The following is a 116,211-nucleotide window of genomic DNA, read 5'->3' as shown; positions in this document are numbered from 1 at the left end:
TAAATTTACATCAATCAAATTAATTACTACTTATTTTGAGGCTTAATGGCAATAGTAAAAATAATATACTAATTACCATCTGAAATGGCACTCATCAATATATAGTATAAAACTCAATCAAATGGCCCCGTAGGCTAAAAAAAAATGTTTTTTGATAATATATTTGGCTCTACTTGTCAATTTCCCCCACAGAGGGTAACTAGAACAAGGGAGGGGGGAAAAAATAATTCAAAAAACATTAAAATGAATAATTATTAAAAAGTAATGATTATTATTGAAAAAAGTTTACTTAATTCTGCTAAAATATAAAAAACTATCTTATAGATCCATTGAGGTATTATTCTTCTTAATGCCTAAAAATTAGACAATTCAAAATTAATAGATAAAATTATCGAATCAAAATAAGTGGATTAAAACAACTTACCAGATAGTTTATTTAATCTCTTTTGGCTTTTTCTTTCTAATTTAATATTCTTCTTTTTTACCTTTACTATATTCATACATACATCTTTTTGATCACAAACTACATTCTCAGTTTTACGTTTTATAATTTGTCTTTTTACAGCATTTAATTCTGCTTTTTTCCTATTATTCTTCTCCAATTCTTTTAACCAGTTAATATATCTTTTTTTCCTACTCTTGTCGTTTTTTTTCGCCATTTATTTCCTATACGAACTTAAACTATTGAACAAAATCTAGCAATAAGGACAAGAATTGAATTATTCGTCTTTAATTAATCAAACTCGATATTCCTTATAGATCTGAACAATTGATTTAATATATTAAAACTCTAAACTTGTAAATAAATATTTATAAAAATATTATATAAAATTAATGTTGTGCCGCTTTAAAAAATATTAGTCGATTGATGGCAAAAAGAAATGCCTACATTAAAACAAATTTATTAAATTTATGTTTAGGTATAAAGGCTTGTTAAGTTTAGAAAAAAAACACACATAAAAAATCAACTTTAGCGAGGAACTGACTAATCACACAATTGCCAATCGTAAGATAGCTGACTAATAAATCAAACATGCTCTTCCCGTCTTTTTTTCAGCGGGCAATAAGCTCACAGGCGGCAAAAAAGGTGCATAACAAGTACATTTAATATAAGCATAAAATGACAGGTTATTTGATCGAAAGGCACAATACTAACTATATAATACCTGGAGAGAATTCTTTACTATTCGTATTAGATATATGGATTTATTGCTATCAGATAGATTATTTAAAGGAATTTAATCGATTGTGCCCTTAAGAAAAAACGATTAGTAATTTTGCAATAGTGCACTTTATTAAAGCTGGAGTGAACAATTATCTCAATTTATAATTGAAGCTGAATTATGTCGTCATATTATGAAAGTAATACAGGTACAAAGTTGAGGCCAGTAGTTGATTTTGGAGATGATAGATGGGTAACTTTATCTACTGCAGAATACAAAAAAACTTTAATAAAAAAAGAACAAGACGTTGACTCTGATTACGAAGATGGGTATGAATATCATGAAGAAGATTTGGAAGATGGGGACGAAGAAGAGGAAGAAGAAGGAATAGATGAGGAGGAGCTATTTCATCAAGACTTTAACGATAATGAAGATGAGAAATACTACAGGACGAAAAGCAAAAATGATGACGTCTCAATTTACCCAGAAGTGATTAGATATCATTTCAAAGAAGCATTTAGTGTCAATGAAGGGGTTGAGGCCAGAGAATTTGGATTTAACGAGGACGATACAGAATTAGAAGAACTTGTTATTGAAGAAGAGGGTGGAATTGCAACCGATGGCCATAATATTGACGAAGCAGATGTTATTCCTGATGAATTAATTCAGCCATGGGATTTGGAAAGCATTTATGAGAATGTTGAAGTAAGATATACTGAAACCAAAGGGAGATGCTTATTTGCACGTAAGTGCTTTAATCCTGGCGATATTATATTTGCAGAAAGCCCATTACTTGTAGTCACTCCAGAGCTAGCACCAGAACTATCAGACTTCTTAGAAGATATGAATTCAAAAGAGACTTTTACTCTTCCTCCATTATGGCATGTTGCAGCTTTGTGCACATTAACAATGCTTGAAGATGAAGATAAAGCTATTTGTTTAGATAAATGGGTCCCAGACCCCTCCGCTGAACCAAGTTATGATGTTCAAAAAATTGTGGAGAATACTGGGATAGATGTTGATCCACATTTATATGAAAGAACCTTGAATGCTTGGAGGTTTAATTCATTCAACCATACTTCAAATAATGGAATAGTTTTGTATAATGTAATTAGTATGATGGCTCATAACTGTGGAGCAAGTTGTTGCTGGCATTATGGCGTAGATAATACATTTGTGCTAAGAGCAAAAACACGTTTAGAAGTTGGAGATGAGATAACGATATCTTACATTTCTGATGATGATTTGTTTAAATGTTCTAAAACTAGAAGAGAATTGCTTAGTAATTGGCTATTTTACTGCCAATGTGAGAGATGCAATAATCCAACAGATCTTTCTAGAGGACTGAAATGTGCCTCTTGTGGAGTTGGAAGCATGTTTTTCAAGGAAGATGAAAATGGGATAACAAGATCAAGTAGATGTTCCGTCTGTAGATCACAGCCTGACAGGGAAATTATTGATAGCTATACTGATCTTGAATCACAATATATAGCTAGATTAGAAGAGACAGATAAGAGCGATGTAGAGGATGTTGAGGCAGTTTATCAAGAAGCTCAAAAAGTGTTCACTCAGCATTGGATTATGTATGAGTTAGATACTATGCTTTTTGAAGCATACAAAGAGTCCCAGCAATTCTCATTTGCTCTTTCCTGTCTATATAATAGACTAAACTTTGTAAGAAACGTCCTCCCAGATTGTACGTATACACTGGCATGGATAACTGAGGAGCTCGGGGACATTTTAAGTATATTGCAAGATGAACGTCATGAAGGTAAATCCAAAACCAATCAAGAAGTTTCTGCAATACAAAGATATTACTATGACACATGGTGCTATCTTAGTATTTTAACAGGCCCAAATCATCATTTTACAGTCACTGCAAAAAATAAGTACGAAGCAGTCACTAATTGAATATGCACGAAAAATTGTGTAACATGAGTGATAATTTATCGTAAATTAGATTGCAAATATATTCTAGTTAGATCATGTTTAAAATTTTTATGTTTGATTATATTATGTAGTAGATTCAAGTGGCAGTAATATTTTACACTCTTACTGATGTGAAGAGGCACATGAGATAGCTTTTTAGCCGTTAATGCAAATTATATTTTTTGTTATTGTAAAATGCGGAAGTTTTCATTTGGAATAAGAGTAATATTGAGGGAATATGGCGCTAAATCACACAGTTACCTTATAAGTTCACGAGCAGCTTTTCTAGAATAATCTATTTGTATTGGTACCTATAGTAGTTTGGGGGCAGAATTTTGAGTTTGGGATGAATGATAACGATAATGCTTCAAATAAGTTTAAAACACCATGCTGTATTATAGAAGAAGATCTCGAAAGTGAAATTATTAGAAAAAATGGATTTCAAAAGCCTTTCGTTGCGTTACAAATCCTGATTTGGGCTTTGTTTGGCTCAAATATTTTGGCATATTATACGTTCATTATTTTTTCTCTACCACTATTGCTAGCTATTATTATCGGAATAATTTGTGCAATTCTTTGTGTAATTGTATTTACATTAGGATGGAAAGTAACAGCTATTGATCCGGGTTATTCCGAAGAAGACTCTGTATTTAACTCATCAAACCTTAGTTGCAGTGAATGTAAGATTTGTCATTCATTTTTTGAGGAAAATAGTAAACATTGCAAACTTTGTAATAAATGTATTCCACGCTATGACCATCATTGTAAGTGGCTTAATACCTGCATTGGGGAAAAAAATTATCGGCATTTCTTTTTACTATTGTTTTTTGTAACGATACTGCTTATCATGATTATTATAACAACCATATCTTCGATATTAATAGAAACTATGAATAATAATACATATATTTATTGGAATTCAAGATTTTATTTCTGGTCGCCAATAACATTTTACACCATAGGGGTATTAATACTGGCTATTGATATTCCTTTGTTAATTTTAAATGGTCACCTTTTTGTATTACACTGTTATTTGGTTTTCAGAGGGGTTACAACTTACGAATATCTTACAAAGATAGTTATAGAAGATGAAACTAGTAAAAATAAACCAGGAATTTGTTGCTGTTGTAATACGGACAACTTTTGTAGACAAATTGTTTCATCCGTAGATTGGATAGTTGCAGATCGAAAAAAAATAGCTGCAAAAAAGAAGAAAATAAAAGAAGAAAAAGAAAATATGAGCAAAAAATACTCGAATAATAATGGCAATATTAAAAATTTTGTAGATTTAGAATTATCAAATGTTAAACAGTTGGATTACGAAGAGAAATCAATTTCTCCAGCAAAAGGATCGTTTCTGACAAACTAATATAGAAATTTTTTGGAATTTTAAGAAAGTATTAAAATTCTATATGGATATGGATTATTTGATCCATTATTTTGAGCATATAAGCCTCAGGACATAATTAGCTGCGTTCATATATTCATTCGTTAAGTATTTCTTTGTTGTAGAAGCTTTTTTTATGTAGGGATACTTTAATGTTCTTTTAATCGCATTAATATTTCTATACACATATTCCTCTATAAACACTTCCATATTCAAATATTCATTAATATACTCTTTCTCGATGCTTTCTTTTGTTGCTCCTAAACATTCTTTCGCAATGATTAATGCTGAAATGGCTTGGCACAAAGGAGAATATTTTAATATCTCAATATCATACAAACATATCTCCAATAAATAGCAACTAATAAAATATTCAAGTACTTTATTTATCCCTTTACTACTTTTCATATTCAATACATTTATTATTAGTGATGAACTGTTCTCTAATTTAGGTTTGTTTTCAACTTTTTTTGAATTATAACCTTGAATAATCTGGCTGTTATATTTATCCAAATAACTGAAATTATGTTTATTTTCTGCATTCTTCTTTGAATAATCGACATTTTTTGCCCCAATAATATCTTTTAGATAGCTTTCCATTATAATTCCCATTAGAAATTGTAGAAGAAAAAGCGATGAAATAGGGTTCAACTTAAATGTGAGCTGATTTAATACATATTTTTCCATATTCAATAATTTAATAGAATTTAAAGAAAGCTTTTTAATAATTTCTTTAAAATTAAAATTCATCACTCTTTCAATTTTAACGGTGATATAAAGACATGTAAATCCCAAATATCTTAATCTTTCAAATGAATTTTTTCCGCTGATTTGATCTTTAATAATAATGTTATCCATGAAGTGCACCGTAAGGAAAAGGATTTCTTCATTAAGATGATATTTCCATACAATTTCTGATATTTCTTCAATTATTTCTCTTCTGAGATCTATTAAAGTTCTACCTGATTCAATTTGTTTTTTGTAGCATTCTCTATAATATGCATAAATCTTTTTCATATTGTACTCTTTTTGTTTAGTAATAATTCGATTTGTAATAATCTGCCTAATGTTGCATTTGAATTTTGAATTTGGGTTTAACTCCTGATATTCACTTTTTTCGAAGTTGTTGCTAAATTCAAAAATTCCGAATGAAAACTCAGGGTTATTGATGCTAATATAATTATTCTCTTTTTCAATTCCTTTTTTTGTAAATTGATCTTTTGTCTTTAAAGTACATTTGGCCATATTAATTTTATTTTCTTTGTCTCCATCTGAATTACTTTCTAAGTATTTTGTGACCTGACGAAAGAAGTGTTTAAATGTGTCATTCTCTTTTAGTTTTTTAAATAATATTGTCATTTGTGTTAAATCTGATATATTTTAAGATAAATAATTGAGAAGAGACATTTAAATATATTATATGAGTATAATAGTTAAAAATTTTACAAACGAAATATTCTTAAATTGTAAAAAATGCATGCATGCAAAAAAAAGCATTTTTTTGTCAGTTTAAATTTAAAAGTAATATATAAATAGGAATAAATTAAATTCTAATCTATTAAATTTTCTTCATAATCTCGAATCCCATTTAAATTGATCTAAAGGTGGAAATTATTGTCATTTTGTTAGGTTAGAAATTAATTACCTTAAATGATGCAACCTCTCCAAAACTGTTAGTTACAGAAATAATATTTAAGACTTCACTTCCAGGTATAACACCTTTCTCACGTTTTAAAATTAGCCTTTCACAAATTAGTGAATTCCAAGATAAGCCCAATGAAGGCTCTAGATATTTTCCTTTTATAACGGAATTTGTGAGTTGATTTTCCTTTTTTTTTTTTTGATCATTATCTAAATATTTTTTTGTCATATGGTTAGTGACAATTATTGAGAGAGAGTATTCTTTGGACATGCTTTCTAAAGTTTTCGCAATCTTCTGTTGCATTTTTAATCTATATGGTTGGTTATCTAAAAATATATTATTCAAGATGATATGTAAATAGTACTTACTCATATCACAAATACGGATGAGCATGCTTATTGAATCTATTATTATTATACCAATATTATTATTCTTACATATCTATAAAAATGATTAACATTTCAATAATTTGCGCTAAACATACACCAGGAAGTATAGATAATACACCAATCAATTCTTCCAAGTCAAAAATTCTTATATATTTGATATTCTTAATCAAACTTTCGCAAGTAATATCTTCCAATTTTTTTTTTCCATTTACATAACTTAGCGTACTTTTTGAGATTTCTCTTAGTCTATTATTACTAAAACCACCTTCTGAATCTTTATAGAATAAGCCGATTGATAAGGGATAAAATTGTACTTACCTATGTACACTGCGTTCAAACCCGGACCACCAATACTTTTAGGAATTTGAATATTTAAAGCTAACAATTTGCACAACAGAGTTTTTCCACTCCCAGGAACACCGCATAATTCAACAATTCCTTTACCAATAATAATCCCTCCACCTTATTTAAAATAAAAGAAATTAACAGAAAATACCTGTTTTCAAACATACAGAGCATTTTGTCAAGGGTACCACAAAGAGTTTTGATTCGGTTTGTAGATGCTGTTTCACGATGTAATAATTCTAATGCTGAAATTCCCTTAATCATTTCATATATAAAAATTACATTATCTCATTAAGAGTGATTTCTGAGTTAAATAAGGGCTTGCACACAATAAGCAGGATTATTACATTCGTGATTTGCAATAATTTTCGTATTTACTAAAAGTGATATTTTTAAACTTAGTATTGCAGTGAAAATTGGCGCAAAAGCCAAGGCGGCTTTATTTTTTGTTATTAAAACTTACGTATTCTGTTAAGTAATTGGTTGAATGCAAGTTATTAAAACCATCATTGGCAACAAAATCGTTTCTTAGATTACAGAGTTGATATTCGAAAGCTTTCTAGCTTCGTTGATTGGTCAAGGTTGCCTTTTAACCATATTTACAATATTATGATTTAACATTTGAGTTGTATTTTTTTCTACAAGATGGATAGCTCTAGTCCAGGTAAGTTAATATGTTATTGAGAGTGTATTGATGTTGTGTTTTTTATTTAATTTTAGAAAAGCTAGTTCGAACAAGGTACGCTGAGGTTCTAAGGAACTTAAGAGGCCCCGCAGGTTCAGGAAAAATGATTCAGAATTTGACTTTGCTTGCGGAAGATCAGCGACAATATGCCCATATTATTGCAAGCGTTATTTTAGAAGAGATCCCAAGATCAGACATTCCAAGGAAGTATGTTCTTTTATGTTTGGTAGACTCTATAGTTCGCAAATGTCGATCAGGTTCTATATTTTTTCCATATTTTTTGCCTTACATCGCTCCATATTTTGCCGAGGCTTACACAACTAAAACATCCCCTCAAATACTGCGTTCCCTGGAAAAACTTTTGAAAGTTTGGGGTGATTCATTTCCTCGAGATATTGTTCAAAAACTTGTTTCCACTACTAATAGTGTGCGATCAAAATTGAATGAACCTCCAATAGAAGTGGAAATTAATAATTCCTCAGTTTCTAAACTAACCAGTGCCAATTTAAAAACCGGGAGTGACTTAGCTCCTAGCTCTAGCGTGAGCATGAATGGGACTAATACAAGCACAGTTGAAACATTACATGCTGGAATGGAAACAGCTAGACTTAATGAAATATATACGACTATCTCAAGAACAATTATTAAGAAGTGTAACATCACCGACGGAGGTAATGTTTTGTTGAATAAGTTGGTTTCAGATCCTGTAGTCCATAAGATAGCCTACTTAAACACTTATGGGAAGATTCAAGAGTCTCAAAAGTTAATGGACACTTTAGTAATGAGTATAGAGTCAAATAATTTTGAACATAAACATGTAAACTCAATTGGTGATCAACCTCCAGCTAGTAAGAGACAAAAACAAGAGGTTGCAATTAACAAAGCAAATAGGAGCTCTGAAATTAATTCAATGAATCAAACTCATTTTAATCATTCAAATTCTCAATCTGTGAAACAGATAGGAATTCCTTCTTCTATACAACAACATGTTTCTACTCCTCAAATATCATCTAGTCAGCCTCTTAAATTATCAGCAAATTCAAGTCCTGCCGTATCTCCATCAGTTTCAGCAGCAGCGGCAGCAGCGGCAGCAGCAGCAGCAGCAGCAGTAGTGCAATCCAAAGCGCAGATTCAACACCAAAAGCATCAGTCTGGTATTTTGTCCACACAACCTATTATTTCCCAGTCTCAATCAAAAATGAATATTCCTCAGTCTAACATTGCTCCTCAACAGTTGCCAACAGCAGTATCATCTTCAACACCTTCTGCACCGGTGCTAAGCACATCAGGGATTGGTAATAATATTAAAAAGACATTTTCACCAAGATTTTTAGAAAATAGTACATCATCTATTTTGTTTTCTGTTTGGAGCCAACTATTTCGAAATAATTCAAGAATAGAATCCGATCATTTAAAGAGAATAAGTTCATCCGTTATTGACGGCAAAGGGGATCAAAATATTTTTTTGGAAGGTCTTCAAGTTAATGAAATAAGTGACTTACTACTTTTATTTAAAAAACTTCAAGAGAATGTTGATGCTTCTATTCAGTTCAAGAGATCAGTTTGGTTAAAGTCTCATTTTATTAGGAAAAGAATAATTGATAATATGAATGATTTTAATTTGCAGGCAAATGTTTCGATGTATTATGCGGAAAGACCAAACCAGTGCCATACTTGTGGCTATAGATTTATTGACAGTAAAAAAAAAGAATCGCATATACAAATCCATCTAACTAAAAATCTTATATTTAGACAAAAAAGGCAGACTTCAAACTTCCAAATTCTTTGGCCTTCTCTTCAAGATTGGATTTACACTTCCGACAAAAACATTTTAGGAGAAACTTCACCAGAAACTTCTGGTGAAAGTAAGGATTTCATGAGCGATAATAATGACAAGGTCGGAAGTTTAATTGCTGAAAAAGGAAATGATTTTACAAATGAAAGTTCTCAAGGCAGTGAAAAAAATATCAGTTTTAGTGATCTATTTAACTCTTTGTTCAAAAATAAATCAGAAAAGCCCTTAGCTTCCGAGACAGGTAGAGAACATTCTGGCCTTAACGATAAGTTAATTGAATCTAATCTCATTGATTCTAATTTGAATTCAACTGGTCAGATTTCATCTTCGATTGGGGTATGCAAAAATATCCTTTTGACTCAATACATGAATTATTTAAAAAATTCTTCTAATTTTGATTTTGAAGCTTTGTTAAATAAACTTTTAACAATTGCTAACGATACAAATAGCGATATTTATGGGAGTTTAATTAAAGATGTAGATAATATTTGTAATAATTTGTCCTCACTCTGGAATGAAATGACACAAAGCGTAATTTCTACTTATACTCCGATTGATCATTTACATATGGTTTGCGATATCTGTCATGAATCTCTAAATATTAAGTGGTGTTCAATTAATAAGTCATGGATTTCAACTGATGCAGTTGCCCTCACGCTAAATAGCACTAAAGATACTTCTGAAGATGAGAATAGGAAGGGCTCATCTCATAATCTCATTTTGGTTGTAGTCGATACATCTCAAGATTCAAGCATTGCTAAATTAAATAACATTAAAGAAAAAATCAACAACAAAATGCTAAGTTTTATTCAGTGGAAGTTTCCTCCTAGAGTATTGAATAACTCGAGTCAAGTAATTAAATTCAGACCTTTTACGGAAAATTGCTCGTCTATTGGATCAGGAAATAGTTCCGTCCAGAATTTAGTTGGAGATAAGTTTGTTACCGCTCATAAGTCGTGCTTTATACACTACTTTATTTATAAAGATATTAATAATAGAATCTCAAACTTGTTTAGAGGGAGAGCAAAAAAGTATAAATATTCAATCCCAAACTTTCATGGCATTGACATAAGCAGCACTGATTTTAAAACAATTCGAAAAGAGAATAAAAGGTTCTTATTTATGTAGTTGTCTATAATTTAATCCAATTATACGTGCGCGCCAACGGCTAATATAGGAAAAAATACTGTTTTTTTTTGAATTAGAAGTTTTAAAAATGATAGATGATACTAAGTCTGTACCTTTTATTAAAATAATGAGATCAGGTATGCCTAAAATTTATATTATTTATGATCTTTACTCGACTCTTAGCAACCAAAGCGACTCTGATTTCGGAGTTAATTTTGATAGGAGGGATGATAACTGGATTTTCAGCTGCGATCTTCCAGATTAAGCAATTGTTCTTTTTATCAGCTGTCTTGATATTTTCAAGTATAACTACTTCAAACAATAGTGATCTACAGAGAACCATTACACTCATAGGGTTTCTAATCATGGGGTTCATGTCCATATACTTTATGCCTAGTAATGTGTTATTTGATAAGAAAGGTATGTCTGAAAATGACTCTACAAGCACTAATATTGGAGGATAATATTGTTAATCTCTGAGAACTAATTGAACAATTCCATCAATATAAGGGCAAAATATTGTTAAAAATATTAATGGCGTATTTAATGGTAGTGCGATCCCATGAAAAATTACTTCATGTGAATTTAAGCTCACATTAGTTTCGAGAGTAAAATAATTTAGAACATCTTTAATTTCAATTAGCTGATTGTCAACATCTTTTTTGAATGATCTTAAAAATGATTCGCTCTTAACATGAATTTTTACCGGAATATTCCTAATTTTTTAATTATTAAGCCTACAAATATTTCAAGACTTACTTTGTATTTAAATATATTTCGTTGGTTGTCCCGAACAATCGATCAATTATCTTCTCATATTCCCTTGTAGTCCTGGAGAGAGAAAAAATAGAATCAAATAGTTCGTTGTAATCTTTTTTATTCAACATTTGAAGTTTTCTGCAGTCTCCAAACATTACAGTTTGAGATAACTTGATGTTATTTGTAATGATCTTAGTCAAATTATTATTAAATACAGAGTTCTTTTCGGAAAAAAAAAAAGTTTCCTGGCGATTTTTATTACTGTTCTTGTGTTGAAGCACCAATTTAATGTTAAATAAAACACTATTGTTACTTTTGTAGTACTTATCAAATAATACTCCTATAGGAAATTGGCTTAGAAGAGATAGTATTTAACGTGATTTTTTAAGTAAATTACCTATTTATGACCATACCGTCATGCTCAAACCAAGAAAAAGTATTTTCAATTAAATTGAAAAATTCTTTATCAATAGAAGTGTAGTAGTCTTGAATGGTGTCAGTCAAGGATAATAAATAACCTATTCTTGGAATTATGAAGTAAAGTTTAGGAGCATATTTCAAGCTTGGAGATTCATTTTCTCCCCTGAAATCAGTACTTATTGAAATAAGTATCAAACCAGAGTGTACTATCTTGTGTGTAAGATCATGTAATTTATCTTCTAATATTTTAAACATGAATTATGAAGTTAAAACATTAAAAAATAGGCAGTGCCGCCGGCGCCAAATCATTGCCCACATTTAAAAGAAAATATATACTAACTAGATGGACAGACGACAAAACCGAATAATTTGCAAAGAATAAATAATAAATTTACTACATGTGCAAGTTTTTTTAGTTAAAAAAAATTGATATTAAGAGTAATTTCTTTATATATTAAGTATAATTTAATTTGAATATTTTTGGGTGTTTATGTCAGAAATTATTCATGCATGGAACGGGTTTTGTTCGGAAAACAATATATTTATCTGGAATTAATAAATAGATATTTCAAGTAACACTACATAAGTTGGTTTGGAACTGATAATTAACGATTGTTACTATTGCGGTCGTTATTTTAACGACTTCAATAGTAATTTATATCGGCTTATTTATTATGGCTCGCTCTAAAACTTCAAGCAAACGTGTTGCAAAATATCCGTCAAAAGTAAGTAAATTGATTTCATTGATATAACCTTCTTAAATTTTCCAGACTCCTATTCTTCATCAATCAACGAGTAATAGAGCAGTTAGTAGCAGTCCCATTAGCCCAAGGAGGTATAGAAGAAGACCAGGTAAGCTAAAAAATCTACTTTTTTGTTCAGATTATATTTACTCCAGGAACGGTTGCATTAAGAGAGATTAGGAAGTATCAAGCTTCGACCGATTTACTCATTGCTAAACTACCTTTTGCTCGTGTTGTTAGAGAAGTTACATTGAAATTCGTTCCACATGGAGAAATGTGGAGATGGAATGCAGAGGCCTTGCATGCTATTCAATGCGCAGCGGAAGCATTTTTACAAGGATTATTCGAAGATGCATATTTGTGCACATTACACTCTAAACGAGTTACATTACTTCCAAGAGATATAAGATTAGCCAGACAGTTAAGAGGGAGATATGGAGATTTTATTTAGTACCATTTTCAAGATGTTAGCTCCTATTTACAAATTCTCAAAATGTAACTACAATTAATATATATTACAGGTATTTAGTATTCCTAGGTCAATTTAATTCATTTTTTTTCTAAAATCACTAGTTTTATTGATACAATTCCCTGTCAAGGTAATTATATTTTAAATTTTTACTTACTAATATATTTTACATAAAAGAGTGCTAAGTAGCGGCGCGTGGATGGCCGAGTTGGTCTAAGGCGTTAGACTCAAGATCTAATGAGCGTATGCTCTCATGGGTTCGAATCCCATTCTACGCACTTTTTTTGCTACCCGCGGTGAAAGTTGTTTAATATTAGACTTTTAATTTATTTCTTTGAAGTTAATTACATTTAGTGAAAATTAATAATTATTTCATTTTAGTTAGTTATATTCAAAAGCCGTGAAGAGATCTAATTAAAAAAACATGAATTATCCCCGCCCTCGTATACTATGGGAAATTAATTTTGATTTTAGAAATAATTAATGTGCTTGAAAAATTGAAATATTATCATTTTAACAAACAGATTTAATGCCAAAAGCAGCAATTACATATGAGTAGTTTAATTAGAAAAATATTTAGTGGATATTCCACGAGTGACAACAATTCCCCTCAAATTAGTAAAAATTATGGTAAGTTAGACAGGGTAAGACGAAATCTAAACGAATAACTCTATACCGTTGCTCAGGGTCTTTATATAAATGTATCGGAAAGACATACCAGCTTGTACTTCAATCCTGCTCTATGAGTATTGAAGATGACATAATCATGAGCGGTGTTAATCCAAATGACAATGAAAAAGAAAATTATATATTTAACTTCAAGAATATTCATTATTTTCATAGTGATAAACAGGGAGAATTTATAATTATTATGAGGTCGAAACAAGATTTGATAAAGTTTGTATTTGAGTTTGAAAATATGGACCTACATGTACTTTCATTTTTATCGTACAATATAACAATATCTCTACGCTCTCTTTGTAGTATAAAGGATCAAATCCCAATAGAGCTATATGAATACAATGATGCAATAACTAAAAAGAAAAGAGATTCGATTTTGAACTTCAACTCTGAAGAATGGAAACCAATAAGTCTAAACGCTGTTTGTGAGCTTTTGTCAAGTAAGGACTTTAAAGACACAATTTTTTCTATTAAAAATTTATCCGGTAAAGGTGAATTACTGTTTGCCAGCATAATCGGAGATAATATTCTTTTTTTACCTAAATTAAGTGAAAGAGTAATTGAATTTTATGGGTCTAATCAGGACGAAGTAAGAAAAAGATATAGAATTCATTTCAAAAAATTACAAAATAAAAGTGATGATGACAGCAAATCTTTGTATAGCTCTGAGGAAGAAATTGATGGATTTATCGCCAAACTTTTAGAGCATATAGATCAGATAAATCCGGAAGAAAAGAAACCAAGAAAGAGCATTTCTGAAATCATAAAAAACGAAGTTTCAGACTATGGAGTGAGCTATAGAATGGATTTGGACGATAGCTATGACCCCGGTAAAGATGAGATAATGTGGGAATATGGTGATAACGAAAGTGACTACACTTATTCAAGCGATGAAGTGGATAATGAAAGCTTTTCAACTCCTAGAAGAATAACAAAAAGTAATGATTTATATTTGAACCACAAATATATGTTAATAGGGCATGAAAATACTTTTGTTGGTAGAGCAAATAGACGCAACGGGAAGTCAGAAATCGCTGTATTTAAAAATACAGAATCAGAAGGAAGTAATTATAATCTTAGCGGAACTCCTGCAAGAAATATTTCTCTAATTAAAGATATTGAATTCGAAAATCAAAGTGTACTTCCTGTCGGAGGCCAATTACACAACTGTGAAACTCAAATGTTATTCTTATCTGAGACGGATCCAAATTATGTTTATCAAATGGATTTGACTAATGAAAAGATATTACGACGTTGGGATGCAAACGGACTTCCAATTTCCTGTCTAGGCTTGTCAAGCAAAGATTCTCAATCCACTCCAGTTCCTACATTTTTGGGCTTAAGTAATAATGCAATGTTTGTAATGGATAGTAGGATTAAGGAGTGCTCTAACAGATTCACTTCAAAACTATATAGATCTAATGTTCTTTTTAGTAGTATGGCAACTGATAAAGATGGGCATATATTAATTGGTAACGACTTGGGAGAGCTTAGATTATATGACGGCACAATGAACAAAGATGGAGAATTTAAAAAGGCAAAGACGTTACTTAACTCATTTGGGTCGCCAATTATATCAGTAGATGTGACTAGAAATGGTAATTGGATTCTTGCAACTACAAAAAATTGTATTCACTTATATCCAGTAACTGAACAAGAAGAAAACTCTGGACCTGAAGGCAGAAACGGGTTCGTTTCAAGTCTAAAGAACAAACCACCATCCAGAAAACTGCGCCTAAAGCCTGAAGATTTGTTTTATTACAAAATTACAGAAGTTAATTTTACGCCTGCTAGATTTGATCAGTGCCAGGGGTTGGAAGGGGGTGTAGCAGAAACTAAAATAGTCACAAGCATAGATAATTTTGTTATAGTTTGGGACTTTGAGGCCGTAAAAAGAGGTAATCTCTATTCTTATTCAATTAAGGAGGTTGAGAGTAGAGTTGAGGATTGTTCCACCTTTTATAATAGCAGCGATTCAGTTGTACTAGCTTATAAAGACGATCTTAAAATCCACAAACTTAATAGAAAAAATAAGAGAAATATTTATTCAAGGTAAACTATTAAATCATTGAATATTATATTGTATATCATCTGTTTTTTAGTGAAGGTATCGTCTAATTTAAATTATTTTAACGTTCATAATTTGCTTCTATCTAATTTAGAATGGTCTCTACTAGATGCTAGAACGGATTCGATAGACTCCATGAATTGAAACCAAACTGAAAGATCATTATGGCGATTTGTCCTGTTAATTCTTACGACGTCAACATTCCATTTTCGGATGTTTTCAGGAATTGGTTCTGAATCATATGTTATATGATACCCCTTTACCATAGTAAATATATCTTGAATTGTTTTAAATGGAAAGGACTGTAACTGCCATTCTGCCCCTGTAAGAAACACTGCAATTAATGAATACCAATCCCTTTTTCTAAAGTTAAGTGTAGATTCAAGGATTCGAAATGTGACTTTTTGTACAGTAGCTCCTGAACCAAAAGTTAATGTAACAGTCTGCTCATTACCATTGAAATTTCTCTTTGCTAGGTTTGGGTCTACAAATTCTTTATCTCGTAGGAACTGAATTACATTACTCAATGTTATGGGGCTTTTGGATGATGGGGGCACTAGTATTATTGGGTTTAAATTATTTGAATTGAGATATGCTAATAATGTTGACTTATGCTGAGAACTTGATTTTGGTGTGCTCCTTGATTTCGATATACTCGAAATGTTAACTGGCAAATCTGTACCTCTTTTTTCAAAATCTAAAGTGCTAGATTTTCTACTTTCCTTTAATTTTGTATTTTCTGTACTAAGGTGAATATGTGAAGAGCCAGCGGACCTTTTTTTATTTTCATTTTTAGTTGGTTCGTTCATAAATGTTATGAAGCTGTTAATTCTGGTGTACATATCAATTCCTTGACAAATATAGTCAATATTTATTGGATATATCTGTGAAATTAAATTGACTTTTCTTTTGGTACACATGATTTCATCCTTATTTTTTAATTGTATTGAGTTTACAAATTCTAAATTCATGTTATTTTCACTGGCTTTTCCACTAGTTGATTCGATATCTGTTTTTAGCTTATATTCGACCCATGGATAATCTAAATTCATAATTTTCTTATTTATATCTAATATTCTGCATGGCTGTAGAGAAAACTCTGTATTTATACATTCGAATTTGGCCAAATCTTCAATGGAGTATGTAGAGGGAATTCCTGAATCTTGTGTTTTTTCAATAAATTCATCCAAAAATTCCAAAATATTTTTCTTTTCTAAAATATTTATAAACTTCAGTCCATTATCTTGGGCAAGTTTCATTGTATACTTCTTGTTTTTAGAAGTTGTGACGAATAAATATAAATCATCTAAACTCAATGACTCTCCTCTTCTATTTCTGCATCTAGTGGGAGTGCCTACATTCAATGCACAATTGTAAAACTCGAAATGAAACTCATCTCCCAATTTAATTATCTCATCTATTTTTCCTCTTGTAATTGTATCTTTTAATAAAATCAAGGGGTCAACAAATGCCTGTAATTGATCATCACCTCTCATTGTAAATCACAGAAAATAAATTTTGACAAATTAAATTATTTAATTGATTATCACGCAATTAAAACGGCCATAATATTTAGAATACTTATGATTAATTACTTGTGGTTACAAAAATTTGCTTTAGATCTATTTGTTAAATAAAAAAGCACGTTTCCAATAGAAAAGATTGATCAACTAAAACTCCTTCAAACCAATTATTATCTATGCTTGATATTAAAATCTAGTAAACTAGAATTAAATCACTTCAGTTAATACAAAGTTTTAATAAAAGTAGCCGCCTAAATGTTAATATTATAAGGTCTAAAAAATTATGTATAGAAAAATGACTTAATATGAAATCCGAGTCCAAGTGGCATTATTGAAAACATTTTTTGTCAATTTCCCCTAATATTCTATCCTTTTCTGCACATATTGTGGCCTAACGGCTAAATATCTTGCTGGGAAACTTGAAATATTATCTAATTATTTTGAAGGCAAAATTTAAAAATTCTTCTTTGCCTTGCTTAGAATTAAATTTCAAAGGTATGCAATTTCCTGTATCCTTTAGATGTAATGCAATAATTAAGGTTGGATCTTTAAAAATAGGTGCTCGTGTATTTACCATTCTAAGCTCATTTTTTGTTGTGAAAATCTCTTTAATGTTACTCCATGGAACAGCTTTTACTTTATCGTTACAAATAAACGAAAGATCATCTTCCTTATCTGAAAAACTTACTTTACAATTCATTATTGATCCATCCTTAAGAATTATTTCGGCTTGAATTCCTATTGATGCTCTGTGGCGTATTATTTTTGAAGAAATATCTTTATTAAATTTCATTTCTTCCTCCTCATATTTAGTATGCTCACTCTTGCCAGCCACATCTTCATCAGAATCAGAATGGCTAGTAATCCTATCAATAGCTAGATTATCACTATCATTAGTTTGACTTCTATTATCTCCATGAGTATTGCAAGCATTATTTTCATCTACCTTTTCTTTTTTTAAACTAATTTGATTTGCTTCGTTTTTCTGAGAGCTTGATATTTTTTTAATACATTTTTTAGCGCTTGTAATTGATGGGTTAAGTGATTTGTTTTTCTGATCATACGTAGTTAATAATTCACTCTTTAAAGGTGGTCTTTTTCCTAGCTTTGGAAAACTCTGATTCTTTGAGATTGAAGAAGATTTTGTATATTTCTTTGAGTTTGGGAATGAAATTTGTTGTTCATTTTTTTCACTAGTATTCTCAATAGATTTACTATCAATTCCATCATTAGCTATATTATCATCTGTGGAATTGAGATCAGTAATAGAATCAGAACTAATTGTAGAACATTCTTTATTGTTGACATCTTTTGTCTCAATTCGTTTTTTATTTTTGTTTTTTTCTTTTTCATCTAATTCCTTCTCAATTACAGTTGAGGATTTGCTAATATTTAACTTTTTCTTTTCTATCACTTTTTTACTCTTATTTTCAACTTTGTTAATATTTTCGTCTGAGCTTGTTAACGTGGAGTTCAACTCAGGAGTATTTGGCTCTTCAGAAAAGTGTTTTTTTGAGTTGTATAAATTCAGGGATTCAACAGAATTAATATTTTTGTGTCTTAATATACTGTCTGCACACTCTTCTTCATCTTTATCAAAACGTTTTCCATATTTATCAGCCCTATAAATATTCATTTCATCTTCATATATTAAATGGCAGCAAATACAACTTCCAATTTCTCTTCCACTCCACTCCCTAACAATTTCGTTGTCCACAATATTTCTGGCAGTTCCCCTAATTTTTTTAAGTTTTTTTTTTTTAACATTTCCTTCTTCATCAATGTATTCTTCTTCCAAATCGCTTGGAGCAGGGCATAATATAAAAATGTATTCATCATCCTTTTGGTTTTTCTTTAATGTGCAACATGAACGAAATATTTCTGAAATAATCTCAAGCATTTTATTTAATTATATCGCTTTGTTACGACATATATATATATTTGTAATTTCTCAAACAATTTTTTGAATTTAATAATTTGTCAAATAAAAAACTTCATAAACTGGCAATTTACGACTTTCACATTTATTGCCTGTTTGGGTCTTTTAAATTAGATTGTTATGGCTCATGTGCCCTTATTTTTACATAATCTGTCAAACTTGATCTAGAACGAATTAAAATAAAAATATTGCATGTAATTAGCCGCCTTCCACGAATTGACACAGACGTAAAAATGAATAGCGCTTGGTAACGGTCAAATAATAAATTTTTTTTTTGTAAAAGTCCTATTTTAGATTCCGTCAATTTAACTGGAATAGTTTGGACTCTCAAGAATTCGGCGGAATAATTACAGTATTCTCCGTAATTCAAGTAATTAGGTAGAATATTAAACTATTGGTTCTCGGACTTTATTATTTTCTAAATAAGCAAATAATTAAAGAATAATATGTACATAATCTTCAAATTTTATACTTATTAAAGGAAGTTCTGTAGTCGTTTTGAGTAAAATTGCCTACAAGTTAAAAATATATAACTATATTGAAATTATAATTTGAAGGCTTACATAAGACTTATATCCCAGAAAACTAGTATTCAAGAAATGAAGGGTAACTCTAAAAATGAAAATGAACTTCTTATCAGGTTATCAAAAACTTTGACTAGTGTGAGTCCCGCGAACCGTAAAAAGGGTCTGGACATTATAACTAGATATATATCAAAGCATAACAATTCAATGACACGTTTACAGATGTTAAAAATTTGGAAGGGACTCTACTATAGTATGTGGCTTTCAGACAAAGTTTTGATTCAAAGAGAAATTGCAGTCAGCATTTCACGTTTACAGAAAAGGTTTGATGTAAAAGAAAATTTATTCTCCTTTATTGAAGAGTTTTATCTGATGATGAGATTTAGATGGGATGGTATGGACCATTATAGAATGGACAAATTTGTATTTTTGCAAAGAACAATGCTTGCTGAATCACTAGATATACTCAGTAAAAAAAACTTTGATCCTGAGTTTGCAAAGGGCCTGTTTAGTGTTTACCGTAATTGTTTGTTTGTTGAAGACACAGCAAATGAGAACTCCATGGGTAAAAAAAGGAAGTTCTCAATGGTTTATCGCCAAATAGATAATGACAATGAAACTGATTCGTCAAATAACTTATTTTTGGGTAGGTCTACGGGTATTGGAATATCTTTAATTTTTTGTAAACAATTCCCACAAGAATTTGTTTATTTATTATATGAACAGTATAAACTTATTAAAGAGAATTCATCCAACAAAAATTTATTAAATGAATATATTTCTACATTTTTTACTGAATATTCTGAGTTCATTATTAGTATTATTAAATCTTGTACAGCTCACTCAACTTTAACGGAAAATATTTATAGTCAGTTGATTTTAAAATTATTTGATTTTGATTTACTTCTTGACCAAGTAATATGCGATATTGAGGACTTGAATATTGATCAAGAAGAAAGGAATTTAATCTCCAGTTTTCTATCTGAAAATATTGTTAGCTTTATGTCAATATTGCATTCAAGTCTTTTAAATATTTCCAAATCTAATGACAACTCAATTACTCAAAGTAAAAGAAATAATATATATTCAACTTTGGAAAAGATAGGCGTCTTTTTAAAAAATAATTTAATATCTTCAAATAATCTACCTAAAGTTTCAAAAAATAAGAAGAGAATTTCAACAAACAAGCTAGGAAATGTTAGTTACGAAATTAATCATGAAGATAAGGAGAAAAGAGTAAGATTTGATATGTCAAAGAATGTACGTATGCTACTTCCCGATTCAATATCTACATCAAGAGCACTTTTAAAAATTTTTGACAAGAAAAATGATATGAAGGGTAACAATGAAATAAACTGCATTTTATTTAGGCCTTCATCTAATTCTGATCTACAAAATGATGATCCTGGAATCTCCGAATCAGATTCATATAAAAATTACAACTTAAACTCCCTTAAAAATATAGAAATAGTCTCTGCTGAAAAGGCACTATCAAAACCTTCTGAATCTAATAGTTCCCCCTCGAAAAGTATTTTAAAAAGAAGGGGAATTAATATTTGATTAAGCATGCGCAATTGTTTTCATTGCCGCGTAAACTTGTAGAATTGCAAATTCGGTTACATGTGGCTTAGTACACAATTATTTTAATATATATATGTATATTATTGCATACCTGATCATATTCTATTAAATTCAAAACAAACTAGGATTTCTTAAATCATAGTCTTATTATGAGGCCTGACCCATTAATTCATATTAGGATTATTCTCTAATAAAAGCTTGTGCAACAAATGCCAAAGGAAGATTTGAAAAAAGTCTCTCAGAATAAAAAGCTTATAGGAGAGTTTATGCTTTATTCTGAAAAGGGACCTATTGAGTGTGTCAAAGAGTTTTTAGAAACAAATGATGATAATTTATCAAAGTTCTCAAAATATGAAAATAAAACCAGAGATAGTGATAACATTGACGATCAAAGTAGGAACTCAGAAAATATAACAACTTCGCTCATGTTTGATTATAGGAACAGACTAATTGAAATAGAAGAGTGGAGATTTTTTTGCTACGATTTTGAAAAATTTGATTTAGAAAAAGATCATTTAAAAATTTTGAGCAAATTGAGAAAGGGAATCCCTTCACAATTTAGAGGATTCTTCTGGATGAAATTAGCAGAAGTAGAAAGTATTAAAAGCGAACATAGTGAGAATTTATATTATCAACTGTCTGAAATAAAAAACGCTCCATGTTGTGGTGATATATATAGAGATATAAGTAGAACATTTCCAAGGCATTCTTTATTTCGTGATAAAAATAATCATGGACAAAATTCTTTGTTTTCAGTTTTAAGGGCCTATAGTTTGTATAATCCTGATGTTGGATACTGCCAAGGAATGGGATTTATTGTTGGCGTTCTACTAATGTATATGTCAGAAGAGGATTCGTTCTATATGCTGATTTCTATTCTTGAAAAATATAAATTTTCTGGTTTATATCTTCCAGGGTTACCACTATTGAATACCCATTTAGAGAAGTTAAGGAAAATATTTAAGAAAAGAATTCCAAACCTATATAATCATTTTAGAAACGAAAATGTGGATGAAACTATGTATGCCTCCCAATGGTTTATGACAATCTTTGCTTACAGCTTTAATTTGGATGCGGTTGCGAGAATTTGGGATTTATTTTTTCTTCAAGGCACAGATTTAATCTTCAAAATTTCAATTGCAATTTTGAAAATCTTAAAAAATTCACTTTTTAATCAATCATTTGAAAATATTCTGTATACTTTAAAGACAGCTCCTTATACAATAAATATTAATGACCTTATTCAATGTGCACTAAGCTTTAAATTGAACAATAAGGAATAAATTTTGTTGGCTATTTCATTATCCTATTAAAAAATTACATATCTATTGTTATTTAACTTTAGAAAGTGTGAAAAATAAAGATTGTGCAATCAAAAAAATTATAGAATTCTAACAATAGTAGACCTAATTAAATTTTAGACAATTTCTATCGCATTGGCATACCACCGGGCATTCCAGGCATTCCTCCAGGCATCATTCCCGGCATACCACCAGGCATACCGGGCATTCCAGGCATTCCACCAGGCATTCCACCAGGCATTCCACCAGGCATTCCACCAGGCATTCCACCAGGCATTCCACCAGGCATTCCACCAGGCATACCAGGCATACCAGGTATTCCACCAGGCATACCCGGCATGCCAGGCATACCGCCAGGCATCATTCCTGGAGCTCCTCCTTGCATATAATTCACGCCGGGATCTTGGCCCTGATTGTTATTAGATCTGGATTTTGTAATAAAGAATATAATTAGTCCAATAAGAACAACGGAACCCACACCGATACCAATCCATACATATTGATTGCTTGTATCCGTTGTATCCGTAGTGCTTGCGGTAGATTCGCTCTTTAAGATGGGGTTTGCAGCGGCCTCCGCATTTTTCTTAATGATTTCAATCCAACTCTCAACCTGATCAATAGTTATTTCTGTTTCTGCTGTAGAAGCAGTGTCACAGTCACATGTTGGATCAAAATCATCGCACATAGTATTGCATGATTCAAACTGTGAGTTTGAAAACAAACTTGAATGCGCATTTAATTTATGAAGATTTCCAGAATAAGTAACTGAAAAAGATTCAAGTTTTGAACTTCCAATTGATCGTGTTTCCAATCCAAAAGTATTACTAAAAATGAAAAAATGTCAAAGTATTCAAATATTTTAATTATTAACTTACTTTATAAATAAACATATAAGCGTAGTAAATATTATTTTAATCATTTTATCAATAGCTAATTATAAAAATATTAATGATTCAGAAAGGCAATATTTCTGAACAAATCAATTTAATTCAAATTGATCAAATGCCCAGCTTACTTTACCAATTTCTGATTTCGGTTATTTAACTATTTCAACCAGAAAAAAATTCCAAATTGTTATATCTTGAATTTTTTCTAGAAAAAACTCAATTAGACCAAAATATAACTTTAAAGGATCCCTGTTCAATCTTAGTAATTTTTTTATATTTTATTCGAGAAATTCTTCTTAATACGTATTTTCACTTTGCACATGCAAAGGCGGTTTAATGTGCATGCAATAAAAAAGTACATAATAGACAACAAATATTATCTCTTTTGTAATATAGATTTATCTAAAGAAAATAACTATTTATATTGAAAATCTAACTCAAATTTACTTTTGTTTCGTTGAAATTTCATCAAGCCTATCAATAAGCTCAGAAATTGATAAGTTATTTAAGTTTTCCAATAATTTTTCAGATGGTTCCAAATGAATATTAGATTCTATCACTTCAAAGCCAGAGTAATTTTCAAATACTTCACCATTTAAAACCTTAGATTTTGATGCCTTTTCTTTGCAAGGAAATTTATTTTTTGCTCGTTCATCTTTATTATGTCCTTTCTCTTTTTGACGTAGCTGACACCACTTGTCAATACATTCTTTATTAGGAATTATTGAATATCTAGGAAAATAATCATCAATCATGTGATAACCGAGGAAATTTGAATTCTCTCCAAAACCCAAAACATATTTCAAGATATTATTTACTAAAATTCCAGCAATAACACTTGTTGTAGTAGATAGTGATGCTGCACAAGTCCTGGATATTAGCTTCTTTGAATTTTTTTCATTTACAGAGTTTATTATAACAGAGTTAATTTGATCTTCACTCAAATTACTTTCAAAATTAATAAGAGGGGGTGCACAACAATAACATGCAGTGACCCCAGGGACTACAAATTGAATATGGCCAGAAATTGCATTCTCAGAAATGCCTGACTCAAACCATGCCATATCAAACTCATTGCATACTTGGCTAATCGTACTTCTTGCAGAATAATTATCAACACAAGATACGAGCAAGTCAATATTCTTTGTTTTGAAAATATCATAAAAAATTGAATAATCTTGGACAATATCTATATTATATTTATCAATGTTAATTTTTGGATTTATTAGCTTTAAAGTATCAACACATGCATCAGTCTTATACATACCAATATGGCTCATATTATAAAACATTCTGTTCAAATTTGATAACTCAACAACGTCAAAATCGACTATTATCAGTTTTTCTACTCCGCATCTAACCAGCATCTCTACAACAACAGATCCAACTCCGCCTACGCCTATAACTAAAATGGTTTTTTTCATAATCAAAGAATAATCATCTACTACTCCCATATTTTCCAGAGCAGTAAGACGACTGTATCTTTCATCAACAAAATGTTTATCCGTATTGTTTTTGTTCATTTCTATTTGCTGCTCCCAATAAAAACAATTCTATTAAATATTTATGCATAACCGCCCATTTCTTTTTTTTTCTTTTTTAAAACTTTTTTATTATGAAACAATAAATAACTATCAAGCAAATATCGTTGTTTATAAGTTAATTTTAAGTTAATGGTCATAAGATATGATGGAAGGACTAATTTGGAATGCGGTGCAATATCTGCTAATATAGGTATTTTCAACAGTTTAAATGGCTCTGCAGAATTTTCTATTGGTCTTTCTAGAGTGATAGCAACTGTTTGGAGACCAGAAGAGGTATCTAGTAACAAGTGTAAATCCTACTTAGAAGTAATTTTAAGACCCAGAATTGGCCAGCCCCAGGAATCACACAAACTGATTGAATATCATATTTTAAGACTTTTTGAAAAGGTAATCGATTTCAGCTCCTTTTCTAGATGCGTTATTTCAATTGCACTTCAAATTGTATCAGAAGATGGTCCGATCTTACCAGTATGTTTCAATGCAGCGGTTCTCGCTCTCATTGACTCCGGGATCCCGATGGAATTTTTTCCTTTAGCCGTCTCAATAGCTGAATCTAGTCATTTTTACGGGGAAAAAGATATTTCTCACTTAATGCTAGACCCTACACAATCAGAATTTGAGCAATGCATTAGTTGCTCTACAATAGTTATAAATACGACAGAAAAAAATATTTTTTCTTGTATTACTAATAAAGGTACTGGTATTTCTCAAAATAAATTACTAGACGAGATTCATCCAATTACACTATCAATTGCAGCATCAAATAGTCTAATCAAGCATTTATCAGAAATTTTGCTAGATAATATAAGATGCAAGTTAGTAAAGCCATACAATAACAATCTTTTCTAAAAGAACTTAAGAGAATTGAATGTTTGAAAACAAAATTAATTCTAGTAACCTAGTTCTAAATTTCATTTTCTAAATTTCCTTCTATGTCATTTACTCAAAAATATAGTCAGACAGTACAAGTTTGTATGACTGGATTTCCTCTGGTTTGAACCAAAGTGAAATTTCTCTCTTAGCAGATTCGGCAGAATCCGATCCGTGGATTAAGTTTCTGCCAGCTTGTTGACAGAAATCCGCTCTGATTGTACCTGGAGAAGCTTCGCCTGGGCGAGTCGAACCCATCATCTTACGAGCCTGGGCAATAACGTCAACACCCTCAAATACCATACAAAGGACTGGGCCTGTCATCTTTTCAATTAGGCCAGGAAGGAATGGTTTGCCCTTGTGTTCAGCATAGTGCTCTTCCAATATTGCTGGGGTAGCGATGGTTAACTTCATTGCTGCAATACGGTATCCACGTTTCTCAAATCGAGAAATTATTTCTCCAACAACTTGACGTTGGATACCGTCTGGCTTGATCATCAAATATGTTTGCTCAACCTGCATATTTTTAATAATTGGTGTTGTTGAAACACGTGGGAAACTAAAACTCTGTTTATAGATGCTAATTTTGCTTTATTTCTGAAAACCACTAGGGTTTTTATATTAACAAATAATAATGATAAAATAGAGAAAAGTAATATACGTAATTTTCCCACTTTATAGAAAAATGCGAAATTATATATGCTTGCCTACTTAATGCAATAAAATTTCCTTATTTACCTAGCTGTTGTTTTGACTAACGTTAAGTATAAATTTATTTATATGGCTAAATAAATTTTACCTTATAGTATTTGGTACCTCTTATGAGACAAAGCTTTAGCGCCAGTTAGCTAAGACTTTTTTGGCGGTGGGATTAATTATTTAATTACTAATTAGAATGATCACATATAAGTATTACATGTTTTAAACAAAACGATAACTACACAACACAAAAATCTAATTACAAATTTAAGTAAATTAATTGATAAAGTTGTATATCTAAAAAAAATTTTTTTTATTTGTTGTAATTCAGCTCTCCTTTATTAATAATCAACAAGTAAATTTAGTAAAATTAAGTTATAAAGCTATCTTTATTAATAAAGCTAAAACTAAAATTGACAATCTATCTCAATAAATTTCATATGTAAATCAGTTTATTCGGAGATCTAAAATGAGAGGAACATTTTCCGATTACTTGGTTCAAAATAATTCAAGCACAACTCTAATTGAAGAGCTTCCTGAGGTCGACTTGCAACTGCTAAAAAAAAGAAATGTGGCTATTGAAAAAAAACTTAATAAAATTAGGAAAGAAAAAAGATTAAATTGGAATTCCGCATACGAAAAATTGTTAACTTGGTCTTTGTCGGGATTTGGTGTATTAATATATGGATTTGGTTCAAAAAAGAACTTCTTGGATGAATTTGTGAAAAAAAAAGTAAATGGAAACTACATTTCTTTGACTATAAGGGGCTATTTTAAGAATATTAAATTCAAAACTTGCTTAACTGAATTGTTAAAAACATTAGACCACACAGAAGATTTTAAAAATGATAGCACTAGATCTCACAATAATTTGAATGGTAATGATTACAGTATTGATTCAATGATTGCAAAGATTCAATTATTTTACGAAAATTCTAATGCATGCTGCGAAAAAATTTTTTTAGTAATACACAGTATAGATAGTATGTCAATTAGACCATATTTACCTGCAATCTCGCAGCTGTCACAACTCCCATTCATGAGTGTAATTGCCTCAGTAGATAATATCAGATGGCCTCTTCTTTGGAACAATTCGATGCGCTGTAAAATGAATTTTTTATACTTAAAAGTATCTACATTTGAGGAATATGATGTAGAGCTAGATCACTTGTATGATGGCCAGCTTCCACCATGGTTAGGAACACTTTCTGATGGTTCCCATGAACAATGTAAATTAGAGCAGCTAAACTCAATACTAAACTGTCTAACGCCTAGTCATATTCAAGTTGCAAATGCCATTGCCAGTTTACAACTCAAGTATGGATATGCTGCTGAAGATCAACTTTTAAAAAGTCTTAAATCCTCTATGATTGTCACAACAAAAAGTTCTCTTTCCCAACTTTTAATTGAATTGTTCTCTCATAATGTGTTATCAAAGCAATTTTTAAATGATAGCGAAAACAAGAACGGAAACGTTATATATAAATTAAAGCTTTCCAATGAGCTTATAAAAGAATACCTAAATAACCTTGCCTGAACGTAGTTGACTATATATTTCGGATTTATAATGAATATTACGAAGATTAATTCAAAGCACTACTAAACCTTCCATAGCAATTAATATCTCAGAGTAACAGATACCAATATTATATTTACGTTGTTATACTATTGCTTTCTAATATGAATCCCTTTATTTGATACCAATTAAATAAATTATAGTGAAAATAAGCACTTTTTACTTCACTATAATTTAGCATTAGCTTTAAAATCATTCAATAGATCGATGTTATAATCTGATTACATATCTAAGTAATTATTTCCGTGCTTTATTTTTAATGTCTGTAACCTTTCAAATTAATTGTACTAGGTACTCATTAAACTTCTAATACATAAGGGCGCACGTCTTGTCTAGTCAAAATGAAAAACAATTGAAAATAAGAGGAAAAAGGAATGTTGAAATAAACAAAAGTTACACAAAAATTGCAATATAAAATAACAATTAGTTACAGATAATAAAGATAAAAGCTTATTATCTATAGGTAGTAGATGTCGAATTTTTAATATTCGAATGATATTTAAAAGTAATGATTAATAAATTATGCCAGTGACTACCCGGAATTAAATTATTTGAAACTTTAATATTGCAAGTATATTAAAAAGGGTGTGAACTTCTAGGATATACTTAATATTACTACAAAAGGTCGGGTGATCACAATTTATTAAATCTTGTTCTTGAATTTTTTTAAGCATGAATAAGATTGTAAATATTATTGATGATAGTAATAAAGGTTTTGAAATAAAATCTAATGGAGCAAGATTTGAGAGGGGAATCTCAGAAAGAATTGGATTAACAAACCAGCAAACCAATAATATTTTAGATGAGAAGAACTCCAGGTTAAATCATAGAAAAAATAAAGAGTTAACTTCTGTCATGAAGGGGGATGGAGATCTCGAAAGGAGGCCTCTAGAAAAAGAACTTATTATTAATAAAAACTCTGGAAATTGCTCTAATAACAAAAATGAAGTAGAGATTTATAGATGTGATTTGGTTTATGTTTCATCTAGGAAAAAAGTTCCAATAACTCCGGTAGAAAGTTGTGAATTACAACCCATCGTAATTTTAAGAGATAAAATGGGTAAGCTTTGGGATGATGACGATGAAAACCCGGAAAACCCTGTAATAAACGGTTCTGCGAGTATTTACTACCGCTGGAGTCGAGGTCCATCTCGTGCAGTGTGTACATTCCATCCGAGCCAAGTTGCAATGCTACAATGTGCTACAACATTGAGATGCTTCTGTGGAGTTAACTGCTATAAACAAGGATTTGCTCAATTAAGGCGCTTTTACGAAGTTAGGGGAATGAGCCCTATATCTCCACACCCAAATAGCCACACATATGGTGTTCCTTGTAGACCGTTTCAATTCAACGATCCAGACAACTCCTTAAGAGACAGAGATGATGCCCATGTTTCACTCCTTTTGAAGACAGGACTAGTTCATATATCAACAGATCAAGAAGAGTGGACTCCAGTTTGTGACCAGAGAAATTATTTACCAGTTTCGGAGGATGTAGGGCATCAATTGAAATTGGAAGTCTTTCTAGTATTTAATTCAGGATCAGACCGAAATTCAGAGTTTTTTGAGAGATCTCTATCTGAAGCTAGAAATTCTTCGGAAACCTATTCACAAATCATTACAGCCTGTTGTGTTCCAAATCTTCCTCAAGCTCCACCAAGATGCATTTTAACTGTTCCTTCTAGCCAAATGAACGGAGTTGGAGCCAATCAAAATACATGCACAGCTATTAGTAATTCTAGATTTAAAGTCTTTTCTTGGAATATTCTTGCAGAAATATATGCCAGCCAAGAAGCATTTCCTCACTGTGATGCGTACATGCTTTCATGGTCATACCGTAAAACTAGAATTATCGTTGAAATTCTGAGCCATCAACCCGATATTGTTTGTCTCCAAGAAGTTCAAACTGAGCATTTTGATGACTTTTTCAAGCCCGTATTACAACAATACGGTTACGAGGGTGTTTATAAACAAAAAACTACAGAGATTTTCACGTCTGGGAGTGGAAGAAGAAAGGATGGGAAATACACTATGGATGGATGTGCTACGTTCTATAAAACAAATAAATTTATTGCTAAGGAAAACTATTCTTTAGAGTTTTCCGCTCTTATCAAAGAAGCTACGCATAGAACCCTCCCATCTGAAGTTAAGAATAATCCCGCAGCGATTAAAAGACTACTTAAAGATAATGTTGCAGTTGTCATCCTTCTTGAATATCGTCAAAACGACACAATTGGCTCAGATTCAAATCATCCCATTCACAATCAACTTTCAGGAAATTCATCAGGAGTAAACAATAGAGGAATTGTTGGAATGAGTAGTACTAACCTGGTGGTAAACAGTGTTCAAAATCAATCTGGAGTACTAATTTCTTCCTCAAATAATCAAATTCAATCTGACTCTTCAAAAAAACCGATGAATTCTTCTGCGCCACTACAAGTTATTATTGCCAATACACACATAGTTGCAAATCCAGAAGCAAATGATGTAAAAATTTGGCAGGCCCAAACTCTGGTATCAGTCTTAGAAGAATATCTACATGACTGCTATAGGAGACAGCCTGTATTACCTGGTCTCATTATTTGTGGTGATTTCAATAGCACGCCTGATAGTGCTTTATATCGTCTTTTGGCAACCGGAACTTGTGAAAAAACGCACAAAGACCTTGCTATGGACCGTTATGGGCTCCTTTCTGATCTCCAACTTGGGCATTCTATGAGGTTACGCAGTGCATATTCTATGGCAAAAGCCATGGTTGAGGGTCATAACCCAAGCATACTCGTTTCATCGACTGAATCTCTTGAGCCTGTTTTTACAAATTACACGCCAAACTATCTTGGATGTCTGGATTATGTGTTCTACACTGATGAAAGACTGAGACTCGGAGGAGTTCTTGAACTTTTAGATGAAGAGGCCCTTATTCGTGAAGCTGCTGCTTTGCAACTACCTGACTGGTCTCTACCGAATCCTCAAAGACCATCTGATCACCTTCCATTATTAACAGAATTTGAATGGAACATTTAACAATTTAAATAATTAATTCTTATTTTTGCTTATTTAGTTCTTAATATTAATAGAGAAAATAATCTATTGATTTGCTTTTATAACTGCATTATATTTAACCCACTCATTTAATTTCGCAATGATTGTCCTGCTAGGCGCCACTTACATGCAAACTTTAAGTCATTTTTTACCGAGCTATGTTCAGTAATGCTAAAAAAATATATTGCATGTTAATTGAATACAAGTAATGATGACTGATATAAAGAGTTGCATTATAATTGTGTTGTTCTTTAACTTTAAAAATTCATTGTAACTACAATACCAAATTAAGAAAACAATGAGTGGTTAAGAACAATTTTAAAGCAACTATTTTTCATTTTTTTTGTTTGATTTTGTCATTGTAAATTCATCATATTATCAAAACCAACCCAAATTAATTGGCTCATTATTTATTTTAAATTGAAGTAAATAATATAAAGCTATAAAGATTACCGAGATCAATTTTGAAAAAAAAAATCAGTTGAATAAATTCTTCAAAAAAAAAATGCTATCCTTTAAAGAACAAAAATCAAACAATTTACCTGAGAATAAATATAAAAGTAATTTTAAGAGTAATGAAACTTTTTTGGAAAACTCAAATGAAGGAATGAGTTTGGAAATAACTTTTCTTATATCAAGTATTATTATTTGCATTGTGGTTTCTTTGATCAGTATTGTAACTCAGGGCAAAAATCAGATCAGGGCCAATTGTAACGACCCAAATCACATTGTAGTAATGACTCATGGGTGGGCAGGAACTCCAGCAAATATGGATGTTCTTGCGGAAAGAATTTTAAATAAATATAATATTTTGGTAAATAGTCAATGGCCTGAAAATAATCAAATGCAAAAACCAGAATGCGTATTAATTTATAAAATCCACTCCAATTGGGGATATTTCAGGAGCATTTTCATAACATCTGATGGTATTGAAAACGGAGCTTTAAGAATGTCAAAAGAAATAGAACAAGTAATCATAAAAACGCCATCTTTAGAAAAAATATCCTTCATTGGCCATAGCCTTGGAGGTCTCTATAATAGGGCAGTACTTCCCTTATTGAGTAATTATCCTTTAAATAAACAAGAAATTCAATCGGAGAATAGTACAGGTTTAATAGGTGGGCTCAAACCAATGAATTTCATTTCTATTGGCACTCCGCACAAAGGCGTACTAAGTGATGATTGTACTTACTTTGGATTCGAAATTCTTAAAGTATTATTTCCATGGAAGTGGATTTCGTGGTTACCAACCATTTCGCAACTACTATTGATGGATAAAAATAACCCATTAATAGCCGATATGATGAATAACATGAATATGATTAATCCTCTTTCTTGGTTCAAACACAGACATACGATTGGATCATTAAAGGGAGATTTATTAGTGCCACCAACTTCAGCATCCCTCCTACCTTTTTGCATAGATAATGAAAACTTTTCATTAGTATCATTCAATATCTATGAATTTAGCGGAAGGTACCAAACAGATAAAATTAACAGACCTAAACATTTTCAAAAAAACTACCAATCTAATCCAAAGAATATTAAAAATAATTCAAATTTCGTTCCTAATACCAATAATGTAAAAGACGATAAGGAAGACAATCTAATTGAATGGATAACAGTAATTGATTCTGGTAATGAGAAACCTTATGAAAATAAAAATGAAATATACTACAGGAACATGATAAAAAATAGAAGAAAGCTGATTAATTTAGTTAAAGAGAAATATCACAATTTTCTAAATCACAAAAAGTTGAATGTAATTAATAAAAGCTCAAATGGTAATTTAGACAAACTTGTTTGGATGAAAACTTCCGTATTGTTTAAAAATAAAATACACAGGCTTTTCTCACATCAGTTAATGATGTTTTGTTTTGAAAACTGGGGCTATTTTCTTTTAGGAAATAATTTCCAACTTTTAGACCATATAATAGAAAATATGAAATTCTAAAACTAAATTAAATGATTAAAATTTGATTGTTTATATTTCCATTTCTATTAATTACACAATAAGAATTATCACAAATAAAATTGCAGAAATAAAAAAAAGATAAGTAAACAATTTTAATTCCTTCCAAGCTTTAATTGGAATAATTATTAAATAATAGTTTAATTATTTTACAACTTACTTGATATTCCTATAGTCTTCATCATCTTATCGAAAATGAAATTTAACTTAATATCTAAAAAAAAATTATATTAATAACAGATAAAATTAAATTTATAACCTACTTTCGTTTTCCACCTCGTATACCATTCCTTCTATTAAATTATTTTGTTCATTCAACTCCTGAGATATTATTAATGCTGCATTGTGAAGCTTTTTAGTATTTTGATTTATATATTCTAAATTCTCATCCTTATTTGAGATTCCAATATTATAAAAGTCGTGTTCTAAATCACAGTTATTTATTGATGCATGGCTATTTAACAAAAAGTCTCTATTTATTCTTCGTTGATTCTGAATTGCCCTTTCTTTTGCATTAGCATATATTAGCCTTACTTTTTTCTTACAATTTATCATAATTTCATACTTATCTTTCAAATTTTTTTCCCTATTATTTATCTCATCCTTATTTATTTCGGGAAATTTTTCAGGATTTTTTTTAACACTACTTATTATATTATCTAATATTTTGTAAATCTCTTCAAAGCTTTCAATTTCTGCATTAATTTTTTCATACAAACATTTAATTTCTTTATGCTCACTGTAATTAGAAATGTTATCTGCCTTCTCCTTATAATCTTTACATTGCTGAATTAAATTTTCTGAAATATGTTCAAGCTCACTAAAATAATAATAGATGTTGATTAAAATTTAATTAAAAAATCGATTAATTTTCGTACCTGAAAGCTTTATAGTATGGATCTTTTCCTTGCATTAATCAGACAAAATTTAATATTTGAATCAGCATTTAAAGGAATTTTTTAATTTACTATTTTCTAAAATCTCCGTACGCAATAGATTCAACCCCCAGTCTTGTATAATTGTTAAAAAACAATAACATGAATATTTTAAAAAAAAAAATCAAACGAAACGAAAAAATAGGAAATTGACAAATAGTTAATAATTCACAATTTTAATCAAGCACCAACTACCATTGAAAAAAACATGAAAGAAATCACTACCCCCAAATGGCTGGTACATTTTACTAACCACAAAATTAATAGAAATTATCCGCCAGCTTGAAAAAAAAAATGTTTGCAAAATGTAACTTTTTACTCGGTTTTTGTTAAATACCAAAAAAAAATACATTTTAATCTTTTCCAAGCTAAACAAAAAAAAATAGTCCACCCAATCAAATAATGTATTCAATTCCACGTAATTATTTTATAAGGGGGCGAAGTTCCTAAAACGTCCGGATCTGTACCGGATTTTGCTCAAAATAAACACAAAAAATATTTGTTTAATAAGTTTTAGAAAGGCGCTTGAATCCTTAAAGATGCAAATGAAATGTTTTTTCCTTAAATTGAGATATAAATAAATCACTGCATAGAGTTTGTTTGAACAAGTTCTATTTTCAAAAAAACGCGCGATTGATTATCTTATACTGAATAATGAATTTTGATATTCCATACTATCTTCTCTAGTTGTTTATACAATATTCATTAAGACAAATTTATCTGAAATTGATCCGAGCACGGTAAGGCATTTTTAGTTTGTATAATAAGGCAGCAAAGTATAATAGTAAAATCAATTCAATGTTGATCTTAAGTAAAATCACTCAATAAATCAATCATTACTCACGGGAAAGTTTTTTATCGAAGAATTAGGATTACGCTTAACTCCCTCCTTGCTTATGTTATCCGAAATATTTTTCAGCCTTAAATTTTTCACAATGTTTATTGCATTTTCAATTCTATCAATTGAAACTGTATACTTATTAATGAGGTCCATTTCGCCTTTAAGCATGTCTTTTCTAAACTGGATTCTAATATTCGGAACATTCGACCTTGAAATATCGTTAATTTCGCAAGGCTCAAAATCATTTAAAATATTATATAATGATTTGTTTAGGTGACTATAGTTTTTTATACCCAACCAACTTGCTTTATATTTTGGTGAAAACCCAGACTGAAGAACTGAATTTCTTGCAATTTCACAAAGGTCAATATTGTTTAATTTCCAAATATGGGAGGCAATGGAATACTCTTCAAGAAGAGATTCGTCCGTGAAGTGAAAAATGAGGGGATCATCGGTTGAAAGCGAGACATTTAATCCAACATTAAAAAACTTTGGGAATGGATTTTTCATCAACTCCAAAAACAACGCATTGTTAGAAACAGGGGAAACTGCAATACCGATTTGTTTCAAATAGTATAAATACTGCAGTACTGGAGTTTTCTTCAGCAATATTCCATGGTTAATAGAATCAGCTAATAAATACATTGTAGCTAAGTGTGAAATTTTCCCGGCTTCTCCGCAATGAGGTCTGAACATCAACGGATTTAAGCCTCTAGAGTATAAAAGTTGATTCAGCACTCGAATATTACTATAGAGATAAAACCCCCAATAAGAGTATGGCGGATTATCACATGATCTCCAATATTCTGGATAACAAAAGTTTGGGCTGTCCATTGAATACTTACTTAGCTGGCTTTCATCATCTACTGTATCCCAACCAACAATATTAGAAAGTAAAATAAAAATCAGCGGATTATCTTTTGGATTGATCAAAGTTTCTATTAGTGGAGAAAATATGTTTTCGAGCATTTCACTGAATGATTTAACGCACCCATCTTTATGAAATATATTATAAAGCCTAGGAATTTGAATGATCCATCTCACATGTTTACAATACAAACCATTATTATAAAGCCACTCTGCCAAAGTCTTCCATTCGCTCTTGTCTTTACCATAAACACTGATTCTCCATTCCACAAACTGATAATGCGTAGCTTTTAAATCTTGAATTACTTCCTTTGTAATATTAGCAAGATATTTTCCTTTAATTGGATTGTTGTATTTTAAGAATATATCTCTCATCAAATTAGATCCGAATGGATTGTATTTCTCGTTAAATCTATCAAACCTTTGAAAACAGTTCCTAATTGCATCCATATTTAAGTGGTCTATAGAGTTATTTTGATAATCACAGCCAAAAACATTATTAAATACTTGTCCTAATGTGCTTGGCGTATTATCATGATTGTAAAATACGATACGGTCTTTATCTGAATTATAACATTTTCTAATGAACTTAAGAAGATGTTGTTGGCTCATACAAGCTGAATGGTGAACATGTGTGTCGACTTTATAAACATTATAAAAACCAGTTCTAATATTCTTTTTAGACAATTCATTTTCAAATTTTCCATTGAAAAGTGAATATAGCTGATAGCTTTGTAATAAGAATTTTAATCTATAATACGTAAAACTCTTTACTATTGGACTATGAACCAGGCTCATTATTCTTCTTAAACATCTTATGAATTCGTGCACAGACTTACTTTCAGTTTCATACAATGGAAAACTTTTTTTTATACATAGGCACTCCCCAGAATGTTCATTAAAATCATTTTTTAATTCATAGTCCAAGTTTATATCTGCTGATTCTGTTTTCTTAATTTTTTTGAATGTTATAGGGTTGTAAAGCAAATTTCTATTTGAGTACCATTTAATATTATAAATGCCATTAATCATTTCGTATTTGACATCTATCTTGTTTGGTAAAGTCTCTGTTATTGATTCAATATCTATTACAGGGTTTCCATCTTGTAAATGCCCATAGTTATGAGCTATTAAATGATCATGTTCTATTTTAGGTAGCTCATAATTCCACTCATCTCTCATTTTTAACACCTCATCGATCAATCCAATTGCAATATTCATTTCCTTATCGTATGATTTAGCAAAAACCATTTCTGAGTTCGGGATCAACTTGACATACTCAGTCTCAAGTTCGTCATTCAGTATTCCTCTATTAAACTCATCTAAAGTACTATTTGAAGCACTTTTTTTTAATTTAAAATCAGCATTAGAGTACCGACTTGAAGTACTTTCAGTAAAGTTCAAGTCTTCCATTTGAATTTTATCTGGATTAGAAATATAATCAATTGAATTATCATCTAAGTCTGCGGAATCATTTTCAACAAAATCGGAATAGTTAATCTTCTCAATTTTACTATCAGATGACGATTTAAAGAGTAAAAAATCATCAAAAGAGCACAAACCCTCTCTATCTTCTTTTGAATTAAATAAATTTTCTGTTAAAGCTTGCCCCATCTCAGACTCTGTGCAGGTTGCAGCCTGCACGGAGCAAATCTCAATGCTATTTTCAGACATTCTTCAATCGAATTAAAATTGAACTACAGAATATCTTTGAGATACATCCTAACACCTACTAAAACGTATAAAACGTTCGAGGGCTATCAAGTATTAATAATTCAAATGGCCTCAACTTGAATTAAAACTAAATGGAAACTAATTTATTTTCTTATTTAGGTCAAAAAAAATATATATATGCATTGTCTTTATATTTGGCGCCGAAGAGGTGCTTGGCGAAGCTGGTGGAACAATTTTAAACGTTTAATTTTTCAATTCTCTCATTTCCAGCTAAACATACTTTTCATGCTAAGCACATATATTTACATATAAATTAGTAAACTTTAGTTCTATTTTTCAATTTTAAATATTAACCATATCCATTTGTTTGATTTTAAGCTCACTTTATACCTTATATTTCTATTGCCATATACATAGAGAATTATGGTTCTATTAGTGTAAAGGAATCAATATATTCATATGGAGATACCATTTTAATGTATTGATCATGAAGGGTAGGGGGATCATCTAAATGCATTATATTTGTATAAGGGTCACTAATAGAAATAAGTGGTTCTGGAATTTTATAGTCTTCAAAAAAATTCATGTAGTCTGCAGCACTTGAATTGCAATGACTTTCTTGGCCAATTAGATTCTCTGTACTACATGTTTCCTCGTCAAGAATAACGGTTTGCCCATCTGTTGAATCATTTTGGACATTACTTACATTTGAACTGTAAAGATTGAGAACTTCATCTATATTCATTAAATTCAACACTGAATCCTTATCTAAGAATACTTGGTCGTGGTACATTTTAAAAGGCTTGAACTCAATATTCTGAGGATATTCAAATTCATTAGCTTCGAAATCTTTATTTATAGATAAATTTTCATTTATTGTTTTTAATGCATTGGATTCTCCAAAACAAACGTAGTCAGTGTTCAAGTTATTGATATAACTTTTATCAATTTTCATCCGGGCTTGGCTTTCAAAAAAATCAACATTTTCACTATTACTACAACTATTTCCAGCAGTATATGAACCATCCATACATTCCTTTTGTGAGTTTTCCAAGTTTGGAGTTAAAGATAAAAAGTTAACATTTTGTTCGAGGTCCGCCTCACAATAGTTTTCTGACCCTCCCAAAGCTACATTATTTTGAGAAAAAGCAGTTGACTGGGAAATATATGTTGATACCGCTTCTCTATAAGCATTAGTCACTTTTTCGGGAGAAACTTTGGAGTCTATACTCTTTACCCAATAATTGAGAGGTTTAAGCGATGAATCTATTCCGCTTTTCTCATCAATATTATCCATCTTGCTTTGAATACATGTATATGATGGATTTGTTTCTGTAATCCCACTTTTCTCAACAAAGCCGTTATATTTACATTGTTCAGTTTGCGATTGAAAAATACAAGCATGCTTTAATGCTTTCTTTACTCCACCATAAATCGTAGGATTGAATGATTTAGTATTCATCTGATTTATGGCACCCAAACGTTTGTAAGAAACAATAAATACTCGTCTGCTAGGAACCCAAATGATTCTTTTGGGTAGAGGCTTAAGACGATTTGCTTGCTCATTGAAACTTAATACACTATCTGCATCACTATCTTGGCAAAAATTGATATTACTTTCAACTTTTGCGAATGTAAAGTGAGTATTATTATTATTATTATTATTATTATTATTATTATTATTCCCGATTTTTAAGGAAGATTTTTTCCCGTTTATCCCACATTTCGAATTTATTGATTGATTATTTGGAGATGATATGTTCTCTAAGTTGCTACATTTATTATTTGCAGAATAGAAATAGTTATTAGTATGGCTTTTCTCATTAATTGATTTCTGCTTTTTTATCCATTTGATTGCCAGGTTAAATGCTTCCAATACACCTCTAGATCTAACAGAAAACCATGCTCTTCTCTTATTATATGTAATACTGAAACCTAACCTCTTTACACAAAACTTTATGAATGAAGAATAGGGAGGAACTAGGAGAATTTCAACTTGCTGAGAAATTATTCCTATATCATCTGAGATAACTGAAAGCAGTTGTTTGTTGGTGCTGTTTATATGATCTATGCTTTTAATCTCGCTACATCTATCAATGATTTCATGAATGTTAATTAAATCACTTTTAGGGCTTTCAGAGAAATTATTTACAATTTTTCTTGAGATATCTTGACCTTCCATTTCAAATAATTCATTTTCGTATTCTTTATTCTTTAAATCTACGAATTCTTTTTGCCTCTTTTTCTTATTATTATTATTTGAATTTAACTGATAATCTGTATTAGAATCTACTCTATTTGAGCTGTAATTACACGATGAGGAGTTTAGTTCTTTAGACTTGAATTGATTTATACTTTTGTACTTGATGGAACAAATAGTAATATAATTCTTGAACAGTTCAAATGAGTCATTTTCGCTAGTTACTCTTACTCCAACATATTCTTGTTCCTGAGCTATGTGGTCATTAATACTAGCTTCCAGTGAAAAATTATTTCCTATTTCCTGTTTGCATAGTCTGCCATTACTCTTTTGAATATTGTATCTCCAGGACAAAGTTTCCAAATTCCATTGAATACCTTCTGGATAAGGTAATAACAATTGCCTATGTTGTTCAATTAACATAGGTATTGGGATCCTCAAATATTTATATTCTCCAACAAATTTTTCATTCATCCATTTTTCGAAAAAGTAGTAGAGTAAAACAGATTTGGAAATATAAAACTTTCTTGTTAAATCTCCAAAATTGTGACTTATATCATCTCTCACAAGTTGGAACTCGCTGATTATCATTTCGTTAATACTTTTTGAAATGTAGTTTTTCACAAGTAAGATTTCAATTGGAAAAGTACAGGTTTGATCACTCTCATTTTCGTTTTGTATACTTTCAATTGAAACGCCTCTTTTTGATTTAAAACTAATCTTGTGTGCAGAAGTAAGTGCGTAAAGTTCTCTATCACAACTGGTACTCTTCCAACGATCAAAGTAATGGATTTGGTTTTCTGTTAAACCGAGGGTACTTTCCTTTTCCCCTAGAACAAAAACCAATGCATTTTTAAAGATTCTTGTTGAAAATCTGAATTCACCATAGTAAAAATTATTGGATGCTGTGCTGACATTATTTTGGCTTCTACTGCAAAGGCTGCAGTAATATTCATTTGTACAATTTAGAGAATAAGGAACTGAAACGTTATCGTTATCATATTCATCGTTTATTCCCGGCTTGTTTTTAGTGAACACAGTACTTGCAGATGAAACTGAAACAACTTTTGCTTCACAACTTTTTGGAGATTCTTTATAATTAAATCTCTCCAATTTTTGCTCAATTCTACGACTTCTACTTCTCAATTTCATAACTTCATCACCAATAGTAGGAATTAATAGGTCCATATTATTATTTACAGATAATACTAATTCATCTCCTGGATAAATACATACATTTGGATTTGATGTAACATATAACCTGCCATCAATAACTTCTAGATGGCAGTTGCTTTCATCACTTTCTCTCCACGTCTTTTGGATAAATCCAAGAATACCAGTTATGTTTCTTGTATCTATGACGACTCCATTATATCTCCAAATCCAATTTAAAGAACTATTTAATTCAGTATACTCAAACTCCTTACTTCTGAAAACTAAGCTATCCAAACTCAATAATTCCCCATAAATCTCACCTATTATTATTCTTTCATTATTACCATTTATTGCTTTATTTCCAATGTATCTAACACCATATCTCAAATAGTCTTCGTCGCCCACTTTCCCATGTTCCTCATAAAGCCCTAAATAGGGAATCCCCAGTTCATTTGGAGACCAAATAATATTTCTTCCAGTTAATTTTTTTATTTCGTCTCCTGTTTTTTGTTCTATTATCATTTTTATGTTTTGATAAAAATAATATTCGATGATTTAATTTATTTATTTTACATAAGTTTTTTACACATACAATTGAATTTCATTTAATTGAACCCTCTTAATTAATCCAGATTAATGCTATATTTAAGTCATCAATTTATTCCTCCACTACTTATCATTTATTTCCACCACTGTTATTACATTAATAATAATTTTTAAACTGACTACTGAAGTTGTCAGCTTATGATTTTTTTAAATTTTGTGGGTACCATCCACCAAATTAATTACACGTCACCACGATACATAATGATATTGTATAATTATTTATACCTATTTTCATATTAAGATATACATATATAATTTTTTCAAAGTCTTCCCAATTATTTTTTTTAAAATTTAATATATGTTTATATTTTTCCCACAGTTTTCATTGCATGCATGCATTTAGTTATGGGGGGGTTCAAATTCCACATCCAAACTAATAATGGCAAAAAGAAAAAAACGAGTATTTTTTATTAAAAGTTTATAAAGCATTCAATTTAATCTCTGGAAAAAAGTCGGTTTGAAGGATTAAATACAAAATTAAGGAAAAATTATTTATTTAGAGGTTTGCGAGTGATATGAAATAGTTATTTATGAGAGGTTGGCCAATATTATATATATCTTGAAATTTTATTTAAATTTGTAAATAAATATAAATTAAATTTACTTCCATTGTCAAACTGTTGCATTAGCCAAGAATTGCTCTAATGAATCAATTAAATAAAGAAATAAAGTTATGTGGTGTATATGAATGCAATTATACTGACACAGGTGGAGAAATTATTCATATTTCCCCCACAAATAATTACTACTCAAATTTGAATATTAATGAAGAAATTGCAAAGGCTTTACTTCCATATTATGTTGATGTGAATTTCGATGGAATAAGCCAGTTTGAAAGTCAATACCACTTAGTGTTAAGGTTTAATAACACGTCTAATAATATTATGGTAAGATTACATAGGATGTATATAGTTCATGAGGGTATTCCAGTTCAAGTTCACAATCTAAATTGTTATTTACTCGGGGAAAAAACAAAAATTAGTAATGATATGAAGCCAAGTCTGCTAGGTTCTTCTTCAATAAAAAACAAATCACAGTATTTCAAATCTATCAGAGTAGTCATTAAAATTGAGAATCCAGAGAATGATGCAAATACAAGGTTCAGTAATAAGAATTCCATCAGAATCCTGCTAGATTATCTCGTAGATTCTAGCGATTTAATTGCAAGCGTTAATGTAATTCAAAGTGATTTAAAAGGTATTAATTGCATAAAGGATTCATCAATTGAAGAATCTGAAGAAGTGTTTTCGGAAACTTGTAGTGAAGATTATTCATTTACTCCAATATTAATGCCTACAATGGGACACAGATAAAGATAAAAAACAAATTTAAAACAATAAAAAAATAAGTTATTAAAATATATATAAAAATTACTTGTATGGATTAAAAATATTTACTAGGTTTGTATTAGTATTCTTTAGAAAAAGACTTATTAGTTTTGCAAAACAACAACTTTTGCAGACATAATTGGTGTTTCAATGAAATTATTTGAATTGGATTTTAAATAAAATTTATTGCTATGCATAGTTTTGTTATCATTTTTCACATTTTCAAACGAAGATGTTCTTATTTTATACTCGCTAGACATTTTTTGTGTGTTATCATAAGTTGATGATTTTATACTCTCAAATTCATCATCTGATTTTAATGATAATTCGTCATCCATCGGAGTTTGATTTGTGATACGAGGTTTACTATCTATATAATTGGAATTTGAAAAATTAGGGTTTATATCAATAGTTCCTCCAATGATTCTTATATTTGATTTATGCAATTTAATGCTCTCGTATTCATAAGCTCTTTCATCTTTACCGGTAATAACTTCAGCATTAAAATATATAGCCCACTTAGCATATAAATAAAAAATTTTTAAAGTTCCAATTATATCCTGAAATCTTAATACTAAAATTGAGGAAATTGAAAGAATTAAGCCAATAAAATTATTATTTAGCCAAGTATACCAACTATTATTTAATGATGTGCTTAAAAGTGTTTGGAATCCTTGAACTGACATCAGTCCTGCTAACCCAAAAGATTCTACATTGTTAATTTTACACCTTTGGTAAATTCCAAGCATTGAAACTACTGAAAATATAACGGCAACAATTTCCATCTTGTCAACATCAAAAAGAGATTCTAAAATTGACCCAATCAAACTTAAGCTAGAAGCATTTTCACTTGTTGAAGCGAATCTTGAAAACCTCGTATAAAAAATGGCTTTAATTACAATACAAACAGGTAATACTATCATGATTTGCCCCAAGGTCATGAACAGATGAATATATATATTGCACAGTTTCCTATTCAAATCATCAATCGGACTGATTCTGGTAAAGTTAATTTTAGATTGTGGGTTGAATTCAATTTTATCCGCAAACAACTCCCTCAAAACTCGATTGCAAATTATATGAAAAAAAACCTCATGCAAGCAAGGAAGTATTAGTGTTGGAATAATTCCACATAATAAGAAGCTAAAAGTTGCCTTCTCAAAGTATATTAACATTTCTTTAATTGGAGTGGCTGAAAGAAGAGAAGAGAAGCTCAAAAAAATAATCAATAAATTTTCATAAGATATTTTATTATCAACAATCATTCTTGATCTTTGAAATAATTTTTCTGCTTCTAACTTAATATTTTCAGTTATCTTAGTACTTTCCAATGCTGAGGGGTTTTCATTGTTAGTTGAGGCATCTGATCGATTATTATCGCAAATACCTAATTTAGTATAAAACATTTTGTCTTTTGCGGAATTTGCAAAGTAATATTCTTTATTTGACTTATATTTAAATATGAAAAATATTACCAGAGAAATTAAAGGAGTAAAAGGTTGCGACAAAGAAATCATCTGAATTGGAAAAAACTTATCTACCAATGGTTGAGATATTGTAAAAATACTAGAAATAAACATCCATATAATCAGAGATATTTTTGACTTATTAGAGAGATTAATAAAAAAATTGTTTTCATTATTTATTGAAGAGTCCAATGAACCAAAATATCTTAAAGATCTTTTCGTTGTTGACAGTGTATTAATTCTTTCTTTTAAATAATGAATTTCAAAAAGCAAAAAGATTAACAATCCATTCGCAAATAAAGATCTTAAAATTATGAAATCAATCATGCTCTTTCCAAAATTGCTCATCATAGCTTTGTGAATCAGTGACAGTACAACCCCCCCTAAGAATATAAATTGATTTTCTACAATTGGTAATAGTACTTTTTTTGGGTGTGGTGGTAATTCATTAATTAATTTTTGTCTTTTTACAAAAAAAGAATTTCCATTCATTAACTCATTATTGAGTAATTTTCTATCATTTCTTCTCTCCTCAATCGCTGCTTTCCTATTATTTACTGAAAAAACTTTCCTAGATTCGAGCTGAATTTTCTCCAGTACTATTGGTCTAATTGGCTCATTAGAACTCATTTTTGAATTAAAAGCTAGTAAAAAAGAGGAAAATATTTAATTTTACCACTTTAAATTTTCTGATATTATAATAGTAAAAAACAATTTAATAATTTAATTTTTTTTCTTTCACACATTAAAAAATTTAATCCATTAAATAATAATGCCTATGCACACCAAATTTTTCTTATTTTTTTCCTTGAGAATATTTAAAAGAGCATTATAAAAATTCGGTTAGTTTTCATTCTTAGTTATTGAAATATCAATTCCTATTGAAATGTGGTCTGATGGGTATTGAGGCGATGGGAGAGTATTGATGGGAGATAATGTTGCTTCATCTATATAGGGTAAAAAGTTATTCAAAAAAATATTAAATTTGTCAGAAAAACCTGCTTCTTCCACTAAATAAATGTAATCTAATTGACCAGAAAATCGATCAACTTTGTTCGTGAAGGGGTAGTATAACATACTATTAAATCCTTTGGAGTCAGAATTCCCAATTCTTTCCTTTTCTTTGTCACGAATTTGTATATTTTTATGTTTTTTATCTAGATGAATGTCCAACAAATCAATACACTTATTTTTGATCTGAAAGTCAAAACCAAAATTTTGCAACTTAAAGTTTTTTAGTACATCTTCGGTAAAATGGGCATTATCGTCATTTTCAACATTTTCGTTATCTACTTCTAATCCTTTCTTCTTTTTATACTTGAAAAGTGCAGAATGAATCCATTCGGATGAATTTGAGTTAATAATTCCTTCGGTGAAAAGCGTTCTAGCATCTGAAATGGCGAGCGTGTTGAAGTCTCCAAATATAAAGGCAAAAATATCTCTATATGAGAAACTTGATCTTAATCTTTTTAAGTACTTTTCAATTAAATCCATGAGTAACTTTGCTTGAAGAATTCTTACATGCCCCCCAAAAGGATGATAGTAAAAGTGCGTGTTGGCGAACAAATAAATTACATTGGTAATTTTATGCTCCAATACGACAATTTGATATACTGTTGTGATGTTATCTAGCAAGCATTCAATAAAGTTCGGCCATTTTACTTTAATTTCTTTGGTAATTTCTGGATAATCTTTAATTAAAATTTTTTTGAAAAGCAGTGTCTCAGATTCTAACATATTAAATAATTTTTTTTTGTAAAACGTTGAAACACTAGCGCAATCTGAGTTAAAAACTCCTGAATATCCTTTAAATTCCATTAATATATGAATGAATGACTCATACAAACATGATTGAACCTCTTGAAGACCTATTACGTCAGCATCCAAGTCAATAAGCTCTCTAGCTAATAAACTTCTTCTATAATTTGAATTTAATGCATATTGCGGACAATTTGTATACATTTCATTTAGGGCTTTATCTGTTTGAGCACAAATTTCCGAGAGAATGTTGAAGGTCACTATTTTTAATCTATTAATATTCAACTCAGGTCTTAATTTCAAGTCACTTTTAAAACGATATATTCTTTCTTCTCTCCAACTTGCTTCCAGTGGCTTGTTAATATGATTAAATCTGTAAATAGTGTCAAATAATGAAGATCTTTCAGAATTTAAAATGATTCTAAAAATTATCGAGTAGTTCTCAATGTTCTCAATAACTCTAGAGATTCTCTCTTTATTTGCAAATGCCGTGCTTAAATCACAAATATAATTTTGATCAATTTCAATTAAATTTTCTGGAAGATTTTGTAATATATCATGCTTTGTTTTTGTTTCATTTATGTTATACTGTAAATACCATTTATATGAAAAATTAGTCAATTCACCTTTTATGAATGTTACTGTTGGTACTATCGGGAACCCCCATCTGATTTCATTTTTTATGTTTACAGATTCAACCAAAGGTACATTCTTCTTAATTAAATAATAAAATTCTTTAAAATTTTCATTATTTGACAATATAATAACTTTAGCAACGTTCAAATTTTCATTATTAATAATATCCTCCAAAGTCACATTTCCAATGTCATTAAAGTTATTATCTTGTATTTTTACACTAGTGTCTATTTTGAAGCTTTGGTTAAATCTTAACTTTATAAAGTTTTCAATATGTTTCTTCAAGTTCAAAGCAAGTCTTTTAGTAAATATAGCAACATCTTCTGATGGATTCCTATTCATTGTTATTGATATTTTATTAAAACAAATATTATTTTTTACTTTACCCTTAGTAGTTTGTGAGAAAAAATTTTCAAATTCGTTTAATTGGATAACACACTTGGTAATAATCAAATCCTCAGAATCACATTTTGTGAAGATAACAATCCCATCGTTTGTATTATTTGATTTTATTTCCATTTTTAACATCTATTTAAGTTAAATTTATCATAAAAAAATTTTTTCTGAAAAATTTTCCGCCCACAATCTATATCTTTAGGATAAATTCTATAACTATTATTATTGTGCCCATTGATTTTTTTTTTAATTTTACTAAGGGAAATTTCAACTTTTTTGAAACCACCGGCTTTCAACCTACTAATTGATGATTAACGGTTTGCTCCAAAGTGAACCTTTTTCCAATATATCTTTAATATATAATGCATGTACTATCTAATACCTAAGATTGAATCTGTTCGAAAAATCTTTCACACAGTTAACATCTTCCATACATTGCTGTGCTTATAGTTATTCAATATTAACTCAACACTCTAGTTACAGAGTCCAGAATGATGCCCTTGACAGAATATGAAAAGAAAAAAAAAGGGAAGTAAATAGTTTATTAAATGGATTGGTAAATAAAAATTTATAACTCGATAAAAGCTCTTAAATTAAAAGGGTTAAATCGTTTGCCTAGAACCAATAGAAAGTAGCACTTTAATGGAACTTTAATGAACAAAAAAAATTTACAAGAATTAACCTGCGATTAATTGATTATATTTGCGACTTTATAGTTTAATGATAAATTGCGCCAAATTTGGCGGTACTTAAATAGATATATGTAAAATTTGACATCAAAATTTAATTTGCTTGAAATATACTGTAAATTTTGGATAGTCTTACTTGTTTTATATATGTAACTATAGATCTATTAGCACTTGTTTAAGTATGGATGAGAATTTATTATATTTTACAGACGAGGAATTGAAGGAAGAGGAGATAAATGATTTCTCAAAACCAGAGTCTATTTATAATCGTAAATTTTCGGACGTAGAAGGACTGAATGAGAAATTGGTTTCCCAATTAAGTTCTTTGGGATACGAAAAAATGACCAAGGTTCAAGAGATAGTTATTCCAAAGATACTTGGTGGAGGTGATATACTATTAAGGGCTCCAACGGGAACAGGCAAGACCCTTTCATTCCTGGTACCAGCAATACAGAGAAGCTTGTTAAACGAGATAGGGAAGACAACTATCCAGAGAGGTGATGGGACAATTATTTTAATTTTGACACCAACAAGAGAGCTTTGTATCCAGACAATTGAAACTGCAAGATTAATTGTTCAAAAAATGTCTTGGTGCGTAACAGGATGTATATGTGGAGGTGAAAAGAGAAAAAGTGAAAAGGCAAGGCTAAGAAAAGGAATTACAATTCTAGGAGGAACTCCAGGCAGAATTCTGGATCATATTGATTCAACAAGCTGCTTTAAGGTTACTAATTTGAAAACTTTAATAGTAGATGAAGCTGACAGATTATTAGAAGAAGGTTTTGGGGCATCTTATAAGAAGGTTTATCAATTTTTAATGAATAAAAATGCAAATTCTAGCAGTGGCGGATTATATAGCGAAGATGATGATGAGGAATTATCCATGCTATTAAATGTTAAGGTTGATAAAGAGAAAAAATTTTATATATTTAATAAACAAATTATTCTTGTTTCTGCAACATTATCGAAACTCGTAGAAGATTTAGCAAGATATTCTCTTAAAAATAATCCTGAATGGCTAGTATTAGATCAATATCGAGAAATTGGCTATAAGAAAAGTGATGGAGATTTAGATATAATCCAAGATATTTTAGAAGGGGGGCAGAGTATCCCAAGTAAAGGATTTTTTTCAGTTCCAATTAATCTTCGTCAAGAGTACGTGGTTGTTCAAGATAAATTCAGGATTCCGGCTCTTATTTCATTATTATTATCACGTACAGGAACTGGGAAAAGAACTGTAGTGTTTGTTTCGAGTACTCAAGTTGTAGAATTTTACTTTGCATTATTACAAAGTATGAGATGGCCATCAAAGCTACTAATAAGAGGTGGCCCTAACGTCAAGAGTTCAATAAAATTGTTAGAGAATTTTAAAAAAGAGATTGATAATAGGGATTTACGTAGTGATTCAAAAAGTGATATAACACAAAGTAAATTTAAAAGCAATAAAAAAAAGAAATATAATGGTTATGACAGCGATTCAGATGCAGGCTTAGATGGTGAGATGATTCTTTCTGGCTCTGACTCTGAATTTGAATCAAAAAGAGATAAGAAAAGAACTGATAATAATAATTTCCATAAAGGACATAAGAAATGGTTTACTAATAATACACAGTTATTTGAGATATTTGAAAGTATGTTTGACAAATATATATTCAAAAATTCAATTTTCGATGATGAAGTAGAATATGAAAAGTTTTCTAATATAAATTATGAAAATAAATACCTTGATGATGATGGTGATATTGTTTCAATTAATGAATTTGTAACACAACCACCAATTTTTATGCTTCATGGACATATGAGTAAGGATGATCGTCTTGGCCAATTAAGTTCCTTTGAAAAGAGCAAGAAAGGTGGAGTTATTATTACTTCTGATGTGGCTAGTCGAGGATTAAATTTTCCAAAGATAGACACAGTCATACAGTTAGATCCACCTCAATCAATTGAAGAATATGTACATAGAATGGGAAGAACTGCCCGTATGGGCGAAAAAGGAACGGGAATAATTTTTCTTAGACCTTCAGAGGAGGGATATTTAGAAACATTAAAGAGTTATAATATCACCGGTAAAAATGGAATTTTCAAATTAAGTGATACTACAATTTGGGAAGGTTTAATATCAAACAATAATAATTCTGGAAAAATAGATGATATTTCTGGCTTCTTTTATTCAATTGTTAATAAAATTATTACTTTGGACCCAAATGATTTCCAAAATGAGTTATTAAATAAGGCCAGGAGAGCATACATTGCTTTTGTGAGATCATATATGAGTTATGATCGTGAGTTTTCAAGAATTTTTTCTATTAAAAAACTTCACCTTGGACATGTTGCATCTTCATTTGGAATTAATGAGCAACCAAATAAAATTATTGGTCATATTAAATATTTAGATGGCGTTATAAGCCACAAGGAAAAAATCAATATTAATAAGAGCATTTCTGCAAAAAAAAACAAATCTAGCTCGATTGAAAATTTTAAAATCGTCAAAAGGACAAATAAGCAAATATCAAAAGTTAAAGATACATCTATTAGAAAAAAAAGTGAAAAAAAATCAAATTTTAAGAACTTTAACTTTAAATCTGATTCAAGTAAATCAGGAATAATTGATAAGGCACTACAACTTATGAAGAACAAAAGTGAAATTCATGTTCAACGATGATTTTTTAGTATTATCTTGATAATATATATTTAGTCTTTTAAAATTTTATTTCCATCACCTCTTTCATATTTCTAATCACTGACGTAATTCATTTATAATTTAAACTAAAAATATACAAAAAATAGTACGAAAATAAAGTTGAAGCCCTATTATCAATTTTCTTAATTCAATTTCCTATTAATCCAATTATATTATGCTCGGCAAATTTTGCATAATGATTAGCTTTTATTACACTTCTCACTAATAATTAATATGCAACTCCATATACGACCACAACACAATGCAAGTTCTTGTTATCCCAACGATGAGTAACACTTCCATCATTTGCCTGGTCCCAGTAACATGTTGTAAATAAATGAAACCCTGCGGGACTTCTTTGTAAAACAATGACACTCACAATATACTTGAATTTCTCACTCAATTTACGCAAATTCTCTAAACACTGGCTTGTAATTGAATCCACCCACGTTGTGACTTCAGATGCATTATATTCAGTAGATTGGTCTAATACAGAGTTGATAGATGTAATAATACAATCTTGGACACCATCTTTTATAGAAGAAAATGAAGAAATCGATGACAGTTGCCCATTAGAGAGAGAGTTTGGATCAAAGTCATGTTCTGCTGTACCACCCACAGGTATTTCAGCCGATTTGTTTGTAGGATTTGAAGGGTCACTTTCAACATTTGATGAACTTGACATTTTAATTATAACACTAATCAATCAAATTGATTACTTATTAATATTAATCCGTCCTGGTTATATATATATATTTATATATAATTTCTTTTGCACAATCTGATATTTAACTTGATTTACTTAAATATACTAAAGCCCACATAATTAATCTACGAGAGTGAGTGGCGCCACGGGAGCCCGCCTAATGTGTGCTAAATTTAAGATTCTATGTATAGATTATCATAAAGCGCAAAAAAATAAAATCGAGAAATACAATAATGGTTAATATTGGAGGTGTTATTAAAATAAATAATTTAACATACATTGTTTGATGGAATAGCGGAAGATGACGCAGTTGAATTATTAGTTGATGAATATTTATTTTCACGTAACCCAATCTTTCTGCTTTCAGCTTTTGAAGAACTTCTACTCGTTATGTTATCTATTCTCTTGATAATTTCATTGTATTTCTTATCATCACCGAAAATGATCTTATCCTTTTTATTGCTTTCAATATTTTCATCATTAATGCTGTCATGATTTGAAATATTGGTGTCAATTAATTTGTTGTCTACATCTCTATCAAAATCGTCAAAAGATTTAATTGATTGATTTTTTAGGATCTCAACCTCTCTTTTATGAGCAGTGACAAATTCATTAATTATCATTTTTTTTTCTTCTTGGAATTGTAATTCTTTTCTTTGTAATTCAAGTTCCAAATTATCTATAATGCTTTTATAATTTTCTTTTAATTCGTTAATTCTATCTTCGTATTCTATTTGCATATTCAACAATTCCCTATCTTTGTTACTTTCCATATCGATCAATATATGTTCAAATTTTATTTTGAAGGCTTGAATTGAGTTATCTTTTTCTTTATTATTGTCATTAATAATTTGTTTATATTTCTGCTGTACTAACCTTAATTCTAAAGAATGATCTGACTTCATAATATCGATTTTTCTTTTATTCTCCTGCAACAACTCGTTTAGTTGTCTATCGTGCTGTTCACTTATCTTCCTCTTTTCTTCTATAAAATAATCGTTCATCTTATCAATGTCTTCTTTGTGGCTTGATATCATTAATTTTATTTCCATATCATGATTTTTTTGTCTTTCCAGTAGTCTCTCAATGTATTCATTTCTAGTACGATCATAGAGCCCATTATACTCCTGTGTTATTTTCATTATTCCTTCCCTATAGTTTTGAGCATCTTGGAATCTTCCTGTTCTCAACATGCTTATTTCATTTATTGAATCTATTTTCGATAAAGTTTGCTTATTTTTATTTGGAATAAGATCAATGAGAATATCGCTGTTTATATCATCATTATCTAAATTGTCATTTGTTAAAGAAATCGGTTCATCAGAACCAACTATTGCATCGGCAAATTTTTTTCCAACAGCATCATTACTACTAATCGCTATTTCCAATATTTTCTCATTGGATAAACCATTTGATTTCTTTTCTCTATCTTTACTATTGGAATTTAGTTTTAATGATTTAATTAAATATGATAATTTTATATTGTCTTGTTTTAGTGCCATATTATTATTCAATATTTTTTTATTACTCTTCTTTTCTTTAGCAAATAATTCTGTCAAATTTTGAAAATAATAAAAAAATGATCGAATTAATTTAATTGATTCAATATTTAATCTGTAACAATATTCATAATTAGCCAATGATTCTTTATTTTGATTATATAAACTATTTACTATTTGATTATATTCTAAAATCCATTTTTGATAATAATCCAGTGGAAATAGTATTTTCTTGCTATTCAATATTGAGAATATAATCTTTAAACGGTCAATAAATGAAAGAATATCCTTTATTAATTCACTTTGATCATTATTATTCGAATCAATATTAATTGTCTCTGTCAGAATTTCTAGTTCTAACAAAGAAATTTGATCAGTTCTTTTCAATGAATAATTCTCGTATTTTTTTCTATTTTCAGATAAATTTCTGCTCGTAGATCTTGCAGAGCCCATTTCTTTTGCCAATTCTATTTCAATTTTTTTTAATTCACTTAATTCATTTCTTGCAATTTTTTTAAACCTAATTTTTTGTTGCAAACTCTCGTTATCACTTTCATTTTTATTATGTTTTAATAATCTTTTTGGCGTTGTGTGACAGCTTTTAATGCTAGTTTCCTTATAATTTTCCTCTTTATTTGAACCAAGATAACTGCTAGTAGTTTCAGAACAGCTGCTAAACACTCGATCTTTGTTCATTATTTTTTCATAATATTCTTCATTCTTAAGTTTCATTTCTGAAAAATTTTTTTTTCTTTATAGATCTTCTAATTGAACATATTTAATTAATTTTCAAAAAAAAAGTTGCTCTGCTAACCTAAATAATGGAAATAGCACATAAACTATTCATTAAGTTGTGCTAAATGATTATTTCACCTTTATAATATCAATTTTGCTTTACTTAATTTAGCTGATATTATTGCATAATTTCTTTGATTAAAGCCACATAAAAAAAAAGATGCGCCAAATGTGGATGTCAAGTCTCCAAAGGACCTTTTAAAATTAATGCATGCAACATAAAAAAAACAAGATTATAAGACTAATCATTTAAAATATAAATAATTACTAAACAGAGCATGTTTAAATATTTAGGTATAATCCCACCCAATTATTTCTTATTAGTATTCTACAATTAGCACAATTCAAATTCCACTTTGTATAAATAAAGAAGTCTCTAATTCAAAATTCGTTAAAAAATTGGATTAATTAATTAAATTCATAATTTGATAATTAGTTAATTCAGATATATTCTTAATTCAGTAATTCTAAATTTAAAGTAAAGGTTTTTTCATGTACCGGTACCAACAAATTATTATTTTTCCGACCCAATTTGCATGCAACATGTAATGTGGAAAATACGTCTATAAAAATGACTAATATAAACAAATTTATTGGGTTTTATTTAATTTAAGAAAAATTATAATCTACTAAAAAAGAAAAATTCATCAATTAGCATGATCGTTGAAGAGATTGAGCCAATATTAATTCAACAGCCTGATGGCAGTTCAAAAATAGGTAAGTAAATGAGAAATTAATAACTTAAGGTATAAATAAATAATTAACATGAAATTGATTGCTCAATAAAGGTTTACCACATCAGTTGGATAAATTATTATCATTTAAAATCCAAAATAAGTCCTTCAGAGAAATATGGGATATTAATTCAATTACGATTGACCAGTTAAAATCCATTTATAAAAAACATGAAATTTATTGTTATTTGTTTTTTTCTATTAGCTTATTATTTGAAATGGCAGTTATTCCTGCAGTGGTTAAAATAATTTATAGTATATTTAAATATAAATTGGTAAGTAACATAAATTGTCGTTAATTGTATAAATATTAAATCAATAATTTAGATTTCAAATTATTCTACTTTATTACTTGGGATTGCAGTTAATACTATCTTTACAGTAATATTACTATCTTTGATATTAAAGAATTTTTTCAAGAGGTCTGCAAAAGTAAGTTAAAAAAGAAAATTAAAATAGTCATTAATATCAGAAATATATTTATTTGCTGTTTAAAACTCTTTAGAATTGGAAAAGTTTTACATTTATAACATTAATTTGGGCTGCATGGCAATTAATTACACCTACAGTACAAGGAAGATATGTATTGATTGTGGTTTCAACACGAATTATATCAGCGATTTTAGCAAAATTTCTGTCAAATATATTGGAAAAGGCTTCATTACCAGTCTAATTGATACTTAGGACAAGTGGATTACTGGCTACAGGCGAAAATCAACTAATTTCATCGGTTTTAATAGCTGAAGTTGGGGGGTGGTGAGGGACAAAATACATTAAATAATTATTTCAAGGAAAATAATTTTTTTTTTTAACATTAAAAAATAAAACTAAATTAATATTTGGACAATTAGATGTTATCTGAGTTGGTTAAAGACCAGTTAGATTTTGACGATGTTGCATTAAATACTTTTTTTCTTAATGAAGAAATTAATGAAAATTTATTTCAAGCTTTTATGCTTGAATATAATAAGAACATATTAGTTTTGAGGTTTAATGATTTTACTTCGGATGCAGATAAATGTGATTGGCTATTGAAGTATTGTGAACATCTAACAGAGAAAATTAATTCATTACAGGGAGCTGATATGAATGAATTGCAAGAGCCAACAAGTAATTCAGATTCTACTCAAACAAAAAAAATATTATTGATATTAGATAGGGATTTTCAAAAGTCACTTAGAAAGGATTCTGGACAGTTATCTAAATATAAGTTTTTAGACAGCGTACTAATAAAGTATTCCGATAGATTATCACTATCCGTTGGATCAATCGGGGGAGAAATATCGTTATTTGAAATTATACTTAGAATACATGAGTTATATAAATATGGAGAAATTAAGTATTTAATAATAAACCAATTTGATAAGCTAATAGATATTGATGAGCATTTATCAAATGAGACTAAATCAGTAATTTATTCATACATTTATTCTCTATTTGCAAATATTAATATAGGTAATCAAAATAGTAGAGAACTGAAGATTCTGATTATAGATTGAGCAATGATATTGTTCCAATCTATGGCATACTAATATTAAACAAATTTATCATTATAATATTTAATAAAATTAATAAATTCATTTGTTTAATAGTATTCTAAAATAAATATTTAGTGTGTTATAACACACGGTGTGCCTAGGGGTGTTAAAAAAAAATTGTTGCACCAATATATTAAACTAAATACAGAATATGATTAAAAAAAGTAGCAAAAAGACTGGTTTTAGCATTTAAGACAATATTAAGGAAAACTAAAATAATTGTGGGAATTGTAAACTTAAGGTAGAGAATAATTTAGAATTGGGTTCGAGGAAAGTATTAAATAAAATGGAAAATGCTTCTAAAGAAAATAGTGGGAAAGTCATTGAAAAAAAAATGAGTTGTGAGATATTAAGCACACGGTTCAGAGCTTTTTTGTCGTATTTTCTTCCGATGGTATATGGAGTATCATTATTTAGCGTTGCTTGGTTAAAAGTATCTTCACCTATATTTATTGCAGTCTGCCTAGCATTTGGATCTATTGATGTAATCACATCAATAGTTGGAATGATTGGAATTCTTTGCCCGTCAGGACTTGCAATAAGGTCAACAATTCCTCTATTAGCAATGGAGAATTTAGTTACATTTTTGATCTCAATTGGATTATTTATTGAAAGTATTATGTATAAGGAAAATACAAAGGACTTCTTGATATTAGATTTCAGTGTTGGCTTGACAATATCATTTGTATTAATGATTAGTACTATTTTAAGTGTGATATGTATTTGGAAAATTTCTGATTATTTGAATGAAATTGAAGCATCAAGCATTTTTGAAGAGTTGTCGGGGAAAAAATTTAGATCATCAAAGTATATGAATTCTATAAATAAAATCTCAAGTAATTTGGATAATAAACCTCTTCTATCAAAGCTTAGTTCGAGAGACATTATAAAAAACAAGGAAATTAAAAGTAGTGATGCAAATATCAATACTACTAATAATATTAATCATTCCGATAATAACTTAGCAATTGTTATTAAAGAATGAAAATAATTAGAATCATATTATGGAAATTGATTTTTTTTTTTAAATTTTTTAGCGAAAAATGCCTATGAAGGAATTTATATAAATGTAGTGGATTATTATAGTATTTCCTAAGTTATTATGTTTTAATATTTTATTTTATAAGAATTTTTAGTGATTCCTTTAATAATGTTTAGTGAACTTATTAAAGCCAAAGAGCTTATAATTTTAAGGAGTTTAGTTGGATTTATTTTCATTCAGTTAATAATATTTTAACTTATTTAATTAATATTTCCTTTCAATTTTTTATAGTATATTTAGATCTATCCCAAGGGCATTTAGAATCAACCAATTTGTATTCACAATAAGAACATAATTGATGCCCACATGGCTGAAGTGTAATTATATCATTACAATCAAAACTTTCACAGCAAATTGGACATGTAAAGATTTGAATTTGAGAATTTTCTACATGATTCTCTTTTATTTCTTGGAAATTAAGTGTATTTTCACATGATGATGAGGATTGGATAGACTTTTGAAATTTTGAAATTGAGAATGATGAAGTATTATTTTCTACAATGTTTGATTGAATAGAATTGGCAACGAATTTAATAAATGAGCATTTTTGTTGGATAATGGATTTATTAGATTCAATGTAAAGAGGTGAAATATTGGTGCAATTATTAAGATCAGTATAATTTGTATTAATATTTGTATAGATAAAATTTTTAATTTGATTTTCAATATAAACTTTATCTTCATGTTTAACGAGAGGAAAAAGATTCTCAGATTGATAGTAGCTAAGAGAGTTTGGAATATTTGATAATTTTTTGCAATGTTTGTTATCTCTATAAAAAGGAATTGAAATTTTTGGAGCTTGAGAATTACTTGATGAAAGAGTTGTATACTTTTGATCATTTTTTAGGTAATCCGTTGTATATTCCCTAGACCTCTTAACTTTATTTTGGCTTGCATTGCTATCTTCTTTGATATTGGGCTTTTTCACAATTAATCGTTTATATTTAGACAAATTCTTGTACCAGAAGTTTGCTTTTTCCTCTGAATTAAAAGAAAACTGAAGAAAAATGGTTTCATTCTCAAGTTGGAAATCTGACTTAATAAAAATAAAAAATTCATCATCTTGAATAATTTTTAAGTTAACATCAATAATGTATTGCAACAAAAAAGAGTATTTAGAAACTTCCTGAATGTTTTGTTTGTTGCTAATAAAACATTCCAATAGTTTTCCTTCCCATGTTAATGCAAATACATCGGGATCTTCAATTTTTTCTAAAATTAATGTACCAGTTCCTATTAATTCGTTTGAAAGTCCGAAGTTAACATTTCTTTCTTCATAAATAACTGCTGTATTAGGTCTTTCACAGTTTACTTTGTAAATAAGTAAGCTAGTTTCGATTTTTGACTTCAAAGTTAATTCATTTTCAATAGTCTTTCGATGGTTCGAATTATTTTTTTCTGCATCGATTGAATCAATATGAATAAGATCCTCATATAGACTAATACCAAATGTATTTTCTTCATTGTCATTCATTAGTTCATTCAAATCTGCTCCTAAATCAGTAATATTTTCCAGATAAAATCCATTTCTTTCAATATTAATATTTTCATCTTGAGTTACATTGCCATTTTGATTACTAAAATTTATATTAATATCATCTTCATCTTGCAATTGGCTTTGCAAAAAATTAATCATTTTCCGTGAAAAAATTTATTTTCTATTTATAGTTTTGTAATGATATCATTATACTATAACCCGAAAATTTTGAAATTAAAGTTCCATTAATTAAAGCGATATTAAGACTTTATAGGATACAATCTCAAACTCGTAATAAAAAAAAATGTTGGAATTAACAGTTTAATAAGATTATTATAGAATTATAATGAATCCATAAATAAACACAATAAGTAACTGAAAATAAAGCTAATATGTTGTAAAATAGTCGTATATATAATCGATTATTTTACTAAGTTTTATATGTGGATTTTTATTTAAATATTCAATACTAGATAATTACGTGTCAGCGCCTATTGCATGCAAAATTAAACAATTTAAAGCAATTTTAAAAAAACTGTAGACAAACAATTAATTGAAAAAATTAGTCAAAATTTAGTATTTTTTTTGCAAATAAAATTAAAAAGCTAGCTTCCGGTCTAATGTAAGGAGAAAGGCTAATTAGGAAGTTATATAAAATAATATAGTATATTTCTACTATTTAATAAATTTGCATATGTGTTCATAAATGCAAATATAACTCAAAATAAAATATTAAGTTTTTTAAATTATTATGATTTTATTATTTTTGTAATAATTTATTTGAATTAAAAAGAAATTTGTGGGGTTTCTCAAATACTCTATTTGGCGGTGAATTCGGCGGTACCTTCGTGATATTTTTAATTTATGTTATATTCGAAGGCCAAAAAAACAAAAAAGCAAATATATATTTGTATAAATATTTATATATCGATTTATATTGTTATCAAATAAATCACTAATATTCATCACTTTTAAGCTATATTGGGGTTTATAATCTCGATTTTTTAAATAACTAAATTACAACCACCGTTATCAAGTCAGATTAATATTTAGTATATAATTTACGAATAATAGCTTTATCAAAGAAAGATACATATTGATAATATTTTCATTGTTATCTGAATATTTAAAAATTTGAAGGAGAGTATAATGCAAAACTTAGAACAGGAAATTTTAGATAGATCAAGTACTAATAATACTAATTACAAAGAAGAAATTGAAACAAGTGCAGAGAATATAATAAGTGTAATTCCAAGGTCCATTGTTGATGGTAGCAAACTTATTTTACGTTTAAAAAAAGACGAAAAGTTAAGCTATGAATCTCCAACACGTATTTTATTTTCAAATAAGCAATTGAAATTAGAGCGTTCAATTTGGTGGCTTACAGATGTAATTTTGACTGAACCCTCTTTAATAGTTTTGGATTCTTGTTCTCCAGGGATGAAATTTTTCCCAGTACCAATGAAAAAATTTGGTACTTTATATTCAAGAGAGGGAGTGGGGCATGTAATTACAGGTGATATTATTAGAAGCAGAATATGTAGTCGAAGCATTCCATATAGAAATTGCAATAAATTTGAGCATGCACCAAGAAATATTGGCAATTTAAGGGGATTAAATTCTTCAGATAACGATGAGGATGAGGATATTGATATTGTTTACCTCAGAGGTGATGAAAGCATTATCCGGTATACTTTACAACCAAATGAGCAAATTGAGCTTGGCGCAGGTACTGTTATTGCATGGACATCTGGGGTCTCATTCAATTTTAAGTCCTTTTGTTTTATGAAATTTGTCACTTCTATTGTTGGGGATTCATCATCTGTATCTACTGTCTGGATTGCCAATAGTGGATCTAAGATGCTTTATCAGCATGGCTGAAAAATTTCTATTTACATTGAAATATACTTAATAATATATATTATTAATTTTTTTCTATTGTGAATTTTTACTATTTAATATGCATTAATAGTGTTATCATTTACATACTTTTAGATCTTATTAATTTAAAGTTTTGAAATGTTTCTTTTTAATCTTTATGCATGATTAAGAATTACAGTTAAAGTGATAGCGCCATTTTTAAAATATTTTTTTGGGAGAAAAAATTGGGTGTTGCAAATAATGTATTAAATCATCCTGATAAAATCAACTATAAAATTATAATATAATGTCTAAAAAACCGAATAAAAGTACTCAAAAGTTGTTAGTAAAGAATGAAGCCCTTAGTTATGTGGATTCTGAAAAACTAAAATTAACTACTAATAGTCGTATTACTAAAAATAAGGTATCAACATACAAAGAGGTATTAATGAATGAAAATTCTCATGAGAATGGGAAAAGTAACAATGAAGTTATTAAGTTAATTAATAATCAGGAAAATTTTGCCAATAATTTAGAGGGGGAAAATAATAGTGTTAGTAATTTAAGTAGTAGTAATGAAGAACAAATTGATGATTTAAACGATTACAATAATCAAAATGTGAATAAAATGGAGAATAATATAATATCATCTTTGGAGTTCATTTGGTCCGAAATTAGGAGTGAAAACGTACTTGAAAAAAAAGATATTGATTACTTTGAAGTTGACGAAGAAAGTTTTAATGATCGAATACCTAAAAATATTTTAAATGAAGTTTATCAAGTACCTAAGAAATTAGAATATCTCCTTAACTTCTCGATGTTACTTTGTTTTGACACGATTTTATATGATTTAACATTTTTGCCAATTAATTCAATGATAGCATTATTAAAATTCATTTTATTAATATTTTTAAATGTTACTAATATATTTATGTTTCTAATAACAGGTAAATCATGTTATTTTCAGAACAATTCAACGATTAAAAGAACTAATAATTATAATAATTCAGAAGATAATATCGAGAATGATTATTCCATAGATTCAAGTCCTTGGGATCTTATTCAAAATAGTAATAAGGAACCAAATAAGACTGGACATCAGATTAATAATCAATTAATTGAGAACTCTAGTGTTGAGTATATATTTGAGGATAAACAACTTAAAAGTAAAAGCTTAGTAAATATTCCAGAGTATGATAATAAATTGAGATTTAGATTAAATATGAAAAGTAAAGATGATGGATTTCTTGGTAGAAATAACAATTTTTTTCCACAAATTAAAAATCACATTCATTCATATAGAATGAATGACCAAAGATCATCTTTTGAGGAATCTGAATTACAATCTATTTCAGCTTCAGATATATTTTATGATGAAGTGAATAATGATCATATCTATACTAAGAATAAACAAGATTTAAAGCCATTATTAAGTGTTGACCTTGGAAATTATTTTAAATTTACTGCTGTAGAGTTAACTGACTTGTCAAGATTCTTAGTTTTATTATTGTCGATTTTTATTTTTAGCAGGCTTGATATTTCATTTTTTTACCACTATATACGAGGACAAGGATTACTAAAGTTATATGTCATTTTTAATATGCTGGAAATATTTGAGAAATTATTCAGATCTTTTGGAAGAGATTTAATTGACACATATTTGGAATCAAGCATTAAATTTTTTACATATATTGGATTTGTAGATGGTAGTTATGAGCAAGAAAATAATCATTCAAGTTTTACAAATTTATTCATTGATTCTTTTTCAAAGTATTTTATTGTAGTAATTTATTTATTAATTCACTGTACTATTCACATGATTAGAGGATTGGCATTGAATATTTCACTTAATTCATCAGAATACACAATGTTTTTGATTGTAATAACCAACAACTTCGCAGAAATTAAATCAACTGTTTTTAAAACTTATCATTCAATTTCTCTATTCACAATTTCATGTTCAGATACCATTGAAAGGTTCCAGCTTTTATATGATGGATGTATTTTATTTATCAGAATGTACTCAAACGCAAGGCTTTATACGGATTCTATTTTTTCCTCAGTAATAACATGGGTTGTATCGGTTTATTTGGTAGAAATTATTGTTGATTGGTTTAAACACTCTTTTCTTGTGAAATTTAATAAAATTAATTCCAATTGCTATTTCAGTTATTTAGATACATTGATAGGTGATATTTTACTTTCAAGAGGTTCAAATCAAGCATTTCAATATTTAATGATTGACTTTAACAAAAAAAATTTGGAAGAAAATAATTCTTTTGAGAAATTAATTTGTAAAAATACACTGAATAATAGTAAATTTATTCATAGTTCTTCTATTGGGAACCTAACCAGACAGGGCACATACTCCTTGTTAAGAGGAAATACTATAGGTTTAGAAGCAGATGTTTCTTTAATCCAAAATAAGGATGACGCTAAGATAAAAAAGGTGAAGAATGAAAATTTCAATCAATTTGAATCAAAAACTTTGAAAAAAGAACCTGTTTTTATTTCAAAAAAATTAAGGGGTATTTATGCATTTCCATACATAGTTTCAAGAAGAATAGGCTTTATATCATTACCACTTACTATATTATTAATGTGTGTTTTACTATTCTCAAGGTTACACTCAGCTTTATGTATTAATCACATTATTATTATTTGGTTAGTATTATTTATTCTTAAATATCTGACTTCATTCATTATAGTCTCAATTTCACAAAACAATATAGAACGTCTCAAAAATTGGAATTTTGATTTTAACAAAATCAATGCATTATAAGTCAATCAAATTCTGTATTAGCAAATATCTTATATCGTTCTTGTAAATCGTTAGCTTATTTATTAAGTTATGATCTGTTTTTAATATAAAAAAGTTACCAATAAATGGATTTGAATTAAAATGTGGAACTATTATTTTACTGATATTAAACAAGAGTGGTATTTTGCATGGTAAATATTCTGAAAATGAATATATTAATGGCCTTTCTTGTTTTGGAATTGAATAAATCAATTTTTGAAATTTTGAATTCAGTTTTTTTAATTTTTTAATGTTAAATTGAGAAGAAAGTTCTATAATGTATGATGAGACTTTCTTTCTTAAAATTTTAATTATATTTGAATGCAAATTCGTTCCAAAATGAGGAGTTCCAAAAAATATTATCCCTTTAATACTTTTAATAATTTCTGGATGGTTTGAAATAATTAGCTTTAATAGTATTCCACCCATTGAATGACAAATTATTATATTATTTTTTTCTTTATGATTTTCTATATCTTTTGGTAAAATATTTGCTTTTAATAGCTTTTTATAAATTTCTTCAGAAATTCCTTTTAAAGTAATTGATTGATTCTGATTAAATATCTGATGTGAATAATCTACTGCAAACATTTTCAAACTTTTATTTTCAGTCAATAGTATTCTTGGCCATATTAAATAATTGTGTTTTTCCAGTTTTGAGATAATATTACAGTTTTTTTTTTGACCTAATTTAATATTCGATTTCTTTTTTTTATATTCTGGAATAATATTACTTTGGAAATTATCATCAACAATTATTGGAGTTTTACTTTCTTTTGATATATCAATATTCCAAGATTTAAAAGCACTTCCAAGAAAACCATGAATGAAAATTAAATTTATATTTTTGTTATTAGGTTTTATCAAAATCTTTTCATTATTTTTATTATTGAAGTATTCCTTAATTTTGCTGAATAAAAAGTCCTGATTATCTTCCTTAATGTTTAATTTAAAAGGAACAATACCTTGATTTAGCAATTGTATAGAATTAATATCAGTATTTTCTTTTGTTTTAAAATTTGAAATGTAAGATGCATTATGTATTAATCTTAACAATTCAAAGTATATATTTGATTGTGGAATGGACCATTTTAATTCTATTTCATTCGAATTTTCATTTATGAAACGTTTTTTTATTTCATTCATCGTTGATTTTGAAAATTCATAAATTTCGGTAGTATTTTCCAATGAATTACTATTGAATGCTATTAATAAATAATTATTTAAAAATTTTATTCCTTCATGAATTAATGTCCAGTTACAAGAGTCTTTCGATAAATTTTCTTTCAAAATATTTTCAATAATTTTAGTAAAGCTATAACAATTGATTATTTTAATCAAATTATGTTCTTCATGCCTACTTTCATAATATTGATCAAATTTTGAGTTAATCATGGAAATTAGCTTCACTAGGTTAACTTTACTTGGTTCAATATTAAACTTAATAAATTTGTTCTCTTTAATAGTTTTTTTATCCTCCAGTATTTTCATGGTTTTTATAAAGTTTAATACTATCAAATTCTCTAGATAATTAATATTAAAATTTTTATCTTTATGAGTATTAATTATTTGATTCAATAATTCAAAATTAATTTGGTTAAATTCAAAATGATTTTCTTTCCAAGTATTGATGTTACTCAATATTTGACTTTGTATCTTAATAAAAATTAACTCGATAATATTTTTTATCATATTAGAATTAATCAAGGATTTTTTCAATAACAATTCTAAATTTTCAATATCTATATAATTTATTAATATCTTAATACCACTTTCTAAAGGTTTATTATCATTAATCAGTTTTTCTTGGAAGAAATATTTATTAATAGTAGAAATTAATTCTTCATGTAAAATGTTTTCTTTATTTGGAACTTTGCATTCATAATTTTTTAATATGTTTGAAATAATTAATGTGATTAACAAATCGTTATAACTATTCCCAACTATTTTATTCACAAGTTTCAGTAGACATAACTTTACTTCATAAGAATGTATTGATTCTTCAGATAATTGTAATATAATTAATTCAATCAACAGTTTAATTTGATTAGAAATGAGTGAATGATTTGCTTTTTTCAGTAATCTACTAATTTTACTTAATATTATTGAAATTTCTTCATCTTTAAACAGTTTGTTTTTCAATTTATTCCTAATTAAATATCCATAGATTATAATAAGATCCAGTAAATCTTTCTGGGCGTTATCTACTCTCTTTTCGTTGCTAAATTGAAAATTTTCCATTAAATTTGAATGAACATTCAATTCTGTCAATTCTTTTGACCATTTTTTAAACAAGTGCTCTGAAATGAATGAAATCTTTGCAATTTTATAAGTAATAGTACTCAATTCGTTATCATACAGATTTAAGATTTCCATCAATCTGTTATATAAACATTCAGCCAAACTTACAAATTTTGGAGATTTAATATCATTAAATAATATCTTTTTAAAATATTTAATAGATGGGCATTCCATTATAATCAAATCAAAGAAATCAAATTTTTTATCTTGAATATTTGCATCTAATTTTAAATATTTAATTAATTTCCCAAATAATTTATCAATAATTAATTTGTATTTATTTTCTATTTGCAAGTTCCTCTCTATATATTTCAATTTTTCCAGATATTTTCTTCTTTCACTTTTTTTAATGAATATATCCATTAATTCACTCATATCAATTTTTTGACTAGGATTTACTCCTATAGTTTTCCAGATATAATTAGTTAGTTGGGTGTTTTCAAAAATAATTTCTTCCTCAATAAAACAAAAATTACTCAATGCTTTTAATTTGTGAAAAAAGACCCTATCAATACCATCAGTATTTCTTGTTAATGTTCTCCAAAATTCGTTTTTGTATGGGTACAAAATATTGGAATTTCTCTTATTTTTTAGGGCCTTAACTGTTTCATTGTATTTCTCCAAGACCATTCCACTAATATGTTCATCATTATCTGTGTATCTTAGCTTTTTTTCTAAAATAAATATTTTTCTAGTGATATTTATTGCACATATTTTTTTAATTTCTCCATTAAGAAATTGCATTCGGTATTTTCATAATAAAACTAACATCATTCTGAGTTAGTTATATTCTAAAGATAATTGCACTGAAATTTTATTACACGGAGTTATTTTTTAATTTAAAAAACAATTTAATCTATATTTTCTAATTATTTAATACTTTTTTACAAACGCATGAAAACCGGCATTAAATTATCATCAGAATTTTCTGCCACAAAAAAATTTATTAATTCCCGGTATTTAAAAATGTTCATATAATATAAATGTATAATTAGACCTAGACCGGTAATTTAAAATAACTTTTTATCAAATAATTTTTTAAAATAATCTTTAAGTTGAGAATATTTATCATTACTTTAAAGAATAACTTATTTATTTAATAATGAAATGAAAAATAAACAGAAACATAAAAGTTTTTTTAATGAGGAGAAGAATGAATCAGTAAAAAGCGAATCAAATGTCAAAGTTCCTATAAAATGGCCGTATTTATTAAATATTGCAATAAGCAAGGATATTTCAAGGTCAAATATCTTAGAACTACGTGTTTCTGAGAGTACATTAAATCAAATAGGAATAGCAAATGGAACTATATGTGTAATAAGATATATGGAAAAATTCACGTGTGTGACAGTCAGATCGTTGGAGCCAAATGTTAAATTTGGAGATAACCAAGGACTAATAGGAGACTTAGTTATGAATAACTTAAGTATAATAGGTGAAAATTCGGGTCAATTAGAAGTATTTCCTTTGAGAAGTTTTGCAAAGGATAATAACATTAATATTGACGTTAATAAGCACTGTATACTAAAGTTTTTTGGAATTCTTGACTTAAATAGCTCTATAAATAATAATATGAAGAATTTGTTAAAGTCACCTCCAGAATTTTTTAATGATAATAAGAGTATTCAGCAAATGATCATTTCAAGATCTAGGGGAATCTGCGTATTTCAAGGTAATTTAATTTCAATACAAATTGCGTCAATGGTTTACTACTTTAGTGTGTATGAATTTGATAGAAGCCAGGAATTGTTGGAGAACTATTCAAAAGTTGTGAAGATAGGTAACCAAACAAAAATCGAATTAGTTTTTGATAACAAATTAATTAAACATAAAAGTAAAATTAATGAGAGCAAAATTAGCATTAGAGGTAAAGAATTCACTCAAGGTAAAAGAAAGCTTGGACTGGATAAAATAGGAGGAATGAATCAATTAAAGAGTGAAATTAATAAGTGTATTATAAATCCTCTCAAATTTTCAAAAATTTACTCATCTTTTGGAATAAAGCCTTCTAAAGGAATATTATTATATGGACCACCAGGGACCGGAAAAACTTTGATTGCTCGCTCTATTGCAGAAGAAATTGAATTAATTACAACATCTATGCAAGACTCTGATTTGGAATTATATGTTGATTTTATAGTTATAGATGGAAGTAATATTAGCAACAACACGGATGGCGAAAATAATCATTTCTTTAAAAGTATTCAAAAGGTGAAAGATAATTCAAAGAAAGATGAAGCCATTTACAGCATATTATTTATAGATGAAATTGATATGATTTGTGGTAATAGGGATAGTTTTACAGGAATAAACGATCAAAACAGAAAGTATCTTACAGCAATTTTGTCTTTACTAGACGGGTTTGATGATAATAATCGGGTAATACTAATTGCAACAACAAACAAGCCTAATGAAATTGATCCTGCATTAAGAAGAGCTGGGAGAATTGACCGTGAAATAGCAGTTGAAGTACCTAATAGCTTGGAAAGGAAGGAAATTATTGAGCTTATATTAAGTGATATTCCAAATAGTTTAAATGACTCTGAAATAGATTCCCTTGTCAATGAGACTCAAGCCTTTGTTGGTGCAGACTTAAAGATGTTAATTAACGAATCGATCAATAAATTTCTAGAAAGAACTACGAATATAGAATTCATGGATAATGATAAAACCTCGCTTCTTTCATTTGAAGATATCTACAATAGTATTAAAAACATTAAGCCTTCTGCCCTTAGAGAGCTTGCTGTGGAAATTCCCAGAACTCATTGGAACGATATAGGAGGATATGAGGAAGTTAAGGAACAGCTCAAAGAGTGTGTAGAATGGCCACTAATTCACTCAGACCTTTTTGAGTACATGAAAATAAAGCCTCCAAGTGGAGTTTTACTATACGGCCCACCTGGATGTTCAAAAACATTAATGGCGAAAGCTGTTGCTACTGAGAGCAAAATGAATTTTATTAGTGTAAAAGGTCCTGAGCTTTTTTCAAAATGGGTAGGAGAATCTGAAAAGTCAATACGTGAAATTTTCAGAAAGGCTAGACAAAATTCTCCTTGTATTATTTTTTTTGATGAAATTGATGCAATTGGTGTAAATAGAGAAAGTATGTCAAATACTTCTGATGTAAGCACTAGAGTTCTTTCACAAATGTTAAATGAAATGGATGGAATTACCACAAATAAACAAGTAATCGTAATTGGGGCAACCAATAGGCCTGACTTATTAGATTCTGCATTACTTAGGCCTGGAAGACTTGATCGAATTATTTACATTGGATTACCAGATTCTAAAGCAAGAAAGAAAATTTTGAATATTTATTTAAAGTCGAAAAATTATATTCAAATTAATGATAGTAATAATGGACCTAATTTAGAGGGAAGTTCAAACAGTTCGAATATTGCGAATAATAAGATTGGAAATTTAGAAGTTATTGAGCTATGCAACAATATAACCAATATGGAAATCTTTGATAGTTATGATGAAATGATTGATTCACTAGTGAATCTAACAAGTGGCTATAGTGGTGCAGAACTCGCTTTATTGTGTAGGGAAACTATGATGCAGGTTATTAGAAGAACCATTACGAATAACTCAGATTCTAACAAAGATTCAATTAGTAACCATATCATGTTTACTTGGAAAGATATTTCTTTTGCTTTAAATAAAGTAAAACCTCGAATCCCTCCTTCTTTAATAGAATTTTATGAAAATTATAATAAGAAAAACAATATAATTTGTTAATTTAATAACCTTAAATTTTTATTTTTTTATGAAATAAATAATTCATTTGGATATGCATTATATTCGGAGTCATTTTCACTTTCTTCTTGAATATAAAAATCTGATGAAAAATAGCTATCGAATGAAGTTTCATTTTTGTTTAGAAATATTTCATCTTGTTTATATTGATTCGAATACTCCAAATTATTATTAAATTTAGAAAAATTAATGGTAGATTTATGATTTTCTTGAAATGTATTATTTTCAGTTAATTCAAAATCTGATGAATTTTTAATGTTATAATTCAAATTGTATTTTACATTAAAGTTTATACCTTGTTCAATATTGCCAACAATATTCATTATTTTAGGTTCTTCTTGCACAAATCTTTTTCTTTTGCCACATTGATTAAGTGGAAACGTTGATTTTGGAGTGCCTGGAGAAGATTCATTCAAAAAGTTGATACTTTTTGTAGGTGACAATAATAATGTATTAAAATGATTTTTATTTGTAATATAAGGAATATTTGTGTCTCCTTGAAAACTTTCTGAACATTTTTGTGAATTTGAATTATTATTCTTATCTATATTCAAATTAACGAATTCATATAAAGCACTATTCACACATTTTGGTAAATTTGTATAAGTAATTTGTTGGTTATTTGCTGAATTATTGCTTTGAACAAAATATTTATTGCATTCATTATTTATAAGTTTCTGATCATCAATTCTAGGCTTAATGCAATTGTTTGCAAAGTTTTGATCGACTTCAAAGAATTGGTGCTGAAAATTATCTGTAGGAATTTGGTAATTTTCGTTAAAATTTAATGATGAACTATTGGGTCTGTGAATATTAGTATATGACTTTATGTTTCTAGATTGCTTTACACCCCTCCAAATATTCAAATAATTGATTAATGTGCCTGTATAATCACCAAATCCAAAAGAAGATAAAGCATTAATAATGTCTTCACCATTTAATACACGTCGTTTATTGCTAGAACAAATCTCTCCTGCATGGGATGAAATACATCCAATAAAATCCTTAGAAATTTGTTGCATTAACATTTTTGATTCTCTGGAAATTTTTGCTGAGCCAGGTATAGATAATTTCATCATTCTGCCTATATTATTAATAGGCAAAGATAAATCTGAGCTGTCAGAATCTGTTATTAATTCGGAATCTTCATAGCTTTCAATGATCTGCTCTGAATCATTACTTATTTTTCCGTTATTACTTGGATAATCACAATTTGTTTTGTTTATGAAGGGTGCATTGACTTTATATGTCACCTCATCGTTCATTTTTCCAAAATATTGACATAAAAATATGTGATAAACCTATTTAATTAGGAATTTCTGTAGTGATTCACTTGATCACAAACTAATTTACTCTTATATATTGGAAAGAGTTTCAATGATTATTGAAGTTGCTTATTTTCTAGTCAAAAACCCTCTTTGAGCGGCCAAGAAATTTTTAATTTAAATTGTGAAAATAATTTTCTCGAAAAAAAAAATTTTAATGCAAAGAGCATAATTTATGTTAGTGCTATCAACGAATAGGTAATTTAAAACTAATAAGCTTTAAAAATATTTGGTATTCTTGTTAGATTAGTTGTCATTCTTTAGTTTAAATCTAATGTTGTTAATGAATATTTTAATTCCATTTGAATCATTTAATTACCTAATATTAAGAATTAAATTAATACGTGAAAAAAATGATTTTTTTTCAATAGTTTATTGTATAAATTTTTTTTAAAAATAAATATTTATTAATTTCAATAGTAATTACACGTAATGAAAAATGCAATGGAATTTTAATATTCTCTAAAAAAAAAATTACGGGAAGAAATTAGAAGATAAAAAAAAAAAAATAAACATATATTAACTTTGTATTTTTACTGCACTCATTTATAATAATTAAGAAATACTAACATTCAATTTTGTGGTTTATTTTCACTGTCAGTAATTAGTTGATTTTTTTTTTCATTTATGTGGTTTGAATTAATTTTAGAATGCATTAAACTTTCGTCATTTAGCAGTGAAAGTATTTCAGAATTAGTATGAAATTGGCTTGAATTTATATGATTTTGAAGAACTTTTGCAAAATATTTTTTTAGAAAGTCAAATTCTTGAATATGGAACGTAATTAAGTTCATATTTTCAATAATCTTGTTAATACACCTAGTCTTTGAGCCTAGTTTTAATGACTCAAGTGCAATAACGTACAATTCAATTGCTTTTGAATCGTTAATTAGGGAAATTCTGGAAAGAAATTTTGGAATTAGGGCAGAGCAAACAATATCTTTATTATTAACAAAATGAAGCAGATACTGTGTTTGGTGAATAATTGTTTGAGTTTTTGTCTTTTCAGTATAATTATAAGAGTATTCCAGTGCTAGTTGGTTGATTAATAGTGGAATAATATTAACAGCAAGTTGATTATTTAAATCTTTAAAAAATTCTTGAAAGAATGAATTTGCAAGACTGGAAAGTTCAGAATCAAATTCTGATTTATTGCTAATACATTTGAGATAACTCAGTAATAATATATCTTTTGGTTTAATGAAACCTATATTTAATAAGTAGTTAATAATCAACATAATATTATATTTTAAACTGTTAATTTCTGTGCCACTTGAATTTTCATCTAAGTTTAAAAGTAAATATTGTTTTTCCATCCATGGATCTATAATATTTGGATACCTTATTAACAAATCGTTGGTACAAAGTATTATGTTTAACATGATATCATCCAGTTGAGCTTTATTAATAAAATTAAATGAGGATGGGTTATAAAGAAAAGAAAATATTAATTGTATGTTTGGCATTTCAAATAAATTTGACAATTTTGAATTCATATTCAAGCTTTGAGTGGAACTTTCAATCGTAGTCTTTTCATTAATATTCAATAGCTTTGTTGTTAAAGAAGTCAGCTTACATAAAGAAATTAATGCACAGTTTCTGGAATAATCAAGCTGCCACTGAAGATCACTCCCACAATCCGTAATGCTATTAAAATCCACAACTAAACTTGGATCTCTTGATAATAAATTAATGATTGGTACAATAAAATAAAAAATACTATGATTAGAAAGGAGTTGATTTTCCAATATCATTTGAATGTATTCAAGATACTCCTCTTCTAGATTGACTATTCTAAACTCATTATTCTTGTCTTGAAGTAATTTTGCTTTCTCAGAAGAGTTTTTTTGACTGACTGAATATAAATACTTCCATTTGTTATATAAATTTTCCACAAAATTCCCATATTTCAATACAATGTGACTCAATAAATTCGTTACTTGAGATAATTCAATCATACTTACTTCTTTTGAATTAATAAGCCTTTTATGAAAATGGTCAAATAACTTGTTGATAAAAAAATCGATATATAAAACTTTTGATTTGTTTTCCTTAGTAGTCAAAAATTTAATATTTGACGGGTTTGCAATCAGATTAAATACTGAATTAATAATATTTATGATAAGAGAATTATTTATTAGCTTATAGTCAAAATTTGAGAGAATTGTTATATATGTTGACAAAATCTCATTTGTATAATCTTGATTATTGATTTTAATTAAATTCAAGCATTTAATTGAATAATCAAAAATTAAATAGTTTTCATTTGATACGGAATTTTGAAATAGTCGATATAGTATTTCGAAGTTTGAATTTTTCTTGCTATTAATTTCAACAATATGATTACTATTCAAAGATTCAACTTTCATTATCACTAAAAGTAATTCAAGTAGTGATATTAAGTTATTTTCTGTTTCAGTGTTTAAATTTGTTAAATCGCTTCCAATTAAAGAAATTTCATTCATAGTATGGCTTTTCAACAAAGATAAGTCAAAATTTTGGGTGTACTTTTTAGATATTTGTGTATTTTTTGAGGTTAAGTGTTCCAATAGCTTTGAAAAATTCATCATATCATCTTCATTAAATAATCCTATCACTTTAAGAAGATTTTTAACCGTTATTTGATTTATTAATACCTTTTCATTAAATTGAAGCTTCAAGTTTTGATCTTCTTCATACTCTAAATCATTTTGAATATAACTTTCTTGATTTTCAGAATTTGAAAAGTTAGAAACATTATTAAACATTATAATAAAGAACCCATGTACAACTGAATTTAAAATATTTACATTATTAACCCTCCAAATGCATTTTAGTACATTTGAAAGGAATGATTGACCTTTTTTAATATTTAAGGAAACGGCTTCACAAATAAAAAGAATACATGAGGAAACATCAGAATTAATTTTTGAATAAATTCCATCAATACAAACTTGCTCCAAAATACTTTCCACAATTAAAGAAACTTCTTTTGCATCCAATAATAATACTTTCATTAATTCATATTCAGATTCTTTCTTTTTTGAGAGATTTTGATTAACTAATTCTTGTAATTCTGTTTCTTTATCACTCTTATTTGAGTTAATAATTGTATTGTTTAAATCATCAATGTTAGTTTTATTAAAATGATTTAGCTCAGAATTAATTTTATTCAATAAGTTGGAAATCTGTTCATAATTTAATGCTAGATGATAATAGTTTTCAGTAGCTTTTCTAACCATTGTTCTTAATAAGTTAAATGATGAGGATCTGACGTAAGAAGATTCATCCAAGGTTCTCATTTTTATTTCTTTGAGAATTATGATAAAAAAACTATATGGAATTATATCATTAACAAATAATCTTTGTAAAGACTGAATAGATCTTGTTCGACAATTGTGATGCTTGTCATAAACCCTTTCAAGTAATAAATCAATAGATTCTATAATTTGTGATCTATTTTCTAAAGTATAATCAATAGAATTATTACTATCATCAGTATTTCGGCCTAAATTAGAATGATAACATGATTCAATTTCATTTTTATTTTTCATTTCAATGAGTGAATTTGCAGCACTTAAAATAAAGCATGATCTAAGTTTATAAGAAATCATTACTTTGAGAATTCTTCTGATTAATGAAATATTGTTCAAAATAATGTTTGGATTATTGACTGAAACTGACTCTACATATGAACTAATATAAATAATAATATTGTTATCTTCACCAACATCTTCAATTTTATCCATTTTAATCCAATATATTCCAAGATTTTCAAGAATATAAACAAACAGATTGTTAGAAAATTCCTCACTAATTTGTATTGTAATTGTTGACAAAAAACTTGGAAAATCTTTAAATATGATATTATTTCTGTTGTTTGGGTTATTTTCATGGTTTACATTGGATATTAAGTCAATAGAGCCATTAATAAAGCAATTAGTAATGATGTCAAACAAACAATTGTTTAAATTTTCATATTCTTCAACTTCTTCGCATTTTTTGGTAAAGTTGATAGATTTTAATATATTTATTAATAAGCTTTGGGATAAATTTTCCCATTTAATTATATTGATTCTACTTAAGTCATTGAAAGCTTCAATTTCATAATTAGTGACTAGTTTTTTAACCAAATTAATAATTCGTAGAGATAATATTATTGACCATTCAGAAAGACTAACTGTGGAAAAATTAATATTTATATAATTTTTGGAAAGTTTAATCAAATATTTTACTAATAAGAATGAAATTTCAAGAATGGATGAATCTTTGATTAGTTTAATACCTTGAATATTTTCATCATTTACATTAACTTCGAAATCAGTATTTTCTAATTGGCCCTTATCAAAGGAGTCATTATTATCTAATTCTGTCTCAGATTCGCTAAAAGAATCATCATATTCATCAATTTCATGGGTATGCTTTAGGTTCTTTCTTTTCTTTGATTTTGCATTTTTCTTACCCTTTGAATTAACATATTTGTTTTCGAGTTTTTTTTTATCTTCATTAATCAAAGTTTCAAGAATATCAAATTCTTGAATTACAATATTCGTAATACAAAAAATCATCATATTAAACAAATTATTGATTTGGGACTTTTCTGTATTATTCATCAAGTGTTGATTTAAAATTTCAATATTTTTAAAAATTAGGCTAAGAAATATTTTTTTTTCATGAATATGAATAATCTTTGACCATAAATATGATAGAGAGAGCATATAATATAAGCCTAATGGAATTTCAGTTTCAGAACAATCATGATCTTTCTCATTTAAATCGAATTTAAATATTCGCAGTAAGTCATCCTGGAAATAATTAATAATTGAATTAAGTGGAACTCCATTATTATTTGAACTTAAAGAGAATTGATTGTTTTTACTGCACAAAACTGCCTCATCATCTTTGTATATTATTTCAACATTATTTAAAAACCTTAATAAATTAGAATCTTTTTTTGGTATAATAAACTGGTAAAATTTATTATTGGTATTCATCACTTATCTGCTAGGTTTAACAACATATATACAGAGCAATGAAATAGGCTTATTATATATCGAAATGGAGGTGATAATATTACTAATTATAATTATTTGTTATTAATATTATTATTTATTTGAGTTACATGTAATTTTTTTCCCATTAAAAATTTTAGTGGCAGAAACAAATATTAACTAAATGTACCGCCAAAACTTCAGGCGGCTTAAGTAAATTACGCTGTACTGGTATTACTAAAGTATAATTTAAGAAAGTATATTAAAATAGTGAATATATTATAAAAGTATTAAAGGCTTTAGTTAAATATATAGTGATTAAAATAGTTAAAAACGTCAAAAATAAATAGAGAGATAATTAGTAATGTAATTAATGTAATAGGTAATAAGTTATATGGAACAAATTAGATAATTTTAAAATTTCAAAAATTGTCAGGAAAAGACTGGGTTAATGAATTGATTTAAAATAGTCTTTTTTTCTTTTTTGATCAAAGACAATAACCTGGACTTCGGGAATCAAATCGAATAATATCAAATTTGAATTCTTGGAAAAAAGAATTATTAAGCATATATATTGTGGAAATTAATAGGTTTTAAAAATTATTAAAAAAAAAAAAAATATTTGAAAAAAAATATTAAGATGAGTTCAATAAGCTTAGGACATAGATTCAAGGTAAGTTTGAAAATTTAAATGATCAATTTGCATGAATTTTACTAAATATCTTCAATTAATCATTAGGATATTACTATTATACCTAATAGTAAGGACTTAATAGATATTGTATTATCTAAGACTCAAAGAAAGACTCCAACTCAGGTACATCCGCAGTTTCAAATTAGTAGAATAAGATCATTTTATATGAGAAAAGTAAAGTTTTGTCAGCAAGCTATACATGATAGATTAGGCATGATACTAACACAATTCCCAAGATTGGATGAAATACATCCATTTTATTCAGATCTATGTAATGTATTATATGATAGAGACCATTATAAGCTTGCATTAGGTCATATTTCAGGCTCGAAGAATATTATTGATTCTCTGGCAAAAGATTATGTTAGATTATTAAAATACGCAGATAGTCCATATAAATGTAAAATGCTAAAAAGAGCTGCATTAGGTAGAATGTGTACTTGCTTAAAGAAGCTGCAGGCACCTTTGGAATACCTAGAGGAAGTAAGACAACATATCGGACGTCTTCCAAGTATTAATCCAACAACAAGAACATTAATAGTATGTGGTTATCCAAATGTTGGTAAGAGTAGCTTTATCAATTGTGTTTCTCATGCTAATGTTGAAGTTGAGCCATATGCATTTACTACTAAGTCACTATATGTTGGCCATTTTGATTATAATTATGCTAGATGGCAGGTAATTGATACTCCAGGTATTTTGGATCGCCCGTTAGATGAAAGAAATACTATAGAAATGACAGCTATTACAGCTTTGGCACATATTCACTCATGTATTTTATACTTTGTTGATATTTCGGAAGAGTGTGGTTATAGTATTGAGAAACAAACTCAACTTTTCCATTCCATTAAAACTTTATTTAGAAATAAACCAGTATTCATTATATTAAATAAGATTGATTCTCGTTCAGTAGATGATCTATCGCCAGAAGAAAAGAAGATGATCGAAGGGCTTAAGACAGGATTTGAGGGTGAGTCTAGTGAAAATGGAGGTAAGATTGAGGTGGTTGATTTTTTGACGATGTCAACAATGAAAAAGGTTGGAGTCGAAGAAGCAAAGAATAGAGCATGTAGTGAGCTTCTTCAAAAAAGGATAGAAATCAAGGTACAGACTAAGAGAGTTGATGCAATTTCAAGAAGGCTTCATATTGCAGAAACACCTTTAAATAAAGACAGACCACCATGCATACCTGACTCTGTAATACAGGAGAGATCTCAAGAAATCAAGTCGAGAACAAAATCCGGGCCTCTAGAAAAGGATCTAGAGGAAGAAATGGGTGGTGCTGGTGTGTATCAGATGGACTGGAATAGGAAGTATATTCTCAAGGATGATAATTGGAAATATGATTTGGTTCCAGAAATTATGGACGGCAAAAACATTATTGACTTTATTGATCCTGATATTGAAGAAAAACTGAGGGAGCTTGAAAAGGAAGAGGAGATATTATTAATGAATGATCCATCGCAAGAATTTGATGAGAAGCTATGGGAACAAACTCAGAAAGCTCTTAAGAATATACACGATAAGATTAATCTCAAGAGGAGAAAAAATATGGATAACAAGGCAAGAAACGCACCTATATTGCCAAGGGGAAGAGCTAGACAGGCATCCGCTGGTGAATTAACAAAATTAACTAGCCAACTTGATGAACTAGGTTATGATGTATCTAAGCTTTATGAAAGAGGTAGAAGCATTGCAAGAAAGGAGGAAAATAAGAGAGAAAGAGGAAGGTCTTTAACAAAAAGGGCAGTTAATGATGTTTCTGATCAAATTTCCATATTAAGAGGTAAAAGATCAAGAAGCCTTGCTGGCAGTGAAGATATTGAAATGTCAGTCAATGATGAAAATGCGAACAAGGAATTTTTTAAGAGAAAAAGATTGCCAAGAGGCCACAGCCCTGCTCCTAATCGTATTGATGCTTCACTCAAACCTGGTAAACAACAAGAAAAAGCAGAGAGACTGCGCAGAAAGTCTCAAGCTAAACTTGGAAAGCTTGCTAGAAGAGGAGAGGCTGATCGAAGCATTCCAACAAAAATGCCAATGCATCTGTTTTCGGGAAAACGTGGTATGGGTAAAACCGACCGTAGATAGTTATTCAGTATCTGTAAACTCTAGTAGATATTATAGTCTAAGAATTATTATACTTTAAATGAGAATACATAAAATTAGTTTCTATTCCAATAAAGTGGTTTTCATTTTATAATCTTTAAAATGTATATTTTTAAATTAATATTTCCTTAAAATTAAATCTATATAAAAAAGTAAGTCGATGAAAAGCCCGCCACCCCACAAGTTACCTACGTGTGAAAGCATGTTTATATTATAAATTTTTTGACAAGCAAATAAAAAATTAACAAAAAAAAATTTAAATAAGCAAAAAATAAGAGGAGGCCGATATTTAATAAAAACAGTACAATATTTTAGGAGTAATAAAATTTTTTATTACGAACCATTTGAAGTTGAAAATATCAAAAAATAATACTTTTATGTGGCATAAAGAACGCAGCAAAATTTAACATAAATTATTTTAAACAAATTATATATATTATATGTAATATATATATAATATATAGTACTATTCAAGAGATATTCCAGAATTAACAACTATATAATGGAAAATTACAATGAAATAACTAAAGGAAATCAAGTATGGATATACTCCAGGGCAAATCCACATACAATAGATTTGTCAAATAAATTGGCTGAAAAAAAAACAAAAGCTTTCTTCGAAAGTTCAAATAAAGTTGAATTCGAAATTGAAAGTGCTGAATCTAATTTAGATGCATTTATATTAGCGTGCGTAATTTCTTACAATTCCCAGCAGGGAATATATGAATGTGAATATATTGGTGAATTTAGGGATGAAATAGAAAATGCTAAAAGTAATTTTTATGTAGATAAGGAATTTGTGTATAAAGCGGATGATGGATTTGGCTATAAGGATAATTCACAGTTGAGAAATTTAAATATTGGTAATGTGATAAGAAATATTCAAGTTTGCTATGGTATGTTAAAAGGTAGTAATACTGTAATTGAGAACAATAAAAGAGAAGAATTGAAATTGAGTGGTATTAGAAGTGGTGAGGACTTTCCAAAATATCCAATGTATAGTTTTGCAGGAGGTATTTTGATTGCGGTAAATCCATATAAAGAGTATGATATTTATAGTGATGAAATAGCAAAAGAATTCATAGGAAAGAACATAATGAATATGGAGCCGCATCCATTTGCAATAGCAGAATGGACATATAGGAGAATGCTCAAAGATAATAGATCTCAGTCAATAATAATTTCAGGAGAGAGTGGAGCAGGAAAAACAGAAACTTCAAAGCATGTATTGAAATATTTGAGTTATGTAAGTAATAAGCAGAGAATGAGGAGTGACACTATTAATACTAATGAAAAAGTAGGACCACTTTTATCAACTATCGAAAACTGTCTTCTTTCTTCAAATCCATTGTTAGAGGTATTTGGAAACTCGAGAACAATCAGAAATGATAATTCATCGCGATTTGGAAAGTATATGAAGCTTGGGTTTGATGAAAATGGAAGAATAGTTAATGCATCTATAAATACTTACTTGCTGGCAAAATCAAGAGTGGTACACCTTCCGAACAATGAAAGAAATTATCATATTTTTTATCATATTTTGAATGAAATAAACGAAAAGCAGAAAACTAAATGGGGGTTGGCTCATGATAACCCTTCTCTAGAATTTAATTATTTGAAAACTGTTGATTCAAAAGGGGTAAGACAAAGTCTTGGTAAAGACTCATTAAAAAGTGAACATTTGAAAGAAATTGTGAAATCTGTTCCATATAATATTAAAATAATTAATGATTGCTTTCAATCAATTGGGGTCTCTGAGGATAGTAGAGATTTGATATATGACATAGTATATACAATTTTATTATTGGGAAATATTGAGTTTATTCCCGTTGAAAATAAAGATGAAGACGAATGTGAGCTGACTCAAGAGTCAATATTAATAATAGACCAAATAGTACAAATATGGAATTACAATTTTAGTTCTGAGTCAGATTTTAGCAAGGTGAGTAATGAAGAGTTGATTGAGTTATTGACTACAAAAAGCATCGTAAAGATTAAGAAAAGGTTATCATATTCAGAGGCAACATATACTAGAGATAGTATCTCTAGATATCTTTATGAATGGATTTTTAATTTAGTCGTAGAATTGATAAATATAGCACTAAAACAGAATATATTTGAAAATTGTGAAAATTCTACACAAAATTCAGATCAGAATAATTCAATAGGTATATTGGATATTTTTGGATTTGAGGATTTAGAACCGAACCACGCGAATAGTTTTGAACAGTTGTTGATTAATTATTGCAACGAGAGACTGCATAGCTTCTTTTTGGAGCAGTTACTATATAGAGATACAGTATTATACAAAACAGAGGGAATAAACAATAGCATTTCAACAACTCCATCAGCAAATGTAATGGAGTTATTATTTCATCAGTCGTTTGTTTGTACAGTAATGAGTGGTGTAAATCCAAAATATCTCAATGGTACAGAAATAGATGAAAATGAATCGAGAAGTGATGGCAATGGTTGCACATCTCACCCATTTTATGAAAAATTTCAGTATAATAACTCAATGTTGAGCTTACTTCCGTATAATATTATATCAATTCTGGATGAAACAGGAAAGATCCCAATGAAAGGAAATAGGGACCATGCTTTTTGTAATAAAGTTCATTCATTAAATAAATTACAAAGTAATTCAAATATTAGAATGAGCATAAATAGAGGGTCAATTTGTAATTCAAAGGATGAAATGAACACATCTAATATACCTCAGTTAAACGAATTGTCTGAGTCTATTGGAAGGGTGATTCAAATTCAAAAGTTGAATCTTGAAAAAACATTTACAATAAATCATTTTGCAGGACCTGTTAAGTACACGAGTAATGAATTTATTTCAAAAAATACAGATTTCTTATCAGCAAATATTGAGAAAATAATACATACAAGAATAAATACAATTCAAGAAATAAATAAATTCAAGTATAATTTATTAAATAAAGTAAATAGGGATGAAAACCACAAGCAATTAAAAGAAGAGGATGAGAATATGAACAAAAATAATGCATTGGCTAACGATGAGAGTCCTTTGTCAGATACAAGTTTAATTAGAAAGAGTATTTTGTCATTGAATGGAATATCAAATTTTGTTGAGAAGAGTAATCTGCAACTAAATACATTTACAACTTTAATTAATCAAAATACAAATCAGGTACCAACACCAATGAATACAAATAAGAATAAGAGTGTTTCAAGCATGTTTGTAAGACAAGTTCAGAACATGTTAACAAATGAATTATATCCTACTCAAAGTCATTTTATTAGATGTATAAAGCCGAATAACCAACAGATTTCATTGAAATTTGATAGCTTAAAGGTATATAAGCAGCTTCAAATTGGTGGAATTCTTCAAATTCTTAATATTATGATTTATGGCTATCCTTGTAGAATTCCCTATAGTCGGATTTATAGCTATTTTAAACAAATTATTGAGATAGATACTGAGTTTGAAGTCCAAGAATCAATGAATGATTCAAGTGACAATAACAATATATTACTCAAGGCAAAATTATTATTAAGAGATGAAAGACTTTTTGTTTCTTTATTATTGGAATACATGGGGTATAGGGACAAAACTGACTATCAACTTGGATTAACTCGAGTATTTTTTAAATTTAATGTTTTAGATAAGGTTGAACAATTTATCCAGAAATGTGATCAGTTGAATTCTATGGATTGGAAAATTGAATGCATTAATTCTTTATATAAACATTGGTTGAGGAAAAGGTGTAAAAACTATTTGGTAATGATAAGATGTTCAATTAAATTTTTTTCATTATATAGGTATATTAAAAGAAAAAATGCATGTATACAGATTTGCAAAGCATTAAGAAGGTATGTATGCATTAAGAGAGAGAGAGAAAGAGTTGAAAGGGAAGAAAAGGAGAGAGTTGAGAGAGAGGAAAGGGAAAGAATTGAAAGGGAAGAAAGGGAAAGAATTGTAAGGGAAGAAAAAGAAAGAATTGAGAGGGAAGAAAAAGAAAGAATTGAAAGGGAAGAAAGGGAAAGAATTGTAAGGGAAGAAAAAGAAAGAATTGAGAGGGAAGAAAAAGAAAGAATTGAAAGGGAAGAAAGGGAAAGAATTGTAAGGGAAGAAAAAGAAAGAATTGAAAGGGAAGAAAGGGAAAGAATTGCAAGGGAAGAAAAAGAAAAAATTGAAAGGGAAGAAAAAGAAAAAATTGAAAGGGAAGAAAAAGATAGAATTGAGAGAGAGGAAAAGAAAAAGAATAAAAATGAAATCATGACAATAAACTCTCCAGGACGCAAGTTTAAGAGAAGCAGAAATGAATTCACTGAAGATATTGAGAATGATACATTATATTTAAACGATCATTTAAAGATGAGTAATAGAAAGAAAGTAAAAACAAATACAATAACACAGTTTGACGAACCTATGGAGATAGAAGAAACAATAGAATCTATACCCAATAATCGAGAAACATTGCAAAATGATAATGAAAAGAATGATGAAACTGATAATAACAATTCTCCATTATTATGTACATCAACAATGAGGGGTCAAAGGAAAAGATATTCAATATATTATATGTCAGGAAATAGTATGGATTCGAAAGATATTGAGGGCATCAAATCATTGCAAGATGAGTTGGTTGAGGCTGAATTTATTGATGATATATTGAAAGAAAATAATAATGAAGTTATTAGTTCAGATGACTTAATCGAACTTGAAAGTACTTATAATAATAATGAAAATCGAGTGAATAATAATATAAAAACGGGGATCAAGAGACCCACAGTATTCATTCCTAATTCAATGAGCAATATGAAGCACAATAATAATTTGGATTCTGACATTAAAGCGAATGCTTTAAATGAAAATAAACAAAATTCAGAGATAATTGATCCGAATAAAAAGAAAATCAGTCTTAAGGACGTCCAGGAAAACTTTAGAAACAATATTATTAAGCAAAGAAGGCAGCAGTAATATAGTCATAAATGTTAATTAATACAAGTAAATTTTCTAAAAGTTGTTGGCGCCAAGTTTTTAATATTAATAATAACAAATGATATTTGAATATTAGAATTAAGAAAATAAAGTACCATAGCATTGAAAAATACTTTAATTATATTAATCATTTGTTAGCTATATTAGTTTAGTTGAGTATAATGTTGAGATGAGCAATACTATACTAGAAGAGTTAGAAATCGAGGAGTTGAGTCAGAAATTAATGTTGAAGTTAAATCCGAAAGTTTTAGAGGAAAGATTTGAGGAAGAAACGATAAATGCGATGAATATTGATGAAAATTGTGATAAATTTACCAATGGTAGCCTCCTAGCCTTTGATAACAAAAAGAATTCGGAAAATAGAAAAGAAATTGATGATTTGAAAAGTTTTGAATCAGTTGACCGAAATCCAAATCAAAAACTAAGTAATGTGAAATTAATGTCAAATTTAACAATTGGTTATAAAGATAACAACGATAAATACAATATACTCAGCCAAGCCCAATTAAATCGATCAAATTCTCTTCCACCGCGAAATAATGACTACTGTAAAGGTTTAAATTTATTCAAAAAGAGAGAAAACAAAGCTATTAGTGGAGATTATAATAGAAACAGATTTAATTATGATTCTTATAATCAATTTTCTCACGAATTGAATCAGAGCTCATATACCAATTCTTCAAAAAAGTTGAATATTGAAAATACACATGAACTTATTCAATTAATTTTTAACATAATAATGGTTTTTATCACATTATATATAATATTTGGAATAATTTTTGTAATAAAAAACGACATTGAATCAAAAATTCAAATTTCAATTACTGAAATATTGGATGAAATGAATATATGTTCAAAGCATTATGTTGATAACAAATGTCACCCAGAACAAAGAGTACCAGCTATGGAATCTAAATGTACTGAATGGGAAAGATGCATGTCTCAGAATCCCACAATTATTGCAAGAAAATCCATTTTTACAGCACAAATTATTGGTGAAATTATTAATACATTCTTTGATCAAATTTCCTTCAAATCTGCACTACTTATTTTTGGCTTTATTATTGCTTTAATTATTGGAAACTATTGCGTGATATCCTCTGCTTTCTGCTCTAATAGAAATGCTACTCACACTAGAAACTCCTTAGAATCTACATCGCTTATCAAAAAAAAATAATTAGAATAGTTAATTTCTTTTATTAATTTGGGTTTTTGGCGCCAACCAATGTAATTAAAATTTTTCTTTACATTTAATTTATTGTAATGGGTGATTGAAAAATTTAGGCTTTAGTAATAATAATATTTTTTTAAATAATATTTCTAAGTAAAATTATTGCACAATATGAATTATTAGGATCAACCGTTCTAATTGAAAGTATATATTATGAAAAATATAAAAGCGAAAATCTATCTAGAGAATAATTCTTAAATAAGAATATGATAATAAATATGCACCCTGTAATTTAAAAAAAATAATAAAATTAGATAATAATATGCACACTAAAATTAACAAATAATATTCTTTATTTTTAATTCTAATAATTCAATGACTAATTTTTAATCATCTTAAAACAAAAACTTAATCTCGAAGATATTACATATTTAATACATTCAACAACTAAGTATTTATTTGCATTTAAATATATATTTTTATACATTTTAAAGAGAAATAATATTAAGAATAATAACAGTAGCTTTTTCAAATCAATTGTTATTAATGAAGAATTGAAAATATTGAATTACTGTGAAAAATAATGCCATTTTTAAATCGGTCCTTGAAAAAACCATATAATTCAATATTTTTGCTAATAATATGTTTAATAATTCTTACAAGAGATTCAGAATGTGTGAGATATAAGGAAAGACTTAAAGAAGGAGGTTTAGGTAATTTTTTACTTGGTCTTGCAGGTTCTGCAGTTTCTACAGGGATCCAATCTGCAACAGGTTCACCACTAATTTCTAATCCCGCAATGGGTAATCCTGGAATTACTAATACTCTTTCAGGAATGGGTTCTGTTAGTCCAGGAGCAACTCCGATGACAGGAGGTATTGCTGGAACAACTATGGGGGCTGCACCAGGAGCTGCACAAGGAGCTGCACCAGGAGCGGCACAAGGAGCTGCACCAGCCGTGGGTGGGATGGCTCCTCAAGGTGCAGGAATGGCAGCCGCGCAGGGAGGTATGCAGGGGGGTATGCAGGGAGGTATGCAGGGAGGTATGCAGGGAGGTATGCAGGGAGCAATGGGAGGAACAGGAACTCCCAGTGCATTGTCTTTCACTACTATTGCATTTGGAGCAGTTGTGACAATGATGATATGTATGGTAATGTTGATGTGCAGAAGATGCACAAAAGACGATGACTAGTCGTACCATTCACTTAAAGACAAAAACCATTAAATCCATGTAAGCCTTAGGAAATTTAGTAAAAATAGGAATTTGAAAATTGAAAGAATTTAAAGTATTGAGAAAATAATCAAAAATATCTATCGTCAAAGAATTACTCAACAGTATAAATTGGTATAATACATTTAGTTTTGTGAATATAGCCATATATATTAACTAAGTAAACTCAGTCCAGCGGTTTCTTATTTATTGCCATTTAGTCAATTTTTCATTAAATCATTTAATTTTATTAAATCAATAAAATATTGCATTTTATTATTTTAATTTGTCCAACGTATATTGGGCGGGCTTTGTGGGGAATAGTCATATAAATATAAATTAATTATTTCAAATATAGAAAATTTAAAAAAAAGATACCAGAATGAAATATTTTAAAATATAAAAAAATTAATATTTAAATTATTTTAGAATAAATTCATTCAATAGTTAATTTTCAAAGAGTAAAACAAGTAAATTCTTTAGAGATTTAACAAAGATGAGTTCTCAAGCAAAGAGAAAGACTCAAAAGATGATGTTGCAACCAATCAATCAGATTTTCCACTTGTTTACATCTAAACAAAGAGTACAAATTTGGTTATATGATCACAAGGATTTGGCTTTGGAGGGAGTAATACAGGTAAGTTGTTAAATTAACTATATATATATTATTTTTATTCACAGGTATTAATGGCTTTTAATATATTTATAGGGCTTTGATGAATATATGAATATTGTACTTGACCAGGCATCTGAAGTATACACAAAAAAAGAAGTTAGAAGAGAAACTAATGTAGGAAGGCTGCTTTTGAGAGGTGAAAACATTAGTTTGATTTGTGAATGCAAATAGTTGGATAATTTTAAGCATATAGTCACTTATAGTCACTCAAAATCAACTTTATTAATATATATACTGCACTATTCTAATTCGAATTATACTTAAAACTCATTTTAATTTCAACCTTTTTTACTCTTTTGTTTCCCATTTTCTTCTATCAACGATTTTGAGTCATATTAGGTATATTGAGATGAATTAAAAAATCAAATATCATTGGTGGTTCTTGTATCTTATCAAAGAGACTCGAGCAGCTATTAGACATTGTGAAGAAGAACTAGAGACAAATAAAAATAGTTTAATAAAATAATTAGCATACGATACAAAACTAGTAAAAAATTTCAATCATTAAATGTAGAAAAAGGCCATCTTAAAAACCTAAAATAGGAATAAGGTTGAGAGCCCCTATCAAACAATCATCAATGAATAGTAAATGATTATGGCTTATTGGCCAATACTGCCTGCTGAATTATCTCGAAATTTGCACCAACCACGCTCTTTACCTCTTTACCATTCAAAAAGAACTTGAATGTAGGCATTGCTCTAACGGATTCTGCGTCTGCAATGCTGGGAAGCAAATCAACATCAACCTTGATAAAGCAAACATCCTTGATCTGCTCACTAAACTCCTCCAACTTTGGTGCAATCATGTTACATGGACCACACCAAGTTGCGAAGTAATCAACTACGACAAGACCTTGTCTTGAGATGTAAGCTTTGTATTCTAAAAATTTGAGTATTTAAAAAAAAATAATTAAGAACGAAATGAATACAAGTTGGGATTTTTTTTAAAAAGAACGAATGACCTCCAAATCTCCAAGTATTAGAATTAAATAAAATTGGATTACAAAGTAAGAATGAATAGAATATGATTGAATCCAAATATGATTTCAATCTCGAACATACACTCCCACATCACATAAGAGTAAATACCAATATGTAGTTCGACTCAGTGTTTTCTACCCACCGTACTTTGTTTGCTCACATCAATTTTATTCAATTAAATATATAACTTACCATCTACAGATGTCACCTTGTGTACTGGCATGTTTTGTTAATTTCAACAGGTAGTAATCGTTTTTTGAAAAAAGAAAGCAAGTTATTGCTATCAATACTCGGAAAAAAAAATCAATTAATCTTAAATATGAGAATTTATATGTGATAGGCTATACGTGTCCTCAAAAAATTAATATAAAATTTTAATTTGAATTTAACTACAATCATATATGATATATATCAAACATAATACTCTAGTTATTATATTTATTAAATTTATACGCGAATATATTATCCTTCCAATTTTCACTCATTTGTTATTGGGGGGAAAACAATTAATTAGTAAAACTTTAGGCGGGAATTTGCGTGTGCACAACCTATAAAATTTTTACTTAGCTATATTTGATTTCTAATTAATCTGGAATTTTTTAATAAATTTTCACGTATCTTCCAAAAGAAATTGGTGTAGTCTCTTTGTCTACAACCAGCGAGAGCTCGTGTGATAGCCTCCAGAGGATCATTGCATCTGGACCAATGGTCTATCCTATGATTATATGCGGAGATTATAGACTGTGGAATCTTACCTCCGTTTATAATGCTTTCACCTGCTACTACCCTATCCCACATCTCCTGTAATCTTGTAGCTCTTTTACTAATAACGCGTGCCAATTGTCTGTTATTGATATATAAGCTACATCTTTCACATGGCTCATTAGGTTTCTGTACAATTTCCAAACAATTCGGATGGTGAACTACTCCTTGATGCTCCGGTTCATGATTTGGACTTATTTTCGTTATTATAGACTGTTTATAGAATACCCGTCTTGTATCATTGTAATTACTTAAATCACATTCAGGTTCTGTAGATCTTTCTGAGCCTATAAAACACATTGCCCAATATCTTACTTTATTGATTCCTGGGCAATGGAATGTCCCAATTTGTTCAAAGTTCATTCTTATCAATGGAGAAATTACAGGTATTCCCAATGATAAATAACTGTCGTTGATTTCACGATTATTGTTTTCAATAGCAATATTGTTTTGAAATTTCCTATCTTTAATTTCATCTATTAATAAATTATCTTGTAGTTTTCCCATTTTACTTGTATTGTTGAAGTTACCAATTGGATTTGAATTACAATGTTTTATCACGTTGTTTGTATTCTTGTTTTTTTCCAGATTCAAATCACTCTCACTATAGGTAATAATACTAGTATTATTACTCATCTCATTTTGGCAAATTTGTAAATAATTACCAGTTAATGACTTTTCTTTATAAGGTAGGATTTCATCATTGCTTAATATCGCATTATTACTTTCACTACTAATATTATTATTATCAACCATTTCAGTATTTTGTGAATATAATACGGTATTATATAACTCATCTCCCAAAACAAAATTAAATTCCTGAGTTATTTGATTTTTTTCTATTTCTAAATTTGATATTAATGGGTGTATTACATACTCCTGCTTTTCAATCTGGGTATTATCTTGTTGAACATGATTTGTAGTTTCCAATTTGCTTCCCATAGTATCAGTATTACTTCTTAATATGTCTCCATCATTAATTTCTCTAATATTTAAATTATTTACATTACTTTTACTATCATTTTCTTCCTCCAATATCTCCATAACCTTATTTTCATATTGATTTATTTCATATTGTGTAATACTATTCTCAATTTGATTATTAATAATAACTTCATCATTGTTTTTACCTGAATCAGTTATATATGGCAATACTCTTGGATTCTTCATCATTAAATCATAGTTTTCCATGCAATTACTTATATTTATATTCTCATTTTGATTAATACGATGGTTATCAATATATTGAATATTATTAATTGTATTAACGCCACAACTATTACCTGAAAAATTGTCCATATTATTATTGTTATAACCTAATATATTCATTGAATCAAAATATGAATCTTCTTCTTTTTCCAAACAAAAATCTAGCTCATCCAAGAACTGTGGACTACCAACTGCTTTCGATAATGCTTTATGCAGTTTTCCATTCATATGTGTTCTCCAATTATTCAAATAGTATGCTGGATTTAATATTATCCTTACCTGGCATATATTGCAATATACGCAAGTTCCAGGTAGTAATGTCTTGTCAACACTAATTATGCTTGGATTATTTAATATTAATCTATTGAAAATGGCTTCTCTTTCACATGCTGTTTTTCTTCTCTTATTAATACCAATGTTGTAGTTCTTATTAATTAAGTCATTTTCATTATCAGGTTCATAAATATTCTTAATTTCGTGAATATTATCATTAATTAAAATATTCATTCCTTTCAATTACCAAATAATAATTAACAGTTCTCTCTCATATATTAGTTTGATATTTATTTTTATTTTTATTCGCGTTAAGTTTTGCATTCATTTTTTTTTATATTAAATGTGGCAAATTTATAAATTATTTTTGCATTTCTAATTTCACAACAAAAAAAAATAATACCACACCTAATTTTCAAATAGCCATTCCTCAACTAATACCAAATCTTCAGATCCATTATTATTATTATTTTCATTTTTATTACAGTTTTCTCCCAAATTTAGGTGTCTTGGGTTAGTAATTTCTAGTCTACTTTTTTTTGATAAATTGACTTTTGTCGAATCAAAATCATCGTTTTCTGCTTTTTTTTTCATTTCTATTAGTTCATTTCTCTCTGAATAAACTCTTTTATTTTGCCTTCCCAAATATGCCACACTCAGTTCATTCTCATAGATTTGTAAATTTTCACAGTTATTTTCTTCTCGATTATTTACATAGAAGCATTTTTTTGCAACTATTTCATCATGAGTTGATTCCCATTCTACCTTTATTAATTTCGATAAAGTTTTTTCCTCATTATTTATTTTGGGACAAAATTTTATTTCTAATACAATTGGTGTTGATCTGGGTGATAAACATGTTCTTTTTATTTTTGGTTCACCTATTATTTCAACCTCCATCTTTCTTGTGGAATAATTCTTTAAAAGTTTACTACAATAATCACCTTTATTTTTTTGTCCTGTGATTTTAAAATTATCACTCAAGCTCTTCTTTTTTTTTCCAAGCAACCTTTTTAGTAGCAACCATTTATAAATTTCATTCATTTTCAATCAAATTAATACTCCTTATATCTTCAATTATTTAATATTAATAAAAAGCATTAAATTATTAGGTATGGCTAAAGCATTTTCTAATTTGGTTTATATCCAATTGCCCATTTTATTAAAAAAAAAAATGGTTTGCATGTAATTTTTAAAATATGTCCACATTGTGAAAGTCATGCATGATTAAATTAAATTAAATAATTTAGGCGCGTGAGACATTAATTTCTTTATATAAAACATAGGTAGTCACTTAATGATTGCTTTATGAACAATTTTACATATTACTTAAATATTTAAAATGATTAGTTTATTTATTTTGTAAATATCAATTTTTCTCGACATTTTCCATATTTATAATTTAATATTAAAATAGTGAGTAGTATATTTTTCAGAAAAAGAAGTTAATGTATTGATACATTTTAAAGCGAAGTAATCCAAAATAAAGAACTATATGTTATATAGTGGCTAACTTCAAATTAAAACGAACTGACTAAAGAAATTATGTAAATCCATTTGAGAAGAAAATATTTTGCTATTCTATTGGATTTTATATTAATGCTTTTTTAAATTAAAAAAAAATAATGCTTTTAAAATACATAAATATGTTTCATTAATGAAACAATGCTTTATTATGATGATTTATGTTCTGCTCAATCACGACGGTCTACTGACTGCTAGCAAATGTTATTGTTAATATAATGGAGAAAGAGTGGAACTCTGAATTTAGCATTGTTTATTTGTTGATTTTCTCTTCCAAACTACTTGCAAAGTAGCATAGAAATTTATTCACTAACTACTTCCAATGCCACCTTATTCGTTTAATACTCATCTTTGTTTATTCTTTCCTATTAGGTCACTTTTTAATTTAGAATTTATTGAAATTCGTCGTTAACGATTTGGTTATATTCATTTCGTTTACATTCCCTTGGTTTTGATTTTGAAAAATAGGCGCCGAATGCAAATTTGCAATTAGTAATTATTATTTCTATTAAAAAAAAATAATACTTGTTAATATACTATTTCGAGCGAATAAATAGTTGTTAAAATTGCTATGTCTATTAAAGAATCTATAGATAAATATATATAATCAAATTTTGAGAAGAGAAAAAGTGCGCAAATGAAATACGTAAATCTAATTTAAATAAATGTAAATATAATATAAAAAGCTAAGCAAATATGGGTTAGTGTGTGATTCAAGGAAAATGGAGGAAGAAAGTGGGGGCCACAAAATAATAATAATATATAGTAATTAAATCGTAAATATTATATTATGAAAGTTGTATAATCATACAACTTAGATGATATACAAAGTTAGAGCAATATTTATTAATTATTAATTGTTAATAGCATTAAATTTAAAAATACTTCTGAATAATTTCGAGCAAAAATAAATAATAATTTAATTGATTAGTAAATTCAAAGAAGAAAATTTAATAAAATAATATAAAGGTTATTATTAATTGAAAAAAATAATTACAACTTTTTAAAAGACTAGTCTTTACGAAAGAGGAATATAATCAAGTAATTTAGTTTTCTCAATTAAAAATATCTGTGAATAGCTGTTTTGGAACTAAGACATAAAGAAAAAGGAATAAAAGAAGGATAATGACTGAAAATAGCATTAATATTACAAATGTTCAAACAGTGGAGAATAAAGAGACAAACAAATTGGAGGAAGTGAAGGTGTTACCAAGCTATTATGGTGATATGAGCCAAGTGTTAACACTAGAAGAGGCTTTAAAGCAATATGACCAATTAAAGTTAAAAGATACAATTTCTCCTAAAAAAAGCATCAAAAAGTATGCGGACAAACTTAAATTATCAAGTATAACAGAAGTAAGTAAAACAATATATGAAATAATCTTGAAAAATGATACAAACGCAGATAATGTAATAGGAATATTTGCATTATCTCCAAGCAATGTAAGCCATTTACCACCGACAGAAAAAGATGGCTTATCAGGACTGGCAGTACTTTCTAATGCACTATCTAATTTGGGTTTTACAGTGGTAATTATGACAGATTCAATAAATCAGCCAGTAATCTCTCAAATATTAAGCAACAGTGAATTATTCAAACATTACGTGGATATTAATCAAGAAGTAGGCTATGCACCTAAGGGTTTGAATTTAGAAAAGAGAAAGACTTATGTAATAGGTGTAGTTCCAGATCCAGGAATAGATTCCGAATGGGAAGAATTTTTGGATAATATTCAGAAAAAGTTTAGTCTGTTAATGGTATTAGGCAGACCAAGTAGAGATTTGGATACTAAAATTTATCGAAATTCAAGGGGATTAAGAATGAACCATTATTGTTCAAATTTGGAGGGGATTTACATTAAGATTATGCAACAAGAGAATAAGATACCAATTTTTGCTTTTTCAGATTCATCAGAAAATCAGCTAGGAGTATATCAAAAAGATGATAATAGGAGTCAATATAATGCTAATCATATTATTGTTTCACATACTGTAGATTGGGTATGCTATTATCTATCTGCAGGTATTGCTTTAAGATTTATCTCAAATATCAAAAAATTATATGCAAATAATGATAATAAGGAAAATAATCAAACTGTCGATGAAATTAATGCAAAGATGTTACGTGACGCCTTTCAATCTTTTTTTCCGAGTGAAGATACTTTTATTTATTTGAATGAAAAAATCAAAGAACTTGAAGTATGGGATACTCAATATGGAGATAAAATTAAGAAGGGATTTACGAGTGAAAATGATTGGGAAATAAGAATGAAAATTAGAAGAGTTGTATCTCAGTTTGGAGTTGCTATTGAATTTAATCACGTTTAATTACAGACTTTACTATCAACTTTATTTACTTGTTCTGTAACGTCATTCTTTAATTTTTATAGTTAAAATATTCAAAATTATTTCTCTTTTTGTGCTCAATATGAATTTTTTGAATAATCCTGATATTTCTTTTGTTAAAGCAATAATAATTCAGAATTAAGCCTTAATTACTAACTATATATTACTATAAAGTAGTGGTAAAATTTACATTAAATAAGATGTATTTTTTTTAAAAAACTATTCTTAGCAACTAAATAAAAATTTAATCTTGTATATAAATCTTAATATTTTCAATGAGTTTATTTTCAAAATAAATAAATTTTTTTTCTCACTTTATTTTTGCATGTGGATGCGCCGGTATTGAAAATGATTACACGTAATTTTCCAAAATATTAATTTGGCACATGAAAAAGATATTTTTATTTTATAATTAAAGAAATATAGTAAATTGACTATATTTAATAAGAGATAGCTAAGAATTTAATGTTAAATCATTGAAATAAGTAAATGAATTAGTATTTACAAGAAATTTTGTATATAAAACAGTAATTCGAGTTCTTTTTGAGGAATTAGCAAGATTCATTAAAAGAAATCTATAAAGGTAAATAAAAAAATCAAGGCAATAGAATAAGATGGGAATAATATTTTGAAGTATTAGTTTGAATAAAGTTAAAATATATGTACATGAATATTACATTTATTTAAATTTCTATTGTTTTATTCCAAAACTATATTAAGCTATGAACCAAAAAGCTTTTCTTTAAATTCAAATACAAGAGGATCATTAGAATCTGCTTTATCAAGTTATTTGTTTTTTTAAATGTTTATTATTGGTATTTGATAATTTCCTATACTATTTTAAATTATGGTATGGCATATATAAAGTGGTAGGATATCATTTATCTTCAATAAATTTATATTTATATATATATTTAAATATCTACAAATACAGTTAAAAGAACGATTATTTTCTTATTTATTATGATATAATCTGAACAGAATAAGTATTTGAAGTGTTAAAAAATACTTGTAATTCATTCAAATAAATATAAAAGAAATAGATCAAAATAAGAGATTGCTGTTAATCAATAATATAAACATTTTACTAATAATTATATGAATAAGAAGATTATTTGAACTTAATCATCATAAATATGCAAGATAATCTTGAAGTATACTCAGATATCAAATGGCTATTTGACGGTTATCTTTCCAGTGAGCTTTCTGAATTAAGAATTGAACATAGTGAATTTGATAAAAGAGCTAGCAAAGATTCTTTTACAGATTTTCTTTCTCCAATAGAATCTTCGATAGGGACAATAACGTTTGGAAATATTAGTCGCTCAAGCAGTGTTTCCTCCAAAAGTAAAAATGGGGAAGATCCGGATATAAATGAGTGTGGATTCGAATCTAATAGAGAAGATGAAGAGCAATACCACTTAGATTCAAATTCAAATCGGGACAGGGATACAGAAAATAAAAATAGTGTGTATTCTCCAACAAAACATCATTTAGTTAATAAACATCGGCAAATTAATGATTTATTAATTAATGTAATTAACAAAAAGAAGAAATTTGAGTCTCATAATTTCATATATTATATCATTAAGTTGCTTGGATATGGATATTACGGCACTGTATTTTTGGCAAGAATGAAAGCTAAAGAAAAAGGAAATCAAATTGATCATTTAGTTGCTATAAAAATTATCAATTTTGAACAAATAAAAACAGATGGTTATCATTCTGAAAATCATGATGCAGCTGTTGATATTATTGATCAACTTAATGATGAAATTAACATCCTTGTCACAATGAAAAATCATACAAATGTAATTAACTATATTGAATCATTCTACATTCATCCACATTATCTTGCATTTGTTACTGATTATATTTCAGGATATACACTACGAGATATTTATAAATCATATGGATCATTTTCTGAAAACCTTATATGTTTTATTTGTAAGCCTATTCTTAAAGTTTTAAACATTTTAAATAATTATAATTACAGATACAAAAGAGTTCACAAGGATATTAAGTCAAATAATATTATGATTGATTATGATACATGCCAAGTTAAACTCTTAGATTTTGGTGCTTCACAAATTCTTGACTCTATTTTATATCATACACCTAAAATCTCGTCAGGTACTTTACAATGGATGTCTCCTGAGCTAATTCAATCCAAAGATTATAACCATTTAACCGATATTTGGTCGCTTGGTATAACCTTACTTGAACTATCTACAGGCCATATTCCCAATATTTATGAAATCTTTGTTTCATCAAATAATTCATCTGATAATACTGATTTACCTCATGACCAAGAGAAAGAAAGAACTTTAGAAAGATATATCAAATTATTAACCCAAGAAAACGAATCTTATAGTAATCCTAATCTTAATTCCATCTCAGGTAAAATATCAATCAATCAAAAAAAAAATTATGGCCAATTGATTCAACGAAACAACTCTATTATTAATAAAATTAAATCATTCTCAAAGAATTATTCTGACTTTCTCAATGAAATGCTCATCATCAATCCAAATGAGCGACCAGACTCCTCCAAACTTCTTCAACATCCCTTCATTATTAGTAAAAAGAAAAGTGCAAAAATATTCAAAAATAGTTTTCAAAACATTGAAAAGGAACTTTATCACTTTAATAACAGCTTTAGCATTATTGAATTTTTCAAAAAAAAGATTATACCAAAAATTGTTCCTACCATTTTTAATCTTTCTGATAATATAGGTGAAGAAGCTCTTCATAATATCAATTCCAAAGAACAAAATAAAAGCATGGAAAAAATAAACTTTAATTATATTCAAAATGATAATAGTAATTATGACTATTACTACGATAACGAAAATTCAAATATTAAATTTTCATTATCCGACTCAGATGATAGTAATAATTCTTAGCAGGAACAAAAATATTAATTTATCAAAAATTCTGATGTATTTTACTAATTTGAACTGCATTCAACAATCTTGGAGCAAACTTCTCTAATGGTCTCTTCCATATTAACTGATTACGTCCTCCCTCTTGTATTGTATTTTGTATTACCGACAATAAACAATTATAACCGACATATACAGCAGAATTCTTTTTTATATGATTATTATTATTAATATTGTCCCTTCCCTCAATTATATTTATTTGATCTTTGAAAACACAAATCATATCTTTAGCTATCTCATCACTCATATTATATACTGAAATATCCTCAATTGAATTCACTAAAGTCCCTACAGACATAAAAAGTGAATTAGTGATATTAAATGTAATGGTTATTACTGGTCTTGATGCCATTAATAAATGAGGAGAAAGGCTATTTGATGTTAATGAACTTGGAGTAATTGGAGATGAAGACGATGCTGATGACGGTAAAATTAATTTTGAATTCCCTGGTAATATTGATGGAGAAGTTACTGGAGAATTTGAATTACAAGAAGAATATGTTGTTACTAAAGAATTAATAAAATTTGAACTTTGATTTTCATTTCTACTGTTATATATTTCAATATCATTTTTTCCATTAATTCCAACTAATATTGGAATATTTATAATTAATTTGTTTTCATCAATTATGTCTATAATTGCCAAGTTGAAAACTTTAATTGTATTCAATATCTCAAATACTATTGATTCTAATCTCCACAATAATACAATACAACTTTGAAATATTCCTCTTATTAATTCAATTAATATATTATTATTCATTTTATTCCTTTTCTTATAATCCAAATATAATTCCATTAATCTTAAATTTAATGTCTTTTCAATTATTTCAATATATGCATTATATATCTTATCTTCCAATCTTTGATTGTTAACTAAAGCTAAATGTAATTGTAAATCATTATATTTTGAATTAATTGATGATGCATCTTCTGATAAATTATTATCTAATACTACATTATCCAACAATAATTCAATCTTTAAAATAATTGGTGGATTATCCATTGTCTCATCCGTATTCATTATTAGTTTATTATGATCATCTATATTCCATTCAATAGATACTCTTACTTTAATTAGATTACTCTGATTATTACAATTATTATTTAATATTATTATTGTTTGAAATTTATTCAATGTGAACAAATCCCATGTAAATCCAGCAAATTCTTCTTTTATACGTAAATCATTCAAGTGATTTCTTAAACTATTCTTCTTCACTCTCCAGTCATTCAATTCCATGACCAAACTATAATATAATTCTTCCTCTTTCGATAATAACCTTGAAATATTTCTCTTTTTCTTATCCATCATATTTAAATAATTTTTGACTCTTTCTATTTCCTCCTTATAATTAGCAATGTTCTCATGCACAATTCTCATTGCATTCCAGTAAGTCTCATATACATGCATCTCAGAGATCTTGCAGGACTCCAAAGTTGATAATAATACATTTGAATTTTGAATCCTATTTTTATTATTTATTATTTGCTCATGTTTTAACATAAATACCTTGATCATTTCTTCAAATTTATTTATAATTGAATTCTTTAATGGAAATACTACTTTTTCTTTCCAATTTATTATAGCTTTTTTAAGAAAAATATTTCTACCTTCTCCAAAAAAGTAACCAGATATTCTTTCAAATAATTCATTTCTAATTCTTTCATCATTCTTACTTCCATATCTACTTTTATTCACAATGATCGCCATCAATGTTGCTATTTCGCTAGTTGAGAACTTTGATAGATTCTCACTATATCTTTCATGATATTCATCATTAAACTCTTTAATTAATGTATTCTTTTCTATTTCATCCCAAATTTGATACTTTATCGATTTGATAATTTCAGATGAATACTTAGCCACTATTTTTTGAATTTTCTCATGATTTCCACCATCTTCTTTTAAAATATTTTGTAATTGTATTAATAATAACTTACTGTCCATGCTTTCCTCTTCAATATTTTTATCCTTGATTAGATGATTATTCTCAATCTCATCAAATTCCAAAATACCAAAATAATTTTCCATTGTATAGTTCAAATTCAAAATTGATTGAAATTCCTCCCATGTATAACCTTGTGGTGTTATATTCAAAATGGATTTTGTGTTATTCAATGATTTTAAAAGTGATTCGGATGATGGGGATAACTTATTAATGTATCCAACGTTACTATTATTTTTTTTTGGAGTGACTAAAATATTTTGAAATCTATTATTATTATCTTTCAGAGTTAAGGTTTCTGTTAAAACTATTTGTTGAGTTTCAAAATTATCATTTTGAGTATTCAAATTCTCTTCACTATGATTTTTCTTACTATTCGACTCTTTTTCTGTAGCTATTTCTAGTATGGAGAAATCTTTTCTTTCTTCTCTGACCAATTTTTCTTCCATTTTTTTCTCTTCATTGACACTTTCAAATTGCCCCTGCTTTTGTTGATTTTGAACAACTTTATTCTCTTCTACTTTAATTTCTTCTTTTTCTTCCTCAGTGTAATTTCCATGGTCTTCAATTACGAATTGATTTTCTATAATCATTTCTTGATCAATTTTCCTCTCTTCAATATTACCATCTTTATCTAAATCATTTTCCCTATTTATAGAATCTTCTACAGATCTAAATTCTTTGTCTTCAAGGTTCTCATCATTCAATTCTAATCCAGGGATTTTAATATCATCCTCAGATTCTGGTTTTGTTTCTTCTGGAAAATTAACAGAAGATAAATTTTTCATAACTACTGATAAAAACGCTCCAGGTAAATTTGGGGCTATTGAATCTCTACAATTTATTGAGTAATCAGATATATTAATCTGATCAGTCAATTCAATATTCTTTTCTATACTGCTTTCATCCTGAACTTGAATCTGATTTTCTTTAATATATTCATTATGAAGGTTTTCCGTATTCTTGCCATGAATTATTCCATCTTGATCAGTTTTCGATTTATTTTTTCCAGAATGCTCATTTTGGACAAATGCTTCATCAGGATTTCCCACTTTATTATCCTGGTTATTTCCATGATGATAATAAATATTATTGTTACTGTTAGCATTTCTAAATCGATCAGAAACCTCACTACCAACAATATCACTGCTATAAACTTTTGAAACAGAATTTCCCTCACTCTTTTTTGTGTTTATCAACTCTTCCAATGATGGGAAATTATATATCTGACCAGTACCAGCATCATCCAGCTCACTTAATATACTCATTCTACCAACTGTTAAATCTTCCATGGATCTATTATCTTGAATATTGCTACTTTCATCATTATCACTTTCTGCGATCGACTTATTGATATTCATATCTTGTTTATTTTCATCTATTATTATCAAATTTTTTGTACCAAACTGAACCTTCTTCTGTGATTTAGGAGTCTTTATATTCATTGTTGATGTGTTAATACTATCCGGATCATACTGTTTCAATATACTCTTCCTATCTTTAATACCAGAGTCCTCCTCGTTTACTCTTCTACTCACAGGTGTATTCTTTATATTTCCCCCTTTTCTTCTTGATGAGTTTCTTATCTGGCTTCCCGAACCAAGATCTCTATCCAAATCTAATTCAGCATTATTATTATTATTATAGCTATTTTCTGCTCCTCTCACTCTCTTTCTGGGGGTTGAATATATATTAGATAAATCCTCAACTTTATTACTATTTTCGTCATTTGTTACCATATTAGTCTGATAAAACTCACTACTCCCCTCCAAATCATTCGTTGATATCAAATTTAGTGGTGGCATTGCCATTGCATTCCTCCTCAAATTTGCCTCTGCTGATGATAATGTTTCTCTTGATTTAGATCTTAATAAATAAGGAGTCCCTCCTGGCGCACCCAACTGCGGAGTTAAAGTTTTAGTATCAGCAGATTTTTCATCGCTTTTTTTCAACAATCGACTACTACGTCTAACTGATGAACTCCCACCTGCACTACCAATACTCCTTCTTGATAAACCTTTGTTTGGAGTCTCCAAGTTTACATTCTTTGATGATAAATTGCCATTTCTTATTGGCGTGCTGGCCATTGCATTCAAACTTTTTGTATTTTCCTGATCCATTTCATTAATTATTTATTAGTCAAATCTTTTATTTTTCTGTTATTGTTCTTTTCTCAGGAGCTTCTGACTATATTGCATTAACCAGTTATTCCCTTGTTTTTTACTTATCACGTTCTCACCCTTGATCTACAGTATTCCACTTTATTAGTCAGAAAATAAAATTATCACCTTTATTTCGTATTATGAGAGAGAATAAGGGAGGAAAAAGTAAAAGGCTATTCAAACCTTAAATATCCCTAGCCTTACAATTAATCTTCACTGATTTGCTTTTTAAACTATTTTCTCTTTATTGTTCAATCTCTGCAAATAACAAACTTATCATCTACTAAGACACATTTATTTTTCCAATTATATTCTTTTATAACCCCGTTTTTTCTTTATTTTCCTAGTCAATGTGTTTTATTTTTTTTTCCTTATTTTTTAAATTTTTTCCCCACATATTACATGTATTTTATTTCAATCTGTTACTTATGACCCGCCACACGTGTGGCGGGTAAAAATTGACGTCATTTCTAATATTTATTAATGAACTTGGGTTCTGCAATAAGAGGGAATTAGGGAGTGAATGATAGTTAAAAAATAACTAATGAATGTAGAAACAAAAGAGATTATTTACGTCAAATATGCATGAACTCATTAATAATTAATTAATTTTCATTTTAAAAAGAAACTGTAAAGCATTTCAAATTGTATTTCTAAATTTATAATGGTTTAGCTTAATGCCAAATTAATTTTTTTTTAAATATTCTATCTCACCATTATGATCATTATTATGATTATATTAACCAATATAGATATAAGTTAATATAACTCCCTTTGTTAATTCGGCTAATCTACCGTAATCTTTAAATTTAATCTATTTATAAATTATCTTGATAGAATAAGTCCCTTCATTTAACCTAATTAATACATTCCTCTATTCAAACTGGTCAAAAAATTACTAATTAATGTGATATATTATTTTGACAAACAAATATCGAGTAACTTTTCCCCCTCACATACTTCCCTCCCTGCCCTGCTCTATTTTTGTATGTATGAATCTTAATTCCACCATATTTCTCTCTTCAAAATATAATAACTTTAAGTTAAAATTATATGACGATTTATCAGTTCAGATTATTCGTGATCTTTAAATTCAACGAAAAAAAAATTGACAGAGAATTAAAGCTCCAACAATAATGTTTATCTTTCCTTCATAATTCATCTTCATCAACATCATCTTCATCCTTTGCAATTTCTGCAGTAAGTAGGGCAAGCATAGCAGCAGCAGAGTCTCTTCTATTTCTACGCTTTGCTACGGTATTATTAGCTGGAGAGTTATTGGAAGTTTGCTCCTTCTCTTCCTGTACATCATCTCCAGTATTTGAATTATTAGAATTCGTTGACTTTCTTTTCTTTGATTGTCTTACTCCATTTAACTGAGCAGCTGCTCCATCTGCTGATACTTCTACCAAAGAGTAATTAGCATCTTGTTCACCACCACTGTTGTTGCCTCCCATAACCTTATTATTTGTAGAAGTCTTGGATGCATTAACTCTTCCTCCTCTCCCAGCGCCTTTCCTCTCTCTAGATTTAGTTGATTTAACAGGTTCAAATGACTCATCATTTAAGTCATCATCGTCTTCGTCAGAAACGTCGTAATTGCTAAACTTTCCCGAGGCTGAAGCATTGTTTTTCCTTCCTCCACCTTTCTTTCCTTTTGATTTTTTACCCCTTCCATCAACGTGGCTATTTGAACCACCCACAGAATCTCCCATTTCACCATCAATATATTCATCAAGAACATAGTTATCAATTGTAAACTCTTTAGCTCTTGTAGCCCTTCTTGATTTTTTACGTGATTTACTCCTACCATCAGTCTCCAAGCTGTCTTCTTCATCATTTTCATCAACGTTATCATTATTTGGTTGCAAGGTCTTAACAATATCTTGAACATTAGCAAGTAAATCCTCAGCCTTTTGACGCTGAAGTTCAGAGAACTCTCTCATGTTTGTAACCTGAACCAAAGCCTCAATCAGTGGATCCAAACTATCCAAGGCTGCTGCCCCGTCAACTGCATCCGCAAGATCTTGAATAAACTTTTCTCTACTCTCATCATCCCTAATAGCACTACCACTTTGTAATTGAACTAGGAATGATGAAACACTACTATCTCCTAATACTTTCTTCCAAAAATCTGGGTCATTAACATCTAAATCTGGAAGTGCATTGTCACTTCTAAAGCTTGTTTTACTAAATGAAGAATTCTTACCACTCAATTGATATCTAACTAAACGGGAATTCTTACTCAAAATCTCGTCTATATCACTTTCTTGAAATTGTCTTGAAGCTTCACTTCCTTCTAATAAATAATAGGCTCCATGCTTAAGTAAATCCTCAATTTCTTGCTTCGTTGGTTCACCACTTGTACCAATTCCGTTACCAGCACTTGAATTATTCTCCTCCCTAAACGCTCCTTTATGAAAAACTGCAGTATTTAGTCCCAACTTCCTACTAGCTCTTTCAAACATTTCAGCTTCATATGTTCTTGCCGTTATCAGTCTATAAACCTTAACATCTCTTGTTTGACCAATTCTATGTGCTCTAGCACAAGCCTGAACATCATTCTGTGGATTCCAGTCAGAATCAAAAATGATTACCGTATCAGCAGATGTTAAATTAATTCCTAAGCCTCCAGCTCTAGTTGAAAGTAAAAATACAAACTTATCAGAATCTTCTGCATTAAATCTCGCAATTGCTGCAGTTCTATCAGTACCACGAATACTTCCATCAAGTCTTTCATATCCCCACCCATGATGTTCCACTAGCTCCTCTAATAAAGTCAAAGTTTGAATAAACTGACTAAATATCAATACTCTGTGGCCTTCTGCCTTAAGTTTTGGCAAAAGTTTACCCATGAGTACCATTTTCCCACTTAACTCTATCATCTTCCTATACCTTTCCTCCGAAGTCTTACATAAAGCAACTTCTCTCTCCTCTACACCAACAACCTGGAAAGGATGATTACAACATTTCCTCAATTCCACTTCAACATTCATTAAAGAAGGTATCGGTGCATTACTTCCCGATTTTTTCCCGCCTAAACCCACATTTTTGCATAAGAATGCACGATTTCTCTCGAAAATGGCCCTGTAATAGGCTTTCTGAGCGGTAGTGAGTTCAACATCAATAATGGTTTCTTCTAAGGGAGGAATTTCCTTCATAACATCCTCTTTGACTCTTCTTAGTAAATGTGGGCGTAAAAGTTCGTGGAGAGCAGAAACTTGACTACTTGTTTGGAGTTCTCCAAATTCTTGAGTGAAGGCTTCAATACTTGCGAATTTAATGGGCTCAATGTAGTTAAGTAAAGGCCAGAGCTCCTCTGTGTTGTTTTGAACAGGAGTTCCAGAAAGTAGAAGAATATGTCTGCATGCAATACTCTTAAATACTTGTAGAGTTTTGGCGCCCCTATTCTTAAGTCTATGGGCCTCGTCAATAATTACAAACTGCCAAGGCATCGTACAAAGAATATCGGCATCTGCGAGTAAAATTTCATATGAAGTAAGTAAAACATGGAACTTATAATGCTGAGTCTGTACTAGACGAGGTTCGTTAACATAGCCATAATGTCTCATACTGCCGCCAAAACTATTATAGCTACTACTTCTTCCTCTTCCTCTCATGTCAAATTGCAGACATTGGTGGTAAAACTCATAATGACGAAGTAAATCTCGTCCATTCCTTCCACCTTCATCATAATACGAAACCACATTTAGGTCAGTCCAATCCTCAAAAGTTCGCTTCCAATGGTCCAGAGTAGAAAGTGGAGCAACTACCAAAAAAGGACCTCTAAGTTTCTCCTTATAAACTAAATGCCAAACAAATGACATGGTCTGCATTGTCTTTCCCAAACCCATTTCATCTGCCAATATGCCATTTCTTCCTTCAGACCAAAGTTGTAATAGCCAGTTTAAGCCTGCTAATTGGTAATCAAAAAGCTGGTAGCCATTCTTGAAAATGGGAGAAACCGGATAATGGCGAGAAACTCCTGGAGGAGGTGGAGGAGGGCGCTTTTGGTTGCAGTACAGATCCGCAATCTTATTATTTGCAAGTAAGCTAGCGAGTCCCATTGGGTTGTTTGTATTCTCAGCTACAACATTCTCACTGTTTGCTTCATCTTTAAGCTTAGCCATGCTGTTTAAATTCTTTTCACTTTCATCCATCTTAACTTGCACTTGATCAATCTTTGAGAATGCATCTCCCACCACAGAGACTCCTTCAGTCTTTGCTCGAATAAAGGCATTAGTATCATCAACTTTCGTTGTACTCTCAATATCTTCCTTATAAACCATACCATCGCAAAAATCCTGGACATTATCCAAAACTCTATATGAAAGAATTTCTTCATTCTCTTCAGATTGAAAGTCACTCCTCAGAGCCACTACCCCACAAAATTCCTCTAACTCTAGTTTATCATAAAGTTCCATACTGGAGGGTATCTTAATGTTTTTGGAAACCATCAACTCCAAACTATCATCGCTTAGCTTAACTTCTCCATCGCATAGGGGAATATTCGAATCATCAGCTGATGGCAGACACTTTATTGTGTCTGGATTATCTGCATTCACATTGAAAAACAAATCCGTATCATTAATTGTCTTTGCCATACTGTCACACCCATTGACATCATGATGGTCAGTCATTGTACTAGATACCATATTATAGTTCTCCTTCTGATCTATAATCATGCCTTTCCCTTGATCAATCGCTCCGCTTCGTCCAAAGTTTAAAATTCCTTCCCCGTTAACTCCAACACTCGAGCTTTCAACTTCCCGATTTCCTACTAAGCTATCGTCTCTTAATATATATGCCTCTCCTCTATTAATATTATCCTCCACGCAATCAGGCGCCATACTGTTTTGGTGTGTGTGGTTTCTACCTATCACATTTGACACGTAATTTGCATTATTACTTTGACTATTATTACTATTAGCGGCGTTGTTTCCCAACTGATCGATAGAGATTTTGTAGTCAAAATTGTTCATCTTGATTTGAGAGTCGGATTCCGTAAATCCATGGTTTGAGTTCTTACATAAATTTGCTGAGATTTCATTGTTTATTAAGTTGTTATTATTGTTGCTAATATTGGAACTTCCCCACTGTTCATGGCTGCGGTTATTGCTGGAGAAAGTTTGCATAGGAACATTACTCTCGGTGTTATGATTCACAGAAGCCATGTGCTGGCCTGTAGCCTCCACTTCTTGGTTTGGAGCAACAATTATATTACCACCGTTGAAGCCGGCAGATGATTCAGAGGCTATTCCAGAATTTGTAGAACTGCTATTGTTATTATTATTGTTATTGCTTATTTTACATGTATTACTGGCATTATTACTTGGAGCAGAAAGTTGATCATTGATCGGAACAGAAGAGTTACTCGGTAGAACTTGTGCAGAGGAGGTACAACCTGAAGCAGAAGTAGATGAAACATAGGAGCTCTCTGGTTCACTCTTAGCTTGGTTTTGTGAATTGTTCTGGTTTATATTTTGAAGGAGTTTTCCAACAAGTCCAGCAATTGCTGGGTTGTTCATTGCCATACTCAAAGCGCTAGCTGCATTTGAATTGTTTGCTGTTATCATCTGTAATAGCTTTTGAGTCGCTGCTATTGCATTCTTGTTCATGGTTCCGTCAGAACCGACTTTGATTTCATCTAAAAGGCTGCTATCAATCATCTTGTTTATTTGAGCCATGTTTGAAGAAGAGGATGAGGAATTACCCAAATTCTGGTTTGGGAATTGTCTTTGTAGATTCTGATGGCCTCCATAGTTTTGCTGTCTTTGTCCGTAGTTATTTCTGTTATGTTGCGAGAGTTGGTGGTTATTATGATGATGGCCATAAATAGAAATTGCACTAGTTAGCTGTGGGAGATTGGAGAATGTCGTTGGTACATAGGTTCTAATGGAGTACCTATTCTTAGATTTTTTCTTAGTTGCATATGGAACATGATTATCATCATCAGAATCATCAGAATCCTGGTTGTTTCCACCACTATTTGGAGTAATATAGGCAGGTGCCTGAGGAGCTACTAGTTTCATTCCAAATTGATTATTCATCCAGGAAAATGTATGCCTAATATAAGTATAAGTTTCAGAAATCATCCGCTTGTAAAGATCGTAAGCTATGGCTGCTGGCCCATTATGAGCTGTCGTGATATATTCTGGAACTCTAACAAAACGATGGAATTGGAGGATTTTGCTACTATCCGTAATATCAACCTCATGTTCCCAAGTATTATCAGCAAATGAGAGATGCTTCCATTTTGCAAAGTACATAATTGGTCTTTTTGGTAAGGCCAGTAAATCCCTAAATGTGACATGTTGGATCGCTGTTTCTATAGTAACTGTTTGGTCATCCAACCATTCTTTTGGAGATTCTTCACTCTTCTGTTTGACCAGATCCTCCTGAGTTTGTCTTGAGAGTAGAGCCCATTCACCATATAACTTATCAAAAAGAGCTTTAAGCAACTTTCCTTGGACATATATATCACTATCTACGGAGTTATAGTGGAAACAGTTTGTAAAGATCTGTTGGACATCGCTCCAAAACTCCTGAGGTTGAGAATATATACGTAAGTAAAGCTTTGTTTGTACTGTAGTGAAATCCATTGGACGAGAAATAACGGAGTAGTAATCAGAAGCCCCGTCCATATTTGGGTCCACAGGACGTAAAAATGGAATGCCATATTTGACTCCTTTTCTATCAAAGCATACCAAGGCGTCAATAATCTTCAAACAATAAATGTACCACTCATTTCTACCGATCTCTGCTGCTTTCATTGGATACAAAGATCTGAAAACGTCTGTGCAATCAACAATCCGCTCAATATCTCCATCTATGTATTGTAACTCAGGGACATCTTCAATATATGCAGTAGCATCTATTCCCTCTACACCTCTCTGTTCCAGTCTCTGAATGTACCTGAGATACTTTATTCTGACTTTGGGATCGGGATCATTATCTATATCGTCCTCACTTATCCATTTACATTGAGAGTAGCTCTGATGATGATATTTTACAAGGTATTCATAAGGAATCTTTCCTCTTGGAATGCGCCTCTGGCTTGTGTTAGTATGCAACAATCTTTTTTTAGCTGATGGTGATGCTGAATCTCTCTCCTCAGTTCCTCCAACTACTACTGCATTTCCGGTGGAATGTGCATCTCTTGCTTTGTCTTGATCGCCGCCTTCTTTTTCCTTATGTTTCATTTGAGGACGTCTTTTGAGGAACTTCTCAACGATTGGAGTTAACACAAACCTTTGAGGTAACTCCTCTCCATCGTCATTGTCAGTGTTATCGCCTTCTGCGCGTAAATCTCCATCCTCGAAGTCTTCATCATCATCTTCATCATCGTCATCTGCAAAAGATCGTCTGGAGCTTACCTCCGCTGCAATCAAACTCCCGAGACCAGCTCCCTTTCTTCTAGTACTTGGCTCTCTTTGAATTATATTATTGTTTTGTATGGTTCCACTCGCTGCATTATTTGCAGCAGCAGCTGCTGCCGCCGCTGCCAAGGCCTCTCTATTAATTCTTGGGCGTCCCCTTCCTCTCTTCTTCGGGGGTTCCGGGGGAGCTTCCTGACTCGGTGCTGAGCCAACTCCGGAATTTGAAGAGGCCGCCAAAGATGATGAAGTATCCTCAGTAACTTTATTTTGTTGATTTATAAACTCCGTAGCTCCTGGTGCTGATACTTCCATAGCTGATGTACACTGTGAGTTATAGGTCTGAGCCAAATTAGTACAATTAGAGGCTACTTCATTGCCCAAACTTGCTCCAACTTGGTCTTCAACTCTAAGCTTCTTATTAAGGCTTTCTCGAGTGTTTGAATCACCGAGCCTTTCCCCTAAAGTAGATGTGGCTTCAGAGTTTATGTTAGAGTTTGTGGGAAAACTTTTCATTGCTAGATCCGCTTGACTCTTGTCCCCATTTTGGAGAGTTTCTGTATTAATTGAATGATGATGGGTACCTTCAGAAGGAATCATGTTAGCTTGATTCTAACTTTACTTTAACTAGACTTGTTACGAATTTCAGGCTTAGGATTGAAACCTGTTTCAAATATGGTTCAATTATTTCTTGCTAATATCTTCGTGATAACTTTAGCTCTACACAAGGATTATTTATTGTGCAAAAATTCAAAATTATATATACATATACATATATATATATATATATGCACAAACATATATATATATATAATATGTATACTATTAATAATTCTTAATAAATAAGTCAAATCAATGCATAAACACACTTTTTTCTATTAGATTTGAAATTAGAGTTTTTCTTAAAGAAATAAATCAATTTTCCAATAATTCCATCAATAATTATAGAAATTTCCTTGTGGGAATACTTAAATCAGTACACCTTGTTAATTACTTTGAATTTTCCAAAATAAAATCCCCCAAATCTTTAGAATAACTTCCAAGATTTAATAATTAATTTTTTTTTGCCCAAAAATTATTATTTCAAATTTTATTGGATTGTTTATTCCTCTTGTTCCATTAATTTCCATATGAAAATTCCTTTTTTTTTTTTACTAACAACCACTGGGTAACCGGTTACTCATTCTCCTTTAATATAACTTTAATTATTTTTTTATTTATTCTTTAATATTAGACGAATCGGCGCCATGCCTTTGTGGACGCCGTGCGTTGCGGCGGGATGTGTGTGGCGCTCGAGGGAACTTCTTTGTAATACTATTTTGGTGGGGAATTATTTATAAGATTAACGAAATTAGTAAGAGAGAAAGTTTATTTAGTAATTAATATGATTATTATTGTTCTATTATTATGTTAATCTAGTATAGAATATTCAGAATTTTTAAGAAAAATTTTCATCGATATTAATCAAGAGAAAAAATAATTAATACACAATTGTTTAATGGACTACTCTGATTTTTTCTCTTTTAGGAAACCTGAGCCTGAAATATTATCTCCAAGGGTTAAATCAATGTTGAGAGTGGGTTCTTACTTTTCATTGATTTATTTATTTATTAAGTATGGCCATATTCTAGATATGCCAGAGAATCCCAATTATTCATAAAATATCTACCACTTAAAATTTTCAAAAAAGAAAAAATATGTTTGCTTCTATAACAAGTTATATATTACCAGTCGACGATATTTACGTATTTACGCTTTTCAAGCACGAACTATTCAATTTATTGATTCACTTAGGATTATTGTCAATATATAGGTACCTTATACTCTTGTTGCAATGAAAAATTTATTTTAATTTACTATTATTTTCGCATATTTTTATTTCTAAAATAAAAACAATACATTAAAGCTTTAAATTCAAATTAACACCGTTAAAACTTGAGTTGATAATATACTACTTTAGTTCAATATATATATAAGTGCTGCAATGCTAAATCCGCTTCACTGTGTCTGCCTAATTTGAATTTTTTCTACGATCCTATTTTTTAATCTATATCTTCCTACTACCTATTATCGTAGTTTTGTGAAAAGTTACTAATAAGAAAGCAGTAATTCTTAAGAATAATAATTGGAAATACATCTATACTTGAGGAATTTTGCTACTAAACTAGTTAATTAATCACTTTACACTATCTCTCAAGTCTTTAAAAATTTATGAATTCCTCATATTTACTATTATTAACATGTATCTCTTTTTTTTTACATTTATTGTTTTGTTAAATGGGCGGGAAACCAAATAACTTACATTAGAATAAATTAAATAGATAATGAAAAGTGGTCAATTTTTGATTAAAGGTAGGATTGAAAATTAAGAGGTTAATTTAAAATTTTGGAATAGTTAAGAAATTTTCATCACTTATATTAACCTGATTGGTGGAGTTTAGGTTAATAAATTTGGTTCATATAGGAGCAATAGAGTTCGTACTAAGACAGAACCGAATAAGTTGGGATATAAATATATATATATATATATATATATATATACATACACTTAGATAAAATAATTAAATATGGGTAGAAGGGCAAAGACAGGCAAGGACCGTTTGGATCGCTACTACCACTTAGCCAAGGAGCAGGGATATAGAGCTAGGTCTGCTTTCAAGTTGATCCAGCTCGCTCAAAAGTTTAATATCTTTAAAAACTGTCAAGTATTAGTTGACTTATGCGCAGCTCCAGGTGGATGGCTACAGGTGGCAAAAAGGAATATGGGAGTTTCCAGCAAAATTATCGGAGTAGATTTGGTAGCAATTAAAGGAATTCCCGGAGTTACTACTTTTAAATGTGATATTACGACAGAAAGATGCAGAAAATTAATATTTGATGAATTGAATGGAATACCAGTAGATGTGGTATTACATGATGGTGCCCCAAATGTAGGTACATCCTGGGATAAGGATGCCTATATTCAAAATGAGTTGGTTTTACATTCAGCTGAGTTAGCTTGTGAGATTTTGAGACCAAATGGTATTTTTGTGACCAAGGTTTTCCGTTCAACTGACTACAATTCTGTACTTTGGATGCTTAGTCAGCTTTTTAAGACTGTTAAAGCTACAAAGCCTCAATCATCAAGAAATGTGTCAGCAGAAATCTTTTTGGTTTGTTTGGGATATAAGGCTCCAAAGAAGATTGATTCTCGCTTTTTTGATCCGAAATATGTCTTTCAAAGTAATAAAGGACAGAGTGAAGGATTTGATTTCTTACCATTAGGAAATGATCAAAACACTGACAACTGTGATGATGAATGCATGGATGGAGATGAAAGTGCTAGTGATAATATGGAAGAAAATGAAAATAAGTTAATAAATAGAAAAACTAAGAAAAGTATGAAGTCCAGTTTATCTGAGTTAATCAAGGGAATTGGCAAAAGAAATAGGGACGGGTATGAAAAGGGGGATGACTTCAGAATGATCAGTGTCTATGAATTCTTTTATTCTGAAAATCCTGCCTTAGTATTGCTTAAAAGTAATACTATTAATTTGAATCCAAAGAAAGTAGATGAAAGTAATACTTTGGAGAGGGATTTTATTGATTTAGTTCTTAATCATCCTAAAACAAGTTATGAAATTAAGCTTCTTTGTGAGGATTTAAAGGTTTTGGGAAAGAGGGAACTTATGCAGCTTCTCAAGTGGAGATTCTTAGTCTTAAAGGATATCAAAGCAAAACAAGGTAGAAAAGATTCTCTTCACTCTAAGGAGAGAAATAATACTGACGGTATTGATGAATATGATGATTCGGAGGAAGAGGATGAAGACGTTAATATGGAAGAAGAAAAGGATGAGTCCCACCAGGAAGAAATTGATCAGGAGCTTTTAGATATGCTAAAGGAGCAGAGAAGACGAAACAAGATTTTGGAAAAGAAGAAAAGACTGCAACAGAGAAAGAGAGAATGGAGAACATCATTGTCAAAAGGCGGATTTGATGTGGAGGGAAATGAACAGGATTTATTCAAATATACAAAAGAAGTTGCAAAAGTCTTGGAAAATGAAGAAAGGAATGTATCAATAGACGGATATTTTCCAGAAGGAAGCCATCACACTGATAGCTTTTTATTGGGTGATGACTTTAAGATATCTTCACAGGAAATGGAACATGGAGGTAATAGAGGCAAAGACAATCATGGCGGCGATGGTAGCGATGATGAAGATCTGGATCACAGAGACCTTTTGGCGATTGATTTAGATATCCAGGATTACATGAAAAGGGGAAAAATGATGCAAGGAGGAGACCTTAAGTTAGAAAAACAACAAAGTAAGTTACTCGGAGAAAAGAAGGAAACTAGGAGGAAGAAGATAATATCAGAATGGATCGAGGAGATGAACCAATTTTCAAATAAGATCGAGGAGGAGAATCAACGGCTTTTAGCGAAGAAGGTGTTTGACTACGCATGTTCTAGCGACGATGATGGTTACAATACAGACAATGAGGATGAGGAAGTGGAAAAAAAGAGTCAGAAGAAAAATAAGGTATCGGATACTAAAATGTTGGAAAAATCCAATGATAAGCATCACGAGCCCTCTAACTACAAGGATGAGATAAAAAGGGATACTCTAACTAGTAGATGGTTTTCAAACTCAATGTTTAATGACTTTGTAATGGAAGAGGAAGGTGATCAGAACATTGAAGACTCTGCAGTGATTAAGGAGCTCTCGGATTCAGAGATCCCACAGATTCCATTGAATGAAAAGAAGCTTAAAAAGCTCAAGAGTAAGAAGTCTCAGGAGAAAAACAAGGATAATGGCGGCTCTAAGAACAATGAAATAGAGTTTGTCCCAAAATCTATTGGCTTGATTGATATGAATAATAATACTCTTCAAGAATCCTTTAACCATAATGACGATGATGAAGATATGGAAGATCATATGGGATTTGCCTCTGATGATTCTGATGTCAATGAGGCCCAGGAGAGCGATGATGAAAGGTTTACAAAGCCTGAAAATGAGGAGGATCTTAAAATGATTCAGGGGATCGGGTCATTGCTAGTTAACAAGTCAACTAGAATGGACTTAATTGATGGAAGTTATAATAGATATGCCTTTCATGATCCGGCTGAAGATCTTGAAAACAATATTCTGGGATTACCTTCTTGGTTTGTGGATGATGAAAATAAACATAATAAACCAGAACTTCCAATTACGAAAGATTTGATGGCTCAATATAAAGCAAAACTAAGGGAAATTAAAAATAGACCAATCAGAAAGGAAAGTGAAGCTTTAGCTAGAAAAAAGAGGAGATACGAGAAAATTATGGAGAAAGCTAGGAAGAAGGCACAGTCTATTGCTGACTCTGAGGAAATGAATGAAGCTTCTAAATCTAAGACCATTAATAGCTTGATTAAAAAGGCTCAAAAGATTTCCAGTAAGAAAAGAGTCAACGTGTACACTGTAACTAGAAGACATGGATTAAGTAAACAAATAAAGAGCAAAGATAAGAGTATTAATACTACAAACCTCAGGACTAAATTCGTAGATAAGAGACTTAAGAAAGATAAGAGAGCTGTTAAACACGTCAATAAGAAGAAGAAAAATATGAGCAAAAAACGTAACAAGAAGAGATAAATATTATATATGTACCTTAAAAAGCCTTAGTTATAATATATTCAGAATAGACAAGATTATATTATATAATAGATAGTTGATTCTTCTTTAGCATTAATCTTAACGTTATAAAACTTTTCAATACATTTATGTATGTAATTTACCTAAAAGAGAAATCTACTAATTAAAGTCAATGAAATCATTAACCGTGAATTTAATTAAATAAATATTGAGTATTAGTAACGGATGATGAAATATGATGATGAATTCAATAGAGTTGAATTGGATTCAAATATAATGAATATGTATTATAATCAAGTATCAAATATATCTCAGACAGCCAAGAGAAACACTGTAATCAGCTAGTATCAACTTTAATAGTAAAGCCAGTGACTATAATAGACTCTAGTTTAAAGGAAAAGTCATCATGAATATAGAAGATACTTGAGCATTATAAACAATACCATTGACCATAATAATGATAATTAGTGAAATGAATAAAATAGACTCAGATAGGAGCGAAAGATAATAATAATCACGTCCTCTCAGTTAGAGAAGCTTAATAGTAATTAAAAGTTATCATCATAGCTATTCTGTCCATTCAATTATTATCATTATTACTGCGTTATAAAAAAAGCCAGCAAATTATCAATTACATTCAATAGCTTGAGTAATTTGTATGTATATAATTATATAAAAAAAAATTTAGTTCAGGATAGCAAATCTCAACAAATTCTCAGTCATATTTAAAGTGATTGAGATTATTTCTGATCGCCCGTCTGCTATGGGGGTATCCATCATCACAAAAATGAATTTTCCTTTTAAAGTAGAACAATGACCATAAGAAAAATATAATAATCATCAGTTGAACTAATCCTCATAATAATTTATCCATTAAATGAATTAAACTTACCATTGAGATTACTTTTAACATTAAAATATATATATTTATAGAGAAAAAATATCCAGTTTGACTTATTTTGTCCTCTAATTTTCAAATAAATTATTGTTGAGTAATATAGACTTTATAAAAAGAGGGAACGTCAATAAGTCCACTCTATTAAATGAATTAATTTATTACTATTTTCTTGGCTTTCTGTCAATCTGAGACCTTATCCATAATGTCAGTCAAATTTTACTGTCTCAGCATGATAAAAAAAACAAAAGTGGCGGGAAATCCACGTAATTTAATAATATAATTTAAAAAATGCATGTAAAAAAAATTTATTAGGTTTTATTTCGTAGGTGGTTTCTGAGCATCTTTTCAATTTTGTTTTTGTTAATTTTTTGCCCATGGAATTTCCAGCACAATCTTTTGAATGCATCTTTAGGATTTAAAATGTTGCCGTTATCATCAGTGTGAAAAATGGAGACTTGAAAGTCTAATTCTGAGTTTAAAGTGGAGTCTTTGAAATGGTTTTCATATTTTTGATCAATTTCATTTTTATTAAGAGTAGTTGATTCTTCTTTATTTGAAGATGATATTTCACCTCTTTTTTGAAGTAGTGCTAAAGTTGATGAAATTCCGAAATCAAGAGGCTCTTCATATAAAATGTTGTCATTAAAGTTATTTTGAGTTTTGTTATCTGATTCTGCATTCATTTCGGAACCCTCACAAGTTGTTTTTTTGAAATTATCTTTAGAATCCTCTTGTTTTAAAAAAGTATTTTGTAATTCATATAAACTATCTTGGTTTAAGGAATCACTATACAGAGTTTCCATTTTAGTTTTAGTAATAGTATTATTATTTATTGAATCACTTAATACATCATTCACATTATTATTATCAATTTTTCTACAAAATTCGGTCTCCAAAGATAAGTATATATTAGATTCAGAGTAGTTAGGATTTTCCTCATTCTTTAAATTGGCGTCAGATTGAGATTCAAATTCGTTTTTAACGTTCTGTAAAGTTTTTCTCTTCTTTTGAATCTTTATTCTATCGTAAAATACACTAGTATCATCAAAAATACTATTATCGTTTGTTAGGAAATTTGTATTAAAGTTAGTTAATTCAATATTACTGTTAGTATAATTATTACTATTACTATTAATGTTGCTACTGTTTCTCTCTTCATCGTTAATAAGTTCATAATTTGTTTCTCTCAAATTTTTTTTAATAACTTTAATCTTTGTTCTTTTAAATTTAAACTTATCTCCGTTATTTTCCCCAAAATCATCATTATTACTGTTATTTTTTGGCCCAAAATTCATATTATTTAAATGAATTTTTGTATTAAGTTGATCGCAGTCATCTTCTTCATCCTTATATTCAAGAATATGCTTATCTTCAAAAGTAATTATTTTACCCTGCTCAAATTTATCAAGTATTTGAACAGATTTTGACATTTTCATTCCTCCCCCCTTTCTATACCTCCTCTTTGATGTTTTGTATCATAAGACAGTTTGAGCAGATACGAATTTTTTCTTTATATGACCTCCTCAGTGCTTGTTCAACTATTTAAAGGCAAATATGAAATTGAAACAAAGTTAATAAATATTTTTCCCTGAAATACTAAATTGAAATAAATATATTTATATATATTATATTTTTATTTGTTTATGAAAATTGTTCTCTACTTGAACATTTAATATAAATTAATACTTCGAAAATAATCGTAAATTTTTAGTTAGAAAAATTAATTCACAATGTCAAAATCTGCATTAGTAAATTATTTTAAAAAATTCATCTTTTCTCAATCAAATATTTATAGAAAAAATAATGTCAAGAGGATGGGCAAAGCCCGCCCAATCAAGGCGGGACTTTTGGTACATATTTAATTGGGGGACAGGGTAAATGGAAAGTAATTATTTTTATCAATTATAAGTAAATTATTAACAATATTAATATTTTAATTTCAATTAATAATTTAGTGGGTGGAAGAATTAAATAAAATTAAGAGGAGAGGCTAATTAAGAAATAATTATTAAAGTAATTTGATTCATAATACACAAAATTTTAGTATAATTTACTGGGCTAAGCAGCCAAAGATATCAATGATATTTATGTATTAAAATTAAGGTCAAGTAGAGCAATAATAATATTGAATAATAATAATAATAATATTATTATTGTTAAAGGAATTAAATTCATGTAATTATATATAATTAATAATATAAGAGCAATTATTTTGGGTGTAAATTAATAAATTACATATATATA

The 116,211-nt window shown here is 29.1% G+C and overlaps 49 protein-coding genes across 49 annotated transcripts; 25 read left to right on the top strand and 24 right to left on the bottom strand.

The window, feature by feature from the left end:
• Positions 1 to 1,343: 1,343 nt before the first annotated feature.
• Positions 1,344 to 3,074, top strand: ELE39_002905 (SET domain; the record flags this gene model as incomplete). Its single annotated transcript, XM_067346009.1, has 1 exon — positions 1,344 to 3,074. The coding sequence occupies one exon, from the start codon at positions 1,344 to 1,346 to the stop codon at positions 3,072 to 3,074; it is 1,731 nt and encodes a 576-aa protein (XP_067200936.1).
• Positions 3,075 to 3,438: 364 nt separating this feature from the next.
• Positions 3,439 to 4,461, top strand: ELE39_002904 (DHHC zinc finger domain-containing; the record flags this gene model as incomplete). The annotated part of the gene is made up of 1 exon (XM_067346008.1): positions 3,439 to 4,461. The coding sequence occupies one exon, from the start codon at positions 3,439 to 3,441 to the stop codon at positions 4,459 to 4,461; it is 1,023 nt and encodes a 340-aa protein (XP_067200935.1).
• Positions 4,462 to 4,527: 66 nt separating this feature from the next.
• On the bottom strand, positions 4,528 to 5,838 carry ELE39_002903 (cyclin B like; the record flags this gene model as incomplete). Its single annotated transcript, XM_067346007.1, has 1 exon — positions 4,528 to 5,838. One exon carries the CDS (start codon positions 5,836 to 5,838, stop codon positions 4,528 to 4,530), a length of 1,311 nt encoding a protein of 436 aa, XP_067200934.1.
• A 191-nt stretch (positions 5,839 to 6,029) lies between these two features.
• On the bottom strand, positions 6,030 to 7,119 carry ELE39_002902 (uncharacterized protein; the record flags this gene model as incomplete). Its single annotated transcript, XM_067346006.1, has 5 exons — positions 6,030 to 6,077; positions 6,125 to 6,562; positions 6,606 to 6,784; positions 6,829 to 6,972; positions 7,023 to 7,119. The coding sequence occupies 5 exons, from the start codon at positions 7,117 to 7,119 to the stop codon at positions 6,030 to 6,032; spliced, it is 906 nt and encodes a 301-aa protein (XP_067200933.1).
• Positions 7,120 to 7,500: 381 nt separating this feature from the next.
• Positions 7,501 to 10,463, top strand: ELE39_002901 (SMART RPR domain at NH2 terminus; the record flags this gene model as incomplete). Its single annotated transcript, XM_067346005.1, has 2 exons — positions 7,501 to 7,519; positions 7,576 to 10,463. 2 exons carry the CDS (start codon positions 7,501 to 7,503, stop codon positions 10,461 to 10,463), a joined length of 2,907 nt encoding a protein of 968 aa, XP_067200932.1.
• Positions 10,464 to 10,932: 469 nt separating this feature from the next.
• On the bottom strand, positions 10,933 to 11,897 carry ELE39_002900 (uncharacterized protein; the record flags this gene model as incomplete). Its single annotated transcript, XM_067346004.1, has 3 exons — positions 10,933 to 11,179; positions 11,223 to 11,562; positions 11,636 to 11,897. The coding sequence occupies 3 exons, from the start codon at positions 11,895 to 11,897 to the stop codon at positions 10,933 to 10,935; spliced, it is 849 nt and encodes a 282-aa protein (XP_067200931.1).
• A 419-nt stretch (positions 11,898 to 12,316) lies between these two features.
• ELE39_002899 (histone H3) lies at positions 12,317 to 12,836 on the top strand (the record flags this gene model as incomplete). Its single annotated transcript, XM_067346003.1, has 3 exons — positions 12,317 to 12,367; positions 12,413 to 12,494; positions 12,541 to 12,836. The coding sequence occupies 3 exons, from the start codon at positions 12,317 to 12,319 to the stop codon at positions 12,834 to 12,836; spliced, it is 429 nt and encodes a 142-aa protein (XP_067200930.1).
• Positions 12,837 to 13,620: 784 nt separating this feature from the next.
• Positions 13,621 to 15,591, top strand: ELE39_002898 (cytoplasmic; the record flags this gene model as incomplete). The annotated part of the gene is made up of 1 exon (XM_067346002.1): positions 13,621 to 15,591. The coding sequence occupies one exon, from the start codon at positions 13,621 to 13,623 to the stop codon at positions 15,589 to 15,591; it is 1,971 nt and encodes a 656-aa protein (XP_067200929.1).
• An 80-nt stretch (positions 15,592 to 15,671) lies between these two features.
• On the bottom strand, positions 15,672 to 17,099 carry ELE39_002897 (RNA pol II accessory factor; the record flags this gene model as incomplete). Its single annotated transcript, XM_067346001.1, has 1 exon — positions 15,672 to 17,099. One exon carries the CDS (start codon positions 17,097 to 17,099, stop codon positions 15,672 to 15,674), a length of 1,428 nt encoding a protein of 475 aa, XP_067200928.1.
• Positions 17,100 to 17,553: 454 nt separating this feature from the next.
• ELE39_002896 (IMC sub-compartment ISP1) lies at positions 17,554 to 19,026 on the bottom strand (the record flags this gene model as incomplete). Its single annotated transcript, XM_067346000.1, has 1 exon — positions 17,554 to 19,026. The coding sequence occupies one exon, from the start codon at positions 19,024 to 19,026 to the stop codon at positions 17,554 to 17,556; it is 1,473 nt and encodes a 490-aa protein (XP_067200927.1).
• Positions 19,027 to 19,664: 638 nt separating this feature from the next.
• Positions 19,665 to 21,149, top strand: ELE39_002894 (NNP-1 Nop52; the record flags this gene model as incomplete). Its single annotated transcript, XM_067345998.1, has 1 exon — positions 19,665 to 21,149. One exon carries the CDS (start codon positions 19,665 to 19,667, stop codon positions 21,147 to 21,149), a length of 1,485 nt encoding a protein of 494 aa, XP_067200925.1.
• Positions 21,150 to 21,379: 230 nt separating this feature from the next.
• Positions 21,380 to 22,453, top strand: ELE39_002893 (TBC domain containing; the record flags this gene model as incomplete). The annotated part of the gene is made up of 1 exon (XM_067345997.1): positions 21,380 to 22,453. One exon carries the CDS (start codon positions 21,380 to 21,382, stop codon positions 22,451 to 22,453), a length of 1,074 nt encoding a protein of 357 aa, XP_067200924.1.
• Positions 22,454 to 22,598: 145 nt separating this feature from the next.
• ELE39_002892 (moeB family) lies at positions 22,599 to 24,881 on the bottom strand (the record flags this gene model as incomplete). Its single annotated transcript, XM_067345996.1, has 2 exons — positions 22,599 to 23,295; positions 23,806 to 24,881. The coding sequence occupies 2 exons, from the start codon at positions 24,879 to 24,881 to the stop codon at positions 22,599 to 22,601; spliced, it is 1,773 nt and encodes a 590-aa protein (XP_067200923.1).
• A 150-nt stretch (positions 24,882 to 25,031) lies between these two features.
• On the top strand, positions 25,032 to 25,751 carry ELE39_002891 (RPR46-like RNAse PH domain; the record flags this gene model as incomplete). The annotated part of the gene is made up of 1 exon (XM_067345995.1): positions 25,032 to 25,751. The coding sequence occupies one exon, from the start codon at positions 25,032 to 25,034 to the stop codon at positions 25,749 to 25,751; it is 720 nt and encodes a 239-aa protein (XP_067200922.1).
• Positions 25,752 to 25,841: 90 nt separating this feature from the next.
• On the bottom strand, positions 25,842 to 26,294 carry ELE39_002890 (nucleoside diphosphate kinase; the record flags this gene model as incomplete). Its single annotated transcript, XM_067345994.1, has 1 exon — positions 25,842 to 26,294. The coding sequence occupies one exon, from the start codon at positions 26,292 to 26,294 to the stop codon at positions 25,842 to 25,844; it is 453 nt and encodes a 150-aa protein (XP_067200921.1).
• A 646-nt stretch (positions 26,295 to 26,940) lies between these two features.
• On the top strand, positions 26,941 to 28,008 carry ELE39_002889 (origin recognition complex subunit 2; the record flags this gene model as incomplete). The annotated part of the gene is made up of 1 exon (XM_067345993.1): positions 26,941 to 28,008. The coding sequence occupies one exon, from the start codon at positions 26,941 to 26,943 to the stop codon at positions 28,006 to 28,008; it is 1,068 nt and encodes a 355-aa protein (XP_067200920.1).
• Positions 28,009 to 28,719: 711 nt separating this feature from the next.
• Positions 28,720 to 31,071, top strand: ELE39_002888 (endonuclease exonuclease phosphatase family; the record flags this gene model as incomplete). Its single annotated transcript, XM_067345992.1, has 1 exon — positions 28,720 to 31,071. One exon carries the CDS (start codon positions 28,720 to 28,722, stop codon positions 31,069 to 31,071), a length of 2,352 nt encoding a protein of 783 aa, XP_067200919.1.
• Positions 31,072 to 31,594: 523 nt separating this feature from the next.
• On the top strand, positions 31,595 to 33,043 carry ELE39_002887 (uncharacterized protein; the record flags this gene model as incomplete). The annotated part of the gene is made up of 1 exon (XM_067345991.1): positions 31,595 to 33,043. The coding sequence occupies one exon, from the start codon at positions 31,595 to 31,597 to the stop codon at positions 33,041 to 33,043; it is 1,449 nt and encodes a 482-aa protein (XP_067200918.1).
• A 167-nt stretch (positions 33,044 to 33,210) lies between these two features.
• Positions 33,211 to 33,974, bottom strand: ELE39_002886 (uncharacterized protein; the record flags this gene model as incomplete). The annotated part of the gene is made up of 3 exons (XM_067345990.1): positions 33,211 to 33,275; positions 33,325 to 33,881; positions 33,940 to 33,974. 3 exons carry the CDS (start codon positions 33,972 to 33,974, stop codon positions 33,211 to 33,213), a joined length of 657 nt encoding a protein of 218 aa, XP_067200917.1.
• Positions 33,975 to 34,825: 851 nt separating this feature from the next.
• ELE39_002885 (AMP deaminase) lies at positions 34,826 to 37,378 on the bottom strand (the record flags this gene model as incomplete). Its single annotated transcript, XM_067345989.1, has 1 exon — positions 34,826 to 37,378. One exon carries the CDS (start codon positions 37,376 to 37,378, stop codon positions 34,826 to 34,828), a length of 2,553 nt encoding a protein of 850 aa, XP_067200916.1.
• Positions 37,379 to 37,799: 421 nt separating this feature from the next.
• ELE39_002883 (adenosine monophosphate deaminase) lies at positions 37,800 to 41,255 on the bottom strand (the record flags this gene model as incomplete). The annotated part of the gene is made up of 1 exon (XM_067345987.1): positions 37,800 to 41,255. One exon carries the CDS (start codon positions 41,253 to 41,255, stop codon positions 37,800 to 37,802), a length of 3,456 nt encoding a protein of 1,151 aa, XP_067200914.1.
• A 728-nt stretch (positions 41,256 to 41,983) lies between these two features.
• On the top strand, positions 41,984 to 42,652 carry ELE39_002882 (uncharacterized protein; the record flags this gene model as incomplete). Its single annotated transcript, XM_067345986.1, has 1 exon — positions 41,984 to 42,652. The coding sequence occupies one exon, from the start codon at positions 41,984 to 41,986 to the stop codon at positions 42,650 to 42,652; it is 669 nt and encodes a 222-aa protein (XP_067200913.1).
• Positions 42,653 to 42,771: 119 nt separating this feature from the next.
• ELE39_002881 (uncharacterized protein) lies at positions 42,772 to 44,763 on the bottom strand (the record flags this gene model as incomplete). Its single annotated transcript, XM_067345985.1, has 1 exon — positions 42,772 to 44,763. One exon carries the CDS (start codon positions 44,761 to 44,763, stop codon positions 42,772 to 42,774), a length of 1,992 nt encoding a protein of 663 aa, XP_067200912.1.
• A 213-nt stretch (positions 44,764 to 44,976) lies between these two features.
• On the bottom strand, positions 44,977 to 47,046 carry ELE39_002880 (endonuclease exonuclease phosphatase family; the record flags this gene model as incomplete). Its single annotated transcript, XM_067345984.1, has 1 exon — positions 44,977 to 47,046. The coding sequence occupies one exon, from the start codon at positions 47,044 to 47,046 to the stop codon at positions 44,977 to 44,979; it is 2,070 nt and encodes a 689-aa protein (XP_067200911.1).
• Positions 47,047 to 47,793: 747 nt separating this feature from the next.
• On the top strand, positions 47,794 to 50,274 carry ELE39_002879 (Dbp7p; the record flags this gene model as incomplete). The annotated part of the gene is made up of 1 exon (XM_067345983.1): positions 47,794 to 50,274. The coding sequence occupies one exon, from the start codon at positions 47,794 to 47,796 to the stop codon at positions 50,272 to 50,274; it is 2,481 nt and encodes an 826-aa protein (XP_067200910.1).
• A 247-nt stretch (positions 50,275 to 50,521) lies between these two features.
• Positions 50,522 to 50,977, bottom strand: ELE39_002878 (Tctex-1 family; the record flags this gene model as incomplete). Its single annotated transcript, XM_067345982.1, has 1 exon — positions 50,522 to 50,977. One exon carries the CDS (start codon positions 50,975 to 50,977, stop codon positions 50,522 to 50,524), a length of 456 nt encoding a protein of 151 aa, XP_067200909.1.
• A 290-nt stretch (positions 50,978 to 51,267) lies between these two features.
• Positions 51,268 to 53,229, bottom strand: ELE39_002877 (uncharacterized protein; the record flags this gene model as incomplete). The annotated part of the gene is made up of 1 exon (XM_067345981.1): positions 51,268 to 53,229. One exon carries the CDS (start codon positions 53,227 to 53,229, stop codon positions 51,268 to 51,270), a length of 1,962 nt encoding a protein of 653 aa, XP_067200908.1.
• Positions 53,230 to 53,948: 719 nt separating this feature from the next.
• ELE39_002876 (uncharacterized protein) lies at positions 53,949 to 55,525 on the top strand (the record flags this gene model as incomplete). The annotated part of the gene is made up of 6 exons (XM_067345980.1): positions 53,949 to 54,009; positions 54,081 to 54,301; positions 54,354 to 54,458; positions 54,532 to 54,662; positions 54,711 to 54,771; positions 54,878 to 55,525. The coding sequence occupies 6 exons, from the start codon at positions 53,949 to 53,951 to the stop codon at positions 55,523 to 55,525; spliced, it is 1,227 nt and encodes a 408-aa protein (XP_067200907.1).
• A 325-nt stretch (positions 55,526 to 55,850) lies between these two features.
• On the top strand, positions 55,851 to 56,549 carry ELE39_002875 (uncharacterized protein; the record flags this gene model as incomplete). Its single annotated transcript, XM_067345979.1, has 1 exon — positions 55,851 to 56,549. One exon carries the CDS (start codon positions 55,851 to 55,853, stop codon positions 56,547 to 56,549), a length of 699 nt encoding a protein of 232 aa, XP_067200906.1.
• Positions 56,550 to 56,823: 274 nt separating this feature from the next.
• Positions 56,824 to 58,242, bottom strand: ELE39_002874 (ring domain; the record flags this gene model as incomplete). The annotated part of the gene is made up of 1 exon (XM_067345978.1): positions 56,824 to 58,242. The coding sequence occupies one exon, from the start codon at positions 58,240 to 58,242 to the stop codon at positions 56,824 to 56,826; it is 1,419 nt and encodes a 472-aa protein (XP_067200905.1).
• Positions 58,243 to 59,232: 990 nt separating this feature from the next.
• Positions 59,233 to 59,964, top strand: ELE39_002872 (uncharacterized protein; the record flags this gene model as incomplete). The annotated part of the gene is made up of 1 exon (XM_067345976.1): positions 59,233 to 59,964. The coding sequence occupies one exon, from the start codon at positions 59,233 to 59,235 to the stop codon at positions 59,962 to 59,964; it is 732 nt and encodes a 243-aa protein (XP_067200903.1).
• A 286-nt stretch (positions 59,965 to 60,250) lies between these two features.
• On the top strand, positions 60,251 to 62,510 carry ELE39_002871 (eukaryotic membrane family; the record flags this gene model as incomplete). Its single annotated transcript, XM_067345975.1, has 2 exons — positions 60,251 to 62,446; positions 62,496 to 62,510. 2 exons carry the CDS (start codon positions 60,251 to 60,253, stop codon positions 62,508 to 62,510), a joined length of 2,211 nt encoding a protein of 736 aa, XP_067200902.1.
• Positions 62,511 to 62,719: 209 nt separating this feature from the next.
• On the bottom strand, positions 62,720 to 65,788 carry ELE39_002870 (HSMGG motif; the record flags this gene model as incomplete). Its single annotated transcript, XM_067345974.1, has 1 exon — positions 62,720 to 65,788. One exon carries the CDS (start codon positions 65,786 to 65,788, stop codon positions 62,720 to 62,722), a length of 3,069 nt encoding a protein of 1,022 aa, XP_067200901.1.
• A 363-nt stretch (positions 65,789 to 66,151) lies between these two features.
• ELE39_002869 (CDC48 like AAA ATpase) lies at positions 66,152 to 68,785 on the top strand (the record flags this gene model as incomplete). Its single annotated transcript, XM_067345973.1, has 1 exon — positions 66,152 to 68,785. The coding sequence occupies one exon, from the start codon at positions 66,152 to 66,154 to the stop codon at positions 68,783 to 68,785; it is 2,634 nt and encodes an 877-aa protein (XP_067200900.1).
• A 26-nt stretch (positions 68,786 to 68,811) lies between these two features.
• ELE39_002868 (CCAAT-box DNA binding subunit B) lies at positions 68,812 to 70,068 on the bottom strand (the record flags this gene model as incomplete). The annotated part of the gene is made up of 1 exon (XM_067345972.1): positions 68,812 to 70,068. The coding sequence occupies one exon, from the start codon at positions 70,066 to 70,068 to the stop codon at positions 68,812 to 68,814; it is 1,257 nt and encodes a 418-aa protein (XP_067200899.1).
• A 632-nt stretch (positions 70,069 to 70,700) lies between these two features.
• Positions 70,701 to 75,101, bottom strand: ELE39_002867 (Low complexity; the record flags this gene model as incomplete). Its single annotated transcript, XM_067345971.1, has 1 exon — positions 70,701 to 75,101. One exon carries the CDS (start codon positions 75,099 to 75,101, stop codon positions 70,701 to 70,703), a length of 4,401 nt encoding a protein of 1,466 aa, XP_067200898.1.
• Positions 75,102 to 75,738: 637 nt separating this feature from the next.
• ELE39_002866 (nucleolar GTP-binding 1) lies at positions 75,739 to 77,883 on the top strand (the record flags this gene model as incomplete). The annotated part of the gene is made up of 2 exons (XM_067345970.1): positions 75,739 to 75,771; positions 75,838 to 77,883. The coding sequence occupies 2 exons, from the start codon at positions 75,739 to 75,741 to the stop codon at positions 77,881 to 77,883; spliced, it is 2,079 nt and encodes a 692-aa protein (XP_067200897.1).
• Positions 77,884 to 78,403: 520 nt separating this feature from the next.
• Positions 78,404 to 82,852, top strand: ELE39_002865 (myosin head family; the record flags this gene model as incomplete). Its single annotated transcript, XM_067345969.1, has 1 exon — positions 78,404 to 82,852. One exon carries the CDS (start codon positions 78,404 to 78,406, stop codon positions 82,850 to 82,852), a length of 4,449 nt encoding a protein of 1,482 aa, XP_067200896.1.
• Positions 82,853 to 83,042: 190 nt separating this feature from the next.
• Positions 83,043 to 84,050, top strand: ELE39_002864 (Nucleus export BRL1; the record flags this gene model as incomplete). Its single annotated transcript, XM_067345968.1, has 1 exon — positions 83,043 to 84,050. One exon carries the CDS (start codon positions 83,043 to 83,045, stop codon positions 84,048 to 84,050), a length of 1,008 nt encoding a protein of 335 aa, XP_067200895.1.
• Positions 84,051 to 84,627: 577 nt separating this feature from the next.
• On the top strand, positions 84,628 to 86,101 carry ELE39_002863 (LSM domain-containing; the record flags this gene model as incomplete). Its single annotated transcript, XM_067345967.1, has 3 exons — positions 84,628 to 85,194; positions 85,715 to 85,891; positions 85,964 to 86,101. 3 exons carry the CDS (start codon positions 84,628 to 84,630, stop codon positions 86,099 to 86,101), a joined length of 882 nt encoding a protein of 293 aa, XP_067200894.1.
• A 422-nt stretch (positions 86,102 to 86,523) lies between these two features.
• Positions 86,524 to 87,134, bottom strand: ELE39_002910 (thioredoxin H-type of fungal or plant origin; the record flags this gene model as incomplete). Its single annotated transcript, XM_067346014.1, has 2 exons — positions 86,524 to 86,810; positions 87,104 to 87,134. The coding sequence occupies 2 exons, from the start codon at positions 87,132 to 87,134 to the stop codon at positions 86,524 to 86,526; spliced, it is 318 nt and encodes a 105-aa protein (XP_067200941.1).
• A 344-nt stretch (positions 87,135 to 87,478) lies between these two features.
• ELE39_002909 (uncharacterized protein) lies at positions 87,479 to 89,389 on the bottom strand (the record flags this gene model as incomplete). Its single annotated transcript, XM_067346013.1, has 1 exon — positions 87,479 to 89,389. One exon carries the CDS (start codon positions 89,387 to 89,389, stop codon positions 87,479 to 87,481), a length of 1,911 nt encoding a protein of 636 aa, XP_067200940.1.
• Positions 89,390 to 89,563: 174 nt separating this feature from the next.
• Positions 89,564 to 90,199, bottom strand: ELE39_002908 (uncharacterized protein; the record flags this gene model as incomplete). The annotated part of the gene is made up of 1 exon (XM_067346012.1): positions 89,564 to 90,199. One exon carries the CDS (start codon positions 90,197 to 90,199, stop codon positions 89,564 to 89,566), a length of 636 nt encoding a protein of 211 aa, XP_067200939.1.
• A 1,605-nt stretch (positions 90,200 to 91,804) lies between these two features.
• On the top strand, positions 91,805 to 93,007 carry ELE39_002907 (uncharacterized protein; the record flags this gene model as incomplete). The annotated part of the gene is made up of 1 exon (XM_067346011.1): positions 91,805 to 93,007. The coding sequence occupies one exon, from the start codon at positions 91,805 to 91,807 to the stop codon at positions 93,005 to 93,007; it is 1,203 nt and encodes a 400-aa protein (XP_067200938.1).
• Positions 93,008 to 94,161: 1,154 nt separating this feature from the next.
• On the top strand, positions 94,162 to 95,931 carry ELE39_002906 (Ser Thr kinase; the record flags this gene model as incomplete). The annotated part of the gene is made up of 1 exon (XM_067346010.1): positions 94,162 to 95,931. One exon carries the CDS (start codon positions 94,162 to 94,164, stop codon positions 95,929 to 95,931), a length of 1,770 nt encoding a protein of 589 aa, XP_067200937.1.
• Positions 95,932 to 95,953: 22 nt separating this feature from the next.
• On the bottom strand, positions 95,954 to 100,039 carry ELE39_002895 (uncharacterized protein; the record flags this gene model as incomplete). The annotated part of the gene is made up of 1 exon (XM_067345999.1): positions 95,954 to 100,039. One exon carries the CDS (start codon positions 100,037 to 100,039, stop codon positions 95,954 to 95,956), a length of 4,086 nt encoding a protein of 1,361 aa, XP_067200926.1.
• A 1,193-nt stretch (positions 100,040 to 101,232) lies between these two features.
• Positions 101,233 to 108,057, bottom strand: ELE39_002884 (chromodomain-helicase-DNA-binding multidomain chromatin with the following architecture; the record flags this gene model as incomplete). The annotated part of the gene is made up of 1 exon (XM_067345988.1): positions 101,233 to 108,057. One exon carries the CDS (start codon positions 108,055 to 108,057, stop codon positions 101,233 to 101,235), a length of 6,825 nt encoding a protein of 2,274 aa, XP_067200915.1.
• Positions 108,058 to 110,024: 1,967 nt separating this feature from the next.
• Positions 110,025 to 113,069, top strand: ELE39_002873 (Spb1p-like; the record flags this gene model as incomplete). The annotated part of the gene is made up of 1 exon (XM_067345977.1): positions 110,025 to 113,069. The coding sequence occupies one exon, from the start codon at positions 110,025 to 110,027 to the stop codon at positions 113,067 to 113,069; it is 3,045 nt and encodes a 1,014-aa protein (XP_067200904.1).
• A 1,206-nt stretch (positions 113,070 to 114,275) lies between these two features.
• On the bottom strand, positions 114,276 to 115,397 carry ELE39_002862 (SART-1 family; the record flags this gene model as incomplete). Its single annotated transcript, XM_067345966.1, has 1 exon — positions 114,276 to 115,397. The coding sequence occupies one exon, from the start codon at positions 115,395 to 115,397 to the stop codon at positions 114,276 to 114,278; it is 1,122 nt and encodes a 373-aa protein (XP_067200893.1).
• Between the last annotated feature and the right edge of the window lie 814 nt (positions 115,398 to 116,211).

Source organism: Cryptosporidium sp. chipmunk genotype I, assembly GCF_004936735.1.
Source record: "Cryptosporidium sp. chipmunk genotype I strain 37763 chromosome Unknown contig_32, whole genome shotgun sequence".
NCBI classification, from domain to species: domain Eukaryota; phylum Apicomplexa; class Conoidasida; order Eucoccidiorida; family Cryptosporidiidae; genus Cryptosporidium; species Cryptosporidium sp. chipmunk genotype I.
This window is presented reverse-complemented; position numbering and strand designations above follow the sequence as displayed.